The sequence below is a fragment of the Heterodontus francisci genome, chromosome 17 (assembly GCF_036365525.1).
Source record: "Heterodontus francisci isolate sHetFra1 chromosome 17, sHetFra1.hap1, whole genome shotgun sequence".
Taxonomy (NCBI): domain Eukaryota; kingdom Metazoa; phylum Chordata; class Chondrichthyes; order Heterodontiformes; family Heterodontidae; genus Heterodontus; species Heterodontus francisci.
In genome coordinates this window covers 89,572,939-89,717,117 of record NC_090387.1, presented here as the reverse complement: position 1 = coordinate 89,717,117, position 144,179 = coordinate 89,572,939, and the positions used below count along the sequence as shown (strand labels likewise).

Below are 144,179 nucleotides of genomic sequence, written 5' to 3'. Positions count from 1 at the left end.
GACTGATGAATGTACTGGTGGATCATCAGCACCTCTGATCACATCGCCATGTCACTGAACAGGGATGGTTACTCTGGTGTGTGACAGAAGTATGACATATAACAAAGGCAGTTAGAGTAGATTTTCAATTTGCTGCCGGGCGTTAACCTGACATTGCAGACTGAGAGCTCATTACAGAAATCCTCCGATTTTACTCTCGATTCATGGAGGCATCAGGTGGCCAATCAGCAACGCCCATTCTACCCGGTTGTGAATCAATCCTGTTGTCGCCCAGGTGCGTACCTAATGCAAGGATCAACCGGTTTCCAGGCGACAGATGACGTCATCAACACAAATTAAAAGATCATTTTATTTTACACGAGTTTACAAGTTCCAAAGATCGGAGGAAGAACTTAAGACTCCAGGTATTAATATTTCTCTAAGTTTTCAGAATAATGTGTTGATTTGGACTACAGGGGAAAATAGATAGATCTTGTTGGAGGATATACTGCATTTTAGTCGAAACAATAGGTCATGGGGCACTAACTATCACTAACAGCTGAAGAGAAAGACATCTCCAGCGTGGGGCATTTCCTCCGAATTTGCGTCCGGAAGGGGCGGACCCTTGAACAGACGACTTTTTTATTCTTTCTTGGCATTTGAGTGTTGCTGGCAAGGGCGGCATTTGTTGTCATTCCTAATTGCCCCTGAGAATGTAGTGATGAGCTGCCTTCTTGAACCGCTGCAGTTCTTGGGGCGTAGGTATACCCACAGTGCTGGTAGGAAGGGAGTTTTAGTTTGTGACCCAGTGACAGTGAAACAAGAGCGATAAGTTCCAAAGTCTGGTTTGATGTGTGTCTTGGAGGAGAACTTGCAGGAGATGGTGTTCCCATGCATCAGCCACGCTTAAATAAAAGCAAAATACTGCGGATGCTGGAAATCTGAAACAAAAACAAGAAATGCTGGATTCACTCAGCAGGTCTGGCAGCATCTGTGGAAAGAGAAGCAGAGTTAACGTTTCGGGTCAGTGACCCTTCTTCGGAACTGACAAATATTAGAAAAGTCACAGATTATAAACAAGTGAGGTGGGGGTTGGGCAAGAGATCAATGAAGGTGAACAAGGTAAAAGAGACAAACGAAAATCCCGTCGGAGAGAAGAGCAGAACTTCTTCAAGGTAGGCATTCCTGGAAGAGAAGTGGCAGTGAATTAAAACACTAAAATAAAAGCAAAATACTGCGGATGCTGGAAATCTGAAACAAAAACAAGAAATGCTGGATTCACTCAGCAGGTCTGGCAGCATCTGTCTTGTTCTGCTAGGTGGTAGAGGTCACAGATTTGGAAGATGCTATTGAAGGAGGCTTAGGGAGTTGCTGCAGTGTATCTTGTAGATGGTGCTACTGTGTGTTGATGGTGGAGGTTATTTATGTTGAAGGTGCTGGCTGGGGTGCCAGTCAATGGGGTTGCTTTGTCCTGGATGGTGTCGCGCTTCATGAGTTTTGTTGGAGCTGCACTCATCCAGGAAAGCAGAGAGTATTCAATCACACTCCTGACTTGTGCCTTGTAGATGGTGGAAAGGCTTTGCGGACCAGGAGTTAAGTTATTTGCCACAGAATTTGCGGCCTCTGACTTGCTCATGTAGCCACAGTATGGCTGTTCCAGTTAAGGTTTTAGTCATTGGTGTGCCCCAGAATATTAATGGTGGGGATTCAGCTATGGTAATGGTGTTGCATGTCAAGGGAGATGGTTAGATTCACTTTTGTTGGAGATGGTCATTGCTCGGCACTTGTGAGGTGCAAATGCTCCTTGCCACTTTTATCAGCCCAAGCCTGAAAGTTGTCCAGGTCTTGCTGCATATGGAAACGGACTGCTTCAGGATCTGTGGACTCCATTGAGGAAAATGGGACAGGCAAGATTCCCATTAAGTCCCTTCCCTAAAATTGGGAACTTGAATTTATTCCAAGCTCCCATTGCTACTGAAGATAGCGCCTACAATTCTACCCTACGTATATCAATAATGGGGAGGGGCGGCTTTGGACGCGTCAGGAAATTTTCCCTCCTGTTGATAGAGAACAAACCCTCTACTAAGGAAGCAGTGGGAGGCCTGTGGAATAAAAGCAAGAAATGCTGGAACCACTCAGCAGGTCTGGCAGCATCTGTGAAAAGAGAAGCAGAGTTAACGTTTCAGGTCAGTGACCCTTCGGAACAGTTTATCAAATTATCCTTCTCTTAACCCCTGAAGCTGCTGGTTATTTTGTGGCTCTGCTTAACTAGACTCGATTAGAAATATTGCACCAACTCATTTAAGGGTTTTCTCACCCATTATTTCAGTTCCTGGCGTGAGTGCCCTATTGCAGCAAAAACACCTTCCTCTCTTCGTCAACGGTGGATTTTCTCTGAGGAGTAGCAATATTGCTAGAAGTACCAATGCATACTTCATTTACACGTGGTTCATGGGAGTGGTACTTTCGCTCTCTGCCTCAATTCTGCGGATTTATCTACATCTAGGTGGATCTGGAGAAGGAGCATGTGGTGTTCACCAGTGCACATATGAACCGAGGAACAGGAGTAATCCATTTAATCCCTCGTGCCTGCTCTGCCACTCAGTGAGATCCTGGTTGACCCAGGACTTAACTTCCTTTAGCTGCCTTTGCGCCATGTCTCTTAATGCATTTGGTTAACAAAAATATATCAATCTGAGTTTAAAATTATCAACTGATCAAGCATCATTTGTTGTTTGCATAGGAGAGTTCCAAACGTATACCACACTTTGTGTATGTGTTTTCTAATTTCACTTCTGAAAGGTTTGCCTTTAATTACTAGACTGTACCCCCTATTCCAAGTCTTCCAAAACAGCAGGCATAGCTTCTGTCTACCTATCTATTCCCGTTACTATTTAGAAGACTTCAATAAATCATCCCTTTATCTTCTAAATTCCAATAAATCCTCCTTTGTGCAACCTCTCCTCATTATCTAACCCTTGGAGTCCAAGTATCATTCTGATCAATCTATTTCGCCCTACCTCCAAAACCAATATATACTTCCTAAGCTGTGGTGCTGACAATTGCTCACAGCTCACCATTGTAATCATCAGTGAACAGCCCCACCTGTGACCTTAAGATTGAGAGAAAGTCATTGATGAAGCAATCGAAGATGGTTGGTCCGAAGACACTGCCTTGAGGAACTCCTGCAGCGATTTCCTGGGGCTAAGATGGGTGGCCTCCAACAACCACAAACACCTTCTTCTAACATTTTTATATTTCTCAGTGATTGTTGGAATCGCAATTTCATATAATAGTTAATTATGCATGGCTGGATGAATTCATGCATCAATCATAGCGCTGCCAAGTTATTCGACTACTTTAACTGAGATTATCTATCTATCTATCTATCTATCTATCTATCTATGTGTGTGTGTGTATATATATATATATATATATCATTAAGGTGGGAGTGTGCTACATATAATTACTTTTCCCTTGGTGATTTTTCGCCTTTTATGATCGGCTTTAAGAATATCCAGGGAGGAGCAGCAAACAAATTGCATCGCTAAAACCCACCCCTTGCCATACACAATGCATCACTGACTTGGCCTCGTCTAAATTCATAATTGCTTCGGTCACGATCTACGTAATCTCCACTATTGCCATCTGTCTTAGAGGGAGCTGGAGAGAGAAACATAACAGACCCTCTCTCTCTCCCACATTCTTGGGCTTTCTTCGCATTATCCATCTACTATGATCTGGACACATCCACTGACAGACTCAGCAGCTTCGTTGCTTCATGACATATAGTCCTCACCTCTACCAGATTGACTATGATCTATTATAACTGTCATTCTTCTTGTATAACATCTAATTTCACATTTTGAAATATTTGACCAGTTGGTTGAACAACACGTGGCACACGAATATTTTGATCATCCACTAGGCGACCTCTTCGAATTCCTGTTACAATTTGATATTTTTTCTTAAATTCTTTCATTGTTACTGATAGACAAATTGATGTCTGTTTTAGTTGACAAACATTTTTCCTATGGTAGAAATGTTAGAAATGCGCTAAAAAGAGCAGTGTACCACAGTATTAACCTATATATTTCCCAATGGAGTCTGTTCACACGGAACTCCAGTTCCTTTCATCTGCTGAATACAGCATTCTGTCAGACCTGATAGTTCACAGTAAAACCAACAACTGAGTCCATGTGCATGCCATTAGCTTACGCAAAAGAAAACAAAAATATAAAGCAACACAGTTCAAGCACTTTAAAAGTTTCTCCAGAGATTATGCCGATTTTCTCTATAGTTACGACAGTGTGTCAGGGAAACACTGTGCAAATCCTACCCCATAATCTTCCTGGTAGCTCTTTCCAACTTAAGAGTGTTCTCTGAGTCTTATTGCTCTGTGTAATTGTTACCAGCATGTGAACCGTTCAAGTTACACCAATTCTGTCTGGTACAAGGGTATCACTGACTCCTTTACACCGAGGTGAAAAATCCGTCCAATCTGCGTTAAAAGCCTCGGTCAAGCTTTGATCCAGCTCCATTGAACAGCGGGTGCAAATATAAGACTATGGTTGTGTCAATAATTTCTTTACTCGAATGTGTGGAAAATTACAAATTATTTTTAAAAAAGCACTCAGCACGGTTGACATTTGCTCTTCGTGGCTTTCCGTGTAGTTTTATCTAATCGACCGGTCGACTCTTGGCAAGCCTTATGATCGATTTTACAAATGCGGATAAATGGAGTTACGGTGTAGATCAGCCATGATCTAATTGAATGGGAGAACAGACTCCTCTTCTTATGCCTCTGACACTGTCCTTTTTCTCCAAAATATTTAAGCTGCGCTCAAATTCTGAATAAATACCGCATTGATTTACCAGCGTTTAATAAGCACAACACTGTAGAAAACCCCGAGATAGTGTAAAAAGACAGAAGTAAACGGTTTGGAATTTTAAAGCGCTGCTCTGATTTTGACAGAAGTGACTGTTGACAGTCTTTTGATCATAGTTGATAACAGGCCGTAGCACACACTTTCTGTTCATTTCACCAAATACCACTTTGGTTCTCACTTTTGCGGTTCAGTGTTTCTCTGCCTCCCCTGTCTGCGGTTTGATGCTTACATTTTGACTTTCATTTTGAATTGTTTAGAGTGCACTGCAGATTCGGGTTGACATGAAACAGTTCGTAGTGATGTTCGAAACTTCAGCATATCTCGCCTCTCCGATCGCTTGCGTTCCACTGACGCACATTCCCAATCCATTTCAAACCCAAACTGCCTCAATCTGTCTATTCTTGCTCTGATCTCTTCCGTAACTATAAGATGCCTTTTGGCTTCCATAGGGACGCTGTCCGGAACAACTTGCTTTATACGGCACCTTTAATATAGTAAAATCTCCTAAGGCGCTTCAGTGGGGTGATTAACATACCAAATTTGCCACCGAGTCACATAAAGAGATATTAGGAGTGGTGACGAAAAGCTTATGGAATCTGACCTTCCATTTCGAGATATAATCACCCGGGGTAACATGCAAATAAGAAATAAGATGGGCCCTGCAGAGATCCTTGGAGACTCCAATGGAATGGTGGGGTGCCATGAGCTGCCATTGCAGGAGCTTCTCTCGCTACAATTGGACAGGTAGCAGTGGAACCAAACGAGGGCCGTCCAACCCAGCTGGGCAATGGAGGAGAGTTGTTAAAGGATGATAATGTGGTCATCCTTGTCAAAGGTAGTACAGAGGTCGAGAATGTGAGGATAGAGTTCACCACGGTCACGTGGCATGTTGTTTGCGACTTAAATAAGAGCTGTTTCAGTAGTGTGACAGGAGAGAAAATCTGGTTGAAGAGGGTCAGAGTTGTGGGCAAAATTATCAACGATTTGAAAGGCAACAAAACATTCAAGGATTTTGGAGACGAAGCAATGATATTGAACTGTTCTTCTCCACGCCATCTCTCCTGCCCTCCACTGCATTTACGATGTCATGTTGCTTGTACTGAGTATTGGATGAACCACAACAGTCACCTAAGACATATTTCTATCACAGTACTATGGACTTAATGACTTCGGTCTTGGGTGTTAAAGCAGAATGGATGATAGAAAATCGTCTCCCATTGAGTTCAAGGGAAAAGAATATTGTGTGCTGTTAAATGGATTTTGGTTTTGGGCTTGCTGACTCTATATCACCTGCTTGGTGCTTGATGATTCTGTATCGCCTGTTTTGAGCGTGCTGATTCTGCATCGCCTGTGTGAATTGTACAATTGTGGCAAGACTTCCATGTTCTTGTACCCCAATCCACTTGTAATAAAGGCCAAAAGGCCATTTGCTTTCCTAATGCTGTACCTGCATGCTAACTTTCTGTATTCCTTGCATGAATACACCCAAGCCCCTCTGAACATCAACATTTACAAGTTTCACATCGTTTAAAAAATATTCTGCTTTTCTATTGTTGCTACCAAAGTGAATAATCTCAATCATCCCCACATTATGATCCATGTTTAACCTTTTTCCCAATCACTTAACCTGTCCACATCTTTTTACAGCCTCTTCATGTCCGCCTCACAGCTTACATTCCCACCAAGCTTTGTATAAAAACACAATCACATAAGAAGCAGGAACAGGAGTAGAAACATGCGTAGGAGTAGGAATAGAAACAGGAGTTGGTAGGAACACAGGTTGGCCGCTTCATAGCAGATGGTGAAAGTGGAGTCTGCACACAAGAGAGTAAGGATTCACTTCCATCGACGTGCAGTTCACCTCTGGAGACTCCCATGACACATTGTTGGCAAGTTGAAATTTGCAAATCCTAGCCACACATATTTATGTTCTCTCATGCAGGTCGCCATCCATTGAAGACTGCAGTAGAAGGTGGGTGGGGGGGGGGGGGGGGTGGGGGAAATTCCAACTCTGAGGAAGATCAGCAGTCAGAGGAAGCACTGGCCATGGCTTTCCTGAACCTTCCACCAGCGCAGATACTTTCACCTCGATGGGTTTCTGCTCGGCTGTAGAATGAGCATCACAAGTTGATGAGAGCACTGCAGATGCATCCGAGCAGCTGGCTGAGGCTGAGACAGCTGAGGCCTAAGACAGCTGGAGGACTGTGGGTGGCCAGGCCATGCGGAGCTCCAGGCTGTTGACCAGCCTTTGATATCAGCAGCACAGGGCATGAGCTGCAGAGCGAGGTAAGGCACATCTGGTGGAGATGCCAGAGACTATGCACAGCCACGAGCGGACAATGGAGGAGCCCATCCATGTCATGACTGCTGCCATACCCCAGGCATGTGAGCCTATGACTTCCTCGAACGAGAAGTTGGCGACCCTCATGGAGAGTCATATTCCATAGATATGCACAGACCTGAACGCTATCGCCTTGGTCATGAGTTGAATGCAGCAAGAGCAAGGCGAGAGAAGCACATGGAGCCTGGAGTAATTTCCTATTTCCTGTCCTTTTCTAGTGTGCAGGGAGTTCATGTAAACCTTGAAAGGGAGTAGGAGAGGATGGCTTCCACATCTGGGGGCTCCCCTCAGGGTGCTCTGAGTGTGGGTAGCGACTCCTTAGCCCTTCCACCAGTGAGCCCATCTCCAGCTGCCACAACGCCTGAGGTGAGTCCTGCACCAGTGCAGGAAATCCTCAGGCAGCCGGGGCCTCTAGTCCTCAGACAGCCAGAGGACCACCACCAAAGTCATCACAGGTCAAAGGGCAGACTGATCAGCAGTTGCCTCCAGCCCAACTGCTGTCACTGTGATCACACCATGTAGGAGCACTTGTAAACATATTAAGAAAACCTACAATCCATGCTTGGGGAGTCACGGGTGCCAGTCATCTGAAATGTAATGATTTTCTTCACATTATTAATGATCATGTGTAACAGTCATTATTCATTATGCCTTAATTATGAGCTGCTGACTTCACCCACAGAGCCCTCATTAACACCTCATCTACCATTTGTACTACGAGCGTGGTTTGCAGATGGACATGAATCAGGGAACACAAATGGAACACAAATGGAAAGGAGTTGACAGTCTACATGCATTGAGGTGAGACTTTATTGGTTTCTTGGCGAGTGGTCATCAGGGAGGCTGGAAGCAGGTCATTATGAGATTGTCTCTTGCCTCCTTGGCACTTTGCTCAATGTGCGTGGCCGCTGGTGAAAGGGTTTCAACATCCAGGGATGTTTCATCCTCTCCCTCCTCCATGTCAGTGGAGGAGTGATGCTCAGGCATGCAAGGCCTTCCCCTCTGCAGTGCTAGGTTGGGCAGAGCACAGCAGACCATTACGATATGTGAAGCCCTCACTGAAGCATACTACAGGGCTCCACTGGATTAATCGAGGCAACAGAATCTTAGCTTCAGCAGCCCAATGGCCTGCTCGATGGTTGCAATTTGGAGCCATGGCAGGTGCTGTACCTCTCGTCCACTGCATTGCAAGGTACTTCGCAGGTATCAGTAGCCATGTTTTCAATGGGTATACCTTGTCCCGAGAATCCATCCCTGAAGGTGAAAAGCTATGGCACCTGGGACTGTCGAAATAGGTAGGCATCATGGCTGCCTCCCAGGAAGTGGTCACACACCTGCAGGAAATGCCTTTGGTGATCACAGAACAGTTGAACGTTGATTGAATGGAAGCCCTTCCTGTTGTTGAAGGCATCGGCTGGTCCATTGGAGCCTTGATGGCCACAATTGTGCAGTCTGTCACACCTTACACCTGGGGAAATCCAGCAATGGCCTTGAATCCAATGACTGTCTCAGCCTGACTGTCAGGGTCAGTCTGGTAGTGTACATAGTTGCCCACCCTCATCAACAGGACATTGGTCACCTCTTTGATCCAGTGGTGGCCTGCTGCGTGTGAGATTCCACACATCTCCCCACTGTATCCCTGAAAATATCCAGATGTGTAAAAGTTAAGTGCTACTGTGATCATCCAGGCCATGGGCCTAGTGTGATCCTAAATCTCATAGGTCGCAACTTGTCCTGCAGCAGGGTGCATAAGTTGATGATAGCCTCCCTTGTAGGGCATAATCTTTGCCAACAATTCCACTTGCACATTTGGAGGTAGCAGGTCCCCGTCTGAACACTGACTGGCGCTGCTGCCCCCTTCTTGACATGGTCAGCTGCTGTGCTCTTGTCCTGGAACTTCACGGGCAGGCCCAGCTGCCAATTGTCCCTCCTTCCATTGGAGATGCCGCATGCTGCCAGGGGGTGTCCAAAAGGTGTATGCGGCCCATACCAGGTGACCAGTGGGCCTTGAGTTCGCTGTTGATGCAGCGAGGACCCTGTCCTGCCAACTGATCTTTTGGCACTTCTCCCAGCAGATTCCCTGATGGCCATCAGTGTCCACCCTTGCTGATAGTAAAGCCACCCATCCACCTGTATGGGTGACCAAACCTCTCACGCAAAAGTCTGGCAACCCAGTATATTCACAAAACAGAGGCCCTCCCACCTCTCCTGCAGAGAAATGCAGACCTGAAACCTCCTGTCAGAGACCCTGAGACCAGGAACCCCTTATCAATGTTCCTGAGACCTGGAACCATCTGTCACAGACCCCGAGAACCGGAACCGCCTATCAGCGACCACGAGACCCGAAGCCCTTTGTCAGAGACACAGTCCGAAAATGGCCTCCACATCCCCTCTTCCCCTATAGTGCACTGTTCATTGCTGCCTCCCCTTTGTGGTACTGATGCCTCTCATCTCTGTGCCGCCAGCTCTTAACGGCCGAAGGCACGGAGTTCCACCAGCTGTCCACCACATCACAAGCCCAGAATTAATTTGAGGTGGGTTAGATGTAAATTAATTACAATTATCTGCTCAACAATTTAAAAGAATCTCCCATCGCATCAGGGTGGCAATATCAACACAGTGGTTAGCACCGCAGCCTCACAGCTCCAGTGACCCGGGTTCAATTCTGGGTACTGCCTGTGTGGAGTTTGCAAGTTCTCCCTGTGTCTGCGTGGGTTTCCTCCGGGTACTCCGGTTTCCTCCCACAGCCAAAAGACTTGCAGGTTGATAGGTAAATTGGCCATTATAAATTGCCCCCAGTATAGGTAGGTGGTAGGGGAATATAGGGACAGGTGAGGATGTGGTAGGAATATGGGATTAGTGTAGGATTAGTATAAATGGGTGGTTAATGGTCGGCACAGACTCGGTGGGCCGAAGGGCCTGTTTCAGTGCTGTATCTCTAAATCAAATCAAAATCACCTTGGCGCTTTCCCACCTCAGACTTAATCTAGAACTGATGCCACAATGAGAGATTTCCATGCAGTTCCGATGTGATTCTCCGATTGCTGACGCCACCATTCCCACTTTTAACAGCCGCACAAAATTCAGCCTTCTATTTCTGTGGCGTTCTTTCTCTCTCTATCTCTCTTTGTTTCTCTCTTTGTTTCTCTGCCTCTATATAGTTCCCCTTCTCTTTCCTTCTGTCTATCTGTTTCCATCTATTGCTTCCTCTATGTGCATCATTGTTTCATCCTCCGTTTCTCTGCATTTTTTCATTAAACTCCTTTAATTACCCCTCTGTTCCTGACCACCAGCCTCTGCTGACCTATTTCAGACCATTCACCTGTGCCATTTCCTATTACGATTAATGCTGTTTCTGGTGGGGATCACCGTCATCTTGAATCATTTGAAATCAGTCTCCTTTTTAAAATTAGGTGTTAATTTCTTGATTCAGATAATCACACGGAATGAAAGCAACAATGCAAAAGAATACAATTCTTCTTCCCATGTCTGGGTGGATTGTTTCCCATGACATTGGTTGACCTTCATTCATTTCCAACTTTCTTACCCATCGCAGTATTTACAGCAAGAACAGTAAATCATATTACAGAGATGGAAATTGTCGCTCGGCTTTATACATCCCCATCTCACATTCACTGTTACCTAACATATCCGTTTCTCACTCACTGTTATTGACACAGCCATCTCTCAGTCAGTTACTTTCCACAACAATCTCTCATTCACTCTTACTTTGCACACCCATCTCTCACTCAATGGTACTGCCACATACATCTCTTACACGTTGTTACTCACAGACCCATCTTTGACTCACATTTCCTCACACACCCATTTCTCACTCACTGCTACTAGCACACCTATAATCCCTCCTTCACTGTAACACACAATTCTCACTCAATAGTTGCTTACACGCCTACCTGTCACTCACTGCTACACACCCATATCTCAGTTGATATTACTCACACCCATCTGTCACTCGCTGTTACCACATTCTCATTTCAGAGTTCATGTTACTCAAATATAGCGACCGCTTAATATGTATTTGCACACTCATTTACTGTGACTCACACACTCATTTCAGTCACTGTTATGGCGCACATATCTCTCATTGCTACTCGCACATGTATCTCTTGTTCACTGTTACTCACACGCTCATCTCTTGCTCACTGGCTGGAATCTTTGCCTGGGTGGGAGGCATGGGGTGCTGTGCCCATTGCCCACCCGCCCCTTTTGATATTTTACCAAGGGCGGGGAAGGTGGCTGGTTGCTGGTTGCTGCCTGCCCTTAATCCAATTGAAGCCCTTAAGTAAGGGCCTCTTCCTGCCGAATTGGTATTTCAAAAGTGGCAGCTGGGCACCTCACCATCTGGAAACGCAGCCCAGTTAAACCTGGAGGCCTCCTTGCAGGTGGAGTTGCGGGGTGGGGGTGGAGGGGTGGTGGCGGGGGGATGCTCTACTGATCAGGTAACCTCTGCCCTACGGAGGCCCACCACAGCGGCACAGGCTGCCCCGCTGGAAGACCCCCCGCCACCCCCCCCCCCCCCCCCCCACCCCCCACCCCGCGCCTCTCCATCAGTCCTCCTCGTTCTTATCGCGGCCAATCAGCCAGGCCCGGCGAGACATGACTCCACTCATCTGCTTCCGAGGCCGGCGTCCATCGTGTCACTTCACCCAGCAGTGACCGCTGTAAAATACCAGCCACTGTTACACAATCCCGCCTACCACTCAGTTCAGATATTGTTAACTTTCATTCTCGCGCGAAAAAAAAGGACTGATAGCGAACTGCCATCCTGTCTTCGACCTTGCTCATTGACTTCGACCAAATCCTTCTTATTTATTGCTTAGGACTAGTTTAAATTATCTCCAAATCACTGTTACGCACCAACTTCAAATGCAGTTCTACATTTGCATCCATTTCTCACTTATTGGTGAATTGCACGGCATATCTGAATAATGTCCCGATGTAATGCAGCTCTAGAGATGAGAGCTTATCAATCATTTAAAGTTCTCAATATAGTGACACAACAACTTGCCCAATTTCCCACAGCCCAGATAGCAGGAGACCTTACTCGATTTGTCCTGTCCATGTGCTCATGTGATATTACCAGACAATTCAATGATACTTTAAAGTATTTCTTTATTCTATACATTCCTCTGATGTTTCCGGTGTCGGAGGCCAGCTGAATATGACTGCATAGGTGTTGCCAGTAATCATTTGCGCAGCGCCTGGCTGTTCTTTGTGCAGCGCTTCTGGCTGCTTTAGGTGCTAGGGATGTTAACTCGCTGGGGACTTTCTTGTAGTTCAGCAGTGCAATGTGCTTAGTGGCTATGACAGGTTCCAGCCCTTCAAAGTGAGATTGCAACCAGTCTGCATTCTACTTCACACGTTTGCCATAGGTGGTCATTGCTGAGTCTCAGATGGTGTCTCGGATGTGGGCCGCGTTGGTCTCTGCATCCCCAGTAGGAGTGTTTTGAAGGGCTTTTTCAAGTGAATTTAGAAACTTATGTAACAGCTGTGGATAAGAAATTCTTCTGGTGTTGATGCGCAGGCGGCCCTTCTGCTTGGAGTGATGCAGCTTCTTTGGTTTGAGTGTAACCTTGCTGCACACCAGGGAGTGGTCGGTGTCACAGTCCACATTGTGGAAGCTGCGTGTGACTTGAAAGCTATTTAAGGAGGCTCGCCTTGTGACAATGAGGTCAAACTGGTGCCAATGACGTGATCTTGCGTGCCTCCAAGAAACCTGGTGACAGGGTTTAGTATGAAAGAACAAGTTGGTGATGCAGAGGTTATGATAGGTACACAACGCAAGCAGTCTCTGTCCATTTTCATTCATCCTTCCAATGCCATAGCACCCAAGGCAGGAGGGCCATGAGTCATGGTCGGCCCCAAGCCTGGCATCAACGTCCCCCAGCAGGAACAAATGTTCAGTATTGGGGATGCTACAAATGATATAATGGAGTTCCTCGTAGAACTGGTCTTTAGCTTCAGGTGGGGAGAAGAGTGTTGGAGCATAGATGCTGAGTACTGGACCAGAGGCGGTGAGCAGTCGGATGGGCAGTATGTGTTCCGAGCCATTTGAAGGTGGCTCAGTATAGCGGCGCCTCATCAGACCCCTTTCCTATCCTGAGTGGCGTGAAATAGGGCTGTGTTCTCGCACCTACACTGTTTGGGATCTTCTTCTCCCTGTTGCTCTCACATACATTCAAGTCTTCAGAAGAAGGAATTTTCCTCCACACAAGATCAGGTGACAGGTTGTTCAACCTTGCCCGTCTAAAAGCGAAGACCAAAGTTCGGAAAGTCCTCATCAGGGAACTCCTCTTTGCTGACGATGCTGCATTAACATCTCACACTGAAGAGTGACTGCAGAGACTCACCGACAGGTTTGTGGCTGCCTGCAATGAATTTGGCCTAACCATCAGCCTCAAGAAAACGAACATCAAGGGACAGGACATCAGAAATGCTCCATCCATCAACATCAGTGACCACACTCTGGAACTGGTTCATGAGTTTACCTTCCTAGGCTCAACTATCACCAGTAACCTGTCTCTCGATGCAGAAATCAACAAGCGCATGGGAAAGGCTTCCACTACTATGTCCAGACTGGCCAAGAGAGTGTGGGAAAATGGCACACTGAGACGGAACACAAAATCCGAGTGTATCAAGCCTGTGCCCTCAGTACCTTGCTCTACGGCAGCGAGGCCTGTACAATGTATGTCAGTGATGTCTCAATTCATTCCATCTTTGCTGCCTTTGGAGAATCTTTGGCATCAGGTGGCAGGACCCTATCTCCAACACAGAAGTCCTCTAGGCGGCCAACATCCCCAGCATATACACCCTACTGAGCCAGCGACGCTTGAGATGGCTTGGCCATGTGAACCGCATGGAAGATGGCAGGATCTCCAGGAACACATTGTTCAGTGAGCTCGTCACTGGTATCAGACCCACCGGCCGTCGATGTCTCCGCTTTAAAGACGTCTGCAAACGTGACATGAAGTCCTGTGATATTGATCACAAGTCGTGGGAGTCAGTTGCCAGCGATCACCAGAGCTGACGGGCAGCCATAAAGGCGGGGCTAAAGTGTTGCGAGTCGAAGAGACTTAGCAGTGGGCAGGAAAAAAGACAGAAGTGCAAGGAGAGAGCCAACCGTGTAACAGCCCCAACAATCAATTTTATCTGCAGCACCTGTGGAAGAGTCTGTCACTCAAGAATTGGCCTTTATCGCCACACCAGACGCTGCTTCACAAACCACTGACCCCTTCCGGGCGATTACCCGTTGTCTCTCAAGACAAGGAGGCCAAAGAAGAAATATTCTATATATGGGTAGAATAAATAATGCGTGACACAGGACGCTTCGTGAGGGTCAATGTCTGTGTGTGATTGATCGGCACAGCCCAGCACCATCCATATCTGGACAAAAATGTGTACATCAGTGGATAAAATCATTGGCAGGCGCGTTAGCTGATCGCTGTCCTTTCCTATCCTCATTATATCACAGCTAACTGCCCCTGCTTGGGTTGCGATCAGCTAACTTAACAGGACAGCAATGCAACCTGAAATTTTCCGGCCATATTGGTTCAATACCAGCTGCAATCCGCAGTGGTACGGCGGACACCTGTTTTTCTGTGCATGTTCCATTTTCTCCATTACCAGCTGCAGGTGCTGGTTCCTGTATTTATAGCTGTTGGTAAAGTGCGACGATTTCTTGTGGGAGATTGTCGCACTACACGAGGGAGGAAAATGGACATTAATAAGCCTGATCTGTTACATCATTGGTTTTATTCACAAAGAAGTGTCTTGGCACATGAGTCCCGTCAGCACATCAATTAAAAGCAATCCATGATTCTGATCTGGGATTTGGTGCTCACTTCGTTTCAGGACGGACTGCTTCCGCTTCATTCTGAAATTTCCTTTCTTTTTAATATTCACATACCTGATGATAGACATTAACTTCTCCCAATTTAACCGACTCCAGAAAAGTAGCGGATTAACGTCAAGGAATCAGTGCAGTGGCTGTACTGAAGGGGAATGTAAAGAATAAAGTCGTTTTGAGAAAAAAAAATCTGCATTGGAGAGAATGATGAGCCCCTGAAAAGTACTACACAAATGCAAATCAATTTTTCTTTCTTTCTATCTATGTCAAGTCATTTACCGCACAGAAGACTTCCTTCGGTCCATCGAATCCACACTGGCTCTCCACGGAGCTATGCATCAGTCCCACTCCATGGTATGAACCGCGAAGCCCTGTGAGCCAATCTCTCTCAGATGGCCATCCAAATTCGTCTTGGAAACATTGATCATATCCGTTTCCACCAAGGTTCCACCCTTGTGGGCAGTGAGTTCCAGACCATTACCACCCTCTGCAAGTGCTTCTTCATATTCCCCCTGCATAGGGCGGCACAGTGCCGCAGTGGTTAGCACTGCAGCCTCACAGCTCCAGGGACCCGGGTTCGATTCCGGGTACTGCCTGTGTGGAGTTTGCAAGTTCTCCCTGTGTCTGCGTGGGTTTTCTCCGGGTGCTCCGGTTTCCTCCCACAAGCCAAAAGACTTGCAGGTTGATAGGTAAATTGATCATTATAAATTGTCACTAGTATAGGTAGGTGGTAGGGAAATATAGGGACAGGTGGGGATGTTTGGTAGGAATATGGGATTAGTGTAGGATTAGTAAAAATGGGTGGTTGATGTTTGGCACAGACTGGGTGGGCCGAAGGGCCTGTTTCAGTGCTGTATCTCTAATCTAATCTAAAATTTCTTGCCAAAACCCTTCAATCTGTGTCCCCTCATCCTTGTACCATTGGCCTGTCATAATCTTGTACCCTTCTTTTAAATTTGTCCTCAATCTCTTTTGTTCTAAGGAGAACAAACCCAATTTATGAACATTATTTTTAAATAGTGACCTCCAGTTCTCGATTCTCCAACAAGGGGAAACATCTTTTCCACATCCACCCTGTCAAGACCCTTCAGGATCTTATATATTACAATCAAGTCGCCTCTTACTCTTCTAAACTTCAAAGGATACAAGTGTAGCCTGTCCAACTGTTCCTGATAGGACTGCCCTCCAATTCCAGGGATTAGTCTAATAACGCTTCTCTGAAGTGCCTACAACGTATTTGCATCCTTCCTTAAATAAGGAGACCAATATTGTACACAGTACTCCAGATGTGCTCTCACCAATGTCTTGCATAACTGAAGCATACCCTCCCTACTTACGTATTCAATTCTGCTCACAATAAACAATAACATTAGCTTTCCTAATTACTTGCTGAACATGCATACTGATGTTTTGTGATTCATGCACATGGGCACCCAGATACCTCTGCATCTCAGAGCTCGGCAATCTCTCACCTTTTTGACTTCAATGAAAAATAACATCAGGCGGAACTCAAAACCAGCTGCCAATTCTCAGGGAACAACCCCACTTCGGACCTTATGATGACGGGAAGGTGTTTTGCTAAATCCATTTCCTAAGTGGCTTGCAGTGGTCCACGGATAATGCTTCAAACTGGATTGCGATAGCAATCACGAATTTCTAGCCACTAGTCTTGATTCAGTTACCCTGCCCCAGTTCTCTGCGCCATTTTTTTTCTAATCAGGCTGTTTGGTCGCAGACCAGCGACTGGGCGTCTAGGTTGATCCACTTCTATCATGGCTCATAATTCCAATCAGGAATCCAGCACAGCTATAAAGATAATGGACTTCAAGACACAGGAGCATGAGTAGCACGGAGGCCAGCTGAATGGACTACAGCTTCTACAGGGTACTTATCTCGGGAATTTGGTGAGTGAGGGAAAACTAAATGTTTTAAGGGTTGATCTCTTTAAAATCTAGTTAAGTTTTACATTTAACATTTAACATAACTTAACATGAACCTTAAATTGTTATTTCTTTCACAGTATTAGTAAATGGCAAATAAGCTGCCTGCAAGTGGAAGCTGCACAGTTATTAATTCAGTGATTCCTGACAACGCCGGCTGCCACTGACATCATCAGGCTGCGCCCGCAGTGTGCACATGCGCAGACGGTCTTCTGCTCTCTGCACATGCGCTGCGTTCCGACCTGCCAGGACTGGTTAGCGCATGCTCGGATGACGTCATCGCGTGACGTGTGCATCTTCGGGCAATGTGCCTGCTCGGCCTCTGCACATGCGCATTATGCAATGCCAACGGGTATTCACGCATGCGTCAAGATTCGGCGCAAGTTTCTGAAAGGAGGTGAGGTTTTGTCGGGCATTTTCTCATATTTTATCGCAATTATTTAGCCGTTTTGAAGATTTCAGTCTGCTTCATTTTTATCAGAAAGAGGAGATTGCTGCAAGGTAAGTTGCTCTGAAAACATTTCCATTGTCTGGGGCACTGCATGTGCTCCAGTCCACTGCACTGAACTAAAACCCTTTCCATTGTCTGGGGCTGTGTGCAGGCAGTACATGTGCTCCAGTCCCTATTGTAAGTTGCTCTGTTCCTGCACCCATCACAGCAGTGCACATGGACACACAGCCACCTGCTCCTGCACCCATCAGAGCCGTGCGCATGGACACACAGCCACCTGTTTCCCCATCCTCCCTTGAAACAACCATGCAGAGCCTTGTGAGACTCCGCAATTGACAGCTGCTTCCAGTCAAGCAGAGAGGGCGTCCAAAGCGGCCAAGCACTTGGGCAACATTCAGCAAGACGAGAATGAGCACTAAAAGAAACATCAATGCCATGTCCAGTAGTAGCACAAATGTGAATTCTCTTGCTGTGTACACAACTGGTGAGGTGGGAGTGCAGCCACACTTCTCCATCCTCAATGTTGCTTTAAGGCAAAGGTAGATAAGAGCGAAAGAAATGGAAGGTGATGCTGATAGTAGTAGGCAGGATTAAATGGGAGCAGATGGGAAGGCGCAGGAGTACCATAAACATGAGCAGGGAACAGCTGGGCTAAATGGCCTGCTTTATGTTCATAGTCCAAAAGAAATGTGCTTCTTTTTACAACCGTCTGGTGCGTCTTTTGTCGTTGCAAGTTTATGGCGCAAGCGCAGAAAAACGCACTCCTCCTCCCTCCCGTCCCCCCACCTCGCCCGCTGCTGTCTCCGGCCGCTCCACTTCCCTCCGCCACCAGCCCGTTCGCTCGCCCACGCGCCAGTCGATCCGCTCCCCCCGCTCCCTGGCCCGCTACCCGGCCTTGGCCGGCTCCCCGGCCCCGGCTTGCTCGTTCGCTCTCTCACTCCGCCATTGTGTGCTGCCATGTGTTTGTTAGGTTGCCTCCATGTGATTATTTGAGCAGTGCCATCTTTAGACCTGGCAGCTGCCGAAAGTCGCAGACTGTGACGTTTTAGTGGCACATGCTGCATTTGCGCATGTGCCACAGCAGCGCCACCTAGCAGTAGTGTTTTCAGCAAATGCAGCCAACTTAAAATGACTGATAGCCTGCTTGCCCTCTTCTATCCCTCAATGTCGTCATCCGAACCTGATTTGCATATTTAAAGTGAAGGTTCAGACTCGAGTCGACAATACTCTAACAGAAACATACGAAGAAGGATGATAATTTCCATTGTGTTATATGAGGTTATGGAATAATTTTGTAGACCCTTCGACTTATGAATTCTAATTTATGTTAACGAGGAAGTTGGCAGTTTCATTGCTGTTGTATTGCGTTTCAGCATTAAATTTCCATGTGTAATGTACTCAGTGAATTATTCGTCGTCGTCGGTTTCGGAAGTGACAAAGGCATGGATGAGGGTTTCAGAAGCGGATGGTCTCAGGTAGATGTAGAGATGGTTCACATAACACTTAATAAATGTGGTATTTGTTTAACTGGCATCAGTGAAGCTCGATCTCATGCCCAGCACACAAGCAAGCGAGAAGTCAAAAAATGGACTGCCGAGAGTTGGCTATATGCTAATCATTCTAATCATATGGTAGGACCAATCCTACTTGGGATGTGCATCGCGAGCCAAAGTCCATGCTGGATTTTTGTCGCGAACAATTTTTGAGGCCTATAACAACCTAGGTAGCCAATAACTTTCCATCCAGTCGACAACTCTGCAGCCCTCAATTTACACAACTATTCTATCGGCTCTAATTTGATGTGCCAATCTCGAGCAAATCTTTCACTGCCGTGTATCATGATTGTTCCCCTTAGCACGCTGCTCACCTTTGCACCGTCAAGTGAAAAAGACTTAGACTTAAGCGCACCTGGCACCCGACTGACATGGACATCCATCACCAGGTCCCCCAAATGTTATACTCCATCCGCCTGCAAAGAAGGCCAACATTCCATTTACCTTCTTAATTACTTATTGTACCTGCATACTAATTGTTATGACTCTTGAACAAGGACACCTAGATCCCTCTGTAACGCAGCATTTTGTAATCCCTCTCCATGTAGATAATATTCTGTTTTGATAACCTCACATTTTCCACATCATCCTCCAACTACCTATTTTTTGTCCATTCACTTAACCTATTTATATATCTTTGCAGACACTTTGTGTCTTCCTCATAACTTGCTTTCTTCCCTATCATTGTATCGCCTGCAAATGTAATTAATTAGTTAAAACGCAATCTGACCCTTCATCCAAGTCATTAATCTAGATAGTAAATATTTCAGACCCCAGCACTAATATTTGTGTCACTCCACTAGTTACATTTTGTTAGCCTAAAAATGCCCATTTATGCTGACTCTGCTTCCTGTTAGTTACTCAATCTTCTATCCGTGCTAGTATATTAACCCCAACACCATGAGCTCTTATCTTGTGCAGTGACCTATTCTGTGACACATCATTGAATGCCTTTTGGAAATTCAAATGCACTACATCTATTGCTTCCGCTTTAGCCACCTTGCTTGGTGTATCCTCAAAGTACTCTGATGACTTTGTCAAATTACAGATAACAAGCGAACTACCCTTTAGCTTCCTGCTTTCTGTCTCTTTCCTTTATTGAATAGGTGTGTTACATTTGTGGTTTGCCAATCTGCTTGGACCTTTTCAGAATCTAGGGAGTCTTGGAAGATTGCAACCAATGCAGCGACTATCTCTGAAGCTACTTCTTTGAAAATATTAAGATGTAAGACATCAGTTCCAGGAGACTTGTCAGCTTTTAGTATCATTGTTGTTCCTTGTACTTATTCTCTGGTGATAACGGTTGTTTCAAGTTAATCTACTCTTGAATATCTGCTGTTCTTGGGATGATTTTAGTATCTTCTACCATGAAGACAGATACAAAATACTTATTGAAAGTCTCTGCCATTCCCTTGTTTCCCATTATTAACTCCCCTGTCTCATTGTCAAATAAACCAACATTTACATTAGAGACTCCCTTTTTATATGCTTGCAGAAGGTCTTGCTATCTGTTTCTATATTTCTTGCTAGTTTACTCTCAAGCTAATTTCTCCCTCTGTTTCAGTCATTATTTGCTGGTTTCTGATATCTTCCCAATCTTCTGGCCTACCACTAATCTATGCAGCATTATATACCTTTTCTGTCCATTTGATGCCATCCTTAAATTCCTTAGATAGTCATGGATTCTCGTAGAGTCTTTCTTTCTCAATGATGTATAGCGCTAAGTGTTATGAAATACCTCCATAAAGGCTTACCCCTTCTTATCAACCAATCCTTTTGCCCAGTCTACGTTAGCCAATTCTGGTTCCCTACATTTGTGAATGTCATACCTTAAGTTTAAGACACACTGTTTTGAGATCCATGTAACTCTTACCCAAACTGAATGAGAAATTCTATCACATTAATATCACTCATCCCTAGGTGATCCTATCATCTGAGATCATTAATCAATCCTGTCTCAATACATATTAACAGGTTTAATATAGCCTGTTTCTTGGTTGGTTCCACAATGTATTGCTCGAAGAAATTGTGCTGAATACACAAGAACACAAGAAATAGGGGCAGGGTGTAGATCATATGGCCCATAGACACTGCTCCGCCATTCAATACGATCATGAATGATCTTACGCTTCAACTCCACTTTCCCACCTGCTCGCCATATCCTTTGATTCTCCAATAGACCAAAATTCTGTCCATCCCAGCCTTAAATGGATTCAACGATAAAGCATCTGCAACCCTCTGGGGCAGAGAATTCTAAAGATTCACAACCATTTGATTTCTCCTTATCTCAGTTGCAAATGGTCTGCCCCTTATCCTGAGATTATGCCCCTGTGTTTTAGATACCCCGACCAGTGGAAACAATCTCTCAACTTCTACCGCGTCAAGACCATTCAGCATCTTGTATGTTTCAATGAGATCACCTCACACTCTTCTAAACGCCAGAGAATATTGTTACGAAAGTGATTCTGGTTTTTTTTAATATATGTGTTGAGGATTCATAGTTAAACTGAAGAAATGTCTTTTTCAAGATACTCATCAAGAGGACCCTGAAAGGACTTGTTTGACAATAATATTTACTGGTTGTCACATGACACAAGTTAGAAATAGAGCAGAAATCCTGGTCACTGGGGAAGATGTGTACAGAGAAGTGACAGGTCAGAAGTTGGACTTTCTCTTTCCTGTTTCTCTTTTGAATTGCATGGAGTTAGGAACGAACTGTTTAAAATGGGTTAAATAATTAAAATGTAAAGCTGAAGGACAGAACATCAGCTCCGTCCAGCCTGTTCCATCTCTAAAAAGCCTGCAGAAGAAGAAGAAGAGAACTTCCAGAAGAGAAGAGAAGAGAATGACCAAAGAAGGAGATAGGGCCACAATCCAGCTCAACTTTCCAGCACCCATCTAAAAGACCTTGCGTAATCTACTGTGTCAAATTATCTTATCTCCTGTCATTGAAGAAAAGCCTGCTAAATTAATTTTCAATGCCACCTGAAAAGAATTGTCCTAAAATATTCCAGTGACCCGTCTATGTATACTCAAAGGCCAGATGGTATGTCAGTTTTGGAACACAAAATATTGCATCTGCTGTGTCTTCAAGAATGAGCAAGTATTCAGCCCAAGTGCTTTTTTGTCTGTAACAGAGCTTTAAACCAATCTTATTTTTGTTCACCTGTGTGTGTGTGAGTGTGAGGAGCTAAGATTTAGAGGTAACTGTAATGTATCAATTTGTGTGCGATGTTTTACTTCATTACTGTTTAAGATTTGTTTTGTAATAAACCAATAATTTTGTTGTTTATTAAAGAAACCTGGTGGTATGTTATATTCTAGGAAAGTGGAGTATATGGTTGACCGTATTGATAAGAGGAAGATTGTAAGTATATGTTGCGACCTATATAGGCCCAATTTAGTCAGCCTCTCATCATAGGACAACTCTTTCATCCCATGTACTAATTTACTGAACCTTGGCTGTACCGTCTCCAATGCAAGTTATCATTTCATGACAGAAACTGCACACTGTATGCCAGATGTGGTCTCACCAAAACACTGTATAATTGTGGCAAAACTTCCTTATTCCTGTACTCCAATCCTCTTGCAATAAAGGCCAACATACAAGTTGCCTCCTTCCTAATCGCTTGTTGTACATGCATGCTAACTTCCTGCATTCATAGTACAAGCACACCTAACTCTGTTTGAATATATTCTATGAACTCGTCCTCAAGGCTCCCTTTGCCAATTTAATTTGCCCAATCTATATGAAGATTAAACTCAGGCACCATTATTGCAGTACCTATCTTACAAGCCTCCATTATGTCTTCATTCATTCTCTGTCCTACAGTGTAGCTATTGTTATTGGGCCTGTAAACTACTCCGAACAGTGAATTATTTCCCTTCCTATTACTTGTCTCCATGGAAACTGATTCTACATCTTGATCTTCCCAGCAAAGATCATTTCTCACTACAAGAGCTGCAGCAGCATTTCTTTTCCTTTCCTCCTATCCTTTCAAAATATCAAATATCCTTGAATTTTCAGCTCCATACTTGGTCATTTTGCAACCACGTCTCTGTAATGGCTATCAGATCATACCCGCACATTTCTATTTATTGTATCAATTCATCTATCCTGTTATGAATGTTCCGTGCATACAGAACAAGAGATTTTAAGTATGCCTTTAACCATTGTTCCTGACTTTGACCTTTTTGCTGGTACACTCTTAGGTTTGTATGTTCTTGTCGCTTCCTGTCACACTCTGATTATCAGTACCCATATCGCTATTTCTTGTCCTTTCTCTTTAATTTTTTAATTTCCCCTCACACGAACCCTGCCACTCCTACTATATAGTTTAAAGCCCTTTCTGCAGCCCTAGTTATTCCAAGAGCCATGTCCCAGCACCGTTCAAGTGAAGCCTATCCCAGTGGAACAGTTCCCTCTTTTCCCTGTCCTGGTGCCAGTACCCCATGAATTGAAACTCATTTCTCTCAAACCAATCTTTTTCGCTATGCATTCAACTTCCTGATCTTATTTAGCCTAGGCCATGGCTCACGTAGTAATCCAGAGATTATTATCTTTGTGGTTCTGCTTTTATATTTTACCCCCTGGCTGCTCATATTCCCTTAGCAGAACCATTTACTTAGTCCATGTCGATTCCCATATGGACCATGACAGTGGATCCTTCCCCTCCCATTCTATGTTCCTCTCCAGCTGTGAGGAGATGTCCTTATCCCTGGAACTGGGCACGTTTAGGAAGGCGGCCACACCGCAGGTAAGGTGCATGCAGGCAGAGAGCGAATGTGTGACTGCCAGGCAGTCTAAGAGAACCAAACAGGCATGGCAATAGTCCTCTGAATCTATCTTGCTTGCTAATCGGTTTTCCATTTTGGATACTGCTGAGGGTTCCTCGGGGAGGGCAATCTGTTCAATGTCCGTGACTGCACACGAGTGGAGGAAGAACGGTGGAAGAGCAATAGTGATACGGGTTTCGATAGTCAGGGGATTAGACAGGCGCTTTTGCATCTGCAAAAGTGAGTCCAGCATGGTGTGTTGCCTCCCCGCTGCCTGGGTCAAGGATGTCCCAGAGCGGCTGCAGGGCATCCTTCTGGGGGAGGGTGAGCAGCCAGAGGTCGTGATCCACATTGGTACCAGAGACATAGGTAGAAAGAGGGATAAGGTTCTGAATGCAAATTTTAGGGAGTTAGGAAGGAAATTAAAAAGCGGGGCTACCAAAACAGTAATCTCTGGATTGCTCCCAGTGCGAGGTGTGAGTGAGCATAGGAATAGGAGGATTGATTGATTGAACACCTGGCTGGAGAATTGGTGTCGGAGGGAGGGCATCAGATTTCCGAGGTACTGGGACCAGTTCTGGGGCTATACCTTCACAGGACCGTAACTAATATCCTCCAAGGGGGACTTGCTAGTGCTGTTGGGTAGGGTCTAAACTAGCTTGTCAGGGGATTGGGAACCTGAGGCATAGCTCAAATTAGAAGGAAATGAAGCTATTAACAGGAGGTACAAAAGTAGCAAGTGACAGTAGAAGCTAGGCGAAACAAAGGCGAGCATCAACTAGGCTTAGAATTCAGAATATCGAGAAGACAAAGTTAAGGGAACTCTACCTGAATGCACGCAGCATTCTCAACCATGTAAATGATTTAAAGGCCCAAATAGAGGTAAATGGGTATGATCTTATTGCCATAACGGAAACGTGGCTATAGGGTGATCAAGGCAGGGAACTAAATATTCATGGATATTCGATATTCAGGACCGACAGGCAAAAAGGGAAAGGAGGTGGTGTTGCACTGATAATAAGGGAGAGGATCAGTACATTAGTAAGGGAGGATCTCAGATCGGAAGAACAAAATTAGAAATCTGTTTGGCAGAGCTTAGAAACAGCAAGGGGCAGCAAACATTGGAGGGGGATAGGAGTTGTTTATAGGCCATCAAACAGCAGTGGTAGTGTGGGGCATGGTATTAATCAGGAGATTAGAAAAGCATGTAGCATGTGCCATACAGTATTCATGGGAGACGTCAATCTGTACAAAGACTGGGAAACCAAATGAGCACCAATGCTGTGGAGGACGAGCTTCTGGAGTGTGTTAGGGATGGTTTTCTAGAGCAGTATATTGAGGAACCGACGAGAGAACAGGCTATTTTACATCTAGCATTATGCAATGAGAAAGGTTAATTAATAATCTTGTGAAAGAACCTTTAGGGATGATTGACCATAATATGATAGAATTTTACATTAAGTTTGAAAGAGAGCTGGTTCAATCTGAAGCCAGGGTGTTAAATTTGAACGAAGGAAAATAGGAAGGTATGAGGGGCAAATAGCTGAGGTGGTTTGGGGAAATACATTAAAAGTTATGACAGTGCATAGACAATAGATAGTCTTCAAATAATTATTCCATAGTTTACAGCAACTGTCCATTTCTTCAAGGCACAAAAATCCCAAAAGTTAAGGCAGTCAACCGTGGCTAAAAAGGGGAGTTAAGGATTGTATGAGATAAAAAAAGGCCTATAACATTTGCAGAAATATTAGTAAACCTGAGGATTGGGAGGATTTTACAATAAAGCATAAGAGTACAAAGAAACCTATAAATAAAGGGCGAATAGAATATGAATGTAACCTAGTAAAAATTCTAAATCCAGAGTGTAACAGCATTTATAGGTACGTAAAAAGGAAACATTTGTCTCTGGCAAATGTGGGTCCATTACACGCTGAGGGAGGAGAATTTATAATGAGGAATAGAGAAATGGCACAGAAGATAAATGATTACTTCACTGAGGCAGATACAAGAAATATCCCAGAAGTAGAGATCCAAGAGTTTAGGAAGAATTAGGAATTGAAGTAAATTAGTATGAGTAATAAGGTTGTGTTGGAGAAATTAATACGGCTAAAGGTTGATAAGTCCCCGCAATCTGATATTCTATATCCCACAGTGTTTAAAAAGGTAGCTATGCAGAGAAAGGATGCATTGGTGATCATCTTCCAAAATTCTATAGAATCTGCAGCAGTTCCTATAGGTTGGAAGGTAGAAAATGTCACCCCACTATTTAAGAAGGGAGGGAGAGAGAAAACAGGGAATTACATACCTGTTAGCCTTTCATCAGCCATTGGGATAATGCTAGAATCTATTCTAAAGGATGTGATAAATGAACACGGATAATAATGATCAGATTGGGCATCGTCAACATGGATTTATCAATGGGAAATCGTGTTTGGTGAACCTGTTGGTGCTTTTTGAGGATGTGACTAACAGAATTGATAAACGGGAATCAGTGGACGTTGTGTGATTGGATTTTCAGAAGGCTTTTGATAAAGTCCTGCACAGGAGGTAGGTTAGCACAATTGAAGCACATGGGATAGGAGATAATATCCTGGCATGGATTAAAGATTCGTAAATGTGAGGTTGTCCACTTTGGTAGGAGTAATAGATGTGAAGAGTATTTTTTAAATGGTAAGTGATTAGAAAGTGTAGATATACAAAGGGACCTGGATGTCCTTACCAATAAGTCACTAAGCTAACATGAAACTGCAGCAAGCAACTAAAAAGGCTAATGATATGATAGCCTTTATTGCAAGAGAATTTGAGTACAGGAGTAGCGAAGGCTTGTTAATTGCAAAGAATCTTGGTGAGACCAAACTGTGTGCAGTTTTGGTCCCCTTACCTAAGGAAGGATATTATTGCCACAGAGAGAGTGCAACGAAGTTCACCAGACTTGTTCCTGGGATGTCAGGACTGTCTTATGAAGAGAGATTGGGGGAACTGGGCCTGTCTTCTCCAGAGATTCAAAGAATGAGAGGTGATCTAATTGACACTACAAAATACTTCAAAGGTCGATGCAGCAAAATGTTTTCCCTGGCTGGGGAGTCTAGAACCAGGCGACACAATTTCAAAATAAGGATGAAGTCAATTAGGAGAGTGATGAGGCGAATTTTTTTTACTCAGAGGGTGATGAATCTTTGGACATTTCTACCCCACAGGGCTGTGGAAGCTCAGACGTTGAGTATGTTTATTGAGTATGCAGAGAATGACAGATTTCTAAATACCAACGACATAAGGGGAGAAGCGGATAGGGTGAGGAAAAGGGCATTGAAGTGGATGATCAGCCATGATCGTACTGAATGGCGGGGCAGGCTCGATCCGCTGAATAGCCTACTCCTGCTGCTATGTCCCTATGTTCCTAAGGGGCAATTTGTAGTTGAATTTCAGCAAGAGGTTGAAACAAAAGAGTAATAGTATTGGAGGGCATCAATAATCCTCACTGGGTACTGGGGAACAGCAGTTTAATCGGCAAAGTCTGGGAGAAATTCCTGAGATGTGTACAGCAGAATATTCTTGAACTGTGTGCTTCCAGACCAAAGAGGAAGGAAGCAATGCTCTGTGTAGTGCGGGAGAATGAAGTGAGGCAGTGGAACAACTTCATTAAGATGAAATTTAGGAGTCATCACAATTTCAATAGGCTTAGAGTAGTTATTTAAAAGGAAGGAAGATCAATCACAGGCAAAAATATCCAACTCAAAGAGCATTACTTCAATTGAGTTGCAAGTGGATCTATTCCAGGTAAATTGGAAAGAAAGATTAAAATTACATACTGGTAGGTAAATCAAAAATGCGCAATGGTCGACCTTGAAAGAGATGTATTGGGTACAGACGAGAGACTTTCCCAATGCTGGCAGGGGTTGGGGGCGGACAGGCTTAACTGTAGAATTTTAAAAAAACAAATCTGGACGAACATACTTAGAATCATAGAAGGTTTACACCACAGAAGGAAACCACTTTGCCCGTCGTGTCTGTGCCAGCCGAAACGCATTCCACCCATTCTATTCCCACCTTCAAGCATTTGATCCATCGCCCTGCAGATTACAGCACTTAAGATGCATATCTAGATTTCATTTGAATGAGTTCAGGGTTTCTGCCTGAACTACCTTTCAGGCAGTGAGTTTCAAACCCCCACCACCCTATGCGTGAAGAAAACTTTTCCTCATCTCCCCTCTAATCTTTCTACTAGTCACTTTAAATCTATGCCCCCTAGTCACTGACCTCTGTGCTAATGTAAATAGACCCTTCACCTCCTCTCTATCCAGGCCCCTCGCAATTTTGTGCATTTCAATCAAATCTCCCCTCAGCATTCTCTGTTCCAAGGAGAACAACACCAGTCTATCGAATCTTTCCTCATCGCTGCATTTTTCCAGTCTGGGCAACATCCTCGTAAATCTCCTTTGCACCCTCTCTCGTGCAATTACATCTGTTCTGTAATGAGGTGATCAGAATTGCACACAGTACTCAAGTTGTGGCCTAACCAATGATTCATACAGTTATTAGTTGAGTTCCTTGATGAAATAGCGGAGAGGTCTAATGTAGGTATTGCATTTGCTGTGTTGTACATGGACTTTCAGAAGACGCTTGATACATTACCACAGTGGGGACCAAATTCTCTATGATGCAGAAAGCAGAGAAGAGCGGTGAATGGCTGTATTTTTTTCTCACATTGGAGGGATATACACAGTTGTGTCCTCTGGGGTCGCTTTTAGGACCATTACTTAGTCCGATACATATTAACATCCTGAAACTTGCTTATGGGGCATAATTTAAAAATTTGCTGCTGGCCTGAACTTTGTACATGTCGAAACCACTGAAGATTATCGTCGCTGAATTCTGCAGTGCATAGATATATTTTGGAAATGGCTAGAGACAAGGTAGATGATTTTAATACAGAGAGATGTGAACTGATGCATTTGGAAGGAAACTGAGTAGATACGTTATAAAGTCAAGTGTATAATTTGAAATTGGGTGCAGGAACAGAGAGACCTAAGGTTTCACATATGCAAATATTTGAAAGTGGCAGGACAAGTTGATATAGTTGTTACTAAAACAGAGGGGATGATTTTGTTCATGGAGCACAAACGCAAAGAGAAGTAAAGTGGTATAAATCATTGGTTCCACGTCATCCTGCGCATTGTGTTCAGTTCTGGGCATTACACTTCACAAAGTGTGTCAAGGCCTCGAGACAGACGCAAATGATTTTTCAGAACGTTGCCAGGAATGAGCGAAGTCAGCAATGTGGTGAGACCAGAATAAGCTGTGATTATTCTTAAAGACAGAAGCGCAAGGAGAGAAGCAACTGTGGAACAGCCCTGACAACCAATGTTATCTGCAGCACCTGTGGAAAAGTCTGTCACTCTCGAATTGGCCTTTATAGCCACTCCAGGCGCTGCTTCACAAACCACTGACCACCTCCAGGCGCTTACCAATTGTCTCTCGAGACGAGGAGGCCAAAAAAGAACTCTCCTCAGAGCGCAGAACTTTAAGGGGAATGTAATAATGCTGTTTAAAATTGAGGTGTTTTGACTGAGAAGACGTGGGGAAATATTTCCATAGGCCGGAGGATAGATAGCCAGAGGAAAGAGATTTTCAGATAATGGGGAGAAAACCAGGGGATAATGACAAGAATGTATTTTACTCATCGATTTGTTATGACCTGGAATAGAGTCATAGTGACATTTACGGCAGACAAGGAGGCCATTTGGCCCATCGTGTCTACGCCGGCTCTTCATGTTGATGAAAGGGTGGGGGAAGTGGATTCAATAGTCATTCAAATTATGTAAATACTTAAAAAAGGAAACATTTTAAGGCTGGGATTCAGATTATATGTTTGAATGTTTTTTGGAGAGCCGGCACAGCACCATACGCCAAATACCTAACTATTGAGCTGTATTTCTATGTTTGGCAATTAATGACCAAAGCTCATCAGCCAGCAGTAACTGTTTGGGAGGGTGGGAGTATATAAATCACAAAGGATGTGCGACAAAACCTTGTCGTGCAACATAACCTAGTCAACCAATGGACACAAACATTAACTAGTGACGCTGAGGTCCAAACGCCAAGACTTTCTATTTGCTATTGCGAATGCTACTGGTTTGCAGATATCATAGACGGAAATATATGTGAACAATATTCTATGAAAAACAAAAGCCTTTAGAGGAATGTGCTGAGTGGCTTTTGAAGTTCAAAAAGATTTAACAATCTTTGTAACCATCTTGAATCGTGTACTTCATTGTGATGGGCAATTGAGACGTTTACCGCAAGGATTGCGAGTGGATTTTTTTTTATAAATTGGGTTCCTTCAGCCTTAAATAATGCAACTGAGGCGATAGATTGCAGAGTTACTTCCTCAGTCGTGCGCGGCATCCCCCTGGCCTTCCATGACGTTTGGTACAGTTCAGTGTCCGCAACTCCTCCGCAAACTATTCTCTCCTGTGCCGGTTTTGTATTTGGTTTAACTTCTATCAGGCCCGTAGTAGGTAGTTTACTTTCGGCATTGCTAATTTACATATTGCTGCAGCTTTTCAATGACCTTCCATCTAATTCCTTTCTAGATCCACCCTTTCCCATACTCGATGTTTCGACGTTGGCTACTTCGTAACCCTCTGTAACTGGCAATTGATGGAATTATGGAAACCATGGGATAACTTCCATATGTATGCTGAAGACTCCCAGCGTTACGACACCATGTCCATCTTAGTGTTGTCTACCTACTTGACTGTTTGCTGCCGTGGGTTAATCAGAATATTTTAAATTTAAGGTTTGTCAAACTAAAACTATCCATTTTGCCCCCAACAGTGAAGTCCACATTGTAGCTCCAATGTGACTGCTCGGTGCAACTGAACTGGCAAGTGAGCACTCTCGTAATCAGTTTCACCATGAACTGCGCTTGAGACATATATTACACGACGTGAATTTTGATAGATGTTTCTATCTGCTTCAACATTGAAGAGTACTTCTCTGAGAAGTCAGGTTCAGGATGCATGAAAAGAGTTTCTCTTGTTGATTGAAGCATTGTTCTTTGCCAGAAGATCCATTCTTTAATGAGTTTAGCTTCAGTTCCATTGTATGTGAAATTACCCCCTTTCCCATTGCGATAATTGAGAATTCTTTTAGACTGACGTAAAGCTGGTTCCTCTTCTAACCATGTACCAGTTGGACATCGCATGTTGTCATGTGTTAATTGACAACGCATAGTATTATCTCACCTGTGTACACAAAGCTACCAGAAGAACAGCAGTAGATTGGAATTCAAATTGTTATTTATCTAAAGATTAATATAAAATATTGGAGGTCTCCAAACTACATCGCTTTCTGAAGTAATATGGTTTGTTCGTGCATTCAACAATTCGGTACTTTGTATGTTTAATGAGTGCGAGTTGCATTAGTGGAACACCAAACGGAAACGCTCCGCATTGGAGGAGGAGCAATCACTATGTCCAGCCCCGTTCATTCGCGGGATGCAACTTGGTTTAAGAGTATTAGAACGTAACACGTCACTGTAAACAGTTGTCAGATTGGAGTAACGAAAACCTTGATCTCAGTGATGCGTTTAATCTTGGTTCTAAACGTCCTGTTTCAGTATTGTGCCACACTGGCGATTTTCTGCAGAGGTATGTGACTGATTTTATACAACGTCGTCCACCCATTCAGTCAGGTGGAGTCTTGCATCTTAAACAATTCAGCAGTATTTGCTGGGGTAGATGTTCAATCTTGCAGTTCAGCTACTCGTTCTAGACCGCACCTGTTATAGGAACTGCCCGATTTTCAATTCAATTCAAATCAACAGAAATGAAAATCTGTACGTTTCTTCAGCGAGCGTCCAATCGGCAACGCCAGTTTACACCCAGGCGCTAAGTTGAAAAATTATCCTGGTATCTCAGTTGCTCTTTTCATTCCAACTTTCATTTTTTTACCCCTGAGCAGCACTAACACTGAGCAGAGACTGGAAATTCTGGCAGCAAGGGAGGGAATGAAAACCGAGGAGAGAGTTCACAATGACTGGTCGCTGTTACTTCCTGGCGGCTAATGGAATGCAGCGCATCGGCGCCGTACTCACTGTCTCCACTCCATGAAGGAAGGGGAATGAAAATCAGGTCGATCACCCAAACATTCTGCCAAACAAAATAAACATCACAACAAGACCTATTGCATTTCTAACCTTTGCCAGTTCTGATGAAAGGTCACTGACCTGAAACGTTAACTCTGCTTCTCTCTCCACAGAGGCTGCCAGACCTGCTGAGTATTTCCAGCATTTCTTGTTTTTATTGCAACAATTTTTACTGTTTTACTATACTGGCCCAATTAATAGGGTTGGATAAGATAGATGACAAATATGTGATGTTATAAAGATAAAGTTCTCTTTCTAAACTGCACTTATTTTTGTTCAGCACATTACGTGCGTTGTCTTGATGAATGCAGGCGAAAAAGTCTCAAAATTGACCCCCAGTCTGTGCTCAGATAGTTGCTGTCAGCCAGCGTGATAGAATTGCCTTCAAACAAAAACAGAAAATTTTGGAAATACTCAGCAGGTCAGGCAGCATCTGTAGAGAGAAAAGCAGAGTTGACGTTTCAGTTCGATGACCTTTCATCAGAACTGACAAAGGTGAGAAAAAGAGAAAAAGGGGGCAGAGGATGTAATTTAAAACTTTGAAACTCAGTGTTTATTCAGGAAAGCTGTAAAGTGTCCAATCGAAAGATAACGCTCTGTTCCTGAAGTTTGTGTATGTTTCATTGGAATATGGCAGCAGGCCAAGGACAGAAAGATCACAATGGGAGCAGGGTGGAGAATTGAAATGACAAGCGACAGGAAGCACGGGGTCGTGCTTTTGGACTGAATAGAGGTAAAAGGGCAGCAGTTGCTATACTCACCATGGTTGACAGGGCCTATGATCATAACCTCTGCGGCTCTTTTCTTGGGCTTTTATTTTTGTTGCTTTTTTCCCCACCCCACAACCCAACTCATTGGCCAGAATTTTTCATGAACTGGCAGGGCTGCGGTCTGGGAAGCAGAAGCAGGTGCCAAAGGCGGTCCCGTTCCAAGCTCAGCTGCTGCTGTGATCGAGCACTAGGTGACCAATTAGCATCTTGCCAGCAGTCTTTTGAATAGAAAAGACGCGCACCGGTGGAAAGGTCAGCGTCGGTAGGGCGGGGCAAGACCCGCGCAAGTGCGCACGTTAAACACTGCAGTCTATGACAAGTCCTTCAGCCCGGACCGTCCCAGTGGAAAAGGACAAAGAGCAATCCAGGGTAAGAATAACTAACTGGGGCAATGCTAACTTAAAGGGGTAATAATGCAGCTGGGCAAATAAATTGGAGTCAAAAGCTGGAAGGAAAACTATTAGGTGAACAATGAGCTACTTTCAACGAAGAGATAGTTTGGGCACAGTCAAGGTATGTTCCCTCAAAGGGACAAGGTGGGGGAAACAAATCCAGATCTCCCTCAATGACAAATCGGTGGAGGGTAAGACAATGAAGAAAAAATGTGCGTATGACGGGTGCCAGGTAGAAAGTACTATTGAGAACCAGGCTGAATATAGAAGGTCAAGAGTGAGAACATAAATAAGAGAAGCAAAGAGAGAGCATGAAAAGAGATTGGCAGCTAGCATTAAAGGAAATCCAAAAGATTTCCATCGGTATATAAATAGTAAGAGGGTGGTAAAAGGAGGAGTGGTGCTGATTACGGACCAAAAAGGGGATTTACACATGGAGACAAAGGGCATAGCTGAGGAATTAAATGAATACTTTTCATCTGTCTTTACCAAGGAAGATGATGCAACCCAGGCAATGTTGAAAGAGGAGGTAAGTCAGCCACTAGAGGGGATTACAATTGATAAAGAACAAGTATTAGATGGGCTCTCTGTACTTAAAGTGGATGAAGATCCAGGACCACATGAGATGCATCCAAGGATACTGAAGAACGTGAGTGTGGAAATCGCAGAGGCACTGGTCAGAATTTTTCAGTCTTCCTTCGACTCAGGGGTGGTGCCAGAGAACTGGAGAAATGCAAACGTTACACCCTTGTCCATAAAAGGGTGTAAAGATAAGCCCAGCAACTACATGCCAGTCAGTTTAACCTCAGTGATGGGAAAATTTCTGGAAAAAATAATTTGGGGTACAATCAATAGTCACATGGACAAATGTGAGTTAATTAAGAGAAGCCAGCATGAATTTCTTAAGGGAAAATCATGTTTACCTAACTTGCTGGACTTTTTTGAGGCCGTAACAGAGAGGGTTGATGAGGTCAATGCTGTTCATGTGGTGTACATGGACTTTCAAAAGGCGTTTGATACAGTGCCACACAACAGACGTGTGACCAAGCTTGTTGCTCATGGATTAAAAGGGATGGTAGTAACATGGATACACAATTGTCTGAGTGATGGGAAACAAAAGAGTAGGCATTAATGGATGTTTTTCAGCTGGAGGAAGGTTTGTAGTGGAGTTCCCCAGGAGTCAGTGTTGGACCCTTGCTTTTCCAGATAGATATTAATAACCTTGGTGTATAGGGCACAATTTCAAAGTTTGCAGAAGATGTGAACCTTGGAAGCATTGTGAACTATAAGGAGGATAGTGTAGAACTTCAAAAGGACTTAGACAAGCTGGTGGAATGGGCAGACAGGTGGCAAATGAAGTTCAGTGCATAGAAATGTGAAGTGTATAATTACCAGGTAAGGAAGGGGTCCAGGGCTCCCCCTCTCAGCCTCTTCCTGGTTTGGCCGTAAGAGGGTTTAACTTATTAAAAACACTGTGCTTTAGCTTCCTTTTCAGTGAATCCTTGTTTACTGCTGTCTAATTGCTATGGGAAAAAAAAATCAACGAGACAGGTGTTCTCAGATTTTAACAAGAAAGATATAGGTTTATTAACCTTAAAACTCTCATTCAGTTATAACCACAAAAAATACATGATGCAACCATGCTAGCATGCATACATATGTGATAAACAGACACGCAAATAGAGACAGGAGGAGAAAGAAGGGGAAAGGTTTGAAGTAATAGCAGGAGTTCAGTTACTGGCTTTGGGTTTGGTGTAAAGTCTTTGTTGAAGTTAAGTCTTGCAGTTCTCATTGGGGCCCAGTGCACACTTTCAAACATGTTTTGCTGCTCTTCTGTCTTGGGCTTAAGTTACTTCCATGGGTCACTGGAATGTTGCTTGAGCAAGAAACAGGGAGAGACCTTCCTTCTCTTTTGTCTTTAAATTGCAGTCTCTTCCAAAACGGTGTGGCACAATTCAAACAACCCCCAGGTTGCCAGCAGGTTAGTCATGTGACTAGCTTCTTATTTAGAACAAACTCTCCTATGGGGTTTGTGGATTTCCTCAAGCTTAGCAGACATTCAGTGAGCTGAATGGGAGGGGGTGGAATGCCAGCTCATTGACAAAATTCATTGTCTTCTTCAGGCAACTGTCTTTTAGAATGCAAATGTGCCACCATGTGTTTAGCCATTGTTGGGGTCTTTTTAAACAAATTCTTTCAAGTCCAATAACCATTCAAAAATAATGTTCCATATGACAAAATTAATATGTCTCAATTTGGCAGGTGTGATCTCCATCACACATCCACAACTAGTGGAATGAAATGCAATATTAGGAGAGCATTTCATTCTAAAAAATAGCAAGAAGAGAAAGTACACAGAAACACACATGCATTTATCTCATTCATCCTCGTTCATTCAGAAATCCTAAAAATTGTCACAGCCTGTCTTTCCTTTGTAGCAGTGCTGCTTTAAACTGTCCCTTTTCCCTTGAAGTGGGTCTGAGATAGTAATGTGTCATCCAAAGGGGTTTAAAGTTTCTTCAATATCAGCCTGAAATACATTGGGAATGGGCATCCCAAAAACATGTGATTTATGGGGAGGGTGCAGTGTGCACATTTCTATGATGGCCTCGGATGCCTTTGTTCTTGTTGAGGTCTGCAAGAACAGGGTTAGATTGAGTTAGCCTTGGTTTGCTATTCTGCTCATGAGAGTCGGCAGTGGGTGGATCCACTCTGTTCTCTCTGTTGGTGCTTTGATGAGTCATGCAAGGGTTTTTCACTTTAGGGTATGTTTGGTTCCCTTTTCTCCTGACAGTGGGAGAGAGATTCTTTGCTAATCTTCCCTTTGTCCTCTGGGACATGCCTGTTTGAAGATATTTGTCCAGATTCCACTGAAACCCCTGCAGCACTTTGGCTAGATGAGGCATCACCCTCACGGTTTCTCTGCCCTCTTGTGGACTTTCTTTGTCTCTGCAAGTTTCTGTAAATGCTGTTAGCAACTCTGTCGTCTGCATTTACACAGGAGGATGTGGGGTCTAATTTTTCCAACATTTCGGGGTTGGCTGACCAGACAGTAGGGTTTTCTTCTGGGAATCCTCTAGCATCACCTTTAACATGTCCCCTTTGTCCCTTTTGTCCATTTTCCTCAATAACTTTTTGACAGCCCTGTGTCTTTCTGTCCTCTTTTGTTCTCGGTAGTGGTCCCTTACAATTCACCAGCCCTCTGCTGGAGGACTTCCCAAAAGCCAATACAGGAATTAGGGGTGCAGATTTCACTGTGGGTTGGGGGTTCCCATCACCCAGGCACATGTGGTAACTCCTATAGAATTCCACCACATCTTTATGGAGTTCAGGCCAATCAAACTGCTGACTTATGCAGGCTTTGCTTTTTCATATACCAACGTGTACAGCCATTTTAATCTTATGGGCCATTCTTAATATTTCTCTCTGGTACCACTGCAACACCATTAATGGGTGAACCACTGTCCACTCCTTGTCTTCAGGTCTGTGAGGAGAACTCCACTTCCTCATCAGTACCTCATTCTTTAAATAGTAGCAATCAGGGACTCCCTCTGTTTCCATTTCGGACTGGGTAGCCTGTGCTAACTTTCAGTATTGGGTCAGTTCTCTGAGCCTCAGGTAGGGAAGATCCACTTAATTCATTCCCTGGGTCCTCTAACTTTCCAAAGAAAGTCTCAGACAGCATACAGACAGACAGACATCTGCCTGCAGTGCCAATTGAGTCTCCTCTGGGGAGCTAGTTTGATTATGGCCCGATTCACTGCACGTGCAGGGGGACTGCAGGGGACCGTCTCCTGCCACTGCCCTGTGTCTCTGACCTCCTGAGGTCTCTCTTTCACTACTGGGGAAGCTACTATTTTTGCTCCTGCCAGATCATTACCGAGGAGCAGGTCAACTCAGTCCACAGGCAAACCAGGGACAATCTCTACAGTCACCAGTCCCGAAACTCGATGTAAAGGTATATGCGTACACTGCCCTCCAATACCATTCACCACCATTCTGGTATTACGGCACTCCCTGGGATAAGGTCAGGCCTTTTCCCAGCAAAAGGGATCTCATGGCCCCTGTGACCTTGAGGAATACGATGGGACTGCTTGCCCCACTCGAGGTATATGGGGGTTACTCTTCCTTTAGACACAAAATCCTGATAACCTTCAGGAATCTTATTAAATTTTCCTGTGCCCACAGCAATATATTTTCTGGGCCTTACTACTGCTGCAGTTAAAGCCACAGCTTGCTCAGCTGTGATTTTCATCAAGGTCCATTCATCTGCACTGAGCGGCTGTACCCTAATTAACCCTACGAGCTTTCTCTATAGTTTCCAGCTGTCAGCTCTCAGATGACCAGCTTTATTTCAATGGAAGCACACAGGTTTCTGGGTCTCACTCCTACTTACAGCACCTTCCTTTTTGGCTGGAGGAGGTCCCCCTGTGTCTCCTGCTTTTCCTTCTCTCCCAGGACTGCCTGGGCTTCTATCACCTTCACAGGCTTTGTCCTTTTTGAATTTGCGGGGGTTAATAGGAAAGGTTTTGCCCTGGGAAACCGACTTGTATATAACAGCAAACCTATCAGCCAGAACTGTGGTTTGCCTTGCTCCATGAACTTTTTGTTCCTCTACATGAGTCTTTATGGAGAGTGGGAGAAAGTTTGTAAATTCCTCCAGCAAAATTACCTCTCTGAGGGTTTCATAGCTGGGCTGCACTTTAAGAGCCCTCAAAACCTGGTAAAAAAAAAAGCCAGCTGCTTACTTCTCTCAAACTCCAGGTAAGTTTAATCAGCTTGCTTGCTGAGGGTTTGAAACTTTTGGCGGTAGGCTTCTGGTACTAGCTCAAATGCCTCGAGGATAGCATTTTTTGTCAGTTCATAATTGAATGAACTCTCATCTCGCAACAGGGAATAAACTTCATGAGCTTTTCCAGTGAGCTTACTTTGCAGAAGAAGAGTCCTGGTCTCAGCTGGACACTTTAACTGCCTTGCAAGTTTCTCAAAAGATACAAAAAATGCTTCCGTGTATCCCTCATTGAATTTTGGGATCAATTTGGAAAATGTTAACAATTCTGCACATGCCCCCGCATTTGTATCTTCCATGCTTTTACTGGGTTTACTCTGTTGCCCCCTCGTTAACTCAAGCCGCCTCAGCACCCTTGCCTCGCATTCCTTCTGGAAAGTTCTTTCTCTCTCTCTCTCTTGTCTTTCTCTCTCTCTCTCTCTCTCTCTGTCTGCTCTCTTTTTCTTGTCTGCTAATTCAAGTTTTCTCTGTTCCTCTTCTAGCTTTGCTATTTCTATTTCTAAAGCTGTCTCTGCTTCTTCAGATTCGAGGGAAAATTGTTGGCCACTAGACGTAGGAGTTCGGACATCCTAGCCTTGGCATAGACAGTGATCCCACACTACTCATTCCATATCTCTCAATTCTTCCATAGACAGTGCCTTTAACTTATCCCAAGTTACTTCATCCTGGCTTGGATAGTTACTGGCTTCAGTCACAGACATGTCAGTATTCTAGCACACACAACCACAAGAAAATATGCATTGAAATCTTTTCTCTTTTTGACTGGAATCAATTTGATTTCCCACTTCCAATTTCTCATTTGTCTGTGGGTCCAATCCAGGATGCTAGCCCTCAAATTTCTGTTATGACCAGGTAAGAAAGGGGTCCAAGGCTCCACCTCTCAACCTCTTCCTGGTTTGACCAAAACAGGGTTTAACTTATTAAAACATCATGTTTTAGCTTCCCTCTCAGTGAGTCTTTGCTTACTGCTCTCTAACAGTAATGGCGAAGAAATCAACCAGACAGTTTTCTCAGATTTAAACAAGAAAGGTATCAGTTTTTTCACTTTAAAACTCTAATTCAGTTAAAACTAATAAAAAATACACAACACGACATGCTAGCAGACATGCGCGATAAACACACATGCAAATAGAGACAGGAAGAGAAAGAAGGGGAAAAGTTTGAAGTAATAGCTGGAGTTCAGTTACTGGCTTTGAGTTTGATGTAAAGTCTTTGTTGAAGTTAAGTCTTGCAGTTCTCGTTGGGGCCCAGTGCACACTTTCAAACGTGTTTCATTGATCTTCTGTCTTGGGGCTTACGTTACGTCTGTGGGTCACTGGAACATTGATAGAAAGAGAGAGAGACAGGGAGAGACCTTCCTTCTCTTTTGTCTTCAAATTGCAGTCTCTTCCAAAAGTAAGTGGCACAATTCAAACAACCCCCAGGTTGCCAGCAGGTTAGTCATGTGACTAGCTCCTTATTTAGAACAACCTCTCCTGCAGGATTTGTGGGCTTCTTCAAGCTTCACAAACACTCTCAGTGGGGGTGGGGGGGGGGGGGGGGAGGAGGGTGGAGATGGAATGCCAGTTCATTGACAAAATCCACCTGGCTAATTGAATCGGGGATGCACTCCCACTGTCTTCTTCAGGTAACTGTCTTTTAGAATGCAAATGTCCTGCCATGTTTTCAGCCACTGTCCTTTAGAATTCAAATGAGCAGCTAGGTTTTCAGCCACTACTGTGTTTTTTTTTTTGAAACAAGTTATTTCAAGTCCATTGACACTCCAAAAATAATGTCCAAATGACAAAATTAATATGTCTCACTTTGGCAGGTGTGGTTTCCATCACATTTTGGTAGGATGGAACATGGACAGACAATATAAAATAAAGGTAACAATTCTAAAGTGGGTGAAGCAGCAGAGGGACCTAGGTGTGTATGTGCATCAGTCATTGAAGCTACCAGGAGAGGTTGAGAGAGTGGTGAATAAAACCGACAGTATCCTGGGCTTTATTAATAGGGATATCAAGTACTAAAGCAAGGAAGTTATGTTGAACTTGTATAAGACACTACTTCAGCCTCAGCTGGAGTGCTGCATTCAGTTCTGGAAGCCGCACTTTAAGAAAGACATGAGGGCATTGGAGAGTGTACAGAAAATATTCACGAGAATGTCTCCAGGGATGAGGAATTTCAGTGATGAAGATAGATTGGAGAAGTTAGGACTGTTTTCCTTGGAGAAGAGAAGGCTGAGAGGTGATTTGATAAAGGTATTCAAAATCATGAGGGGTCTGGACAGAGTAGATAGAGAGAAACTGTTCCTACTCGTGAAAGGATCGAGAATGAGGGGGCACAGATTTAAAGTATTTGGTAAGAGAAGCAAAAGTGCCATGAGGAAAAGTTTTTTTTCACACAGAGAGTGGTTAACGTCTGGAATGCGTTGCCTGAAAACGTGGTGGAGGCAGGTTCAATTGGAGAATTCAAAAGGGAGTTAGGTAATTATATGAAAAGGAAGAAAGTGCAGGGTTACAGGGAGAAGGCAGGGGAATGGAACTGAGCGAATTGTGCTTTCAGGGAGCCAGTGCGGACATGATGGGCCGAATTGCCTCCTTCTGCACTGTTATGATTGCGATTGTGTCACTCAGACCTGATCATTCTGTTTTCCCCTGCAGGTGAATCACAGCTACAGCCAGGCGACATATCTGGGGACATCCGTCCACCTCTGAGGAGGAGGTGGGGACCTCAGGTTGTGCAGTGACACATCCTTTCCCTGCACGAAACACCAGCTCAGATACGGTCATCATGGTTGGGCTGATTGCATCTTCAGATCTGTGGTCACAACCTGGTGCTAGCTCTGCACAAGTGCCGGACCAGCTGCCAGAGGCAGTTTCGGCCAATGCCTCCGACATTCAGAGGACTGTGCTGAGCCGCATAATGATGACGAGCCTCTGAGGTCATCCATTCAGTGGGAGATGTTGTAGGTGTCGTGTGGAGATCTGACAAAGTTGCCAGAGACGATGCATGCTCTGGCTTAGACTCTGGAAGTGTACTTCCAGGGCATGAGTTCAGCATAGTCCCTGTTATCTAAGTGACTGGCTTTCTCCATTGACAAATTGGTGACTGCAGTGGAGATCCAGCTCCAGCAGGCCACCCAATGCCTGTCGGAGATGTGCAGAGACCTTAAAACCCTCGCCTTGTCAATGAGTGCAATGCATCAGTGGCTATGCAAGATAAGGACGAGGCTCCTGGGGTCTCCTCCAAGTGCTCATCCCTCTGAGATTAGCAGAGAGGCTCAAAAGAAACTCATGAGGGCACACGAGCAACAGCAGTATGCATCTAGTAGCTCCTCTCAGGACCCTCCTGATGCATACAGCAGCTCCTTGTCCCCTCTGTCAGTGACACTAGCACCTCAGAATGCCAGGATGACTGAGGGTGGTCCTGCGACTTCTCAGGGTCACCTCAATATGCCAGGATCCTCATGACCCTGGGCAGCTGTAGGACACCTGCCAAGGGGCATCCTGATCAGCCACCTGCCTCTGACTGGGCTGGCAGTGAGGGGACTTCGACACGTTTGAGCACTCACAAATGTAACTGTACTTTGGGTTCACTGGTGTGAATTGGAATCATGTTAATTTACATGCTACTTCCCACAAACTTGTTTTTTAAATTTCTCATTTGGCTTATTTATGTCTCAAATAGTGATGTATGAGGCGAACATTTTCTTCTGCATGAGATGGAGACTTGGGAGAGGTGCACCCTTGGGCCATGGTGCATTAGATGGAAAGTTGGACCGTTGAAGCAGAGATTAACGCCTGCAGGTGAGTGCTTTTGTGCTTCCAGCAGATGTGAATGCCTGAATTTGGATTGAAATGCCAGTCCCTGGCATAGTACATGGGTGATGAGCCTCAGGTCAGTGGAAACACCTGAGTATTAGAGCCTCCCTTGCACCCAACTCCTGCAAATCTCCAACTGCTTCCCCCAGATGTTCAGGTGGCTGCTCCCCCTTCTCCTCCTCAATCCCTTCACCCTCCTAGTCTGAGGACACCTCAGGATGAACAATGTCCTTCTCATCCAGGGCCTTGCCCCTCTGCAGCGCCAGGTTATGTAAGGCACAGCAAAACAACAATGCGAGATACCCTTGCTGGCGAGTACTGAAGGGCACCACCTGAATGTTCCAGGCATCTAAATCTCATCTTCAGAAGACCTATGTTCTTGCTCAATGATGACTCTGGTGGTCACATGGTTCACATTGGAACATTCCTCTGCTACATTCCATGGGTTCCTCACGAGTGTCATCAGCCATCTCTTCAGTGTGTAACTGATGTCGCTAAGTGTCCATCCTTGCAAGCACTCAGGAGGACTGAAAAGCACTGGTATCTGGGAATTCCGGAGAATTAATGCATCGTGACTGCTTCCTGGATAACGAGCACACATCTGAAATATACTCTCATGGTGTCACAGACAAGTTGCACATTCATTGAGTGAAACCATTTTTGATTAATGAAGGCTCCTTACAGACTTGCAGGTGCTCCAATGGCCACATGTGTACAGTCAATCATGCCTTGGACCATGGGGAACCAAGCAATGGTGATGGAGCCTTTGACTCTCTTGGCCTGACTGGTGGAATCAGTCTGGCTCTTGGTGAACTGGTTGGCACACCTGAATATGGCATCAGCAATCACGTTTTTGCAGTGCTGTGTTGATGGTTGTGAGATTCCAAACGTCTCCTGTGGAGGCCTGGAAGGAGCCTAATGCATAGACATTCAGAGCGACTGTGACCTTTAGTGCCAGCGGCATTGGATGACCACTCACGCAGTTGGAGCTGACCTCCACTGCCATCATCTCACACAGAGATGTGACAGTCTCTCAGGACAGGCGCAGTCTTCTACAGCACTGGTGTTCCAACATCTGCAGAAAGCTCAGTCACTGCCAGTACACCCTGCCTACTGGGTAGAATCATCACTTCACAGGTATTTATCGCAGTGCACTCTGTGGCCTTCTGCCCCTCCCCCATAACCAGGCTGTAGTTGGCCAGCAGGTCACTGATTTCCCTGGCTATTTGTCCCCCTGTCCCTCCTTGTGACATTCTCTTCCTCGCCGGTCGATCCTCCTCCAGAGCAAACAATGTCCACGGTTGCAGCATCCCAAAGATGTATTGGGGACAGCTATTTGCTACCTGTACCATGAGACCTTTTGTCATTTAATGTCTCCAGTCCTTTACCCTACCACCCACAACCCCTGTCTCCTACTTAGGATAAATCACTTATGTTGTGGCCCTACCAGGAGGTTTACTCACTCAGGTGAGCCCTGGTGAGCCAGCAATATTAGTCCAGACCTTGGAATTAACTCATAAATATAACAGACAGAACTGAAAATTCAAGTACCTCCAACTCCTTCACTGACACAGCAGTTGCCGCTCATTTAAAGCTGCCTGGTCTGCGACCCCCCGTTTGACCCGAGCGCAGAATGTAAAATTGAACAGCCAATGTAAAATGGCTGTCAATTGCCTTTAATCGGATAGTGAACAGTGTCCCCATCTCACCAGCTGTCTGATGAGAGTAAAATAAACATTGGGCATAATGACGTCGGGGACCCGTTCCAACATCATGACCTGCCGTTTTTCATTTCCGCCTCTGAGGGCACACGATTTGGCAAGGTCAAATTCTGGCCCTTGTTTCTTTCTTAATCCTTTGACTTTATCCTTATCCTGCCATCTGCACCTCATCCAGACACACCTTTTGATTCTTTTCTTGGCTTTGTACCATGAAACCTTTTGTCATTTAATATCTCCAGCCCTCTGCCCTTTCACAGACCCCTTTTCTTCTCCATCCACACCTTTCAGTTACTCAAACCTATTACATTTCTAACCTTTGCCAGTTCTGATGAAGGGTCATTGACCTGAAACATTTTAACTGGGTTTTTCTCTCCACAGATGCTGTCTGACCCGCTGAGACTTCCCAGCATTTTCTGTTTTAGTTTCAGATTTCCAGCATTTGCAGTATTTTACTTTTGAGATAGAATTGGCCTGTTGTGGAACAAGGGAACCAGACAGAATAGCTCAATGTGTCTGTGTTTGTATAGTGACAAAAATTCTACAGTTAATAAAGTACAAAGTTATGGGGTGGTGCGGTGAACTAAGATGAATATAAAACTCAGGAACATAGGAAATAGGAGCAGGAGTAGGCTATTTGGCCCCTCAAGCCTGTTCCACAATTCAACCAGATTGTGGCTGATCTTCTACCTCAATGCCATTTTCCAGCACTTTCCCGATATAACTTGATATCATAAATATCTAGAAATCTATCGATCTCTGTCTTCAATTTAGAGAGTGAACATAAAAAAATGAGGTGACAACAGGAGGAATATTGAGAGCAAAGCCAGCAGTTTGTAAAAATGTGTCGACAGAAAGCTAAAGAGTTAGGTACAGAATCATAGAAATTTATGACACAGAGAGAGTCCATTCAACCATCATGTCTGTGCCAGCTGAAAAAGGACTATCAAGCCTCATCCCACTTTCCAGCACTTGCTCTGTAACTTTGTAGAGTAAAGCACTTCAAGTGTATATCTGGGAGTTTTTTTATTAAATAGATCAATGGTTTTTGTCTCTACCACCATTTCAGGCAGTGAGTTCCAGACACCCACCATCCTCTTGGGAAAAAAAATCTCCTCAATTCCCCTCTATTCCTTTTACCAATTATGTTAAATCTATGCCCCCTGGCTATTGGTCTCTCTGCTAAGGGAAATAGATCCTTCCTATCCACTCTATCTAGGCCCGCACATATTTTTATGCACCTCAATTAAATCTCCCTTCAGCCTCCACTGTTCCAAAGAAAACAACACCAGCCTATCCAATATTTCCTCATATCTAGTATTTTGCAATCCTGGTAATATCATTTTAAATATCCTCTGCACCCTCTCCAGTGAGAACTTATCTTTCCTGTAATGTGATGACCAGAACTGTACTTGAGCTGTGACCTAACTAATGTTTTGTACAGTTCTAGCATAACCTCCCTGCTCTTATTTTCTTTGCCGTGGCTAATAAAGGAAAGTATCCTATCTGCCTTTTTAACCACCAGATCTACCTGTCCTGCTACCTTCAGGGATCTGTGGACATGTGCACCAACATCCCTCTGCTCCTCTACACTTCTCAGAAACCTACCATTTATTGTGTACTCCCTTGCCTTGTTTGCCCTCCCCAAATGCATTACCCCCACTTCTCCAGGTTGAATTCTATTTGACACTTATCTGCCTACCTGGCCAGTGCATTGATATCTTCCTACAGTCTACTGCTTTATTCCTCAATATCAACCCAGAACCATTCTTTGTATCATAGAACATAGAACAGTACAGCACAGTACAGGCCCTTCGGCCCACGATGTTGTGCCGAACCTTTTACCTACTCTTAGATCAAACTAACTACCTACCCTTCATTCTACTATCATCCGTGTACCTATCCAAGAGTCGCTTAAATTTCTCTAATGTATCTGCTTCTACTACCACCGTTGGCAGCGCATTCCACGCACCCACCACTCTCTATGTAAAGAACATACCTCTGACATCTCCCCGAAACCTTCCTCCAATCACCTTAAAATTATGCCCCCTGGTGATAGCCCTTTCCACCCTGGGAAAAAGTCTCTGACTATCCACTCTATCTATGCCTCTAATCATCTTGTACCCCTCTATCAAGTCACCTCTCATCCTTCTTCGCTCCAATGAGAAAAGTCTTAGCTACCTCAATCTTTCTTCGCAGGACATGCCCTCCAGTCCAGGCAGCATCCTGGTAAATCTCCTCTGCACCCTCTCTAAAGCTTCCACATCCTTCCTATAATGATGCGACCAGAACTGAACACAATATTCCAAGTGTGGTCGAACCAGGGCCTTATAGAGCTGCAGCATAACCTCGCGGCTCTTAAACTCAATCCCCCTGTTAATGAAAGCCAACACACCATACGCCTTCTTAACAACCCTATCAACTTGGGTAGCAACTTTGAGCGATCTATGGACATGGACCCCAAGATCCCTCTGTTCCTCCACACTACCAAGAATCCTGTCTTTAAGCCTGTATTCCGCATTCAAATTCGACCTTCCAAAATGAATCACTTCACACTTTTCCAGGTTGAACTCCATCTGCCACTTCTCAGCCCAGCTCTGCATCCTGTCAATGTCCCGTTGCAACCTACAACAGCCTTCCACATTATCCACAACTCCAGCAACCTTCGTGTCATCGGCAAACTTGCTAACCCAGCCTTCCACTTCCTCATCCAAGTCATTTATAAAAATCATAAAGAGCAGAGGTCCCAGAACAGATCCCTGCGGAACACCACTGGTCACCAAGCTCCATGCTGAATACTTTCCATCTACTGCCACCCTCTGTCTTCTTTGGGCCAGCCAATTTTGTATCCAGACAGCCAACGTCCCCTGTATCCCATGCCTCCTCACTTTCTGAATGAGCCTACCATGGGGAACCTTATCAAACTGGGTCAAAATCCTGGAACTCCCTTCCTAACAGCACTGTGGGTGTACCTACCCCACATGGACTGCATTGGTTCAAGAAGGCAGCTCACCACCACCTTCTCAAGGGCAATTAGGGATGCGCAGTAAATGCTGGCCTGGCCAGCGATGCCCACATCCTGTGGGGAACCATGGGGAACCTTATCAAACACCTTGCTAAAATCCATATACACCACATCCACTGCTCTTCCTTCATCAATGTGTTTTGTCACATCTTCAAAGAATTCAATAAAGCTTGTGAGGCATGACCTGCCCCTCACAAAGCCATGCTGACTGTCTCTAATCAAACCTTGCTTTTCCAAATAATCATAAATCCTGTCTCTCAGAATCCTCTCCAATAATTTGCCCACTACCAACGTAAGACTGACTGGTCTATAATTCCCAGGGTTATCCCTATTCCCTTTCTTGAACAAGGGAACAATATTTGCCACCCTCCAATCATCCAGTACTACTCCAGTGGACAGTGAGGACACAAAGATCATCGCCAAAGGCTCGGCAATCTCTTCCCTCGCTTCCTGTAAAATCCTTGGGTATATCCTGTCCGGTCCCGGGGACTTATCTGTCCTCATATCATTCAAAATTTCCAGCACATCCTCCCTCTTAACCTCAACCTGTTCGAGCATATCAGCCTGTTCCACACTGTCCTCACAAACGACCAGGTCCCTCTCACTAGTGAATACTGAAGCAAAGTATTCATTTAGGACCTCCCCTACCTCCTCCGACTCCAGGCACACGTTCCCTCCACTATCCCTGATCGGCCCTACCCTCACTCTGGCCATCCTCTTGTTCCTCACATAAGTGTAGAATGCCTTGGGATTTTCCTTAATCCTACCCGCCAAGACTTTTTCATGTCCCCTTCTAGCTCTCCTAAGTCCATTCTTCAGTTCCTTCCTGGCTACCTTGTAACTCTCTGGAGCCCTGTCTGATCCTTGCTTCCTCAACCTTAAGTAAGCTTCCTTCTTCCTCTTGACTAGCTGTTCCACATCTCTTGTTATCCAAGGTTCCTTCACCCTACCATCCCTTCCTTGCCTCATCGGGACAAACCTATCCAGCAGTCGCAGCAAGTGCTCCCTAAACAACCTCCACATTTCTGTCGGGCATTTCCCTGAGAACATCTGTTCCCAGTTTATGCTCCCCAGTTCCTGCCTAATAGCATTGTAATTCCCCCTCCCCCAATTAAATATTTTCCCATCCCGTCTGCTCCTGTCCCTCTCCATGACTATAGTAAAGGTCAGGGAGTTGTGATCACTATCGCCGAAATGCTCTCCCACCGAGAGATCTGCCACCTGGCCTGGTTCATTGCCAAGCACCAAGTCCAACATAGTCTCCCCTCTAGTCGGCTTATCTACATATTGAGTCAGGAAACCTTCCTGGACACACCTGACAAAAACTGCTCCATCCAAACTATTTGCACTAAGGAGGTTCCAATCAATATTAGGGAAGTTGAAGTCACCCATGACAACAACCCTGTTACTTCTGCACCTTTCCAAAATCTGCCTCCCAATCTGTTCCTCCGTGTCTCTGTTGCTATTGGGGGGTCTGTAGAAAACTCCCAACAAAGTGACTGCTCCTTTCCTGTTTCTGACTTCCACCCATAATGACTCAGTGGACAAACCCTCCTCGACGACCTCCCTTTCTGCAGCTGTGATACTATCCCTGATTAGCAATGCCACTCCCCCACCTCTTTTACCTCCCTCCCTATTCCTTTTGAAACATCTAAACCCCGGAACATCCAACATCCATTCCTGGCCCTGTGATATCCACGTCTCCGTAATGGCCACAACATCGTAGCTCCAAGTACTGATCCATGCTCTCAGTTCATCATCCTTATTCCTGACACTTCTTGCGTTAAAATAGACACACTTCAACCCATCATACTGGCTGCAACTTTGTCGTGTCAATTGTCTAACCTTCCTCACAGACTCTCTGCACTTGGTATCTGCCTGTTCAACAGCTACCCCATCCACTGATCCGTGGCTCCGGTTCCCATCTTCCTGCCAAACTTCTTCAAACTTCTTAAACATGTCCTTTATCTTTAAGCCCAAATCATTGGTATAAATCATGAAAAGCAAGGGACCTAGTACTAAACCCTGCAGAACCCCACTAAAAATAGCCTTCCAGTCACAAAAACACCATCGATTCTTTGCTTCCTGCTACTGAGCCAATTTTGGTTCCAACTTGCCACTTTCCTTTAGATCCCTGGGCTTTTAGTTTTCTGATCAGTGTGCCACGTGGGACCTTGTTAAAAGCTTTGCTAAAATCCTTGACGACTACATTCAATGCACTATCCTCATCGAACCTCCTTATTAACCTCTTCAAAAAATTCAATCAATTTAGTCAGACTTGACCTTCCCTTAACAAATCTATGCTGGCTGTCCTTGATTAATCTGTGCTTTTTAAAATGACAATTAATATTGTTCCTCAATTGTTTTCCCAATAATTCCCCTGAGTTTTCCAAGTTTCCTTTGCAGTACGATCAGGGCCAACTTAAAACATTCCCCATTGAATTCTGCAAGAGCTACTGTGGAAGTGTGAAAGAATCCCAGGGAAATTTCAGCAGTGTTCATTCTCACTCCAGAACTGTATAAAAGTCCTGCAGTTCCGATGAAGGGTCACTGACCCGAAACGTTAACTCTGCTTCTCTTTCCACAGATGCTGCCAGACCTGCTGAGTGGTTCCAGCATTTCTTGTTTTTATTTCAGATTTCCAGCATCCGCAGTATTTTGCTTTTATAAAAGTCCTGCTGATCTGACTCAACCCACCATTTGTTAGACAACACTGACCTCTAGTGTCTAACAAACAAATTTCAGGCAATAGAAACAAAAAGTGCTGGAAACAATCAACAAGTCTGACAGCATCTGTGGAAAGAGAAACGGAGAAACAGTTAACTTTTCAGGTTGATGACCTTTCAGCAGAATTCTTAAAGTGGCAGTGTTATGATAATGAGACACCTAGCGCCTGTTTAAGAACCCCTCTTGGAAATTCGTCAGCCCTCCTCTCCTTTCACCTTGAAATGTATTGAGATCCTAATGATGAGAAGAGGAGGGAGAAACAGTGCGAGGAAGGAAGGTTGAGGACAGGGAGGAGAGCGGGAGGAAATGGGGAACGGAGGATGAACAAGTGGGGGACAGGGAGGAAGGGGAAAGGAGAGGAAGGAATGAAGAGGAGAGAGGAATGAGCGATGGAGGATGAAAGTGGCAAATGGGGGGAGGAGTGGGTAGGGTGACAGGAATAAAGGGAGGAAAGAGAGGGGATTGGAGGCAAAGATGTGGAAAGGACAAAAGAGGAGTGAAGGAGTGGGTAACTTGTGTCATGTCTCACTTCTGGGGTTGTTGCTCATGGTTTTTATGGGAGCCTCACATTACAGCAGAATCACACACAGCCCCTTGGTTGTAACACATGTATCCACCCCACCCCTCAGTCCCTATGGGCAGAATGAGTGTCAGTGAGACATTAAAACCACAGACACTCACAGTAAATGTGTCACCAGAAGCTGAACTATTTCTAAAGGTTTAGATCAGATGATCCAACAGGGTGAAGGTCAGGAGCCTGTCATACACACAATGACCAGCAGGCAGCCTCAGCTCACTAACCTCCTGTTGAAGATCACTTTAACTGTTCAGATCCCAGCAGCAGAGGAACTTCTGCTTCCTGTGGCCATGCAGTTCTTCAACTAAATTTCCACACAAGTAGGAGCCACTGCAGAATCTGTTTTTTCCCTTCTACTTTCCTTGGATGTGAGCGTCACTGGCTAGGCCAGCATTTATTGCCCATCCCTAATTGCCCTTGAGAAGGTGGTGGTGTGCTGCCTTCTTGAATGCTTGCAGTTCATGTGGTCCAGGTACACCCACAGTGCTGTGAAGAAGGGAATTCCAGGATTGTGACCATGCAACAGTAAAGGAACGGTGATATAGTTCCAAGGGTGGCACAGTGGCGCAGTGGTTAGCACCGCAGCCTCACAGCTCCAGCGACCCAGGTTCAATCCTGGGTACTGCCTGTGTGGAGTTTGCAAGTTCTCCCTGTGTCTGCGTGGGTTTCCTCCGGGTGCTCCGGTTTCCTCCCACATGCCAAAGACTTGCAGGTTGATAGGTAAATTGGCCATTAGCAATTGCCCCTAGTATAGGTAGGTGGTAGGGAAGTACAGGGACAGGTAGGGATGTGGAATTAGTGTAGGATTAGTATAAATGGGTGGTTGATGGTCGGCACAGACTCGGTGGGCCGAAGGGCCTGTTTCAGTGCTGCATCTCTAAACTAAACTAAGTCAGGATGTTGTGTGCCATGGAGGGGAACTTGCAGATGATGGTGTTCCCATGCATTTGCTGTGCTTGTTCTTCTAGGTGGTAGAGGTTGTGTGTTTGGAAGGTGCTGTTGCCGAGTTATTCCAGAGCATTGTGTGTATGGTACACACTGCAGCCACTGTGCACTGGTGATGGAGGGAGTGAATGCTTAATATAGAGGATGGGGTGCCGATCAAGAATGCTGCTTTGTCCTGGATGGTGTTGAGATTGTTGAGTGTTGTTGGAGCTGCACCCATCCGGACAAGTACAGAGTATTGCAAGACACTCCTGATTTGTGCCTTGTAGATCATGGACAGGCTTCGGGGTGTCAGGAGGTGAGTTACTCATCACAGAATCCTCAGCGTCTAACCTGCTATGGTAGCCACAGTATTTTTATTGCTGGTCCAGTTAAGTTTCTGGACAATGGAAAGCCCCCAGGATATTGATGGTTGGGGATTCAGTGATCGTAATGTCACAGAAAGTCAAGGGAGATGGTGAGATTTTCTCTTGCTGGAGATGGTCATTGCCTGGCACTTGTGTGGTGTAAATGTTACTTACCAATTATCAGCCCAAGACTGAATGTTGTCCAGGTCTTACTGCACATGGGAACAGACTGCTTCAGTATCTGAGGAGTCGTAAACAGTCCTGAACATTGTGCAATCATCAGTGAATATTCCCACTTCTGACCTTATGATAGAGGGAAGGTCATTGATGAAACAGCGGAAGATAGTTGGACCTTGGAACTAACCTGAGGAACTCCTGCATCAATGTCCTGATAAAATAGCAGTGGGGGTGGGTAAGTGACGAGAACGGCACCCACTCCCCACTCCCTCCCACCGCCACCCCGCTTTCCATTTGATTTTCCATCCTCTCCCACCTCACAGCCCTTTACCAGGTGTAACATTCCGGCCATTTCTGTGTTTGCATGTGTCTTTGTGTGTATCTTTGTCAGTGTGTGCTTCTATGTGTGTGTCTGTTTCTGTGTCTTTGTGTCTGGCTTTATACATAGGTGTACCTACATGTGTGACCTGTCGGTGTTTGTATGTATGCCAGATTGTTTGTTACATGTGTCTTTCTCTGTGTGTTTTTGTGGTGCGTGTGTGTATCTGTTTTGATGTCTCTATATGTGTACCTGTTTGTGTTTGTCTGTGTCTGTATGTGTGTGTATGTATCTTGTGGGTGTATGCATGTCTGCTCGTTCGCGCTTGTGTGTGACTGCATGTGTCTGTTCATCTGTTTACATCTGTACCTGTGCACATGTCTGTATCGGTCTGTGAGTCTCTGTGTTTGTTTGTGTGTCTGTGTTGTCTGTGTGTGTTTTTTTTTGTTTGTGTGTCTGTGTGTATTGTGCGTTTCTGTTTATATATGTCTATGCTTTGAGTGTGTATGTACGTCTGTATTTGTATCTATGTGCATTTTTCTTTTTCTTTCACTGATGTGGGCATCACTGGCTAGGCCAGCATTTATTGTACCTCATTGCCCTTGAGAAGGTGGTAGGGAGGGGCATTAATGAACTGCTGCAGTCCTTGTTGTGTAGATACACCAACAGTGCTGTTAGGAAGGGAGTTCCCGGATTTTGACCCAGCAACAGTGAAGGAAAGGCCATATAGTTCCAAGTCAGGATGGTGTGTGGTTTGGAGGGGAACTTGCAGGTGATGGTGTTCCCATGCTTTAGAGTCATAGAGTCATGGCCCTTCAGCCCATCGTGTCTGTGCCGGCCATCAAGCACCTAAGTACTCTAATCCTATTTTCCAGCACTTGGCCCATAGCCATGTATGCTGTGGCGTTTCAAGTGCTCATCCAAGTACTTCTTAAATGCTGTGAGGGTTCCTGTCTCTACCACCTCTTCAGGCAGTGCGTTCCAGATTCCAACCACGCCCAAGTGAAAACTTTTTTCCTCAAATCCCTTCTAAACCTCCTGCCGCTTACCTTAAATCTATGCTCCCGATTATTGACCCCTCCACTAAGGGAAGAAGTTTCTTCCTATCTAACCTATCAATGCCCCTCATAATTTTGTATACCTCAATCATGCTCCCCCTTAGCCTTCTCTGCTCTAAGGAAAACAACCCCAGCCTATCCAGTCTCTCTTCATAGCTCAAATGCTCAAGCCCAGGCAACATCCTGGTGAATCTCCTCTGCACCCTCTCCAGTGCAATCACATCCTTCCTATAGAGTGGTGCCCTGAACTGTACACAGTACTCCAGCTGTGACCTGACTAGCGTTTAATAAAGCTCCATCATAACCTCCCTGCTCTTATATTCTGTGCCTTGGCTGATAAAGGCAAGTATCCCATATGCCTTCCTTATCACCTTATCTACCTGTGCTGCTGCCTTCAGTGATCTATGGACATTGCTGCTGTGTTATGCAACACCACTGGAATGATTATTTCTGGAATGATAATTTAACTAAATTATCTTTAGTATGTGGTAATTTTTCTAATTCACTTAAGGAAGAAAGGAAAAACACTGTTCCCTTCCTCATTCAAAAACCAACAGTGAAAACATACCCAATCACCCCGTGAACATAGAACATAGAACATAGAACATAGAACAATACAGCACAGTACAGGCCCTTTGGCCCACGATGTTGTGCCGAACCTTTAACCAACTCTAAGATCAAACTAACTACCTACCCGTCATTCTACTATCATCTATGTACCTATCCAAGAGTCGCTTAAATGCCCCTAATGTATCTGCTTCTACTACCACCGCTGGCAGCGCATTCCACGCACCCACCACTCTCTGTGTAAAGAACCTACCTCTGACGTCTCCCCGAAACCTTCCTCCAATCACCTTAAAATTATTCCCCCTGGTGATAGCCCTTTCCACCCTGGGAAAAAGTCTCTGACTATCCACTCTATCTATGCCTCTCATCATCTTGTACCCCTCTATCAAGTCACCTCTCATCCTTCTTCGCTCCAATGAGAAAAGCCCCAGCTCCCTCAATCTTTCTTCGAGGGACATGCCCTCCAGTCCAGGCAGCATCCTGGTAAATCTCCTCTGCACCCTCTCTAAAGCTTCCACATCCTTCCGATCATGATGCGACCAGAACTGAACACAATATTCCAAGTGTGATCTAACCAGGGCTTTATAGAGCTGCAGCATAACCTCGCGGCTCTTAAACTCAAACCCCCTGTTAATGAAAGCCAACACACCATACGCCTTCTTAACAACCCTATCAACTTGGGTGGCAACTTTGAGCGATCTATGGACATGGACCCCAAGATCCCTCTGTTCCTCCACACTACCAAGAATCCTGTCTTTAAGCCTGTATTCCGCATTCAAATTCGACCTTCCAAAATGAATCACTTCACACTTTTCCAGGTTGAACTCCATCTGCCACTTCTCAGCCCAGCTCTGCATTCTGTCAATGTCCCGTTGCAACCTACAACAGCCTTCCACACTATTCACAACTCCAGCAACCTTCGTGTCATCAGCAAACTTGCTAACCCAGCCTTCCACTTCCTCATCCAAGTCATTTATAAAAATCACAAAGAGCAGAGGTCCCAGAACAGATCCTTGTGGAACACCACTGGTCACCGAGCTCCATGCTGAATACTTTCCATCTACTACCACCCTCTGACTTCTATGGGCCAGCCAATTTTGTATCAAGACAGCCAACTTTCCCTGAATCCCATGCCTCCTTACTTTCTGAATGAGCCTACCATGTGGAACCTTATCAAACGCCTTGTCAAAATCCATATACACCACATCCACTGCTCTTCCTTCATCAATGTGTTTTGTCACATCTTCAAAGAATTCAATAAGGCTTGTGAGGCATGACCTGCCCCTCACAAAGCCATGCTGACTGTCTCTAATCAAACCTTGCTTTTCCAAATAATCATAAATCCTGTCTCTCAGAATCCTCTCCAATAATTTGCCCACTACCAACGTAAGACTGACTGGTCTATAATTCCCAGGGTTATCCCTATTCCCTTTCTTGAACAAGGGAACAACATTTGCCACCCTCCAATCATCCAGTACTACTCCAGTGGACAGTGAAGATGCAAAGATCATCACCAAAGGCGCAGCAATCTCTTCCCTCGCTTCCCATAATATCCTTGGGTATATCCCGTCTGGCCCCGGGGACTTACCTGTCCTCATATCATTCAAAATTTCCAGCACATCCTCCCTCTTAACCTCAACCTGTTCAAGCATATCAGCCTGTTCCACACTGTCCTCACAAATGACCAGGTCCCTCTCACTAGTGAATACTGAAGCAACGTATTCATTTAGGACCTCCCCTACCTCCTCCGACTCCAGGCACAAGTTCCCTCCACTATCCCTGATCGGCCCTACCCTCACTCTGGCCATCCTCTTGTTCCTCACATAAGTGTAGAACGCCTTGGGATTTTCCTTAATCCTACCCGCCAAGACTTTTTCATGTCCCCTTCTCGCTCTCCTAAGTCCATTCTTCAGTTCCTTCCTGGCTACCTTGTAACCCTCTAGAGCCGTGTCTGATCCTTGCTTCCTCAACCTTAAGTAAGCTTCCTTCTTCCTCTTGACTAGCTGTTCCACATCTCTTGTCATCCAAGGTTCCTTCACCCTACCATCCCTTCCCTGCCTCATCGGGACAAACCTATCCAGCAGTCGCAGCAAGTGCTCCCTAAACAACCTCCTTGTCCTTCTAGGTGGTAGAGATCGTGGAGTTGGAAGGTGTTGTCAAAGGAGCCTTGATGAGTTGCTGCACTGCGTCTTGTAGATGGTACACACTGCTGCCACTGTGCGTCGGTGGTGGAGGGAGTGAATGTTGAAGGTTTTGAATGGGGTAACAATCAAGTGGGCTGCTTTATCCTGGATGATGTCGAGCTTCTTGAGTGTAGTTGGAGCTGCACCCATCCAGGCAAGTGGAGAGTATTCCATCACACTCCTGGCGTGTGACTTGTAGATAGGAGACAGGCATTAGGGAGTCAGGAGGTGAATTATTCACCACAGAATTCGCAGCCTCTGACCTGCTCCTGTAGCCACATTACTTATATGGCCTGTCCTGTCCAGTTTCAGGTCAATGGTAACCCCCAGGATGTTGATAGTAGAGGATTCAGCAATGGTAATGCCATTGAATGTCATGGGGAGATGGTTGGATTGTCTTTTGTTGAAGATGGTCATTGCCTGGTACTTGTGTGGTGGGAATGTTACTTGTCACTGATGAGCCCAAGCCTAAATGTTATCCAGATCTTGCTGCATATGGACACTGACTGCTTCAGTATCTGAGGAGTCGCAAATGGTGCTGAACATTGTGCAATCATTAGTGAACATCCCCACTTCTGACCTTATGATGGAGGAAAGGTCATTGATGAAGCAGTTGAAGATGGTTGGGCCTAGGACACTACCCTGAGAAACTCCTGCAGTGATGTCCTGGGACTGAAATGATTGATCTCCAACAACAACAACCATCTTCCATTGTGTTAGGTATGATTCCAAACAGTGGAGAGTTTTCCCCCTGATTCCCATTGACTCCAGTTTGGCTAGAGCTCCTTGATGACACAATTGGTCAAAATGCTGCCTTGATGTCAACGGCAGTCACTCTCATCTCACCTCTGGAGTTCAGCTCTTTTGTCCATGTTTGGACCAAGGTTGGAATGAGGTCAGCAGCTGACTGGCCCTGACGGAACCCAAAATGAGCATCGGTAAGCAGGTTATTGCTGAGTATTTGCTCTCTCATAGCACTGTCGATGACACCTTCCATCACTTTTCTGATGATCAAGTGTAGACTGATGTGGTGGTAATTGGCCGGATTGGATTTGTCCTGCTTTTTGTGTACAGTATATGCCGGGGCAATTTTCCACATGGTTGGGTAGATGCCAGTGTTGTAACTCAACTGGAACAGCTTGGCTAGGGGCACGGCCAGTACTCGAGAACACGTCTTCAGTAATATTGCTGGAATGTTATCATGGCCCATTGCCTTGCAGTATCCAGTGCCTTCAACCATTTCTCAATACCATATGGAGTGAATAAAATTGGCTGAAGACTGGCATCTGTGATGCTGGTGACCTGAGGAGGAGGCCAAGGTGGATCATCCACTTGGCACTTCTAGCTGAAGATGGTTGCAAAAGCTTCAGCCTTGTCTTTTGCACTGATGTTTTGGGCTCCCCCATCATTGAGGATGGAGATATTTGTGGAGCCTCCTTCTTCAGTTAGTAGTTTAATTGCCCAGCATCTTTTACGACTAAATGTGGCAGGTCTGCAGAGCCTCGATCTGACCCGTTGCTTATGGGATTGCTTAGCTCTGTCTATTGCATGCTGCTTCCTCTGTTTGGCACACAAGTAGTCCTGCGTTGTAGCTTCACCAGGTTGACACCTCATTTTTAGGTATGCATGTGTGCTGCTCCTGGCATGCCCTCCTGCACTCTTCATTGAGCCAGGGGTAAGTGGAGGATATAGCCTGGGCATAAAGTTACAGATTGTGGTTGAATACAGTTCTGCTACTGCTGATGGCACATAGCACCTCATGGATGCCCAGTTTTGTGTTGCTAGATCTGTTCAAAATCTATCCCATTTAGCACAGTGGTAGTACCACACAACACGATGGAGAACATTTTGGCTTACAAAAGAAATTAGGGATAGTATTAGATCCAAGGAGGAGAAATATAAAATGGCCAGAACAAGCAGCAAACATGAGGATTAGGAGCAGTTTAGAATTCAGCAAAGGAGGACAAAGGGATTGATTAGGAAGTGGAAAATAGAGTATGAGAGTAAGTTTGCAGAGAACATAAAAACTGACTGTAAAGCTTCTATAGATATGTGAAAAGAAAAAGATTAGTGAAGAAAAATGTGGTTCCCTTACAGTCAGAAACAGGGGAATTTATAATGGGGAACAAAGAAATGGCAAACCAATTAAATACATACTTTGGTTCTGTCTTCACAAAGGAGGACACAAATTACTTCCCAGAAATGTTGGGGAACATAGGGTCTAATGAGAAGGAGGAACGGTATGAAATCAGTATTTGTAGGGAAATGGTGTTAGGGAAATTGATGGGATTGAAGGCTAATAAATCCCCAGGGCCTGATAATTTGCATCCCAGAGTACTTAAGGATGTGGCCCAAGCAATAGTAGATGCATTGCTGGTCATTTTTCGAAATTCTATAGACTCTGGAACAGTTCCAACAGATTGGAGGGTAGCTAATGTCACCCCATTATTTTAAAAAGGAGGTGGAGAGAAAAGAGGGAATCATAGACTGGTTAGCCAGACATCAGTAGTGGGGAAAATGCTATAAAAGATGTAATAGCAGAGCACTTAGAAAACAATGACAGGATCGGACAAAGTCAACATGGATTTACAAAAGGGGAATCATGCTTGACAAATCTACTGGAATTTTTTGAGGATGTAACTAGTAGAATAGACAAGGGAGAACCAGTGGATGTGGTGTATTTGGACTTTCAGAAGGCTTTCGATAAAGTCCCACATAAGATATTAAGGTACAAATTTAAAGCACATGGGATTGGGGGTAAGGTACTGACATGAATAGAGAACTGGTTGGCAGACAGGAAACAAAGAGTAGGAATAAACAGGTATTTTTCCGAGTGGCAGACAGTGACTAGAAGGGTACTGCAGGGGTCAGTGCTAGGACCCAGCTATTCACAATATATATTAATGATATAATGAGGGAATTAAATGTAATATATCCAAGTTTGCAGATGACACAAAGCTGGGTGGGAGTGTGAGCTGTGAGGAAGATGCAGAGAAGCTCCAGTGTGATTTGGACATGTTGAAGCAAATAGATGGCAGATGCAGAATAATGTTGATAAATGTGAGGTTATCCACTTTGGTGGCAAAACCAGAAAGGCAGATTATTATCTGGACGGCGATAGATTGGGAAAGGGGGAGGTGCAGCGAGAACTGGGTGTCCTTGTGCACCAGCTGCTGAAAGTAAGCATGCAGGTACAGCAGGCAGTTAAGAAGGCAAATGATATGTTGGCCTTCATAGCGAGAGGCTTTGAGTGCAGGTGCAAGGATGTCTTGCTGCAATTATACAAGGCCTTAGTGAGACCACATCTGGAGTATTGTGTGCAGTTTTGATCTCCTTATCTGAGGAAGGATGTTCTTGCTACGGAGGGATTGCAGTGAAGGTTCACCAGACTGATTCCTGGGATGGCAGGACTGATGTATGAAAAGAGAAATTGAGTCGATTAGGTTTGTATTCACTAGAGTTCAGAAGAATGAGAGGGGATCTCATAGAAACCTACAAAATTCTAACAGGACTGGACAGACTAGATGCAGGAAGGATGTTCCTGGTGGCAGGGGAGTCCAGGACCAGGGGTCACTATCTCAGGATAAGGGGTAAACCATTTAGGACTGAGATGAGAAGAGATTTTTTCACCCAGAGAGTGGTGAACCTGTGGAATTCTCTACCACGGAAAGCAGTTGAGGCCAAATCATTAAGTATATTCAAGAAAGAGTTAGATATAGTTCTTAGGGCTAATGGGATCAAGGGATATGGGGAGAAAGCAGGAACAGGTTACTGAGTTTGGATGATCAGCCATAATCGTATTGAATGGCGGAGCAGGCTCGAAGGGCCGAATGGCCTACTCCTGCTCCTATTTTTCAGGAACAAGTGTGCGGTGATCACTCCTACCAATACTGTCAAGGGCAGATGCATCTGTAACAGGTGGATTGGTGAGGACGAGGTCAAGCAGATTTTTCGCTCTTGTTTGCTCACTCACCTCCTGCCACAGACCCACTCTAGCAGCTATGTCCTTCAAGACTGGGCGAGTAGTGTTGCTACCAAGGCATGTTTGGTGATGAACATTGAAGTCCCCTACCCAGAGTACATTCTGTCCCCTTGCCACTGACATTTCAAGTGATGCTCAACACGGGAGGAGTACTGATTCATCAGCTAAGGGTGTTAATCAGCAGAGGGTCCCGTGCCCATATTTGATGTCATGAAACTTCATGGTATCTGGAGTCAATGTTGAGGACTCGCAGGCAATTGCTGCCCAACTGTATACCATTGCGTTGCCACCTCTGGTGATTCTGTCCTGCCGGTGGGATAGAACATACCCAGGAATGGTAATGGTGGTGTCTGTAAGGTGTCATTCCAGGAGCATGACTGTATCAAGCTGTTGGAACAGCTTTCCAATTTTGGCAGAAGCCCCCAACTGTTAGTAAGGAGGACTTTGCAGGGTTGGGTGTGTCTTTATCATTTCTGGTCTATCCAGTTTCATTCCTCTTTAGCTTTTCTCTAACAGTTTGCTACATTTCAGAGGGTATTTAAGAGTCAACTACATGGAGGCCAGATGGTGTAAGGATGGCAGATTTCCTTCCCTAAAGGACAATAGTGAACCAGATAGATTTGTGACATTCATCATCATTATCGAGACTAGGTTTTTTAAATTCTACATTTATTAATTGATAAGAAATCCCACCAGCTGCTAGGGTGGGATATGAACCCATGTCCACAGAGCATTACCTTTCTGGATTGCTGGTCCAGTAATATTACCACTATGCCACCACCTCCCCATGCATGTACATATGAGCGTGCCCATATATGTGTGTGTCGGTATGTTTATGTCTTTCGAAGTTATGTAATGTCTAACTACCCATCTGTGTGTGTGCCCCTGTATCTCACTGCAATGTTTGTGTTTATTGATGTGTGTGTGTGTTTGTGTCTCTTTGGGGGAAGTTTTAACATCATATAAAAGGTGGATTTGGTTTGGGTGGGAGGTTAAACTATTGAAAACCTGAAATCCGACTCCAACCCACTTCCACCCTCACCACTTCCAGTTTTAATGGAGGTGGAGTGAAGTCCCTGGAGACAGGTTCCAACTTGCATGTTATCATGAGGCTTCCAGTAAAGGCCCGACCCAAACCTGATGGGACCCGACGACTTCCGGGTCCGGCAGTAGGGCTCTGGTCGGGTCGGGCCTGATCGGACACACTCTATCACCACCTCAGGTAAGTGACTTTAATGTTAATTTACGTTTTGAACTTTAAAGGTGGTTTTGCTATAGTTATTTTAAGCTTGTGCAGGTAAGAAACAAAGTGAAAAACAGAAGGTAAGTTAACTGATGGTTGGATCGGGCGTGGGGACAAATGGAAGGACTCGGGCCCGGTCGGGATCAGATGGGATTCTGTCGGGCTCGGGTCGGGTCTCATTTGCAGGCCCGAGCAGGCCTTCAGCTGCCAGCCTCATTTTTGTGCATTTTAAATTTAACTCTGGCAGCTACAGGCAAGTGAGGACTGTTAGTTTCAGTAGGTAAGTGTCAATCTCCCACATTCAGACACCGCCCCACCAACTCTTCCAATCTCTTCCTGGCCTTCTCCATGAGGCCTCTGACCTCCCACCCCAAGGCCTTCGCTTGTCCCCAGCCGAAGCCTCTGATTCCCCCTGAGGCCTGCCATCTTACTTCATGTGTTCTCTGATCCCCTCCAAGACCTCTGATCTCACACCACGAGGCCTCTGACTCCACCCCATGACCTTTCATCACCACCCTGACACCTCTAATCCCCCTCCCCAAGGACTGCCCTTTCCCACCCCAGAGGACTCCACTACACCCCCAGAGTGACCCTCTCCCACCCCTTCTAGGATCGGATCTGACCCTCCTGCTCTTGATTGTGACTCGGACTTACCTGGACCCGCGACCCCTTCTCCAGTGCTCCCCACACAACCGGAAGCCATGCCTCTCAATCAGGCCAACTTCCAGGTGGGAAACATGCCAGAAATGTCACAAAATTGCATAGAGTGCGAGCAAGCCACAACCCCCACCACCACCCCCTGCCTCCCCACCACTTCCCGCCTACTCCCTACAGGGTCAAAAGGATAGAATCCTCCCCCTACAATGTGTTGTGGGTGTTATACAGGGCATTGGTGAGACCATATCTGGAGTACTGTGTACAGTATTGGTCTTCTTATTTCAGGAAGGATGTAAATTCATTGGAAGCAGTTCAGAGAAGGTTTACTAACCTAATACATTTAATGGGCGGCTTGTCTTCTGAGGAAAGGTTGGACAGGCTAGGCCTTTATCCGTTAGAAGAGCAAGAGGTGACTTGATTGAAACATGTGAGATCCTGAGGGGTCTTGACAGGGTGCATGTGGAAAGGATATTTCCTCTTGTGGGAGATTCTAGAACTAAGGGTCACTGTTAAAAATAGGGAGTCACCCATTTAAGACAAATATGAGGAGAAATGTTTTCTCTCGGAGGGTCATGAGTCTTTGGAATTCTCTTCCTCAAAAAGCGGTGGAAGCAGAGTCTTTGAATATTTTTAAGGCAGAAGCAGAGATTCTTGATAAGCAAGGGGGATAGGCAGGAAAAACATAGAAACATAGAAAATAGGAGCAGGAGTAGGCCATTTGGCCCTTCGAGCCTGCTCCGCCGTTCATTAGGATCATGGCTGATCATCCAACTCAGTAGCCTGTTCTGGCTGTCGCCCCATACCCTTTGATCCCTTTAGACCCAAGAGCTATATCTAACTCCTTCTTGAAAACATTCAATGTTTTGGCCTCAACTGCTTTCTGTGATAGCGAATTCCACAGTCTCACCACTCTCTGGGTGAAGAAATCTCTCCTCATCTCAGTCCTGAGATGACTGAATAGGAATAGGGAGTAGAGGTTACAATCAGATCAGCCATTATCTTGTTGAATGGCAGATCAGGCTGGAGGGGCTGAATGGCCTACTCCTGCTCCTAATTCATATGCTAGCATTTGTAACAATTTTTTTTTCACGTAGGGCGACAATGAGACAATTTTGGAACAATAAAGGCATTAAAAATTATCTTACTATTAATCAACACAACAACAAATGTGCATTTTTGTGAAAAAAGCTTTAAATGAGAAGACTAATTTATTGACTTACTTTCTCATCACTATGTTGGACACTGATTTAGTGAGATACCTGGCATTTTTGTTGCTTGCACAAGTCGTCAATGTCTGCCCACACACTTGGTGTAGTGATGCAGAATATTCTGGATAGATGTCCATCTGTCAAGAATGATCTTGCTTGCTCCTTCTCCCTGCTCTCTCTCTCCCCCTCCCTCTTTTACTCACACCCCTGTCCCCAACCCCCATGATCTCTCCCCTTTTCTGTGTTGTCCCTTTCCCTATGCTGTACCCCCACCTGTGTCATTCCCTCACCCTGTGGCATTACCCCCTCCCGTTTTGTAACCTCGTCACTGTGTCATCGCCATTCCCCCTGTGTCGTTTCGCTCTGTGTCATCCCAGCTCTCCCTACCTCCTCTCTGCCTCCATGTTAGGACTCTAAAATTTTCCCCATTACCGATGTCAGGCTGACTGGTCTATAATTCCATGTTTTTTCTCTTCCCTCCTTTTTTAAATAGTGGGGTTTCATTTGCCACCCTCCAATCTGTGGGAATTGCTCCAGAGTCTATAGAATTTTGCAAGATGACCACCAGTGCACCCACTATTTCCAGGGCCACTTCCTTTAGTACTCTGGGATATAGATTATCAGGCGCTGGGGATTTGTCAACCTTTAACCCGATTAATTTCCCCAGCACTATTTTTTTTTACTAATACTGATTTCCTTCAGTTCCTCCCTCTCATTACATCCTTGGTCCCCTAACATTTCTGGGAGGTGATCTGTGGCCTCTTTTGTAAAGATAGAACCAAAGTATGTGTTTAATTGTTCTGCCATTTCTTTGTTCCACTTTATCACTACCCCCGTTTCTGACTGTAAGGGACCTACAATTGTCTTCACTAATCTTTTTCTCTTAATATATTTATAGAAGCTTTTACAGTCAGTTTTTATGTTCCCCGCATGTTTACTCTCATATTCTATTTCCCCCCACCCCCTTAATCAACCTCTTTGTCCTCCTTTGCTGAATTCTAAACTGCTCCCAATCGTCAGACTTGCTGCTTTTTCTGGAAATTTTATATGCCTCCTCTTTGGATCTAATACTATCTCTAATTTATTTTGTAAGCCACGGTTGAGCCACTTTTCCGGTTTTATTTTTGCACCAGACTGGAATGAATAATTGTTGTAATTCATGCACACATTCTTTAAATATTATCCATTGCCTATCATTCCTAAAGATCATCTGCAGTCTCCCCCAATGAAATTCAGCAACCTTCCCCCAGCCATGTTGCAAACTGGGATAGCACTGCAAATGAGCACTATGACATGCAAAGGCACGTGGAATACAGACATTAAAGGGAATGAACAGGGGTGATTATTTGATGTTTGTATGCAATATAGAATGCTCTGATTTATAAATTTGGTTTGTATTGTTTATGTTGATTTTTATTTTAACATTATGGCCAAGCAGACACTGTGCTGGTCAGTAACAGGGGTAAGGGATGGTGTGGGATAAAGGCCTGCTCGAGTCAGGAAAAAAAAACCCAACCCAAACCTGACAGAACCAAATCGGACCCAAGCACGACCCAACCCAAGCCTGAAGGCCGGACCCGGAAGAGCGACCCAACCCGACCCAAACATGTCGTCGGGTCCCATTGGGTTCAGGTCAGGTAGCAGGCCTTTAGTGTGGGACTGTTTGTGAATGTGGAATTTGGGTTGCGTTTGCTGGTTTCAGAGTCAGATGAGTCGATCACGGACAGCCTGGCCAGAAAGAGGCAATATACATTTCCTCTACACTTCCTCTTTCTCCTCCTCTTCTTTGTCTTCCTGTTCTCCTCTTCTTGCTCCTTCATTGGTCATTGTACAGCTGTTTGAAAGAGCTGTGCTCTCATGATAGCGAGGTGATGCACCTTGCTGCAGACCACCACGAATCTTGATACGCACTCTGCCGAGTACTGCATAGCTCCTCCAGAGTGGTCCAAGCAATGGAAGCAGTGCTTCAGTATGTCAATGATGTGCTCTCTGATATTTCACGTGGAAGCATAGCTTTCATTGTATGCATGGTAGCCATGTATATATAGATTGTGCACTGTAATCATGAACCATGTCATTAATGGTCACGCAGTAGTCATCCTCTGGTTTATCATTTTGACTTGAATGCGGATGGCACAGCAAAGTGCTGCAGAATGAAGGCATCATGACTGCTGCCAGGATACTGCATGATTCACTGAGTATGGTCACATGCCAGCTGGACTTTGAGGGAGTTGCAGCACATATTAGAATTTACACACGGTGCCTATAAAGTGGCATGTACACAGTCACTGGCACACTGCAGCAGGAGAAGACAGCAGCTCTCACAAAGCTGTGGACTCGCTCTTCCTGCTGCTCTTTGGCAAAAGGGAATGAAATGTATTCAGTTCTTTTGGAATACAGAGCTTCAGTTTCCTCCCTTCTGCAACAGTGGACAGCAAACTGTGAAATGCTGCAAACATCGGCTTCTCCAGTCTGGAAAGAGGACAACAGATAACATTTCATGACCACAATTACCTTCATAGCCACTGGCAATGCTGTCCTCAACCTGCTCAAAGGTTGTAATTGTGGCTGGAACTAACAATTGATTTCAGTGAGGACTTACTTAGAAAGGTGCAGATTTCTGACACACTTTTCCTGTTGAGGTTGATAGGAATATCGCTCTCTGAACACCCTGGGTGGATATGGACTCTACTGAAAAACCATCTCCTTCTCCTCCTCTTCCATTTTCCAGCAGCTTGTCCTGCTCTGTGTCACCTCTGCTCATTCTCCCCATCATGCTGTAAGACAAGGGGAATGCCTGCTGCTGCACCCATGTCCGGGAACAAGTGGTTTGTGCAGAATCCTTGAAGTCAGGAAGAAGTCCTGTACCACGGGCCACACCACTCCCTGGGACTTTAACAAATTTAAGGAACTCCAGAAATCACCAAACATTTCTACAACAACATCAACAGCCAGTGGAAATAAATCAGCAACTAACCTGTTCATAGTTTATGATCTTTTGAATTTCTCTGGTGAAGGATCCTTCCTGCTGCTGAACTCACACTCAGCTGTGCATGTTTAAGTGTGGCATTTGCTGGAGCATGGAGTTCCAAATGGCAATTCTGGTGTCAAATCAGCAATACACTGCACCCATGTTAACACACTAACCAAGATGGCATTCAGCATGACCCTCACCAAAAATATGTGTATATGCCACAGACGCCATTGTAGATCCAAAATTGCACTCATAATGCTGAACCAATGTGCACTGAGCTGCCGAAACCTGTGGCCAGCATATCCTCCAATTAACAACAAGCTAGTTTATTTACAAAGCATCCAATCAAGCTCGATGACCCTTAACAGTTACGTGCTGAGCTCATCTTCCCTACATCTACCCCCTGCCTCATCCCCACACCCAACGTCCCCCGCCATCTGTTTTTCACCATTCTTTTCACTCTTAGTCATGTCTTTGACTGTGGGTCATGATCTTACCCTGGTTTTGCAATTAAAAAATAAGCTATAAATCACAGTTTGACATTTATTTTCAACGAACTTGTATTTATAAAGCAACTTTATCATGTTTGCAGAACAGCGTAAAGCACTTTACAGCCAATGAGGTACTTTGGAAGTGTAAGGAAAACTGTAATGGAGGAAATGCAGCAGCCAAATTGCACACAGCAAGCTCTCACAAAGAGAAATGAGTTAAATGACCAGATAATGTCCTCTTACGTTTTGGTTCCGGGATAAATGGAGGCCAGGACATTGGGAGAAGTGCCTGGTTCTCCTTTCAAAATGTGACCTGGAATCTTTATGCTCTGCCTTAGAGGTCAGACAGGGCCTCAGTTTAACATCTCATCTGAAACACAACACCTCCAACAGTGCAGCACTCCCTCAGTCCTGCACTGGGACTGTTCGTCTAGATTACGTGCTCACATCTCTGGAATGGGGCTTGAACCCGCCTCCTACTGAATCAGAGGGAGTGAGGGTTATAAACTGGACTTTGTCCAAAAAGAGCAAGGAACAATAAATTGCTGAGGTGAGATTGCGGGAGAATGTGTAACAATCGATGTTTATAAAGAAACACAAATCCTCCACTTTCTGCAATTCTTTATTTGGTCTCTAATGCCCCAAGGATGGTGACTGTTGCTGTCGTCCAATGTCATGGGAGTCGCAAACCCCTCCAACTCTGTATGTGTGATAGAACAATGAATAAAGACAGAAATAGATGCATTTATATAGCACCTTTCACAACTTACATGGAAGACTGCTATTAAACAGCATATTCTTTCACTCACCATGATCTTTGCCATGGGCCATATGCTGGTGCATTCACAAATCAACCACCCAATCTTCTCAGTTCATTACTTGTAACTCACTCTTATTCTGTATATAAACTAGCAAATCCCCTCAATTAGATTACAGCCTGTATCTCTCTCCCAGGTGTGGGGAGGGTTGGAATCGTGGTAATGTCACTGAACTAGTAATCCAGAGGCCCAGGCTAATGCCCTGGGGACATGGGTTCAAATTCCACCGCGGCAGCTAGTGGAATTTGAATTTAATCAATTAATAAAAATCTGGAATTGAAAAATAGTCTCAATAATGGTGCCATGAAACTATCATTGATTGTTGTAAAAACCCATCTCGTTCACTAATGCCCTTTATGGAACAAATCTTCCACCGTTACTTGGTCTGGCCTGCATGTACCACCAGACCCACAGCAATGTGTTTGACTCTTAATTGCCGTCTGAAATGGCCTAGCAAGCCACTCAGTTGTCAAGGGCAATGAGGGATGGGGAACAAATGCTGGCCTTGCCAGTGATGTCCACATTCCATGAAAGAATAAAAAAAATGTCAGTTATTTTATATATAAACCAATATCACTAACCCAGCACAGGCATTGGATTGAACCTCAATCCTTCCTATTTTACATGGCCCAGTATCACCGCAGCTGCTGTAATATTTCGGTTGTGCTAACTGTGTCTGGGCATCTTTTTATGAAATTTTTCCCTGTGTTATTTCATTTAATATGTTCTATTTATCCATAAGATTTTACTAAGAAGGTGCAGAGGAAATTTATCAGAATGGTTTCAGGCATCAGTGATTTAGGTTACATATTTAGGTTGGAGAAGTTGGGACTGTTCCCCTTGGAGCAAAGGAGATTGAACGGAAATCTGTACAAGAATATGACAGTTTAGATTAGGTAGCCAAAGAAAAGTTGTTCTTATTATTTGATGGTACAAGTTCTAGGGTACATAAAATTCAGGTTTTGGTCAAGAGATGCAGGGATGCCTTTGAGAAGGTGGTGGTGAGCTGCCTTCTTGAACCACTGCAGTCCATTTGGGATAGGTATACTCACAGTGCTGTTAGGAAGGGAGTTCCAGGATTTTGACCCAGCGACAGTGAAGGAACGGCGATATAGTTCCAAGTCAGGATGGTGTGTGACCTGGAGGGGAACTTGCAGGTGGTGGTGTTCCCATGCATTTGCTGCCCTTGTCCTTCTAGTTGGTAGAGGTCATGGGTTTGGAAGGTGCTGTCTGAGGAGCCTTGGTGCATTTCTGCATCTTGTAGATGGTACACACTGCTGCCACTGTGCGTCGGTGGTGGAGGGAGTGAATGTTTGTAGATGGGGTGCCAATCAAGTGGGCTGCTTTGTCCTGGATTGTGTCGAGCTTCTTGAGTGTTGTTGGAGCTGCACCCATCCAGGCAAGTGGAGAGTATTCCATCACACTCCTGACTTGTGCCTTGTCGATGGTGGACAGGCTTTGGGGAGTCAGGAGGTGGGTTACTCGCCTCAGGATTCCTAGCCTCTGACCTGCTCTTGCAGCCACGGTATTTATATGGCTACTCCAGTTCAGTTTCTGGTCAATGGCAGCCCCTAGGATGTTGATAGTGGTGGATTCAGCAATGGTAATGCTGTTGAATGTCAAGGGGAGATGGTTAGATTCTCTCTTGTTCGAGATAGTCATTGCCTGGCACTTGTGTGGCACGAATGTTACTTGCCACTTATCAGCCCAAGCGTGGATATTGTCCAGTTCTTGCTGCATTTCTACACGGACTGCTTCAATATCTGAGGAGTCACGAATGGTGCTGAACGTTGTGCAATCATCTGCGAACATCCCCACTTCTAACCTTATGATCGAAGGGAGGTCATTGATGAAGCAGCTGAAGATAGTTGGGCTTAGAACACTACCCTGAGGAACTCCTGCAGTGATGCCCTGGAGCTCAGATGATTGACCTCCAACAACCACAACCATCTTCCTTTGCGCTAGGTATGACTCCAGCCAGCAGAGTGTTTTCCCCTGATTCCCACTGACCTCAGTTTTGCGAGGACTCCTTGATGCCATACTCGGTCAAATGCTGCCTTGATGTCAAGGGCAGTCACTCTCACCTCACCTCCTGAGTTCAGCTCTTTTGTCCATGTTTGAAACAAGGCTGTAATGAGGTCAGGAGCTGAGTGGCCCTGGCAGAACCCAAACTGAGTGTCACTGAGCAGGTTATTCCTAAGCAAGTGCCGCTTGATGGCACTTTTGATGACACCTTCCATCACTTTACTGATGATTGAGAGTAGGCTAATGGGGCGGTAATTGGCCGGGTTGGACTTGTCCTGCTTTTTGTGTACAGGACATTCCTGGGCAATTTTCCATATTGCAGGGTAGATGCCAGTGTTGTAGCTGTACTGGAACAGCTTGGCTAGGGGCGCGGCAAGTTCTGGAGCACAGGTCTTCAGTACTATTTCCAGAATATTGTCAGGGCTCATAGTTTTTGCAGTATCCAGTGCCTTCAGTCATTTCTTGGTATCACGCGGAGTGAATCGAATTAGCTGAAGTCTGGCATCTGTGATGCTGGGGACTTCAGGAGGAGGCCGAGATGGATCATCAACTTGGCATTTCTGGCCGAAGATTGTTGCAAATGCTTCAGCCTTATCTTTCGCACTGATGTGCTGGGCTCCCCCATCATTGAGGATGGGGATATTTGTGCAGCCACGTCCTCCAGTTAATTGTTTATTTGTCCACCACCATTCATGGCTGGATGTGGAAGGACTGCAGAGCTTAGATCTGATCCGTTGGTTATGGGATCGCTTAGCTCTGTCTATCGCATGCTGCTTACACAGTTTGGCATGCAAGTAGTCCTGTGTTGTAACTTCACATGGTTGACACCTCATTTTGAGGTATGCCTGGTGCTGCTCCTGGCATGTTGTCCTGCACTCTTCATTGAACCAGGGATGGTCTGCTGGCTTGATGGTAATGGTAGAGTCGGGGATATGCCGGGCCATGAGGTTACATATTGTAGTTGAGTACAATTCTGCTGCTGCTGATGGCCCACAACGCCTCATGGATGCCCAGTTTTGCATTGCTAGATCTGTTTGAAATCTATCCTATTTAGCATGGTGGTAGTGCCACACAACACAATGGACGGTATCCTCAATGTGAAAGTGGAACTTCGTCTCCACAAGGACTGTGCGGTAGTCACTCCTATCAATACAGTCATGGACAGAAGCATCTGCAGAAGGCAGATTGGTGAGGACGAGGTCAGGTATGTTTTTCCCTCGTGTTGGTTCCCCCACCAACTGCCGTAGACCCAGTCTAGCAGCTATGTCCTTTAGGACTCTGCCAGCTCGGTCAGTAGTGGTGCTACCGAGCCAGTCTTGGTGATGGACATTGAAGTCCCCCACCCAGAGTACATTTTGTGCCCTTGCCACCCTCAGTGCTTCCTCCAAATGTTGTTCAACATGGAGGAGTACTGAGTCATCAGCTGAGGGAGGGCGGTAGGTGGTAATCAGTAGGAAGTTACTTTGCCCATGTTTGACCTGATGCCATGAGACTTCATGGGGTCCAGAGTTGATGTTGAGGACTCCCAGGGCAACTCCTTCCCTACTGTATACCACTGTGCTGCCACCTCTGGTGGGTCTGTCCTGCCGGTGGGACAGGGGATGGTGATGGCAGAGTCTGGGACATTGTCTGTAAGGTATGATTCCGTGAGTATTACTGTGTCAGGCTGTTGCTTGACTAGTCTGTGGGACAGCTCTCCCAACTTTGGCACAAGCCCCCAGATGTTAGTAAGGAGGACTTTGCAGGGTTGACAGGGCTGGGTTTGCCGTTGTCGTTTCCGGTGCCTCGGTCGATGCCGGGTGGTCCGTCCGGTTTCATTCCTTTTTATTGACTTCGTAGCGGTTAGGTACAACTGAGTGGCTGATAGGCCATTTCAGAGGGCATGTAAGAGTTAACCACATTGCTGTAGGCCAGACCAGGTAAGGACAGCAGATTTCCTTCCCTAAAGGACATGAGTGAACAAGTTGGGTTTTTACAACAATCGACAATGGTTTCATGGCCATCATTAGACGAGTTTTTAATTCCAGATTTATTAATTAAATTCAAATTCCACCTTCTGCTGTGGTGGGATTCGAACCCATGTCCTCAGAGAAATACCCTGGGTCTTTGGGTTACTAGTCCAGTGATAATACCACTACGCCACTGCCTACCCGATGATGAGGGTAATGATCTGGAACTCGCTGCTGTCAAGTGTAGTGGAAGTGGAAACGATAAATGACCTCATAAGGAAATTGGACGGTCATTTGAGGGAAATAAACTTGCTGGGCTATGGGGTTAGAGCAGGGGAATGGGACTGACTAGATTACTCTACAGAGAGTCAGCATCGACTTGATGGGATGAATGGCCTCTTCTCAGGCAGAATGATTCTATGACTCTAAAACTGCTTCTTTGATTCTGTCAATCAGTTACATACTTGCAGAACACTGTATCAAAGTGTCAAAAGGAGAGAGAGAGTTAACCACAGACACCTTGGCCATCATAAGAACATAAGAAATAGGAGCAGGATTAAGCCACACAGCTTCTCAAGCCTGCTCTAACATTTAATAAGATTTTAGCTGATCTATGACCTCAGGGGAGGCAGTGCCGTAGTAGTATTGTCACTGGACTAGTAACCCAGAGACCCAGGGTATTTCTCTGGGGACATGGGTTCAAATCCCACCACAGCAGAAGGTGGAATTTGAATTCAATTAATAAATCTGGAATTGAAAAAAAAAAGCTAGTCTAATGATGGCCATGAAACCATTGTTGATTGTTGTAAAAACCCATCTGGTTCACGAATGTCCTTTAGGGAAGGGAATCTGCTGTACATGTGACTCCAGACCCACAGCAATGTGGTTGATTCTTACATGCCCTCTGAAATGGCCGAGCAAGCCACTCAGCTGTATCTAACTGCTAGCACTGTGGATGTACCTACCCCACATGGACTGCAGCAGTTCAAGAACGCAGCTCACCGCCACCTTCTCAAGGGCAATTAGGGATGGGAAATAAATACTGGCCTGGCCAGCGACGCCCACATCCCAAGAATGAATTTTTAAAAACTCCACTTTCCTACCTATTCCTCAAATCCCTTGATTCCATTAGGGTCAGTGCTGTATCTCTAAATAAATAAATCTATTGATCTCCTCCTTCGCTATACTCAAGGACTGAGCATGCACAAACCTCTGGGGGAGAGAATTCCAAAGATTCACAATTCTCTGAGTGAAGAAATCCCTCCTCCTCTTAGTCCTAAATGGCTGACCTCACCCTTATCCTGAGACTATGCCCCTGTGTTCTAGACTCTCCAATCAGAGAAACAGTTTCTCAGCATCTACGCTATCATCCCCTTCAGAATCTTGTATGTTTCAATGAGATAACCTCTCATTCTTCAACATTCCAGAGAGTCTTGGCACATCCTACTCAATCTGTCATCATACAACAGCCCACTCATCCCAGGAATCAATCTAGTGAACTTATGTTGCACCCCGCTCAAAGACAAGTATATCCTTCCTTAGATAGACACCACAACTTTGCACTGTATTCCAGGGGTGGTCTCACCAAAGCTCTGTACAATTGCAGCAAGACTTCCTTATTTTGTCCTCCAACCTGCTCACAATAAAGGCCAAGATACCATTTGTCTTCCTAATTGCTTGCTGTACCTAAATAATAACTTTCTGTGTTTTGTGCACAAGGACACCCAAATCCCTTTGAACACCAACATTTAATAGTTCCTCACTGTTTAAAAAAATATATTTTTTCTTCTTCCCACCAAAGAACAAAGAACAGTACATCACAGGAACAGGCCATTCGGCCCTCCAAGCCTGCGCCGATCTTGATGCCTGCCTAAACTAAAACCTTCTGCACTTCCGGGGACCATATCCCTCTTTTCCCATCCTATTCATGTATTTGTCAAGATGCCTCTTAAACGTCACTATTGTACCTGCTTCCACCACCTCCCCCGGCAGCAGATTCAAGGCACTCACCACCCTCTGTGTAAAGAACTTGCCTCGCACATCCCCTCTAAACTTTGCCCCTCGCACCTTAAACCTTTGTCCCCTAGTAACTGACTCTTCCACCCTGGGAAAAAGCTTCTGACTATCCACTCTGTCCATGCCGCTCATAACTTTGTAAACCTCTATCATGTCGCCCCTCCACCTCCGTTGTTCCAGTGAAAACAATCCGAGTTTATCCAACCTCTCCTTAATAAATAAATAACCTCACATTTCCCCACATTACTCTCCATCTACCACCATCTTGGCAACTCACATAACCTGTCTGCATCCCTTTGCAGACTCATTGTGTTCTGCACACAGCTTACTTTCTCATCAAGCTTTGATTTATAAATAGCTGAGGCATCATTTGTGTCACAAATACATGATGCAATCTTCCCTTCAAACCACAAATGTTTCCATCGGATCAGACACTTGTAGCATTTGAGCCTGATCAGGTTGTTGCAATGCTCTGTCATCATGACCTTGAGCCTTGCTATCTTGCACAGACCTTGCCAAAAGCAACTGCAACACAACAACCCTGAGCTCAGGCCTAACTCGCCTGAACAACCACAGCCTTGTGGTCTGAATAGAAGCAGGTTGTTTATTAGTGGACCTACTAATTACAGTTAGATCTGTTTCTTTGATAAAGCCTATCATTTCTAATGAAACAATTTCCAGTGCCTTGCCTCAGTTAGTGACTATGTACAACAACATCTCTCACTGAATAAGCAAAAAGCACCTTTCACCCTGAAATTACTGAGTTTAATCAGTGGAAAACTTCACCCAAGCACATGGCTCAATATTCTGATCCCGAAGGCAATTAGCTTTTACGGGAAAGCTAAATAGATACATGAGGGAGAAAAGAATAGAAAGATACGTTGAGAGGGTGAGATGAATTAGAGTGGGAGAAAGCTCATTTGGAGCATAAACAAACCTGTTTGGCTGAAGGGCCTGTTTCTGAGCTGTAAATTCTTGCTAATGCTAGGAATTAAATTCCTTCAACCCTCCAACCTTTTTCTCTCTCCACTGTTCTGGTCTCCGTTTTATCAATGTCACTTTGATCGCTGTTCCTGTCAGTAAACCTTTCGTTCTTCCTGGGCTCCAGTTTAACTGTCCTACAGACTCCTCCTCCTCCCTGCTTCCTCACTGTTAAAATTAAGACACGTAACACTATCTTCTATTCATTCACCTTTCCCCAGGCCCTCTCTACTGCAACCACTCCATTCTTTCCCCAACCTCCTCCTCCAATCTATTTTTAATACTCAAGCTCAATGTCTCCAAACTCTTACTTGCTGATCTCATCACCTCTCCTACTCTTTTTACACTTCGTCATGTCCTGCATTGTCAGTTCTGACCTTCATCTGTTTCTCACTTTAAAAAAATGACAAATTGTGAGTTACAGTTGGACATTTATATTCTAAGAAAGAAATTTCATTTCTATTGTTTTTCTCATCTTCAAGATGTCTCAAATCATTTTACAGCTTTTGAATTGTAGTCCGTATTGTAATGTAGGTAATGTGCCAGCCAATTTTCACACAGCAAGATCCCATAATGATCAGCTAATCTGTTTTGATGATGTTGGTTCAGAGATAAATATTGGCCAGGATGGCCCAGCTCTCCTTTAAAAAAGTGACTTGGAATCTTTACTCTCTGCCTGAGAACAGATGGAGCCTCAGGTTATCATCTCACCCCAAAGGTCAGCATATCCGACAGCGCAGCACTCCCTCAGTACTGCACTGGACTGTTAACATGGATTATGTGCTCACGTCTCTGGAGTGGGGCTTGAACCCACGACCTTCTTGCTGAGAGGGTGACCAACTGGGCCTTGTCCAAAACAATTGAAGGAACAATAGATGGGTGAGGTGAGATAGCAACAGCATCTGTAACAATTGATAATTAAAAAAGAACACAAACTGTCCATTTTCAGCATTGTCTTTCCGAGCTCTTTACTTGGTCTCGAATCTCTAAAGGCTCCAATTCTTGCTGCAGTCCAGTTCCATGGGAGTCACAAGCCCCTCAATCCTCTATGTGTGATGGAACAGTGAGTGAAGACAGAAAGTCTGTCATTTACATCACGCCTTTCACAACCTCAGGGTGCCCCAAATTGTTTTACAGTCAGCAGAGTATTTGTGAAGTGTAGACTCTGTTGTAATGTAAGAAACTGACAGGCAATTTGATTCCAGTGAGGGCCCTCAAACATCAATGAGATGAACAATCAGATCATCTATTTCTAGTGAGAATTCCCCTGCTCTTCAAATCATGTCACGGGTTATTTCACATTCCCTCCGTGAGGGTAGATGTAGTCTCAATTTAACATCTCATCTGAAAAACAGTGTCTCTGACAGTGCTGCACTCCCTCAGTACTGGCACTGGACTGTCAGCCTAGCTACAGACAGTCTCTGGACTGGGTTTATGAACCTATAACGTCCTGGTTCAGGGGTTACCGTGCTACCCACTGGTCACAGCTGAGTACCAGCAGAGAGGAAATCTTTACTCAGAGAATACTAATTATTTGCCACACTCTGCCAGGCTCAGTTATGAAGCAAATCATTGCAGTTTAAAATTCATTTGGATCCTCCTGTGGCCGAGTTATAGCAACAGAATCATGGGACTGCACAACTCTTAATAAGGAGAGCAGCATATAGGCTGAAGAGTGTAGGTGAGAAGGGTTATGGGAGTCAGTGAGGAGGATGGAGGGTGTGGAAAGTTGGGCCATCAAAGAGGAAGGTGAGATGAGTCAGTGAGAAGGGTGAGGGGAGTCAGTGAGGAGGGTGGAGGTTGAGGAAGTTTGGGCCATCAATGAGGAGGGTGAGGAGGGTGAGGTGAGTTGGTGAGGAGGGTGAGGTGAGTCAATGAGGAGGATGAGGGAAGTCAGTTGAGAGGGTAAGGAAAGTGGTGGAGTCAGCGAGGAGGGTCAGGGAGCAGACACTGGGAGTCAGGTCCAGTCATCATTACTTTTCAACCAGTCAGCCCTCTCTGTTGATGTGCCTGTGTATGGTTGGGAGTCACCCCTCCCTGTGTTACTGTCCTGTGTTTGGATGGGGTCTCTGGACACACTTTCTCTCTGTGCTCCCTCTGTGTAAAACAATAGGTTCAGTACGACAGACATTGAACAAGGAGCTTCACTGAAATGCACCGGATGAGTTAGCGTGTCTCACCCTCCACACCTTACAGACTGTGAACTAAACTGAGATGATCGAGCTGTTGTGTGGTTGCCCATGTTTATTCACATTGCTGAGTGTGAGAGCAGTTTGTAATGTTCCTGATCACAATGGGGAAATTCATTCATATCTCATATTGAAAATGTCTTTTGTATCGACAGTGAAACTGTGCCCCAATTCCAGACAGAATGGCATTGAGTGGAACACAGGACAGGAAGAGGTTATTCTCACACATAGGAATTGCAAATAACAATGGACTGAACTTCCTCCAGCCTGGGTTATCTTCCTCCATCTCTCTCACTCCTCAGCTCTCACTCTGTCTCTCATCTGCTTCTTTCCTTTACTAGCCTGGTTCACGCTCTCGCTCTCTCTCTCTGTCCACACCACCCCCCCACCCCCCTCTCCCCCCTCCCCAGTCTCTCACTTTCTGCAAACATTCCTGTCAATTTAGAAAAACAACCATCCATGTCCTGACCTTACACCCACTTTCTCTCTCTCAATTCCACCCTTTGGTCCATTTCATCTAATGTTTATACCTCTGACACCTCCTCCTCTTCCTCCACCTTCTTCAACGACCCACGCTCACTTTATGCCTTTCAGATCAGACTGCCCACTCTGTCCCCACCTCGATATTCAATCCCTCTCCTGCTGCTCACACAACTCTCACATTCCCACTGCTAACTTTCACCGCCCTACCTCTGAGCCTTTGTCTCCTTTCTCATCAACCTACGCTGTCATCTCCCCACCTTGTACCTCTGCCCTATGACTCTCTCACCTCCTAACTCTCAACTCTCACCCTCCCACACCAGCTCCTCTCACCCCTCCACCTCTCAACTCTCATCTTCCACCCACACACCTCCTCACTTTTCACCTCCCTACCTACCTTCATCTCCACTCCCCACCTCTCCACCCCTCCACCTCACCATCCCCCATCTCTCCACCTCTCTACCTCTCCATCACTCCACCTCCTTCCCATCCCTGCAGTGGCTGTTTTACCACACATGTAGTTGAAGGGAATTTGCTGGAAGAATAGTGGAAAATTGACCAGGCACTAGGACCCTGAAGCCATCCCCTCACAGTGCCTCTGACTCAGGTCTGCAGCTGTCAGTCTGAGAAGCAGCTGGACAGGATTCCGGGTCAGAACCCGGTATTTATTCAGAGAACTTGTGAGCAGAATGATGGCACCAATTAATGGAAGAAAAATAAACTGACCACATTCAGAAAACAACAGACATTGAACAAACATTCCCAGCTGATGAAGTCATTAAATAATTATTTATAAAAATTCAGTGGATGTTTCAATGTCTTTGAATATCTGCAGACAACAAACTACTTGGGGCTGTTTTCATTGAAACAGAGGAGATTATGGGAGATTTGAGAGAAGTGTTTAAAATTAGGAAAGGATGAGACAGAGACAGAATGTTTCCAGTGACTGGGAGGTCTGGAATAAATAGACAGGTTTCAGATGAAATGTACGAGGTTTAAGGTCACAGAGTGGGGTTGCCAACCCTCCAGGATTGTCCTGGGGGTCACTGGAAATAAAGATTAATCTCCAGGACAAAGTTGCACAAAATCCAGGAAAAAAAAATTATCAGCATAATTTAATTTAAAAATTATGCTTTTCAGAATTTTATTTGAGCACTTTTATTCGTTCTAAAATTATCAGAGAGGTGAAAAGTCTGTTTGATTGGCAGTCAAGAATCAAGAAGAGGGAAGGGCCTGTTGGCTTTCCAATTGGTGAGGGGTGGCAGAGCTCCCTGGTGATGGACATGTAAGACAACCAATGATGGGGGTGTGGGGGCGGGGCTGTTGAGGCCAGAGGTCATGGACAGGTCGAGCCAGAGTTGGCAACTCCAGCAAAGAGCAGGAGAAAGCATTTCACACAGAGGATTGTGAAGCTGTGGGTTGCACCATCAGTGTTAGTGATTGCTGCAGAAACCTTGTCAACATTTAGAGAATCAGGTTGATCACTGGCTGAAGGAAACCGGAATAAGTGGCTTGTTTCCATGTTGTAAAGTCTCTGTATATTCAAAATAGCTTACAATAATTCACCCTTTATTAATAATTGTTAGTTATTAATAATAATGAGTGCCAGCTGTGGCTCCGTTGCTTGCACTCTCACCTCATAGTCACAAGCTTCCAGGTTCAAGTCCCACTTCAGGGCTTGAGCATTAAATCAAGGCTGACACCCCAGTGCAGGACTGAGGGAGTGCTGCTGTCCTTGGGATGAAATGTTTAACCAAAGCCCCTAATGCTTGTTCAGGTGAATATAAAAGTTCCCCTGGCACTATTTTAAAGAAGAGCAGGGGAGATTCCCCTTTATGCTGCTCAATATTTATTCCACAACAAACATAACAAAAACAGATTATCTGATCATTACCACATTGATGTTTGTGGGAGTTTCTGTGCACCTACTGGCTGCTTTGTTTCCTGCATTACAACAATGACTACACTTCAAAAAGTACTTCATTGGCTGTAAAGTGCTTTGAGGTGGTCATGCAAGGCGCTATATAAATACAAGGCTTTCTTTTTTCTTTGATTCATGCTTTTGCATATGGTCACATTTTACTGTTTTAAAAAATTCTTTCATGGGAAATGACCATTGTTGGCTCAGCCAGCATTTATTGCCCATCCCTAATTGCCCTTGAGAAGGTGGTGGTGAGGTAACTTCTTGAACTGCTGCAGACCATCTGGTGCAGGTACACTCACAGCACTGATGTCAATTTTACTGATGTTAATTTGAAAACATAATTGGCCAGTTCCCAGTGGGTCAGTGAGCAAATCTCTGTGCCCCATGTGGCACTGGGCCTTAGAGAGCAGCAAAATTCAAGCAGCAAAGCTCAGCCGGTGCTGGGTTTGCTGACGTTATCCGGGAAGTTACAATCGACCTCAGTGTCCCTGGGGAAAAAGCAGCTTCCGATCACTATGGAGTGACTGTCACGTGAGGACAGTGATCAGCTTGAGTTGTGATGCCTTCCAGGTGCGAATGGACATTCATTGTCCAAGCTGGACCACACATGAGGGACCAAGGGAGCTGCCTGTACATTGAAAGCTTCTCCCGATCAAGTGCTGGGTCAGGAAGTGGGGAATGGGGAACAAGACTTGGGGAGAAAATTGGCAGAGAGATAAAATGATTCAAACACTGAAAGTCCTGAAGAACAAAATACTGATTCACTGCCCATTACTGGTGGGACTTCCTTACATCAGTTCTCTGTCCACCAGCCCTGCAGTCTTGGAGCCTTTATAGCACAGATGAAGGCCATTCAGTCATCATGTCCATGCTAGTTTTCTGTAGATCAATTTAGTAGATGCCATTCACCCATTCTAACCCCGTAGTCCTGCAAGTTAATTCACTGAAGTGTCCATCTAATTTCCTTTTAAATGATTCATTATGTCGGCTTCCAGCACACTCATCGGCAGCACATTCTGGTCATTACCACTCACTGCAGAAAAAAGTTCTTCCTCAAATGCCCCCTGTATCTATTGCCCAAAACCTTGAATCTGTCCCCTCGTCCTTGTGCCAACAAGTGAGTGGGAAAAGATTGTCTTTGTCATCTTATCTGAATCTTTCATAATCTTGTACACCTCGATCAAATCTCCCCTCAAACTCCTTTGCTTCAAGGAGAACAACCCCAGCTTCTCCAACCTAACCTTCTAGTAAAATCCTTCATCCCTGAAACCATTCTGGTAAATCTCCTCTGCAACCTCTCAAGGACCCTCAGATCCTTCCTAAATTGTGGTGGCCAGAACTGGACACAATACTCTAGTTGTGGTCTAACCACACCTTCATAAAGGTTCAGCATAACTTTGCTGCTTTTGTACTCAATACCTCCATTTATGAAGGCAAAGACCCCATATGTTTTGCTAACTACTCTCTCAATATGTACTGCTGCCTTCAAAGATCTATGCACATGGACCCCAAGCTCCCTTTGTCCCTGCATGCTCTTTAGAACTGTGCCATTAAGTCTATATTGCCTCTCCCTATCTCTTCTACCAAATTGCATCACCTCAACTTCCCTGTACTAAATTCCCGCTGTCACCTGTCTGCCCATTCTGCTAGCCTATGTCCTGTTGAAGTCAATTGATATCAACCTCATAGTTTGCCATACGTCCAAGTTTGGCATCAACGGCAAAATTTGAAATCCTACTCTGTTTTCCAATATCCAGGTCATTTATTTGCATCAAGAGAGCAGTGGTCCTGGCACTGAACCTTGGGGAACACCACTGTCTATCAATCTCCCATCTGAAAACAGCCATTTACCACAACTCGCTGTTTTCTGTCCTTAAGCCTTTTTTTTTACACAAGCTGCACTGGCCCTCTTATTCCACGAGCCTCACTTTTGTTCAACAGACTTTTATGTGGTACTTTGTCAAACACTTTCTTAAAATCCATATAGATAATATCCACGGCATCCCCTTCATCGACCTTCTCTGCTCCTTCATCAAAACATTCAGTTGGATTCATGAAGCATGATCTGCCTTTTACAAATCTGTGCTGACTCTCCTTAATTAACTCAAACCTCTCCAAGTGCCTGTTGATTTTGCAACTGATTATTATTTCTAAAACTTTACCCATCATTGATGTTAAACTGACCAACCTGCAGCTACTAAGAATGTGCTGAGACCCTTTCTTGGATAAGAGTGTCACATTTGCCACTCTCCAATCCTCTGGCACCTCCTTTGTATCTAGGGAAGATTGGAAGATTAAGGAAAGCCCTTCAGCCATCTCCGCTCCCACTTCCTTTAGCAACCTGCGATGCGAGCAATTCGGATCAAGCGACTTATCCACTGTAAGCATAGGCAGCCTTTCCAGTACATCTTGTCTATCAATTTGCACCCCATCCACTACCTCTATCATCTCCACTTTTAGATTAGATTAGAGATACAGCACTGAAACAGGCCCTTCGGCCCACCGAGTCTGTGCCGAACATCAACCACCCATTTCTACTAATCCTACACTAATCCCATATTCCTACCAAACTGAGATTTTGCCAGAATCCTTTTCCTTAGTAAAACCGATAAAAAGTACTCATTCAATATTCTAGCCTTGCCCTGTGTCTCCAATACATATTCAATAAGGTACCACACAGGAGGTTTTTACACAAAATCAGGGCTCATGGGATTGAGGGTAATATACAAGCATTGATTGTGGATTGGTTAATGGGCAGAAAACAGAAAGTAGAAATAAATGGGTCATTTTCAGATTGGCAGGCTGTAACGAGTGGGGTACCGCAAGGATCAGTGCTTGGGTGTCAGCTATTTACCATCTGTATCAAGGCCTTAAATGAGGGGACCAAGTGTAATGTATCCAAGTTTGTTGACAATACAAAGCCTGGGTGGGAAAGTAAGCTGTGACGAGGACACAAAGTGGCTGTCAAGAGATATAAACAGGCTGAGTGAGTGGGCAAGAACGTAACAGATGGATTATAATGTGGAGAAGCGTGGAGTTCTCCAACTTGGGAGGAAAAATAGAAAAGCAATATTTTTAAAATATTAATGTTGTTTTTCAGAGGATCCTGGCTGTTCTTGTACATGAATCACAGAAAGTTAACATGCAGGTACAGCAAGCAATTGGAAAAAACAAATGGTAAATTAACCTTCAATTGGACTACATGAGTGTATGAAAAGCAGAGAGCAATAGATTTTTGGTTACTAAGGGAATGAAGGGATATGGGGATATTGCGGAAAGGTGGAGTTGAGGTAGATGATCAGCAATGGTGAGCAGGCGGAAATGTGAAGTTGAAGCCGAAGGTCAGCCATGATTGTATTGAATGGTGGAGCAGGCTCGATGAGCCATATGGTCTGCTCCTGCTCCTATTTCTTATGTTCTTGTGTTCTTTTGATCTTATTGAATGGCAGAGCAGGCTCAAAGGGTTGAATGGCATAATCCTGCTCCTATTTCTTATGTTCTTGTGTAATGACAACATCCATTACTAAACCTGACGAATTAGTAAAATACAATAAATAGGCAGCACAGATTGCAAATGGGACAGTCATGTTTGACCAAATTTACGGAATTATTTGAAAAAGTAATGGTGACTAATCTCAGCCAGATACCTGGCAGACTAGGGAAGTAAGAACAAAACAAAGAACAGTACAGCACAGGAACAGGCCATTCGGCCCTCCAAGCCTGCGCCGATCTTGATGCCTGCCGAAACTAACAGATTCTGCACTTCCAGGGCCCATATCCCTCTATTCCCTTCCTGTTCATATATTTGTCAAGATGTCTCTTAAACGTCGCTATCGTATCTGCTTCCACCACCTCCCCTGGCAGCAAGTTCCAGGCACTCACCACCCTCTGTGCAACAAACTTGCCTCGCACATCCCCTCTAAACTTTGCCCCTTGCACCTTAAACCTATGTTCCCGAGTAACTGACTCTTCCACCCTGGGAAAAAGCTTCTGACTATCCACTCTGTCCATGCCGCATGTAACTTTGTAAACCTCTATCATGTCCTCCACCTCCGTCGTTCCAGTGAAAACAATCCGAGTTTATCCAACCTCTCCTCATAGCTAATGCCCTCCAGGCAACATCCTGGTAAGCCTCCTCTGTACCCTCTCCAAAGCCTCCTCGTCCTTCTGGTAGTGTCGCGACCAGAATTGCACGCAATATTCTAAGTGTGGCCTAACTAAGGTTCTGTACAGCTGCAACATGACTTGCCAATTTTTATACTCTATGCCCCGACCGATGAAGGCAAGCATGCCGAATGCCTTCTTGACTACCTTATCCACCTGCATTGCCACTTTCAGTAACCTGTGGACCTGTACGCCCAAATCTCTCTGCCTGTCAATAGTCCTAAGGGTTCTGCCATTTACTGTATACCTCCCACCTGCATTAGACCTTCCAAAATGTATTACCTCACATTTGTCCAGATTAAACTCCATCTGCCATTTCTCCGCCCAAGTCTCCAACCGATCTATATCCTGCTGTATCCTCTGACAATCCTCATCATTATCCGCAACTCCACCAACCTTTGTGTCGTCCGCAAACTCAGTAATCAGACCAGCTACATTTTCCTCCAAATCATTTATATATACGACAAACAGCAAAGGTCCCAGCACTGATCCCTGCGGAACACCACTAGTCACATCCCTCCATTCAGAAAAACACCCATCCACTGTTACCCTCTGTCTTCTGTGACGGAGCCAGTTTTGTATCCATCTTGCCAGCTCACCTCTGATCCCATGTCACTTCACCTTTTGCACCAGTCTGCCATGCGGGACCTTGTCAAAGGCTTTACTAAAGTCCAGACAGACAACATCCACCGCCCTTCCCTCATCAATCATCTTCGTCACTTCCTCAAAAAACTCAATCAAATTAGTGAGACATGACCTCCCCTTCACAAGCCATGCTGTCTCTCGCTAATAAGTTTGTTTGTTTCCAAATGGGAGTAAATCCTGTCCCGAAGAATCCTCTCTAATAGTTTCCCTACCACTGACGTAAGGCTCACCGGCCTATAATTTCCTGGATTATCCTTGCCACACTTCTTAAACAAAGGAACAACATTGGCTATTCTCCAGTCCTCTGGGACCTCACCTGTAGCCAATGAGGATGCAAAGATATCTGTCAAGGCCCCAGCAATTTCCTCCCTTGCCTCCCTCAGTCTTCTAGGGTAGATCCCATCAGGCCCTGTGGACTTATCTACCTTAATGCTTTGCAAGACACCCAACACCTCCTCCTTTTTGATAATGAGATGACTGAGACTATCTGCACTCCCTTCCCTAGGCTCATAATCCACCAAGTCCTTCTCCTTGGTGAATACTGATGCAAAGTACTCATTTAGCACCTCACCCACTTCCTCTGGCTCCACGCATAGATTCCCATCTCTGTCCTTGAGCGGGCCAACCCTTTCCCTGGTTACCCTCTTGCTCTTCATATTTGTATAAAATGCCTTGGGATTTTCCTTAATCCTGTTTGCCAATGACTTTTCATGACCCCTTTTAGCCCTCCTAACTCCTTGCTTAAGTTCCTTCCTACTGTCTTTATATTCCTCAAGTGCTTCATCTGTTCCTAGCCTTCCAGCCCTTACAAATGCTTCCTTTATCTTTTTGACTAGGCTCACAATATCCCGTGTTATCCAAGCTTCCCGAAACTTGCCAAACTTGTCTTTCTTCCTCACAGGAACATGCTGGTCCTGGATTCTAATCAGCTGACGTTTGAAAGACTCCCACATGTCAGATGTTGATTTCCCCTCAAACAGCCGCCCCCATTCTAAATTCTTCAGTTCCTGCCTAATATTGTTATAATTAGCCTTCCCCCAATTTAGCACCTTCACCCGAGGATTACTCTTATCCTTATCCACAAGTACCTTAAAACTTATGGAATTATGGTCACTGCTCCCGAAATGCTCCCCCACTGAAACTTCGACCACCTGGCCGGGCTCATTCCCCAATACCAGGTCCAGAATGGCCCCATCCCTAGTTGGACTATCTACATACTGTTTCAAGAAGCCCTCCTGGATGCTCCTCACAAATTCTGCCCCATCCAAGCCCTTAGCACTAAGTGAGTCCCAGTCAATATTGGGGAAGTTAAAATCACCCACCACTACAACCCTGTTACCTTTACATCTTTCCAAAATCTGTCTACATATCTGCTCCTCTACCTCCCGCTAGCTGTTGGGAGGCCTGTAGTAAACCCCCAACATCGTGACTGCACCCTTCCTATTCCTGAGCTCCACCCATATTGCCTCGCTGCATGACCCCTCTGAGGTGTCGTCCCGCAGTACAGCTGTGATATTCTCCTTAACCAGTAATACAACTCCCCCACCCCTTTTACATCCCCCTCGATCCCGCATGAAGCTACTAAAGCCTGGAACATTTATCTGCCAATCCTGCCCTTCCCTCAACCAAGTCTCTGTAATAGCAACAACATCATATTTCCAAGTACTAATCCAAGCTCTAAGTTCATCTGCCTTACCTGTTATACTTCTCGCATTGAAACAAATGCACTTCAGACCACCAGTCCCGCTGTGCTCAGCAACATCTCCCTGCCTGTTCTTACTCTTAGTCCTACTGGCCTTATTTACTATGTCCTCCTCATTTACTTCACCAGCTGTCCTGCTGCTCTGGTTCCCACCCCCCTGCCACACTAGTTTAAACCCTCCCGAGTGACGCTAGCAAACCTAGCAGCCAGGATATTAGTGCCCTTCTAGTTTAGATGCAACCCGTCCTTCTTGTACAGGTCCCATCTGTCCCTGAAGAGAGCCCAATGGTCCAGATATCTGAAACCCTCCCTTCTACACCAGCTGCTCAGCCACGTGTTTAGCTGCACTATCTTCCTATTTCTAGCCTCACTGGCACGTGGCACAGGGAGTAATCCAGAGATTACAACCCTGGAGGTCCTGTTTTTTAACTTACTACCTAACTCCCTAAACTCCCTCTGCAGGACCTCATCACTCTTCCTGCCTATGTCATTGGTACCGATGTGTACCACAACCTCTGGCTGTTCACCCTCCCCCTTCAGAATGCCCTCTGTCTGTTCAGAGACATCCTTGACCCTGGCACCAAGGAGGCAACATACCTTCCTGGAGTCTCTTTCACGTCCACAGAAGCGCCTATCTGTGCCCCTAACTATAGAGTCCCCTATAACTATTGCTCTTCTGCGCTTTGTCCCTCCCTGCTGAACAACATTGCCAGCCGTGGTGCCACTGCTCTGGCTGCTGCTGTTTTCTCCTGATAGGTCATCCCCCCCAACAGTATCCAAAACGGTATACTTGTTAGAGAGGGGGATTGCCACAGGGGATTCCTGCACTGACTGCCTGCCCCTTCTAGCGGTCACCCATCTATCTGCCTGCACTTTGGGTGTAACCACTTCTCTAAAACTCCTGTCTATGACACTTTCTGCCACCTGCATGCTCCTAAGTGCATCCAGTTGCTGCTCCAACTGATCCATGCGGTCTGTGAGGAGCTGCAACTGGGTACACTTCCTGCAGATGTCGTCGCCCGGAACGCTGGAAGCGTCACAGACTTCCCACATCTCACAGGTGAAGTACTTCACCCCTCTAACTGTCATTTCTATCACTAATTAGTTATTTGATATAAAATAAATAAATACTTATTAAATCCTTACTGAATTATGATACACTTCACTATGTGGTCCCTAGTTCTAGATTTCTACAATAAATATTAAATGCCGTCTAAATACAGTAATCTCCTCCCTCTGGTTTAGTTACTCTACTTATTAATTAATTAGTGTTTTAATCGATTTTTATCAGTTTTATTTTCAAATTCGGTATAGATTCCCTACCAGCCAATCAGGTCACAGCTTTCCTGTGACATCACTTTTTCAGTTTTTTTTCCCCATCTGAGTCCACATCTGGCTTTGGGTTCACAGAACATTCTGATACCAAGCTGTGGGTCATCAAGTCATGTCCAGCAGACTGTAATAAAAGTCAATAAGGTTCTGATAAACTCCCATATGGCTCATATAGTACAACCCATGGGTAACTGAGGCACTCAGACCCAAAAGCTTTGATGGCCAATCTGTGTTGGGTTAGCTGATCCCAGGCAGGGAAGTGATTGGTGCAATATAATTGACCTGGGCTTCCTCGGGCTATTAATGGAAAACATCCACCTCTCAGCCACTAATCTGCTGGAGAGTCTGTGAGACATCGAGTGAATTTCTAAAACAAGGGCTTCTACTGTTTTAAATAGACCAATAAGGAGATGCGAGGGTACCACTGTCTTGTCAAACAGAAGATCGAATAAAAGTTTTAGAGGGGCACAACTAATAGAAAACTAAATTGATTAAACCAATATAAACTCCTCCAATGTAATATTATCAAGTGTGAACGCAGCCCTCCACTTTCACAAGTTTTGCAGTTGAGTATCCCACATATGGGGACAATGCAGAGACCAGCAATCCGAACATGCAATGGATTCTCCTCAACCTGGGAAATGCTTTCTATATCCTTCAGATTGGCCAAGTCGGACAAAACTATATTGCCCCAGTGTCATCAAACAAAATAAAACTAAGCTAACAAAATATTCTGCCTTTTCAAAGGGACACAAACAATAAATGTTAAAATAAAAGTAAAATACTGCAGATGCTGGAAATCTGTATTAAAAACAGAAATTTCTGGAAATGCTCAGCAGGTCTGGCAGCATCTGTGGAGAGAGAAACTGAGTTAATGTTTCAGCTCCGAGTCTTTCTGCACTTTCTGTTTTTATTTAAAACAATAAACATTCAAATTATCAATAGAGAAAAGGAAACCAATTGAATGAAATGATAATATTGCCACGCATGTCTGGTACACACTCCAGTCCCTCTGGAAAGCCTCAAGTGTAACAGCTCCTTCGTCAGGGACAACTAGACACTCAAACACCATCGAATAGAGGCACGCAGTCAGAGTGACCATCAAATAGAGGCACGCAGTCAGAGTGACCATTGAATAGAGGCACGCAGTCAGAGTGACCACCCCCATTTGGCGTATCTAACCTGGATCTGTGGATGGCCCCCTTGGCCAGACCTGTTGGAAAACCCACAAAGAGGTCCTGTAAGCTTTCCACTCTCTTCTGCACCAGCTGGCCAAATATCGAGAGTGAGGACTGAAGTGCAGCTGGAAGTTGGGAAGCAATCACTTCAAATGGTGGAAGAGGGGCTGCAACCTCTCCCACCCTATGTAAATGTGAAACATGGACTCATCCAGGCTGCAAATGTTACAGGCGGCCTGGGAGTCCATGAACTGACTTAAAAACCTATTGGATGGGACAGCTCTATGCAACACTCTCCATGTCCAATCCCCAATGGGACATGGCATTCTAAACGTTAACTCTCCCTCCTGCCACACCTTCAGGCACTTAGCAACTCTGGTTGCCAGGAATGCACAGGCATTCCCAATGTCGCAACAGGCACAAACATGGGAACAACATTCTATCATGAAGTTCCCCTATTTCATTGGCCCCACCCATTTGTGGATAGGCATTGATATGGACAAGGCCCCAAATCAACTCAAATTTTGAAGAATTAAAAAAGTGACAGAATATTATTCGATCCCATTCTGAATTAAAACCCCCGTTATTCACACCCCACTGCATCCCATACACCACCCACCACCTCACCCAGAAAATGAGGCTTTTAAACCAAAACCATCAAGGAAATCCAGAGTCATTATATCTGAACTTTCTCCGCACCTTTCCTGTTTTAGGCTTCAATCCCTGTCCCCTGGTTCGAGAGTTGGTCGGGTGCCTCAAACATATTATCAGGATTCTCCCGAGCCTATCTTCCCCATAGCTCTGGGATCTTCCTTCACATTCGCTTCATAGCTCCGATGCATTAAGCTAAGTACCAGTTTTCATGCCCTTTCCTAGACAGGCCTAATACCTTATCTCATCTCATCAAATCATCTCAGCCTCAGGACATCACTGCGGCAATTCCTCAGAATAGTGTCCCAGGTCCAACAATCTTCAGCTGCTTCAACAGTAATATTCCCTTCATAATAAGCTCAGAAATGGGGATGTTCACTGATGATTGCACAGTCTTCAGTATCATTCACAACTCCTCAGATAATGAAGCAGTCCCTGTCGCATGCAGCAAGACCTGGGCTATGATCAGCTTAGGCTGATAAGTGGCAAGCAACATTCATGCCAGACAAGTGCCAGATGATGACCATCTCCAACAAGTGTGAGTCTAACCATCTTCCCTTGACATTCAATGGCATTACCATCACGGAATCTGCCACCATCAACATCCTGGGGTGACCATTGACCAGAAACTTAACTGTAAAAGCCAAATAAATACTGTGACTACAAGATTAGGTCAGAGGCTGGGTATTGTGCGATGAGTAACTCACCTCCTAACTTTTCAAAGCATGTCCACCACCTACAAGGCACAAGTCAGGAGGGTGATGGATTACTCTCCACCTGCCCAGATGAGTGCAGCTCGAACAACACTCAAGAAGCTAAACATCCAGGACAAAGTAGCCGCTTTTTTGGCACCCCATCCACCACCTTCAACATTTAGTCTCTCCACCATCAGCGCACAGTGGCAGCAATGTGTACCATCCACAAGATGCACTGCAGCAACTCACCATGGCTCCTTCGAAAGCAGTTTCCAATCCCTCACCCTCTACCAGCTAGAAGGACAAGGACAGCAGGTGCATGGGAGCACCACCACCTACAAGTTCCCCTCCAAATCATACACCATCCTGACTTGGAACTATATCGCTGTTTCCTCACTGCCTCTCAGTCAGTATTCTGGAACTCCCTTCCCAGCAGCACATGACATGGACTGCAGTGGTTCATGAAGACGGCTCATCACCATCTTCTCAAGGTCAATTAGTGCTGGGAATAAATACTGGCCTTCCCAACGATACCCATATCCCATGAATGAATAAAAACATCCTTTGCTGTAGTACAATGACTAGAATTATAACCATTACACAAGTGTGATTGCATCAGCACTTCATATAGACTCATTATTCCCTCCTGCTCTTTCCTTTTGTCCAACATCTTAAGATCCAGTGAATTTTCCTTCTGACTGTTAACTTTTCAATCCCATCAGATCCATCTGTGTTGTGTCGTGTGCCCTGGTACTTTTTCAGAAGGAAGGGAAGAAAAGGGAAAGGAGGGGAGAAAGAAAGAAGTGAGAGAGAGTAATAGAATGAAAGAGAGTGAGAATTTTCTGTCGTTTACTCAACTTTAAAGTCCCTCTGAAATTTTGCCCCACTCCATTCCACCCTCTCAATCAATCATTCAGGTGGTAGCTAATTCCTTGAACCAAGTATGCATCTCAGTTTTTTGTTGTTTTATTCCTTTGCCAGATCTGGGGGTCTCTGGCAAGACTGGCATTTATTGGCTACCAGCGCACTGTTAAATGTCGTGTTTTGGTGTTAGTGTGAGACTGGAGTCACATATAGGCCTGGACGGGTCGGGAGAGAAGATTTCCTTCCCTAAAGGGCATTAGTGAACAAGCTCGGTTTCTGCAACAACCCGACAGTTTCATGTTCACTTTTATTGCGACCAGCTTTTTTATTTCCAGGTTTTTCAAACTGAGTTTAAATTCTCAAACTGCCAGGGCAGGTTTTGAACGTGTGTCGTCTGGATTACCAAACGAGGCCCTGAGGTTACATAACTGCTCCACTATCACACTGCCTTTCCCCACAGTGCAGGATGGGCGGTTCTTCTTTTTAAAAACAAACATAATCTTAAAGTCAAAAGCAATTGTTAACCTTCTAATTGATGTTGAAAGTATACCTGGTGTATAATCACCTCACAGGGAGTTGGAGTGCAGATTAACAGTGACACTGGAATGATTGAAGAGCAGCTGAGGTGGAACGGTCAGATACACTCCAAACAAAAATCAGCAGATCCCCTGTGGAAAATTACCAGAGAGGGCCCTGACATCTCAGTTCAAAGGTCGTTCACAATCAAACACAAATTAAAAAACAAGAAATGCTGCAACCACTCAGCAGGTCTGGCGGCATCTGTGGAAAGAGAAGCAGAGTTGACGTTCCGATGAAGGGTCACTGGCCCGAAACGTCAACTCTGCTTCTCTTTCCAAAGATGCTGCCAGACCTGCTGAGTGGTTCCAGCATTTCTTGTTTTTATTTCAGATTTCCAGCATCCGCAGTATTTTGCTTTTATACAAATTAAAAAACCCTGCATTCTCTCAGAAACAGGAAGCTGACATTTCCTGCAGATAAGCTGGCCTGTGTAAACAAGATTGTGAGGTGACTGTGGGTCAGTCTTTTCCTGTCTTCACTCTCTCCTGACTGTGAAACAGTGGAATGATTCACAGGGTGACGAACAGTCTGTGAATTGTCACTCCTTCCACAGCCAGAACCATCTTTGTATCAGTTGATAAGATGGTTAGTCCTATAATATGGGAGATTTTTATTATCTCCCACAGCCCATTTGATGAGAGGGGTCACCCACACCCACTAGATTCAGGTATTGTGCTCCATGTTAACCCAGATCTCTAGTCTCCACTTACCAGGAATGTCTGGAGGGGGGTTTGAACTTTACACCTTCTGACTCAGAGGCAGGAAACACGACCACTAGGTGAATAAGGTCATAAGGTCATAAGAACTTGGAGCAGGAGTAGGCAATTCAGCCCCTCGAGCCTGCTCATGGCTGATCTCATCTCGGCCTCAACTCCACTTTCCTGCCCATTCTCCATAACCCTTCAACCCTTTACTAATTAAAAATCTGTCTATCCCCTCCATAAATTTACTCAGTGTCCTGGCATCCACCGCACTCTGGGGTAGTGAATTCCACAAACTCACGACACTTTGAGAGAAGTAATTTCTCCTCATCTCTGTTTTAAATCTTCTACCCCTGATCCTAAAACTATGACCTCTCGTTCTGGATTGCCCCACAAGAGGAAACATCCTCTCTACGTCTACTTTGTCAATCCCTTAATCATCTTATATGCCTCAATTAGATCTCCTCTCATTCTTCGGAACCTTAGAGAGTAAAGGCTTAAACTGCTCAATCTCTCTTCATAAGACAGATCCCTCATCCCTGGAATCAATCTAGTGAAACTCCTCTGAACTACCTCCAATGCAACTACATCCCTCCTCAAGTAAGGGGACCAAAATTGTACGCAATACTCCAGGTGTGGTCTCACTGATGCCTTGTACAGTTGCAGCAACACTTCCCTACTTTTATATTCTATTCCTTTAGCAATAAATGCCAAAATTCCATTTGCCTTCCTTATTAACTGCTGTACCTGCATACAAGCTTTCTGTGATTCATTCACGAGGACACCCAGATCCCTCTGCACCAAAGCACACTGAAGTTTCTCTCCATTTAGATAATAATTTCCCTTTCTATTCTTCCGACCAAAATGGATAACCTCACACTTATCCACGTTAAACTCCATCTGCCAAATTTTGGCCCATTCACCTAACCTATCCATAACCATTTGTAAATTTCTTATTTCTTTATTGCAGCTATTTTAGTGTCATCTGCAAATTTGGCTATAGTACCTTCTATCCCTGCATCCAAGTCATTAATATATATTGTAAATAGTTGGGGCCCAAGGACCGAGCCCTGTAGTACCCCACGAGTTACATCTTGCCAACCAGAAAAAGATCCATTTATCCCGACTCTCTTTTCTGTTGGTTAGCCAATTCTCTACCCAAGCTAATAAATTTTCCCTAACCCCATGTGATCTTACCTCATGTATTAACCTTTTGTGCGGCACCTTATCAAATACCTTCTGGGAGTCCAGATATGCTCCATCTACCGGATCCGCATGATTCACTTTGCTTGTTTTTGCTTCAAAGAACTCTTGCAAATTAGTCAAACACGATTTACCCTTCAGAAAACCATGCTGACTCTGATGGATTGCGTTTTGACTTTCTCAATGTCCTGTTATTACTAATGGATTCTAACAATTTCCCAAAGACAGATGTTAAACTAACTGATCTGTAATTTCCTACTTTCTGCCTCCCTCCCTTTTTGAATGAGGGCTTTTTTATTAGCTTTTATTAGATTTTTTCCAATCCACTGGAACCTTTCCCGCATCCAGGGAATTTTGGAATACTATAACCAATGGATCCACTATCTCCGCTGCCACTTCCTTTAAGACCCTAGGATGTAGGCCATCAGGCCCGGGGCACTTGTCTGCCTTCAATCCCAATAGTTTGCTCAGAACTCTTTCCCTAGTGATGGTGATTTTTCGAGATTCCTCTCTTTCGATAACCTCTGCATTTCCTGTTAGTATTGGGATGGTGCTATGGTCCTCCACTGTGAAAACTGAGGAAAAATACTGATTTAGTGTCGCCGCCATTTCTGTGTTCCCCTCTATTAACTCCCCAGTCTCATCCTCCAAAGGACCAACATTCACTTTAGCTACTCTCTTACCTTTTATATACTTGTAGAAGCATTGGCTATCTGTTTTTATATTTTGCGCTAGTTTTCTTTCATAATTTACATTTTCTATTGTTATTACTTTTTTAGTAACCCTTTGTTGATCTTTAAAAGTTTCTGAATCTTCCAGCCTGCCACTGGCCTTTGCAGTATGGTATGCTTTAGTTTTTGTCTTTACGTTATCCTTAACTTCCTTACTTAGCCAAGGATGTTTTTTCCCCCTCTTAGAATCTTTCTTCCTCTCTGAAATATATTTTAGTTGGGAGGGATTGAATATCTCCTTAAACATCTGCCACTGCTCATCAACTGTCCAACCTTTTAGTCTTCCTGCCCAGTCCACTAGGGCCAAATCTGTCCTCATGCCGAGATAATTACCTTTGTTTAACTCCAGAACGCTAGTGTGGCTCTCCAATTTCTCACCCTCAAACTGAATTTGAAATTCCAGTATGCTATGATCACTATTCCCTCGAGGATCCTTAACTACAAGATCATGAATTAATCCCACCTCATTACACAATACCAAATCTCGAATAGCCTGCTCCCTGGTTGGTTCCACAACATATTGCTCCAAAAGACAATCTCTAATACCTTCAATGAACTCTCTCTCGAGGCCACCCTTGCCAATTTGATTAATCCAGTCTATATGCATATTAAAATCACCCATGATTATTGCAGTACCTTTCTTCCAAACCCCCAGTCTTTCCTGGTTTATACTGTGCCCCACTGCAGAACTACTTTTTGGGGACCTATAGATTACTCCCACCAGGAACTTCTTTCCCTTGCTATTTCTTATTTCTACCCAGACTGATTCTATGCCTTGATCTCCAGTGCCTAAGTCTTTTCTCACGACAGCACTGATCTCTTTTAACTAACAAAGCTAGGCCTCCTCCTTTTCCTTCCTGCCTATCCTTCCGAAATACTGAGGAAAATGTAGCTGGTCTGATTAGTAAGTTTGCGGACGACACAAAGGTTGGAGGAGTTGCGGATAGTAATGAGGATTGTCAGAGGATACAGCAGGATATAGATCGGTTGGAGACTTGGGCAGAGAAATGGCAGATGGAGTTTAATCTGGACAAATGTGAGGTAATGCATTTTGGAAGGTCTAATGCAGGTGGGAGGTATACAGTAAATGTCAGAACCCTTCGTAGAATTGACAGGCAGAGAGATCTGGGCGTACAGGTCCACAGGTTACTGAAAGTGGCAACGCAAGTGGATAAGGTAGTCAAGAAGGCATAAGGCATGCTTGCCTTCATCGGTCGGGGCATAGAGTATAAAAATTGGCAAGTCATGCTGCAGCTGTACAGAACTTTAGTTAGGCCGCACTTAGAATATTGCGTGCAATTCTGGTCGCCGCACTACCAGAAGGACGTGGAGGCTTTGGAGAGGGTACAGAGGAGGTTTACCAGGATGTTGCCTGGCCTGGAGGGCATTAGCTATGAGGAGAGGTTGGATAAACTTGGATTGTTTTCACAGGAACGACGGAGGTGGAGGGGCGACATGATAGAGGTTTACAAAGTTATGAGCGGCATGGACAGAGTGGATAGTCAGAAGCTTTTTCCCAGGGTGGAAGAGTCAGTTACTAGGGGACATAGGTTTAAGGTGAGAGGGGCAAAGTTTAGAGGGGATGTGCGAGGCAAGTTCTTGACACAGAGGGTGGTGAGTGCCTGGAACTTGCTGTCATGGGAGATGGTCGAAGCAGGTACGATAGTGACGTTTAAGAGGCAGCTTGACAAATACATGAATAGGATGGGAATAGAGGGATACGGCCCCCGGAAGTGCAGAAGGTTTTAGTTTAGGCAGGCATCAAGATCGGCACAGGCTTGGAGGGCCGAATGGTCTGTTTCTTTGCTGTACGTTCTTTGTTCTTTATTCTTTGTACCCTTGGATATTCAGTTCCCAAACCTAGTTTCTCTGCAACCACGTCTCAGTAATCGCCACTAACTCATACCCATTCGTCTATATTTGCGGTTCACTTGTTTATTTTATTCCGAATGCTTTGTGCATTCAGATACAAAGCCTTTAAGTTTGTTCTATTATCAAATTTCCCTACTCTTGTGCAATTCCTTGGTGCAATACGGCGTTCACATGTTCTGTCCCTTCCTTTTATTTTCTGGTAACATTCAGCCTCATCACTAACCTGCACTCCTACCTTCTCCTTTAACTTTGACTTCCTAATTTTCCATGCAACTGAACCCTTCCCCCCCCCCCCCACTATCTAGTTTCAAGCCTTATCTGCAGCCCTAGTTATGTGATTCGCCAGGACTCTGGTCTCATCGGAACCATTCCCTCTTTCCCCAGTACTGGTGCCAATGTCCCATGAATTCAAACCCATTTCTCCCATACCAATCTTTCAGCCACGCATTTACCTCTTTAATCTTATTGACCCTTTGCCAATTAGCTCGTGGCTCAGGTAGTAATCCAGAGATTATTACCTTTTTGGTTCTGCTTTTTAATTTAGCCCCTAGCTGCTCATATTCCCTCAGCGGAACATCTATCCTCGTTCTACCTATATCGTTGGTACCTACATGGACCACGACAACTGGATCTTTCCCCTCCCACTCCAAGTTCCTCTGCAGCCCAGATGAGATATCCTGAACCCTGGCACCAGGTGGGCAACACAGCCTTCGGGACTCTCGATCCTGGCCACAGAGAACAGTGTCTATGTCCCTAACTGTACTATCCCTGATTACGATGACATTTCTCTTTTCTCCCCCCACTTGGATGGCTCCCTGTACCACAGTGTTATGGTCAGTTTGCTCATCCTCCCTACAGACCCTGCTCTTGTCCACACAGGGAGCAAGACTCGCGAATCTGTTGGACAAGGACAAGGGCTGAGGCTCCTGCAACACTACCTCCTGGATCCCTCTACCTGCCTCACTCATATTCACACCCTCCTATCCCTGACCACTGGCAGAATTCAAGATAGTTAAGCTAAAGGCTCACTCCTGCAGCAGCAGCTTTTCAAGAAGCAGATGCAGTAAGAATTTGGTATGATTCCTACACCTGCAGCTTTGCTCTTGCTCCCACACCCACTCCTGAAGGGCTAATCAGCTGCCCCCTCCTTTTCCCTACCCTAAAGGGGGTACATCAGCTGCACTACCCCTCCCTATCGTCTCTCCTAAAGGGCTGCATCAACTGCCCCCCTCCCCCCTAAAGGGGGTACATCCGCTGCCCCTCCATCCTCTCCTCGAAAGCAGGTACATCAGCTACTGCCTCCTACACCAGAATTTCACCAGATGGCATGTTCTTGACAGGCCAGGTTTCCCGAACCATCAGCCCATGGTGAGACACCGCATCAGACAATCGCACACCTGCAGTTTTCCAGAGTACATTGGTGCCATGCAAGGGACCTTATCCACTCCCCTCGGCCGAGACTCACTAAACATCTGGGTGAGTCTAAGTGCTGAGATTTGGTCAGCTATTCAGCAACAGGGGCCAGCACAGGGGAATCCAATCCCATCCATAGGCTGTTAGATTTTCCAGCAGGCATCACAGGACAACAATTAAGAGCAGGAATCCCGAGGTACTGGTTCCCTCCCGACCCCAGGGCACGAGTGCCAGCTGGTGCCCAGGGATCAAACCTGGCCCTTTGAATCCGGATGGCTCGCTATCATTAGCCAATGGGGACTCTTAGAATAATTTAATGAATAACCTTAAACTGACCGAGAGAATGAATGTAAAGTGAAATTCATTGACTGGCAGGTGCAATATCACTCCCCCATCACAGAGGATGCAGGCAAAATGAGAAATAGGTGCCTCAGTGAGCGATGATATAGGCACAAGGGAAGCTCCAGTATGTAGCTGGAACTCCTTTCTGAGTCACAGAGGAGTGAAATAGGGAAGGGACACAGAGGGGTGCAAAATTAATTCTCCCCTATTGTGGGGCACAGGGACTATGGTTCCCAGCATGCCCACACTCATTAGAAATAGGGTGGGTAAAACCAAAATTGGTTCTCCAGAGTGACCCTGGGAAGGGAGTGGAAGCATGTTGGGAGGGTAGTCAATGCCCAGCGTGTCACACCCAGGACCTGGCAGCAATGCTGGAAGACTACGCAGGTGGTCAGGATTAGTGAATGTGTCTCCATCACATCTCAGACCACCAGACCACCCACCTCTCACACTGCTCAATGTACCACACCCCATCACTCACCCAGAATCATACCCTCACACTCAGGAGTCACTCATACTGTCCTGACACTACACCTAACCCACACACAGTGGCTCCATATACCAGCCTCACACCTTTCGCGGCCTCCTCATACTTTGAGCTATTCGGCTATGGCAGGTATCACCTGAACACACTGACTTTCAGTTAATGACATTTTGCTCTCTCTCTGATTGCCCACAGAGGAAAATCCAGAGCACCAGGACTTATACATCCTCTCAGAGCCCTGGAGGAGATAGTCCTGTGGATCATGGGCAGCAGTGCTACAGAGTCAGTGACATCTGGTGCAGCAGAGGCCTTCCTGGCTGGCAGTAACTGCTACCTGATGCATCATCTCCACGAACTCCTTACCCTCATCCTGAAAGGGGCCATAAAATGGAAAATGCAGTTACAGTGACTGCGAATCTCCTGATTCCCTCCTTAAGCCCCTTTCCTTACTCCTACCCTCGGCTTATGCTTATGCGCTTTCAGATAGCCACGAACTGTCAGCTGCTTAGCACCTGCAGAAGCAAGTCAAGGGGCAAGAAGACGGAGAAGCACCACAACTCGGCCTAACGCTCTCAGCCTCCAGTTCAGATCCTGGCACAGTGTGTACTTTAGAGGCTGGTGTAGAATTAGAATCTGTGTATGGTGAGTCACTGAGCACAAGGGGTTGCAGCCAGGACAGGGGGATAGGACTGCTCGTGTGTGAACTCCCTGGAGGGAGAGGTCACAAACCAATTCTTCTGCCGGGAACTCAGATGAGACTTCATTGGGGCTGTTTTCCTTGGAGAAGAGGAGGCGGAGAGATGATTTGATAGAAGTCTTCAAAATCATGAGGCGTCTGGACAAAGGAGATAGAGAGATACAGTTCTCACTCGTGAAAGGATCATGAACGAGAGGGCACAGATTTAAAGTATTTGGTAAGAGAAGCAAAAGTGACATGAGGAAAAACTTATTCACACAGCGAGTGGTTAAGGTCTGGAATGCGCTTTCTGAGAACGCGGTGGAGGCAGGTTCAACTGAAGCATTCAAAAGGGAATTAGATAGTTATGTGAAAAGGAAGAATGTGCATGGTTACGGGGAGAAGGCAGGAGAATGGAAGTGAGTGAATTGCTCTTTGGGAGAGCCAGTGCAGACATGATGGACCAAATGGCCTCCTTCTGTGCTGTAACAGTTCTGTGATTCTGTGTGGATTAAAGGAGAATGCTGATGAAGATGCACGCTGAGACGCTTGATGCATTGGCAGGCCTGCCAGACTGCCTCCACTCACTGGCCAGGACATGGAGGAGTCTGGCTCCACTGTGGCACAGGGCATCATCCAGAACTCCCCTTTCCACAGTGGATATGGTGGACACCTCCATAGCAACACTGCCACACCAGCCAATGATGGAGCACCTAGTGGCCACTGTCTCAGCTTCCACTGCAGCACAGGCAGAGGCCTCCCAATGTCTCAGTGCTGCAGTGGAAACTCAGACAGCACTCACGGATAGGCAGTGGTAAAGTGGTCATGTGGTAATGTCACTGGACTACTAATCCAGAACTCATCCTAATGCTCTGGGGACATGGGTTCGAATCCCACCATGGCAGATGGTGAAATTTAAATTCAATTAATAAATCTGGAATTTAAAAAAAAACTAGACCAATGATACCCATGAAACCATCAATTGCTGTAAAAACCCATCTGATTCACTAATGTCCCTTCCCTTAGGGAAGGAAATCTGCTGTCCGGGCCTACATGTCTCTCCAGACCCACAGTAATGTGTTTCATTCTTAAAAAAGCCCTGTGCAAGACACTCAGTTCAAGGGTAATTAGGAATGGGCAATAAATGCTGGTCTAACCAGAGACATCCACATCCTACAAAAACAAATTTTAAAAAAATTCCCAGCTGCTGCTATCCAGGTTCAGACTGCTGCCATCATGGATGCGGATCTCATTGCTTGATAGGGATGCAGGCTGTCACAGCAATCTGTGATCCAGCTGAATATGAGGCTTGCTGAGTAAAGGTCTGCAAAGGAAACCCGACCAAGCCCGGAAGTGCAGCCCGACCCGAACCCGACACATGTGGTCGGGTAATAGGCCTTTATTGCTGAGGTGTTTCCATGTGGGTGTGGCAGTGACACCATAGAGCGTAAACTTGCTGTCCTCTCTCAGGATAACAGTTCTCCCACCAGTGCCCTTGCTGTTGCCTCTCAGCCAGCTAGCCCAGACTGCTGCTGTCTTTGCCAAAGTGGTGCAGACCGAAGGTGAACCCTCAAGGCCCACAACTATTTAAGGTCATCTGCAGTCTCATCCAGTGAAAGTCAGCAGCCTTCCACCAGCCATGCTGCAGCCATTGGGGTAACACGTCATAGGAGCACCTGGCAAGGCAAGGGCACCCACAAGACAAGAGTAAGGGAATGCACAAGGATGATTAGATATGCTTTTCGTATTATTGATGTCACAGAGCCATAATGGCAAAGAAGGAGGCCGTTCAGCCCATCGAGTTGTGCTGGCTTTCTGCAGAGTAATCCAGTCAGTCCCATTCCAAGCTCCATCCCTGTAGCTCTATAATTTTATTTCCTTCAAGTGCCCATCCAATTTCCTTCTGAATTATTCATCATCTCCACTTCCACCACCCTCATAAGCAACGAGTTCCAGGTCATTACCACCCACTGCATAAAAAGTTTTTCCCCACATCCTCTCTCCATCTCTTACCCAGAATCTTAAATTTGTGTCCCCCTAGTTCTTGCAACATCTGTTAATGGGAACAGTTTTTCTTTGTGCACCCTATCAAAACCTGTCGGAATCTTGCACACATCTATCAAATCTCCTCGCAATCTCCTTTGCTCCAAGGAGAACAAGACCAGCTTCTCTGATCTACAGCTAATATTCCTCACCCTGGAACCATTCTGGTAAATCTCTTCTGCACCATCTCAAGGACATTCACATCCTTCTTAAAGTGTGGTGACTAGATGCAATATTCTAGTTGTGGCCTGACCAGAGCTTTATCAAAGTTCAGCATAACTTTCCTGCTTTTGTACTCAATATCTCTATATATAATGCCCAGGATCCCATATTCTTTGCTAACTACTCTCTCAATATGAACTGCAGCCTATAAAGATCTACAAACATGGGCCCCCAGGTCCGTCTGTCCCTGCACACTCATTAGAACTGTGCCATTATGTCTATATTGCCTCTTCCTAAACTTTCTGCCAAAATGCATCACCTCACATTTCTCTGTATTAAATTCCATCTGCCACTTGTCTGCCCATTCTACCCGCCTACCTATGGCCTGTTGCAGTTGATTGGTATCACTGTCTGCTCCACAGTGTTACGTGTGGATCCATGACTCTGGTTCAAGGCCCTCTGTGGTGGAAGGGGGTCATGAGATGTGTGTGGAGGAGGCATCGCTTGTCTCCAAGCAGCCATGCCGTTTTCTGTTTTAAAGGTCTAAAGACAGTGGGCAGTGCAGATTGTCAAAGGCTGAAAGCATGCCTGGGTAGTGCTGCCAGGATAGTGGGCATTCACAAGATGAATTTTTTGCTGTGGTCACACACCAACTACACATTTATTGAGAGGTAGCCCTTGCAGTTGTGGTCTCGCTCCCCGTTGACATGGGGGCCCACAATCGCTGTGTACAGGCGCTGGAGCACAGCACCATTGGGAAGCCCGCTATTCTGGTGAATCCATGTGCTCTTTTATCCAGGTCTTCTATCCTCAGGGAGAAGAGGATGGACTCCTCTCCTTCTGTAAAGTGCCTCTGCGGTGTCCCGTGGATGGCGAACATTGCAGATTCAGCAGCTCTAACATTGAAGGTATTGGTTGTGAAGAAGGAAAGGACCATTGTGATCTTCCCAGGCACTGTGAGGGCCATTCTTGCCCTGGTTTGAGGCACAAGGTCTTCATGAAGGAGGTGACAATGTTACATTCCAGATAACCAGGCAGTGAGTGAACGATAGACTGGAAGCCAAATCTTTACACACTTTTAAGATTTTATTTACAGGGACACACATGACAACTATACACCTCCAAAGCCAACCAACACAGTATCAGTCTGTTCCTATATACACATATGTGTGTGCCTGTGCCTCCTGAGACATTGCTCCTGCGTCATCCCAACGTAGGACGATTGCTTCTGGAAGACCCTCTTGGGATACGGCCTTCTGAGGACAGCCCTCCTGCTCCTCCTGCCTTTTAGAGGTTCCCCTCCATCCCTGCCTCCTCCTCTTCTTCTGCCTCTGCCTGTCCTGCTCAAGCTGCAGATCAAATGGCATGACAACTATTGCCCCCATACTTAAGCAAGGCTATGTAATTCTCTCAGCAGAAACCTTTAAACTTCTCCGGCAACTCACCACAGTGCTTCCACCAATTTTGTCTCAGTACAAGTAAGTCAAAAGCACCTCAGCTGCAACTTGTTGATTTCCCTTTTAAATAGCCTCAGAACTAGATTCAGAAACATAGAATATAGAAAAATAGGAGCAGGAGTAGGCCATTCGGCCCTTCAAGCCTGCACTTCCATTCAACACGATCATGGCTGATCATCCAAACTCAGTACCCTGTTCCTGCTTTCTCCATGTATCCCTTGACCCCTTGAGCCCTAAGAACTATATCTAACTCTTTCTTGAATATAATTAATGATTTGGTCTCAGTTGCTTTCTGTGGTAGAGAATTCCACAGGTGCGCCTCTCTCTGGGTGAAGAAATCCCTCCTCATCTCAGTTCTAAATGGCTTACCCTTTATCATTAGACTGTGACCCCTGGTCCTGCACTCCCCCACTGTTGGAAACATCCTTCCTGCATCTAGTCTGTCCAGTCCTGTTAGAATTTTGTAGGTTTCAATCAGATCCCCTCTCAAGCTTTTACACTCCAGCGAATACAAGCCTAATCCACCCAATCTCTCTTCATACATCATTCCTGCCATCCCAGGAAGAACATCCTTCCTCAGATAAGGAGACCAAAACTGCACACAATACTCCAGACGTGGTCTCACTAAGGCCTTCTATAATTGCAGCAAGACATCCTTGCTCCTGTACTTGAATCCTCTTGCTATGAAGGCCAACATACCATTTGCCTTCTTAACTGCCTGCTGCACCTGCATGCTTACTTTCAGCGACTGGTGCACAAGGACACCCAGGGCTCGCTGCACCTCCCCATTTCCTAATCTATCGCCGTTCAGATAATAATCTGCCTTTCTGTTTTTGCCACCAAAATGGATAACCTCACATTTATCCACATTATACTGCATCTGCCATGTATTTGCCCACTCAATAAACCTGTCCAAATCACACTGGAGCTTCTCTGCATCCTCCTCACAGCTCACACTCCCACCCAGCTTTGTGTCATCTGTAAACTTGAATATATTACATTTAATTTACTCATCTATGTCATGAATATATGTTATGAATAGCTGGGGTCCTAGCACTGATCCCTGCGATATCCCACTAGTCACTGCCTGCCACTCGGAAAAAGACCGGTTTATTCCTACTCTTTGTTTCCTGTCTGCCAACCAGTTCTGCATCCATGTCAGTACCTTACCCCCAATCCCATGTGCTTTAATTTTGAATGCTAATCTCTTATGTGGGACCTTATTGAAAGCCTTCTGAAAGTCCAAATACACCACATTCACTGGTTCTCCCTTATCTATTCTACTAATTACATCATCAAAAAATTCCTGTAGATTTGTCAAGCATGATTTCCCTTTCGTAAATCCATGTTGACTTTGTCATATCCTGTCATTGTTTTCCATGTGCTCTGCTATTACTTCTTTTATAATGAAGTTGAGCATTTTCTCCACGACTGATGTCAGGTGAAGCAGTCTAGAATTCCCTGTTTTCTTTCTACCTCCTTCTTTAAATAGTGGGGTTACATTAGCTACCCTCCAATCTGTTGGAAATGTTCCAGAGTCTATAGAATTTTGAAAAATGACCAGCAATGCATCTACTATTTCTAGGTCCACTTCTTTAAGTACTCTGGGATGTAGATTATCAGGCCTTGGGGATTTATCGGCCATCAATCCCTTCAATTTCCCTAACAGCATTTCCCTACAAATACTGATTTCATACAGTTCCTCCTTCCCACTAGAGCCTATGTTCCCCAACATTTCTGGGAGGTAAATTCTGTCCTCCTTTGTGAAGACAGAACCAAAGTGTGCATTTAATTGGTTTGCCATTTCTTTGTTCCCCATTATAAATTCTCCCGTTTCTGACTGTAAGGGACCCATATTTGTTTTCACTAATCTTTTTCTCTTCATAGAAGCTTTTACAGTCAGTTTTTATGTTCTCTCAGACTCTATTTTCCCCTTCTTAATCAATCCCTTTGTCCTCCTTTGCTGAATTCTAAACTGCTCCCAATCTTCAGGTTTGCTGCTTGTTCTGGCCATTTTATATTTCTCCTCCTTGGATCTAATACAACCCCTAATTTCTTTTTTAAGCCACGGTTCAGCCACCCTTCCCATTTTATTTTTGCACCAGACAGGAATGAACAAGTGTTGTAATTCATCCCTCTGCTCTTTAAATGCTAGCCATTGCCTATCCATTGTCAATCCTTTAAGTAACGTTCCCCAATCTATCATGGTCAAACCGTGTCTCATACCTTCATAGTTTCCTTTATTTAGATTCAGGATCCTAGTCTCAGAATCAACTCTATCACTCTCCATCTTAATGAAAAATTCCCTCATGTTATGGTCGCTCTTCTCCAAGGGACTCCGCACAACAAGATTGTTAAGTAATCCTTGCTCATTACACAAAACCATTCTAGGATGACCTGTTCTCCAGTTGGTTCCTCAACGTATTGGTCCAAAAAATCATCACGTATGCACTCCAGGAATTCCTCCTTTACAGTATTATTGCTAATTTGGTTTGCCCAATCTATATGTAGATTAAAATCACCCATAATTACAGTTGCACCCTTATTGCATGTGTCTCTAATTTCCTGTCTAATGCCATCCGCAATATCATCACTGCTGTTTGGGGTTCTAGATACAACACCCACCAATGTTTTCTGTCCCTTGGTGTTTCTTAGCTCTATCCATACAGATTCCACATCAGGATTCTCTGAGCTAATATAGTATTGTATTGATTTCCTCTTTTACTTACAATGATACTCCATCTCCTTTCCCTTTTGTCTGTCCTTCCTAAATCTTGCTTCATTCAGGCGTGAATAAGGAAGACAGGGTATGCACCTTGTGTGACTGCAGTCACCTGACACCACACTGGCTATGCTTCTACACTGGAGGTATATCTGTGAGAAGTGGTGCTCCATGATTGAATTTCACACCCTGAAACAGAAAGACATGCAGAAACAGCGAGATACAGAAACAGAGAGTTTGAAACAAACTGTCACAGAAACAGAGGCACAAAAACAGAGAGATGCACAAGAGGCAAAGTCACAAAGAAAAATGGAGACACACAGAAACAGAGACACAAACGGAAACAGACAGACACATAGAAACAGACAAACATACAGAGAGACATGGGAAATGAGAGAGGTTCCGAGAAACAGATAACCAAAGCCAAAAAAAGACACACATAGAGACAGAGAGACACACATAGAAAAAGAAAGACATACATAGAAAGAGAGGGACAGATATTGAAACAGAGGGACACATGGAAAACAGTGAGATACACAGAAACAGAGAGAGAGAGAGAGAGAGAGACAGAACCAGAAAGAGAAAGACACACAGTATCAGAGAACTACATGTAAAAAAAGGGAGAGACACATACAGAAGCATAAAAGAGGCACAGACAGACAGAGAAATCGAGAAACACGGAAAGGGGTCAGAGTATGAGTTTGAGGGGTCAGTCTGTGAGTTTTTTTTATATTGTTCTTGGGATGTGGGCATCACTGACAAGGTCAGCGTTTGTTGTTCATCCCTAATTGCCCTTGAACCTGTGTCGCTAACTTGGCCATTTCAGAGGGCAGTTAAGAGTCAACCACATTGCTGTGGGTCTGGAGTCACATGTCGGACAGACCAGGTAAGGATGGCAGCTTTCCTCCCCTGAGGGGCATTAGGAGCCAGATGGGTTTTTACAACAATCCAGCAGTTTCATGATTGTGATTACTGAGAGTAGTTTTTGTATTCCGGATTTATCAATTAATTGAATTTAGATAATAAGGGAGGTGTTGGCGTAACAGTATCGTCACTGGATTACTGACCCAGAGTATTGTTCTGGGGACATGGGTTTGAATCCCACCACAGCAGAAGGTGAAATTTGAATTCAATTAATAAATCTGGAGTTAAAAGCTTGTCTAATGGAGACCATCAAACCATTGTCAATTAGTACTGAAGACCTGTGCTCCAGAATTTGCCACACTTCTCGCTCAGCTGTTCCAATACAACTGGAACATGGGCATCTACCTGGCACTGTAGAAAATTGCCCAGTAATGTCCTGTACACAAAAAACAGGACAAACTCAGCCAGTTGCCGCCCCATCAGTCTACTCTCGATCATCAATAAAGTGATGGAAGGTGTCGTCGACAGCACTATCAAGTGGAACTTGTTTAGCAATAATCTGCTCAGTTTGGGTTCTACCAGGGTCACTCAGCTCCTGACCTCATTACAGTGTTACAACTGGGTGAGGAAGGGGTCTCAGGCTCCCCTCTCACCCTCTTCCAGGTTTGGCTGTAACAGGGTTTAACTCTTTTAAAAGAGTGTTTTTAGCTTCACCTCAGTGAGTCCTAACCGTTTATAATTGTTATTGTAAATGAACCACTCAGACAGACTTCCTTAGGCTTAAACAAGAAAGATGTAAGTTTATTAGCCTCAACAATCTAACTCAGTTAAAATTATGAAAAATACACAACACAACCATGCCTCCATACATACGAGATAAACACACCCACAAGTAGTTACAGAGGAGGAGAAAGAATTAAAGGAGGAGGGTTTTGGAGTAGTTGATAGAATTCAGTTACAGATTTTAGTTTTGCTGTAAAAGTATTTGGTTGGAATTGCGGTCTTGTAGTTCTCGTGGGGCCCAATGCACACTTTCAAACTTGCTTCTCTGGTACCAGAAGGCTGAAGAGGTCCTTTGTCTTGAGGCGTAAGCTACGTCAGTGGGTCCCTGGGCCTTTGCTTGAGAGAGAGAGAGAGAGAGAGAGGGACCTTCCTTCTCTTTGGTCTTCAAATTGCAGTCTGCACCAAACCTTTCTGTGAGGCATAATTCAAACAGTTCCCAGTCTGGCCAGCAGGTAAGTCATGTAACCAGCTCTTTGTTTGAAACAGCATCATCTGCGAGGGTTGTTGATTATTCATAGTTTACTGGACACCCTCAGTGATGAGTGGGAGGGTTGGGGAGAGCTGTCTCTTACAAGGTCAATGGCTCTCAATGTCCTTTGATCATCACTATTGACAAAACCCATCTCGCTAATTGAATCAGGGAGCACTCCCATTGTCTCCCTATTTTTTAAAAATTCATTCATGGGATGTGGGCGTCACTGGCCAGGCCAGAATTTATTGCCCATCCCTAATTGCCCTCGAGAAGGTGGTGGTGAGCTGCCTTCTTGAACCGCTGCAGTCCATTTGGGGTAGGTATACTCACAGTGCTGTTAGGAAGGGACTTCCAGGATTTTGACCCAGCGACAGTGAAGGAACGGCGATATAGTTCCAAGTCAGGATGGTGTGTGACTTGGAGGGGAACTTGCAGGTGGTGGTGTTCCCATGCATTTGCTGCCGTTGTCCTCCCAGTTGGTCGAGGTCGCGGGTTTGGCAGGTGCTGTCGAAGGAGCCTTGGTGCATTGCTGCACTGCATCTTGTAGATGGTACACAAATTTGCCACTGTGCCTTGGTGGTGGAGGGAGTGAATGTTTGTAGATGGTGTGCCAAGCAAGCGGGCTGTTTTGTCCTGGATGGTGTCGAGCTTCTTGAGTGGTGTTGGAGCTGCACCCATCCAGGCAATTGGAAAGGATTCCATCACACTCCTGACTTGTGCCTTGTAGATGGTGGACAGGCTTTGGGGAGTCAGGAGGTGAGTTACTCGCCGCAGGATTCCTAGCCTCTGACCTGCTCTTGTAGCCACGGTATTTATATGGCTACTCCAGTTCAGTTTCTGGTCAATGGTAGCCCCAAGGATGTTGATAGTGGGGGATTCAGCGACGGTAATGCCGTTGAATGTCAAGGGGAGATGGTTAGATTCTCTCTTTGAACATAGAATATAGAACATAGAACAGTACATCACAGTACAGGCCCTTCGGCCCACAATGTTGTGCCGAACCTTTAACCTACTCTAAGATCAAACTAACTACCTACCCTTCATTCTACTATCATCCATGTACCTATCCAAGAGTCGCTTAAATGCCCCTAATGTATCTGCTTCTACGACCACCGCTGACAGCGCATTTCACGCACCCACCACTCTCTGAGTAAAGAACCTACCTCTGACATCTCCCCGAAACCTGCCTCCAATCACCTTAAAATTATGATTATGTGAAATTATGTGATAGCCCTTTCCACCCTGGGAAAAAAGTCTCTGGCTATCCACTCTATCTATGCCGCTCATCATCTTGTACCCCTCTATCAAGTCACCTCTCATCCTTCTTCGCTCCAATGAGAAAAGCCCTAGCTCCCTCAATCTTTCTTCGTAGGACATGCCCTCCAGTCCAGGCAGCGTCCTGGTAAATCTCCTCTGCACCCTCTCTAAAGCTTCCACATCCTTCCTATAATGAGGCGACCAGAACTGAACACAATATTCCAAGTGTGGTCAAACCAGGGCCTTATAGAGCTGCAGCATAACCTCATGGCTCTTAAACTCAATCCCCCTGTTAATGAAAGCCAACACACCATACGCCTTCTTAACAACCCGATCAACTTGGGTGGCAACTTTGAGCGATCTTTGGACATGGACCCCAAGATCCCTCTGTTCCTCCACACTACCAAGAATCCTGTCTTTAAGCCTGTATTCCGCATTCAAATTCGACCTTCCAAAATGAATCACTTCACACTTTTCCAGGTTGAACTCCATCTGCTACTTCTCAGCCTCAGCCCTGTCAATGTCCCATTGCAACCTACAACAGCCTTCCACACTATCCACAACTCCAGAAACCTTCGTGTCATCAGCAAACTTGCTAACCCAGCCTTCCACTTCCTCATCCAAGTCATTTATAAAAATCACAAAGAGCAGAGGTCCCAGAACAGATCCTTGTGGAACACCACTGGTCACCGAGCTCCATGCTGAATACATTCCATCTACTACCACCCTCTGACTTCTATGGGCCAGCCAATTTTGTATCCAGACAGCCAACTTTCCCTGTATCCCATGCCTCCTTACTTTCTGAATGAGCCTACCATGTGGAACCTTATCAAACGCCTTGCTAAAATCCATATACACCACATCCACTGCTCTTCCTTCATCAATGTGCTTTATCACATCTTCAAAGAATTCAATAAGGCTTGTGAGGCATGACCTGCCCCTCACAAAGCCATGCTGACTGTCTCTAATCAAACCATGCTTTTCCAAATAATCATAAATCCTGTCTCTCAGAATCCTCTCCAATAATTTGCCCACTACCGACGCAAGACTGACTGGTCTATAATTCCCAGAGTTATCCCTATTCCCTTTCTTGAACAAGGGAACAACATTTGCCACCCTCCAATCATCCGGTACTACTCCAGTGGACAGTGAAGACGCAAAGATCATCGCCAAAGGCGCGGCAATCTCTTCCCTCGCTTCCCGTAATATCGCTGGGTATATCCCGTCTGGCCCCGGGGACTTATCTGTCCTCATATCATTCAAAATTTCCAGCACATCCTCCCTCTTAACATCAACTTGTTCGAGCATGTCAGCCTGTTCCGCGCTGTACTCACAAACGACCAGGTCCCTCTCACTAGTGAATACTGAAACAAAGTACTCATTTAGGACCTCCCCTTCTTCCTCCGACTCCAGGCACAAGTTCCCTCCACTATCCCTGATCGGCCCTACTCTCACTCTGGCCATCCTCTTGTTCCTCACAGAAGTGTAGAACGCCTTGGGATTTTCCTTAATCCTACCCGCCAAGACTTTTTCATGTCCCCTTCTAGCTCTCCTAAGTCCATTCTTCAGTTCCTTCCTGGCTACCTTGTAACCCTTGAGAGCCTTGTCTGATCCTTGCTTCCTCAACCTTAAGTAAGCTTCCTTCTTCCTCTTGACTAGCTGTTCCACATCTCTTGTCATCCAAAGTTCCTTCACCATACCATCCCTTCCTTACCTCATCGGGACAAACCTATCCAGCAGTCGCAGCAAGTGCTCCCTCAACAATCTCCACATTTCTGTAGTACATTTCCCTGAGAACATCTGTTCCCAATTTATGCTCCCCAGTTCCTGCCTAATAGCATTGTAATTCCCCCTCCCCCAATTAAATATTTTCCTATCCCGTCTTCTCCTATCCCTCTCCATGACTATAGTAAAGGTCAGGGAGTTGTGATCACTATCACCGAAATGCTTTCCCACCGAGAGATCTGCCACCTGGCCTGGTTCGTTGCCAAGCACCAAGTCCAACATAGTCTCCCCTCTTGTCGGCCTATCTACATATTGAGTCAGGAAACCTTCCTGGACACACCTGACAAAAACTGCTCCATCCAAACTATTTGCACTAAGGAGGTTCCAATCAATATTAGGGAAGTTGAAGTCACCCATGACAACAACCCTGTTACTTCTGCACCTTTCCAAAATCTGCCTCCCAATCTGTTCCTCCATGTCTCTGTTGCTATTGGGGGGTCTATAGAAAACTCCCAATGAAGTGACTGCTCCTTTCCTGTTTCTGACTTCCACCCATAATGACTCAGTAGACAAACACTTCTCGACGACCTCCCTTTCTGCAGCTGTGATACTATCCCTGATTAGCAATGCCACTCCCCCACCACTTTTACCTCCCTCCCTATTCCTTTTGAAACTTCTAAACCCCGGAACATCCAACATCCATTCCTGCCCCTGTGATATCCACGTCTCCGTAATGGCCACAACATTGTAGCTCCAAGTACTGATCCATGCTCTAAGTTCATCACCCTTATTCCTGACACTTCTTGCGTTAAAATAGACACACCAACCCATCATACTGGCTGCAACTTTGCCCTGTCAACTGTCTAACCTTCCTCACAGACTCTCTGCACTCGGTATCTGCCTGTTCAACAGCTACCCCATCCACTGATCCGTAGCTCCGGTTCCCATCTCCCTGCCAAACTAGTTTCAACACTCCCAAAGAGCTCTAGCAAACCTCCCGCCCAGGATATTGGTGCCCCTCCAGTTCAGATGCAACCTGTCCTTCTTGTACAGGTCCCACCTTCCCCAGAAGGTATCCCAATGATCTACATATCTGAATCCCTCCCTCCTGCACCAGTTCTGTAGCCACGTGTTCAGCTGCACTCGCTCCCTGTTTCTAGCCTCACTAGCACGCGGCACTGGTAACAATCCTGAGAATACTACTCTGCTCGTCCTGCCTTTCAGGTTCCAACCTAACTCCCTATATTCGCTTTTCAGGTCCTCAGCCCTTTTCCTAGCTATGTCATTGGTACCAATATGTACCACAACCTCTGGTCTCTCCCCCTCCCCCTTAAGAATCCTGTAGATTCGATCCGAGACATCCCTGACCCTGGCACCCGGGAGGCAACATACCATCCGGGAGTCTCGTTCACGACCACAGAATCTCCTGTCTGTTCCTCTAACCATTGAATCTCCTATCACTATCGCTCTCCTATTCTCCCCCCTTCCCTTCTTGTTGGAGATGGTCATTGCCCAGCACTTCTGTGGCACGAATGTTACTTGCCACTTAGCAGCCCAAGCCTGGATATTATCCAAGTCTTGTTGCATTTCTACATGGACTTCTTCAGTATCTGAGGAGTTGCGAATGGTGCTGAACATTGTGCAATCATCAGCGATCATCCCCACTTCTGACCTTATGATTGAAGGAAGGTCATTGATGAAGCAGCTGAAGATGGTTGGGTCTAGGACACTACCCTGAGGAACTCCTGCAGTGATGTCCTGGAGCTCAGATTATTGACCTCCAACAACCACAACCATCATCCTTTGCGCTAGGTATGACACCAACCAGCAAAGGGTTTTCCCCCTGATTCCCATTGACCTTAGTTTTGCTCGGGCTCCTTGATGCCATACTTGGTCAAATGCTGCCTTGATGTCAAGGGCAGTCACTCTCACCTCACCTCTTGGGTTCAGCTCTTTTGTCCATGTTTGAACCAAGGCTGTAATGAGGTCAGGAGCTGAGTGGCCCTGGCGGAACCCAAACTGAGCATCACTGAGCAGGTTATTGCTAAGCAAATGCCGCTTGGTGGTATTGTTGATGACACCTTCCATCACTTTACTGATGATTGAGAGTAGGCTGATGGGACTTGTCCTGCTTTTTGTGTACAGGACATACCTGGGCAATTTTCCACATTGCAGGCCAGATGCCTGTGTTATAGCTGTACTGGAACAGCTTGGCTAGGGGCGTGGCAAGTTCTGGAGCACAGGTCTTCAGTACTATTTCCAGAATATTGTCAGGACAAATAATTTTTGCAGTATCCAGTGCCTTCAGTCGTTTCTTGATATCACGCGGAATGAATCGAATTGGCTGAAGTCTGGAGTCTGTGATGCTGGGACTTCAGGAGGAGGCCGAGATGGATCATCAACTCGGCACTTCTGGCTGAAGATTGTTGCAAATGCTTCAGCCTTATCTTTCGCACTGATGTGCTGGGCTCCCCCATCATTGAGGATGGGGATATTTGTGGAGCCACCCTTCTCCAGTTAGTTGTTTAATTGTCCACCATCATTCACGACTGGATGTGGCAGGACTGCAGAGCTTAGATCTGATCCATTGGTTGTAGGATCACTTAGCTCTGTCTATCGCATGCTGCTTACACAGTTTGGCATGCAAGTAGCCCTGTGTTGTAGCCTCATCAGGTTGACACCTTATTTTGAGGTATGTCTGGTGCTGCTCCTGGCATGCCCTCCTGCACTCTTCATTGAACCAGGGTTGGTCTCCTGGCTTGATGGTAATGGTAGAGTGGGGGATATGCTGGGCCATGAGGTTACAGATTGTGGTTGAGTACAATTCTGCTGCTGCTGATGGCCCACAGCGCCTCATGGACGCCCAGTTTTGCATTGCTAGATCTGTTTGAAATCTATCCCATTTAGCACAGTGATAGTGCCACACAACACGATGGAGGGTATCCTCAATGTGAAGGCGGGACTTTGTCTCCACAACGACTGTGTGGTGGTCACCCCTACCAATACTGTCATGGACAGATGCATCTGCGTCAGGCAGATTGGTGAGGACGAGGTCAAGTATGTTTTCCCCTCTTGTTGGTTCCCTCATCACCTGCCGCATACCCAATCTCGCAGATACGTCCTTTAGGACTCGGCCAGCTCGGTCAGTAGTGGTGCTACCAAGCCACTCTTGGTGATGGACATTGAAGTTCCGCACCCACAGTACATTCTGTGCCCTCGCCACCCTCAGTGCTTCCTCCAAGTGTTGTTCAACATGGAGGAGTACTGACTCATCAGCTGAGGGAGGGCAGTAGGTGGTAATCAATGGGAGGTTTCCTTGTCCATGTTTGACCTGATGCCATGAGACTTCATGGGGTCCAGAGTTGATGTTGAGGACTCCCAGGGCAACTCCCTCTCTACTGTATACCACTGTGCCACCACCTCTGCGGGATCTGTCCTGCCGGTGGGACAAGACATACCCGAGGATGGTGATGGCAGTGTCTGGGACATTGTCTGTAAGGTATGATTCCGTGAGTATGACTATGTCAGGCTGTTGCTTGACTAGTCTGTGGGACAGCTCTCCCAACTTTGGCACAAGCCCCCAGATGTTAGTAAGGAGGACATTGCAGGGTCGACAGGGCTGGGTTTGCCGTTGTCATTTCTGGTGCCTCGGTCGATGCCGGGTGGTCCGTCTGGTTTAATTCCTTTTTATTGACTGCGTCGAGGTTAGGTACAACTGAGTGGCTTGCTAGGCCATTTCAGAGGGCATGTAAGAGTTAACCACATTGCTGTGGATCTGGAGTCACATGTTGGCCAGACCAGGTAAGGACAGAAGATTTCCTTCCCTCAAGGGCATTAGTGAACCAGATGGGTTTTTACAACAATCGGCAATGGTTTTCATGGCCATCATTAGACGAGTTTTTAATTCCAGATTTATTAATTTAATTCAAATTCCACATTCTGCTGTGGTGGGATTTGAACCCATTTCCCCAGAGAAATACCCTGGGTCTCTGGGTTACTAGTCCAGTGATAATACCACTACGCCATCACCTACCCCTATGCAACAGTCTCTTGGAGTGCAAATGTGCAGCCATGTTTTAGTTGTTTAGCTCTGTGGTCCTTTTGAACCAGTTATGTTCAATGTCCAGTAAAAAGTTCAAGTGTGTTCCATATGACGAAATCAATAAGTTTCCATTTGGCAGGTCTGGTTTCCATCACAAAACAGCGTTGGTTCAAACATGGACGAAAGAGCTGAACTCAAGAGGTGAGGTGAGAGGGACTGCCCTTTACATCAAGGCAGCATTTCACCGAAAATGGCATCAAGGAGCCCCAGCAAAACTGGAGTCAATGGGAATCAGGGGAAAACTCTCAGCTGATTGGTGTCACACCTAGCGCAAAGGGAGATGGTTGTTATTGTAGGAGGTCAATCATCTCAGCTTCAGGACATCACTGCCGGAGTTGCTCTGGGTACTGACCTAGGCCCAACCATCTTCAGCTGCTTTATCAATGACCTTCCTTCAGTCATAAGGTCAGAAGTGTGGATGTTCACTGGATGGCCAAATGTTCAGCACCATTCACGCCTCCTCACAAACTGAAGCAGTCCGTGTAGAAATGCAGCAAGACCTGGACAATATCCAGGCTTGGGCTAATAAGTGGCAAATAACATTCGTGCCTCACAAGTGCCAGGCAATGACCATCTCCAATAAGGGAGAATCTAACCATTTCCCCTTGAAATTCAATGGCATTACGATCACTGGATCCCCCACTATCAACATCCTGGGGGTTGCCATTGACCAGAAACTAAACTGGGGTAGCCATATAAATACCATGGCTACAAGAGAAGGTCAGAGGCCAGGAGTCCTGTGGCGAGTAACTCACCTCCTGACTCCCCAAAACCTGTCCACCATCCACAAGGCACAAGTCAGGAGTGTGATGGAATACTGTCCACTTGTCTGGATGGGTGCAGCTCCACCAACACTCAAGAAGCTCAACACTATCCAGGACAAAGCAGCCCAGTTGATTGGCACCGCCTGCACTACATTCATTCCCTCCACCACTGACACACAGTGAGAGCAGTATGTACCATCTACAAGATGCACTGCAGGAATGTATCGAGGCTCCTTCACAACACCTTCCGAACCCGCGACCTCTACCACCAAAAGGACAAGCACAGCCCATGCACTGGAACACCACCACCTGCAAGGTCCGTTCCAAACCACATGGCATCCTGACTTGAAACTATAAGGCTGTTCCGTCACTGTCACTGGATCAAAATCCTGGAAATCCCTTCCGAACAGCACTGTTGTTGTACCTACACCACATGGACTGCAACGGTTCAAGAAGGCAGCTCACCACCAACTTCTCAAGGGGAATTCGGGATGGGCAATAAATGCTGGTCTAGCCAGCGACGCCCACATTCCATGAATGAATAAAAAAAAAATTCCCCCAACTGCCATGTTGGGATTTGAACTTCAGTCTCTGGGTTATTAGTCTAGGCCCCTAGTAGTCCAGTAACATTTGCACTATGCTACCATCCCCATGAGGGGTCATAGCCTGTGTGTGTGTGGTGGTCAGTCTGTGACTGGGAGGGCTCAGAGTCTGGGCCTGAGGGGTCAGATTCTCTGTGTCTGGGGTTAGTGTGTGAGTGTGAGGGGTTAGTGTGAGTGTCAGCAGTCAGAGTGTGTTTTTTTTTTATTCATTCATGGCATGTGGGCTTCACTGGCCAGGCCAGCATTTATTGCCCATCCCTAATTGCCCTTGTGAAGGTGGTGGTGAGCTGCCTTCTTGAACCAGTGCAGTCCATGTGAGGTAGGTACACCCACAATGCTGTTAGGAAGGGAGTTCCAGGATTTTGACCCAGCATCAGTGAAGGAACGGCAATATTGTTCCAAGTCAGGATGGTGTGTGACTGTGAGGGGAACTTGCAGGTGATGGTGCTCCCATGCATTTGCTGCTCTTGTCCTTCTAGTTGGTAGAGGTCGCGGGTTTGGAAGGTGCTGTCTAAGGAGCCTTGGTGCATTGCTGCAGTGCATCTTGTAGATGGTACACACTGCTGCCACTGTGTGTTGGTGGTGGAGGGAGTGAATGTTTCTAGATGGGGTGCCAATCAAGCAGGCTGCTTTGTCTTGGATGGTGTCGAGCTTCTTGAGTGTTGTTGGGGCTGCACCCATCCAGGCAAGTGGAGAGTATTCCATCACACTCCTGACCTATGCCTTGTAGATGGTGGACAAGCTTTGGGGAGTCAGGAGGTGAGTTACTCGTCACAGGATTCCTAGCCTCTGACCTGCTCTTGTAGCCATGGTATTTATATTGCTACTCCAGTTCAGTTTCTGGTCAATGGCAGCCCCTAAGATGTTGATAGCGGTGGCTTCAGTGATGGTAATGCCATACAATGTCAAGGGATGATGGTTAGATTCTCTCTTGTTGGAGATGGTCATTGCCTGGCACTTGTGTGGCGTGAATATTACTTACCACTTATTAGCCCAAGCCTGGATATTGTCCAGGTCTTACTGCATTTCTACATGGATTGCTTCAGTATCTGAGGAGTCACGAATAGTGCTGAACATTGGGCAATCATCAGCAAACATCCCCACTTCTGACCTTATGATTGAAGGAAGGTCATTGATAAAGCAGCTGAAGATGGCTGGGTCTAGGACACGAAGCTGAAGAACAGCTGCAGTGATGTCCTGGAACTCAGATGATTGACATCCAACAACCACAACCATCATCCTTTGCGCTAGGTATGACTCCAGCCAGCGGAGGGTTTTATCCCTTATTCCCATTGACCTTAGTTTTGCTCGGGCTCCTTGATGCTATATTCGGTCAAATGTTGCCTTGATGTCAAGGGCAGTCACTCTCACCTCACCTCTTGAATTCAGCTCTATTGTCCATGTTTGAACCAAGGCTGTATTGAGGTCAGGAGCTGAGTGGCCCTGCCGGAATCCAAACTGAGCGTCACTAAGCAAGTTATTGCTAAGCAGGTGTCGCTTGATGGCACTGTTGATGACACCTTCCATCACTTTACTGATGACTGAGAGTGGGCTGATCGGGCGGTAATTGGCCGGGTTGAACTTGTCCTGCTTTTTGTGTACAAGACATACCTGGGCAATTTTCCACATTGCAGGCAAGTTGCCAGTGTTGCAGCTGTACTGGAACAGCTTGGCTAGGGGCCCGGCAAATTCTGGAGCACAGGTCTTCAGTATTATTGCCGGAATATTGTCAGGACCCATAGCTTTTGCAGGATTTTCTTGCTATCACGTGGAATGAATCGAATTGGCTGATGTCTGGCATCTGTGATGTTGGGGACTTCAGGAGGAGGCTGAGATGGATCATCAACTCGGCACTTCTGGCTGAAGATTGTTGCAAGTACTTCAGCCTTATCTTTCGCACTGATGTGCTGGGATCCCCCATCATTGAGGATGGGGATATTTGTGGAGCCACCCTTCTCCAGTTAGTTGTTTAATTGTCCACCATCATTCACGACTGGATGTGGCAGGACTGCAGAGCTTAGATCTGATCCATTGGTTATAGGATCACTTAGCTCTGTCTATGGCATGCTGCTTACACAGTTTGGCATGCAAGTAGTCCTGTGTTGTAGCCTCACCAGGTTGACACCTTATTTTGAGGTATGTCTGGTGCTGCTCCTGGCATGCCCTCCTGCATTCTTCATTGAACCAGGGTTGGTCTCCTGGCTTGATGGTCATGGTAGAGTGGGGGATATGCTGGGCCATGAGGTTACAGATTGTGGTTGAGTACAATTCTGCTGCTGCTAATGGCCCACAGCGCCTCATGGACGCCCAGTTTTGCATTGCTAGATCTGTTTGAAATCTATCCCATTTAGTACAGTGATAGTGCCACTCAACACGATGGAGGGTATCCTCAATGTGAAGGTGGGACTTCGTCTCCACAACGACTGTGTGGTGGTCACTCCTACCAATACTGTCATGGACAGATGCATCTGCATCAGGCAGATTGGTGAGGACAAGGTCAAGTATGTTTTCTCCTCTTGTTGGTTCCCTCATCACCTGCCGCATACCCAGTCTCGCAGATATGTCCTTTAGGACTCGGCCAGCTCGGTCAGTAGTGGTGCTACCAAGCCACTCTTGGTGATGGACATTGAAGTTCCGCACCCACAGTACATTCTGTGCCCTCGCCACCCTCAGTGCTTCCTCCAAGTGTTGTTCAACATGGAGGAGTACTGACTCATCAGCTGAGGGAGGGCAGTAGGTGGTAATCAGTGGGAGGTTTCCTTGTCCATGTTTGACCTGATGCCATGAGACTTCATGGGGTCCAGAGTTGATGTTGAGGACTCCCAGGGCAACTCCTTCCCTACTGTATACCACTGTGCCACCACCTCTGCGGGATCTGTCCTGCTGGTGGGACAAGACATACCCGAGGATGGTGATGGCAGTGTCTGGGACATTGTCTGTAAGGTATGATTCCGTGAGTATGACTATGTCAGGCTGTTGCTTGACTAGTCTGTGGGACAGCTCTCCCAACTTTGGCACAAGCCCCCAGATGTTAGTAAAGAGGACTTTCCAGGGTTGACAGGGCTGGGTTTGCCATTGTCGTTTCCGGTGCCTAGGTTGATGCTGGGTGGTCCGTCTGGTTTAATTCCTTTTTAATGACTTCGTAGCAGTTAGATACAACTGAGTGGCTTGCTGGACCATTTCAGAGGGCATGTAAGAGTCAACCATATTGCTGTGTGTCTGGAGGTGTGTGTGCGTGAGGTGTGAGAATGTGAGTGTGAGGGGTCAGAGTGAGAGTTTGGGGCTTAGAGTCTGAGTGTGTGGGATCAGTCTGTGTGCGCATGGGGTCAGAATTTGAGGGCTAGGTATCAGACTTTGAGTGTGAGGGATCAGAGTGTGAATGTGTGGGATCAGCATCCGAATGTGAGGGGGTCAGACTGTGAGTGCGAGCGGTCAGACTGTGAGTCTGTTTATAATCCTTTTCTGTTTGCCTATGAGATTTGGCTCGTTCCTCACTCTGCTGAATCACCCTGACCTGGGTTCATTTCCTGTTAATTTGTGCTGAGTCACACTCTCTCAGCTGAACCTCAGAATCCAGAAAAGTAGAGAATATCCTTTTGGGACACTATGTCTTCAACAGCAAAGATGTTCTTGGTGTAATGTAAAGAAATGATCGCAACTCGTTCTAAGCGAATGAAGCTGATTTAGCTCCAATGATTGAAGCAAAGAGGAAGACAGTGCAGTACTTGCACGTCCCTAGCAACACAAATAAACTGCAAATGAGGAAGAATCCGAAAACATCCAGCGAGAGTGTCGTATGAGACGTATGAGAATACAGGTTTGATTTATGTTGATGCGTCCAGACGTGTGCTGAAAATAGTGATAGTCTTGGAATGTTTGCTGGACTTAAAAAGGCAATGGGCCCTGTTGTCACCAGATCTGCTCCATTACACCCTACTATGGGAGAAATGATCACTTCCAAAGAAAGAATTATGGACCTCTGGGTAGAGGATTATCTGGATCTGTACAATAGGCAAAATGCAATAAATGAAGAATCACTGTGCTTTTTTTTGACCAACCAGTTAAAGATGAACTAGATGTGCTCCCCCACCATGGAATATGTTACAGCAGCGCTAAAAAAAAAAAGAGTCATTTGGTAAAACACCTTATATTGATGGATTGTCAGCAGAATTCTATAAGCTGGGATGCCCTGGTCTACATCATGAACCTGTTCCTGATTATCATCCGCATGTGGGAAAAATAAGTTTCCCGGGAAATGAGAGATTCCCAAATCATAATCATGTTCAAGAACAAAGCTGAATTGTCAGATTGCAACAGCTACCGTAGATTGGATTGTGTGTAGTTATAAAGATCTTTGCCCAAATAGTGCTCAGTCACCTCCAACAACTTGCCAATGATGTCTATTCAGAAAGCCAATGTGGGTTCATAGCTGATGAAGGGTCATTGACCTGAAACATTAACTTGCTTTCTCTCTCCACAGATGCTGCCAAACCTGTTGAGTATTTGCAACATTTTCTGTTTGGATTTCAGTTTGAGAGCTGGTCATTCAACCATGACCATGATCTTTAGCTTGTCACATCTTCACAAAAAGTGCTGAGAACAACAGAAGCCACTTCATGTTGCTTTTGTAAACCTGACCAAAGCCTTTGATCTGGTTAGCAGAAATTACCTGTTCTCCCTTCTTCAAAAAATCAGTTTTTCACTAAAACTATTCCAGATCATGAAATCTTTCCACCATGAAATGAAAAACAAGAATCATTGACAATGGAATGACATCTAATTCATTCTCAATACTCAGTGGATTAAAGTAGGTTGTAATCTTGCGCCAGCACTGTTGGGCATCTTTTTCTCTTGCTTCTTCTTGTGTGATTTTCGGGATAAAGATTTTATAGAAGGAGTATTACTGCACACAAGATCAGATGGAACACTCTTCAAGCTGTCCAAATTGAGAAAAAGACCAAAGCGAGACATGTTCTTATGTAAGAGAGAGGAAGACTAGCAGGGAGTTTAAAACAGTGGCAGTAGGTAGACAGACAGAGAGAGAGAGAGACCAGTGGGGAGTTTAAAAGAGTGGTGCTAAACTGACTGACTGAGAGAGAGATCAAGATCAGCGAGAGTTTAAAAAAGCAGCGGCAGAGAGAGAGTGAGCGAGACCAGAGCGGAGTTTAAAAGCGCAACAGCAGTTGGAGAGAGAGAGGCCAGTGGGGAGGGTATTTGTTCAAATGAGGAGCTAGGAAGTTTAAAATATTCAAATGAGGTTGTGCATCAGTAAGTGTTGTAATAAGAGTATAATCACAGAGGTATAAATTAAAATTGATAGTTTAAACAAAGTACTAATTAGCTAAAAAAAAGAGTATTTTTTTCTTTAGATCATGGATGGACAACGGCAACTTGTTACTTGCAATTCCTGTACCATGTGGGAATTTCAGGGCACTTCACGTGTTCTGGGCACCCGTGTGCGTAGGAAGTGTTTCCAGCTGTTACAGCTTAAGCTCAGGATTTCCGAACTTGAGGGGCAGCTGGAATCACTGCAGAATATCAGGGAGCAGAAAAAATTCCTGGATCGTACATTCCAGGAGCTGGTCACTCCATAGGCTGTAGGAGTTCAGAATAGTAGGTGGGTGGCCATCCAGAAGAGTAGGAAAAGGCAGGAAGTGCAGGACTCTGCAGGGTGTGTGTTACTCACAAACTGGTACTCAGCTTTGGAGAATAGTGGGAGAGACAACATCTTGAAAGAGTGCAGTCCAGACCATGGCGCCAAAGGCAAGGGACTGTACAGGAGGCAGCAGCAATGTGCAGAAATGCAGTGAAAGGTGATTCCATAGACAAGGGGGTAGATAGGAATTTCTGTTACCATTATTGTGAGTCAGCATGGTGTGTTGCCTCCCTGGTGTCAGGGCAAAGGACATTACAGAGAGGGTGCAGAATATTCTGCAGGGGAAGGGAGTGAGCATGAAGCTGTGGTCCATATTGGTACTAAGGACATAGCAAGGTCAGGTATTGAGCTCCTACAGTCAGATTTTCTGGAACTAGAGAGGAAGTTAAAGAGTAGGACCTGGAAGGTAGTAATTTTTGGATTGCTCCCTGTGTCACATTATAACAAGTAGAAATAAGAAGATAGGGAAAATCAATGTGTGGCATGAAGCATGGTGCAGGAGGGAGGGCTTCAGATTCTTGGGGCATTGGGACTAGTTCTGTAGCAGAAGGCACATATTCAAAAGAGATGGATTGCACAGGACTGGGACCCATGTGCTTGCAGGAAGATTCACTCGTGTGGTTGGGGAGGAGTAGTTTAGTTTAGAGATACAGCACTGAAACAGGCCCACCGAGTCTGTACTGACCATCAACCACCCATTTATACTAATCCTATATTTCTACCACATCCCCACCTGTCCCTATATTCCCCAACCACCTACCTATACTAAGGGCAATTTATAATGGCCAATTAACCTATCAACCTGCAAGTCTTTGGCATGTGGGAGGAAACCGATGCAGACACAGGGAGAACTTGCAAACTCCACACAGGCAGTTCCCAGAATTGAACCTGGGTCGCTGGAGCTGTGAGGCTGCGGTGCTAGCCACTGCGCCACTGTAGTCTATAGGCATCTAAATAGTGAGAGAGGAGCAAATCTGTAGGGAAATCACAAAGATGTGCAAGAACTATAGATTGGTGATATTGGGGTCTTTAATTACCTAAATATTGATCAAGATAATTTTAGATTCAAGGGTAAGGAAGTGAAGGAATTTCTGAAATATGTTCAGGAGAACTTCCTTGATCAGCATGTTCTTAGCCCAACTAGAAAAGAGACATTGCTAGATCTGGCACTGGGCAACGAGGTGGAACAAGTGGACCAAGTGTCTGTTGGGGAGCATTTGAGTAAAAGTGATCATTGTATCAGAAGGTTTAGATTAGGAATGCAGAAAAGCAAGGAACAAAATAAGGTAGCAAAGGTCTAGATTGGAAGAGGGCTAATTTCAAAGCATTGAGAAAGGATGTAGCCGGGGTACAATGGAACCAACGACTGACAGGAACAGCTATATCGGATCAATGGCTATCTTTAAGGAAGAGATGCTTCAGATACAGGCTAGGCACATTTCATCAAGGGCAAAAGGTAAGGGCTGCTTGAATGACGAGAGATATAGCGATGATGATGAAACAAAAAAGAGAACGTATGATGTATTTCAAGTGAATTCTTCGAATGAGAGCAAGGGGAGGTGAAATGAAAAATAAGACTGGCAACGAGACAGTATGAGACTAGAATAGAAACATAGAAAATAGGAGCAGGAGTAGGCCATTCAGCCCTTCAAGCCTGCTCCGCCATTCATTATGATCATGGCTGACCATCCAACTCAATAACCTGTTCCCGCTTTCATCCCATACCCTTTGATCCCTTTCGACCCAAGAGCTATATCTAACTCCTTCTTGAAAACGTATAATGTTTTGGCCTCAACTGCTTTCTGTGGTAGCGAATTCCACAGACCCACCACACTCTGAGTGAAGAAATTGCTCCTCATCTCAGTCCTGAAGGTTTACCCCGTATCCTGAGACTATGACCTCTGGTTGTAGACTCCCCCACCATCGGGAACATCTTTCCTGCATCTAAGGTGGGCAAGTCCTGTTAGATTTTTATAGGTTTCTATGAGATCCCCCCTCACTCTTCTGAACTCTGGCGAATATAATCCTAACCAACTCAATCTCCCTCATACATCAGTCCCGCCATCCCAGGAATCAGTCTGGTAAACCTTTGCTGCACTCCCTCTATAGCAAGAACATCCTGCCTCAGATAAGGAGACCAAAACTGCTCACAATATTCCAGAAACAGTGGCGCAGTGGTTAGCACCGCAGCCTCACAGCTCCAGCGACCCGGGTTCAATTCTGGGTACTGCCTGTGTGGAGTTTGCAAGTTCTCCCTGTGTCTGTGTGGGTTTCCTCTGGGTGCTCCGGTTTCCTCCCACAAGCCAAAAGACTTGCAGGTTGATAGGTAAATTGGCCATTGTAAATTGCCCCTAGTATAGGTAGGTGGTAGGGAATTATAGGGACAGGTGGGGATGTGGTAGGAATATGGGATTAGTGTAGGATTAGTATAAATGGGTGGTTGATGGTTGGCACAGACTCGGTGGGCCGAAGGGCCTGTTTCAGTGCTGTATCACTAAACTAAAAGGGAACCCAAACACCAGCTCACAAATAGTAAGTGGGTAGTAAGAGGTGGAGTGGGGCCTATGAAGGGCAAAGAGGGTACTATATGCTCGGAGGTGCAGGGCAGGGCTAATATACTGAATGAGCACTTGGTATCAGTGTTCACTAAGGAAGTGGAATCTACCAAAATATCAGTAGAAGTGGAGAGAGTAAGGCAATGGGCAGGGTAAAAATTGAGAGGGGAGAGTACTAAAAAGACTGGCTATGCTTGGGGTAGTTAAGTCACCTGGTTCCAGGTGGCTTGCATCCCAGGTTTCTAAAGGAAGTGGGGATGGAGATAGTGGAAGGGCTTGCCATAAACTTCCAATCTTTCTCGGCTGCAGGGATTGTGCCAGTGGATTGGAGAGCAGTAAATGTGACACCTTTATTCAATCAAGGGTATAAGGACAGTCCTAGCAACTGCAGACCAGTTAGTTTAACATCGGTGGTGGATAAGGTTTTAGAAACAATAATTAAGGAAAATTATCAACGGACGCTTGGAGAGGTTCAAGTTAATTAAGGACAGCCTGCATGGATTTGTAAAAGGCAGGTCATGCTTGACTAATAGAATTGTTTTTTTTTAATGAATTAACAGAAGTTTGATGAGAGAAGTGTTGTTTATATGGATTTTAAGAAAGCATTTTATACAGTACTACATAAAAGGCTGGTTAACAAAATTGAGTCTTATGGAATAGGAAGGTCAGTGTCAATTGGATAAAAACATAGGCTTGAGGACGAAAACTGGGACTCATAGTAAATGGTTGTTTTTCAGACTGGAGGATGGTAGACAGTGGTGTTCTCCGCAGGGTCAGTGCTGGGACCACAGTATTTTTTGCTATGTAAAATTGGCTTGGATCTTGCAATATAGTGTAGAATCACAAAATTTGCCGATGATATCAAACATGGAGGTGTGGCAAACAGGGAAGATGATATGAACTACTGGCAACAGGACATAGATAGGCTAGCAGAACAGGCAGACAGTTGACAGATCGAATTTAATATTGAGAAGTGTGAGATGATGGATTTTGGCCGAAGGAATAGGGAAAGGCAATATATACTTCATGGCACAGTTCTAAAGAGTGTTCAAGAACAGAGGGACCTGGGAGTGCATGTGCATTGATCTTTGAAGGTGGCAGGACATGTTGAGAGAGTGGTTAGTAAAGCATATGGGAACTTGGGTTTCATAAATAGAGGCATTGAGTACAAAAACAAGGAAGTTATGCTGAACCTTAATAAAGGTATGGTTAGACCCCAACTGGAGTATTGCATCCAGTTCTGATCACGACACTTTAGGAAGGATGTGAGGGTCCTTGAGAGGATGCAGAGGAGATTTATCAGAATGGTTCTAGGCATGGAGATTTTAGTTACAAGGTTAGCTTGGAAAAGCTGGGTTTGTTCTCCTTCGAGCAAAGGAGATTGAGGGGAAATTTAATAGAGGTGTGCAAGATTATGACAGGCTAAATTAGACAAATGTCACGCAGACCCCCACCGCCCCCCCCCCCCCAACCTGCCAAGAATGAGGCATATTAATTTTGTCATATGAACATTGATTTAAAAACTGTTGCTGAACTGAAGAAAGGACTTGTTTTTTAAAAAAATCACCAGGCCCTTGGCTGGAAAGACAATTGCATATTAACAGACAGTGCTTGTGGAGACAATGGGGTTACTTCCCTTATCCAATTTAACCCACAATGGACTTTGATCACTAGACACTGAAGGTGAGGGAGCTCAAATTTCAGGATGACTGCTGGGATGGCCAAATCCACAAACAGACGTGGTCAGACCAGCTGGTTACGTGACTAGCCTGCTTGGCAACTTGTTTTTTTTTAATTGTACATACAGTTTGAACTCGGACTGCAAAATGCTCCTGGATTGAAGAAATCCTCTCCTGTCTGTCTGCTCCCATCTCTTTCTTATGGAACTCCAAATCCACTGCAGACACATGAACCCCAAGAGAGAAAGGTCTCCTACAGCGAACAAGATTTAAGCAGAATACTGGACCCTAACAAAAGATCTACCTATAATCAAGGACTCTATAGTGAGCTCGAAGAACTGTAACAAAAACCTGCTTCAGATAGTGCCTCAAACCTTTCCACTTTATTTTTCTTCTGCTCGTTTCTGTCTCTATCTGCATGTGTGAATCATGTATGTATGCATGCTAGCGTGGGTGCTTCACCTCTCCCTAAGCGTTAACTGAGTTGGAGTTTAAGTTTAATAAAGTTCAACCTTTTTCTCTTCAAACCTAAGAAAACCTGTTTGGCTAGTTTCTTTGCCTTATAATTGGAAGTTAGTGAACAAGGGTTCACTAAGGGGCAGCTAAAACATAGTGTGTTTAAAAGTTAAAACCTGTTACGCTAAGACCAGGTGATGGCTGAGAGGAAACCCTAGATCCCTTTCTCACCTGGTCATAACACAAGGAATAATTGTTCCCAGTAACTAATGGTACAACTAATGGTACAAGGACGAGTGGACAGAGATTGCAGGTTTTGGGCTATATATGCAGGGGGAATATGTGGAAGAACTTTCTAAACGGCAGTTGGTAATGACCTGGAAGTCACTGTCCACAAGGGTTATGAAGGTGGAGACAATCAGTCACTCCAAAAGGAATTTGGATAGCCACTTGAAGGAAATAAACAAGGTTCGATTAGGGAACTGACCGGGTAGCTCCATGGAGAGCCAGCATGGACTTGATGGTTTGAAATGGCCTCCTTCTGTTCTATAAATGAATCCATGACTCCATGACCAGGATTTTATGAGTGCCACAGCGTTTCCGATGGTGGAACTAGAAGTTGGCAACAATTCCGCTTCCACCCTTTTCCCCATTTCCCATACAATTACACTTGTAAATTACAGGTCCAACGATGGGCACAAGACACGCATGCAATCATGCGGCAGGAATGGAATTTCATTGGTGAATCCTGTCACCACTCTGTGAAACACCATGAGTGCCACGGCTAGAAATCATTCTGCATTGCAAGCCTCAAGGATCAGAAGCCTTCGGAAGTGTCTGCTTATTTTGGGCAATTAATTTTGAACTGCTTTTGCATTCATTGCCATTTTGCACCCAAGCACCAACTCTCCCTAATATTTTGGTGTTGATTGCATAACTAATAATGTCAGGCAGTGGGCAGTGTCCCACCCCACAGTTCAGTGATGCCTTCCTGCATGTTCTCCTCCAGTCCTTCAGGGATAGATGGGAGGTCCTGTTCTCTGCAAATGGCATCAGAAGATCCTTCAGCCTGACCAAGGCAGCCTAGATGGAGATGGCAGACGAGGTGTTGAAGCGTGAGGTGACATGATGAATGTGGGTATGTGTCGAAAACATTTAAATGAATTGCTCAGATGGCGAGGGTAAGTGATGTTCCCGAAGCTGCTATTAAGTTTTTCATCTTGGCTCCGTGTGCATAAGACAGTGGGCAGACAAGGCATGCATTCGAATGAGTGATCTGCCTTGGTGCCAAGCACCAAACGATTGTGCAGAATCTTGACATCTGGCTTTTTTTGTGTTTGGATGTGTATTGCAAAAGCCATTCCAGAATGAGTGATGTCAATGAATGTGTGCAATGCTTGTGATGCATCTTTTGGCATGTAATTAAATCTGCACTGTTTCCTGCAGGATAAATGCAACCATAACCAGCAGACACAGGCAAAGACAGGTGGAATTGTTCCAGATATCAAAGTCCTGACAATAGCTGAGGTGGGGATGTACAATTGCAAGGAAGGAGAGAGGTAGATCAGTCGCAGATACTGAGACAAGATCCTCAAGGCATAAAGATGAAGTGTCAACTTTAGCCTTGCAGCCATATGTGGACACAAGAGGAATGTGTGTGAAACTATTGAACTCATGTTCTGATGATGTTTAATGTTCCTCGGTTTGTGTTTCCACTGCAGATGCCTGCACTCAAGAGATGGAACGCCGTAAGGCCCCAAACTCCACCTCTGGGGAGGAAAATGCCAATGCCCCAGAGGGTGCACCATCACCTGCCTCTTCTTCCACTGCCACCAGCGTAGATACATCCACACAGTATGCGGTGAGGTGAGGGGGGTGGGGGGGTTAAGATTAGAAGCAGAGTCACAATCTGGTGGTCATGATACAGACACGCCCCAGCATTTGATGGAGCATGTGCCAGCTGGGTCCCCTGACAATCGGAGGACTACTGTGGACCAAGCCCCTGCTCAGCCCCATGCTGATGCTGATCCTCATCCTGTTTGTTGCTACAAGCTGTCTATTTGAAGTGCAGCAAACCCATGTGGAAACGATGTCGGAGATTCCTGAGCTCATGTGTGGCTTTGCGCATGCCATGGAGGAATTCATGCAAGCCATGATGTCTGCCATGTCCCAGGCATATGAGCGTATGGCTTCCTCAGTCGAGAGTTTGGCAAGCTTTGTGGTGAGTGTGGTTGAGCACTCGAGCCATACGTGATCTGACTTGCACACCATTGCTTTATCCATGGGCTCTATGCAGCATAGTCCAAGTGAGAGGGGGATGAGGAACCTGGACCTCCCTACAGGTGCTCCTTCCCCTCAGGGAGACAGACACACCATGCACCAAGGTGGAGGAGGGGCATATGCCAGTTGCCCCCGGGCCTTCCTCTCAGGACACCCTACGGGAAAGCAGCGTCTTGTCCTACCCCCGACATTGACCACCTTACCTCCAGCAAGTGAGGACAAGGGGGAAACTCAGGCACCAGAGCTGCAGACCCCCAGTAGGATGGAGATATCAAGGCTCTCTTCCGCCAGAAGACACCCGCAATGGTCATCCACAGCAATGGGGAAGTGCACTGAGCAGACTGTCTCCACCTCAGCTGCTAATGTCAGTGTTGTACCGAGACATCGTGGTAGAAAAAGAAAAAAATAAGCAGGTATGAGCACTAAGGTGACATAGGTGCTGTAAATGTTATAAATAGAGGAATAACATTTCAAATTAAATTTATATGCTATAATCTTTGATGCACTCTCGTCAATCATTCAAATTGTTCTAGTTGAAAATGAAGATGAGTATTGGAGCCCGATAGCTGGCACGCATTGATGCTTGATATCATTTTTGAAAATGTTCGGTGTGCTTTCATCCTTGACATTTCAATGCCTTCCAATGTCAGTTATTTGGTCACTCCCTTACATTCCTTGCATAGATGTTCCTGCAGCTCCATCATAACCCAGATTGGAATTGATGTGCCAGTCAGATTAAAGCAGAGCAATGTTATATCATCCTCTGAGTGAAAGATACCGCCCGGCTGCAGGACATTACTTCCATGGCGAAGCAGGTTGCTTTCAATGAAGTTGATAGTAGACGAGCTGTTAAGCACATGTCCACTGCAGGTTCACATGCTGCTGTTAGAAGAGACCTTCCTTTACAGTACATCAATGAATCAGATCAGAGATGGGTGTGAACATATTGAGGGTAACTATTTTTCCTTCCATCTTTAATTCCTCAAGTATCTCAAGGTTGGCTAAAATATGCAAACATGAGGTTCTCTCTGAAGTCCTTGCACGCCTCTCCATGGCCCTAATATGCATAACGATCTCATTCACATTATTCTCCTCCTCCTTGCCCTCTTCATCGTCATCCTCATCTGAAAATGAATGCTGTTCCTCCTGGTCCTCCACATGCAAAATGTGACCGCGTTGAATTGCCATGTTGCACAAGGCACAGCAGAAAATAATTATTTGTGAGACCCTCTGAGGCATGTTCTGAAGAGCTGCTCCAGACTGGTCAAGGCAGTAGAAGCACATTTTCAACATGCCAATGGTGTGTTCCATGATGGCTCTGGTGGATGCAGGAACAGCAGTGCATTGCACTTCAGCTGCACTTTGGGAATGCAGCACTGGTGTCATTAACCATGTACAAAGCCGGTAAACTTGATCACCCAGGATCCAGCCATCAACTTGGGCTGCATCTTCAAAAATGCCTGGTAGCTGTGAGTTCTGCAAAATGCATGAGTTATGACAGCTCCCTGGGACACAGGCACACACTTGCATGATTCTTCTCCTGTGGTCGCAAACCAGTTGTACGTTCAAAGATTGGGAGCTTTCGAATTACAAATGATGCAGACTGGTCACAGGGAGCTCCCAGTTGGCTATGATAGATTGAGGAACATTACTTAAAGGGTTGACAGTGGATAGACAATGGCTAGCATTTAAAGAGCACATGAATGAATTACAACACTTGTTCATTCCTGTCTGGCGCAAAAATAAAACAGGAAGGGTGGCTCAGCTGTTGCTTTCAAAAGAAATTAGGGGTAGTATTAGATTCAAGGAGGAGAAATATAATATGGCCAGAACAAGCAGCAAACCTGAGGATTGGGAGCACCTTAGAATTCACCAAAGGAGGACAAAGGGATTGATTAAGAAGGGGAAAATAGAGTATGAGAGTAAGCTTGCAGAGAACATAAAAACTGACTGTAAAAGCTTCCATAGATATGTGAAGAGAAAAAGATTAGTGAATACAAATGCGGGTCCCTTACAGTCAAAAACAGGAGAATTTATAATGGGGAACAAAGAAATGGCAAACCAATTAAATACATACTTTGGTTCTGTCTTCACAAAGGAGGTCACAAATTACCTCCCAGAAATGTTGGGGAACATGAGGTTGGAAAAACTCAGATTGTTTTCACTGGAAAGATGGAGGTGGAGGGGCGACATGATAGAGGTTTACAAAGTTATGAGCGGCATGGACAGAGTGGATAGTCAGAAGCTTTTTCCCAGGGTGGAAGAGTCAGTTACCAGGGGACATAGGTTTAAGGTGCAAGGGGCAAAGTTTAGAGGGGATGTGCGAGGCAAGTTTTTTACACAGAGGGTGGTGAGTGCCTGGAACTTGCTGCCAGGGGAGGTGGTGGAAGCAGATACGATAGCGACGTTTAAGAGACATCTTGACAAATACATGAATAGGTAGGGAATAGAGGGATATGGGCCCCAGAAGTGCAGAAGGTGTTAGTTTCGGCAGGCATCAAGATCGGCGCAGGCTTGGAGGGCCGAATGGCCTGTTCCTGTGCTGTACTGTTCTTTGTTCTTTGTAATATGGTCTAGTGAGAAGGAGGAACTGTATGAAATCAGTATTAGTCGGGAAATGGTGTTAGGGAAATTGATGGGATTGAAGGCTGACAAATCCCCAGGCCCTGATAATCTACATTTCAGAGTACTTAAGGAAGTGGCCCTGGAAATAGTAGATGCATTGCTGGCCATTTTTCAAAATTCTATAGACTCTGGAACAGTTCCAATGGATTGGAGGGTAGCTAATGTCACCCCACTATTTAAAAAAGGAGGTAGCGAGAAAACAGGGGATTATAGACCGCTTAGCCTGACATCAGTAGTGGGGGAAAATGCTGGAGTCCATTACAAAAGATGTAATAGCAGAGCACTTGGAAAACAATGAAAGGATCGGACAAAGTCAACATGGATTTACGAAAGGGAAATCATGCTTGACAAATCTACTGGAATTTTTTGAGGATGTAACTAGTAGAACAGATAAGGGAGAACCAGTGAATTGGTGTATTTGGACTTTCAGAAGGCTTTCGATAAGGTCCCACATAAGAGATTAGCATGCAAAATGAAAGCACAAGGGATTGGGGGTAAGGTACTGACATGGATAGAGAACTGGTTGGCAGACAGGAAACAAAGAGTAGGAATAAACGAGTCTTTTTCCGAGTGACAGGCAGTGACTAGTGGATCAGTGCTAGGACCCCAGCTATTCACAATATATATTAATGATATAGATGAGGCAATTAAATGTAATCTATCCAAGTTTGCAGATGACACAAAGCTGGGTGGGATGTGAGCTGTGAGGAGGATGCAGAGAAGCTCCAGTGTGATTTGGACAGGTTGAGTGAGTGGGCAAATACATGGCAGATGCAGTATAATGTGGATAAATGTAAGGTTATCCAATTTGGTGGCAAAAACAGAAAGGCAGATTATTATCTGAACGGCGATAGATTGGGAAAGGGGGAGATGCAGCGAGACCTGGGTGTCCTTGTGCACCAGTCACTGAAAGTAAGCATGCAGGTGCAGCAGGCAGTTAAGAAGGCAAATGGTATGTTGGCCTTCATAAGAATATAAGAACTAGGAGCAAGAGTAGGCAATTCAGCCCCTCGAGCCTGCTCCGCCATTCAATACGATCATGACTGATCTCATCTCGGCCTCAACACTGTGGGCGGCACAGTGGTGCAATGGTTAGCACCGCAGCCTCACAGCTCCAGGGACCCCGGTTCAATTCTGGATACTGCCTGTGTGGAATTTGCACTGAAACAGGCCCTTCAGCCCACTGAGTCTGTGCTGACCAGCAACCACCCATTTATACCAATCCTACATTAATCCCATATTCCCTACTGCATCCCCACCATTCTCCTACTACCTACCTACACTAGGGGCAATTTACAATTGCCAATTTACCTATCAACCTGCAAGACTTTGGCTGTGGGAGGAAACCGGAGCACCCGGCAGAAACCCATGCAGTCACAGGGAAAACTTGCAAACTCTGCACAGGCAGTACCCAGAACTAAACCCGGGTCACTGGAGCTGTGAGGCTGTGGTGCTAACCACTGCACCACTGTGCCGCCCCCACGCCACCGTTACTTAACGTTCAGTCCGGCAGGCTGTAGCGTGCCTAATCGATAAATGAGATGCTATTCCTTGAACTTGCATTGATGTTCACTGGAACATTGCAGCTAGCCCAGGACAGATATGTGGGTATGAGAGCAGGGGGTGTGCTGAAATGGCAAGCAACTGGAAGGCTCAGGGTTATGCTTTCAGACTGAGCGGAGGTGTTCCAGAAAGCAGTCACCCAATCTGCGTTTGGTCTCCTCAATGTAGAGGAGACCACATTGTGAGAAGCAAATACAGTGTACTAAATTGAAAGAAGTACAAGTAAATCGCTGCTTCACCTGAAAGGAGTGTTTGGGGCCTTGGATAGTGAGGAGAGAGGAGGTGAATGGGCAAGTATTACACCTCCTGCGATTGCATGGGAAGGTGCCGTGGGAAGGGGATGAGGTGTTGGGGGTAACGGAGGAGTGGACCAGGATGTCGCGGAGGGAGCAATCCCTTCGGCATGCTGACGGGGAGGGGAGGGGAAGATGCGTTTGTTAGTGGCATCACGCTGGATGTGGCGGAAATGGCGGAGGCTGATCCTTTGGATGTGGAGGATAGTGGGTTGGAAAGTGAGGACAAGGGGAACCCTGTCACGGTTCTGGGATGGAAGGGGTAAGGGTAGAGGTGCAGGAAATGGGCCGGACACAGTTGAGGGCCCTGTCAACCATAGTGGGCGGGGGGAATCCTCGGTTGAGGAAAAGGGAAGAAATATCAGATGCGCTTTTGTGGAAGGTTACATCATCAGAGCAGATGCGTGGAGACGGAAAAACTGGGAGAATAGAATGGAGTCCTTACAGGAGGCAGGGTGTGAAGAAGTGTAGTCGAGGTAGCTGTGGGAGTCAGTGGACTTATAATGAATATTAGTAGACAGCCTATCCCCAGGGATGGTCTCAAAAAAGTCGAGGAAGGTATGGGAAGTGTCAGAGATGGACCATGTAAAGGTGAGAGAAGGGTGGGAATTGGAAGCAAAGTTGATAAAGTTTTGTATTCAATTCCCCTCGTGATAAACGATAACATTCTATTAGCTTTCCTAATTACGAGCTGTACCTGTATACTAACCTTTTGTGATTCATGCACTAGGACAACCAGATCCCTCTGCATCTCCGAGCTCTGCAATCTGTTACCCTTTAGATAATATGCTTCTTTTTTATTCTTCCTGCCAAAATGGACAATTTCCCACTTTCCCAGGAGTTGTTGTTCAATGTGAGAACAAGTTCAGCCAGGCGGAGGAGGGTGGTGGTGGATGGAGACTGGTTGGGCCTCTGTTCCAGGAAGAAGCAGAGAGCCCTCAAACCATCTTGGTGGGGGATGGAGGTGTAGAACGATTGGACGTCCATGGTGAAGAGGAGGCGGTTGGGACCAGGAAACTGGAAATTGTCAAAATGACGTAGGGCGTCAGAAGAGTCACGGATGTAGGTGGGAAGAGACTGGACCAGCGGAGAAAAGATAGAGTCAAGATAGGAAGAAAAAAGTTCAGTGGGACAGGAGCATGCTGACACAATGGGTCTGCCGGGACAGTCCCGTTTGTGGATTTTGGGAAGGAGGTCGAAGCGGGCTGTCCGGGGTTGCGGGACTATGAGGTTGGAAGCTGTAGAGGGAAGATCTCCACTCCCACCTCACTTGCTTATGACCTGTCACTTTTCTAATATTTGTCAGTTCCGAAGAAGGGTCACTTACCCGAAAATTAACTCTGCTTCTCTTTTCACAGATGCTGCCAGACCTGCTGAGTGGTTCCAGCATTTCTTGTTTTTATTTCAGATTTCCAGTATCCACAGTATTTTGCTTTTATTTTAACAGTCAATACGTTGCCTGCTTGTGCCACAAGAGGGGCCCACGGGAGCTCTGTAAAGGCATAAGTTTTGCAGGGGCTTCAGTTACATGTTTACAACATGAAAGCTGGTACACTTGTACAATTACAATTTCATTTTAGCATCACTGTTACATAATCGATTGTACAAACATAATACAATTCCATTCTTAGAGTACATTGATCATTCATTAATTCATTTTAAGTATATATGAAAAAGTTATACAGTTACCCTTTTATGGCATAACTAATTGTCTCTCCTTTTATAGAGCAAGTTCGAACACTAATTGCTTTTCGGGTAGCTGTCCAACCTTTGTTCATAAATCCTCTCACATTGCCTAATTAATTTCTTAAGTTGCCAAATTAAGTATGTCACATCTAACATCATGATACCCAAAACCACTATCAGGACATGGGAGATAATTCTAAACCAGGGGTATATCTGCACGTCTGACCCCCAGTTCCATAAGTCCTCCTGCCAGGTAGAATCATTTATCTCGTCAATCTCATCTTGTAGCATCTTCAACTGTTGTTCCAGATTGTAGTACACTACAGCAATGACTTCTCGCTGCTATCTATCTTTACCCAAGCGTGTGGGCAATGGCTGAATAGTCAAATCCTCCTTAATACTTCCTGTCACAGTTATCGTTTCTGTCTTTTGTTTATGTATCTCTACCAACTCCATCTTCCCTACTCGGGTTGGTATTTGTGGGTTGAACCAAAATGTACTGTTGCTCACCGGACAAGTCCGTTTACGTCCATACTGGTACTCCTTCGCTGTGGTGGTTAAGCAATATCTCCCCTTTCCCATATAGGCCACACGGGTTATCCCTGACAATGCTTTCCTAGTCTCCATGGTGCAATTTACAGTGGCATTAAATCCACATTTTGATTCTGCCATTTTATCTATAGGATGAGGACATAGGACCACCTGGTTTTCCAGACTGCACTCAGACAATGGACAATGTTGTTCCAATTACCTCTTTTCCTATTTCCACAACATTTCCATAACATAGGGTAATATATCATTGTATTTTATGTAATCTTTTCCCCTTATCATCCCTATATTTTCTACTTTGCATAATTGCATCCCTAACTTATCTCTCAGAATTACAGGTATTCCCAACACTACTCCAATACTCATAGATCCTGTATTTACACATTCCTGACCTTTCCATACCTTAAGTTTTCTGAGTTGGCACCTGGTAATTTTATCATTTGTGTGACTAGCTAAGACCTCCAACTGGGTGTCATTGATCCAAACTGGCACCTGTCCCGCATCATTTGCCTCAAATTTTCTCGAATTTGTTCTAACATCCACGGACCATATGTACTACAAACACTTTCGTTATTTGAAATGATATCATTAATAGTATGAGCATGACCTTCTAGTACTTTCATCAGTCCTGTAATTAGTTCAGTTGCTCTGCATGTAACAAATCACATTTTCTTCCATTCCCGGTATCTCTTTGCACACCAGGTGGTGTTTATTTTGGAGTCTGTCATTTGCTGTTGACTTTATATACCTTCATTTGGGACCAGTGTTTCCATCGGCCCTTCCCTTTTACCATTACTTTGTCTCCCACAACAGGCACCTTCGTCTGTTCCTCTTTCATGCCTGTTTCTATAGAATCTCGTGCCTCAGCTCATACAGTTGCCTGCACAGCTCCTTCACAAATCTTTAACCGTTTCTCTCATGGGTCCTACTTTCTTACTACCTGCTACGACATACCTTGGCAGTCTCATCACCCTTCCTGTCACCGTATTCATCAAATCCTTTCCTACTTTAGCTACACCACTCTGTCCTTTTGTTCCTTTTTCAAAATAACCTTTCCTAGCTGACTAAGAGTTCTAACATTCTGGTCCACATTTTCCAAATCTATAGTATTGACAATTGAAGTTCCCGTATTAATCACTGAACTACGTTTACGTCTCTTTCCCTTTATTATTCCCTCATTACCAAATTCCTGTCTCAGCAATTGTTCCAGTAATACCTTGTACAACTTTCGGGTCTTAGGGCATCAGCCAGGTCGCTGGATATCTGAAATATTCAATATTACCGGTACCAACTCGAGCTTTATATTTTCATATACAATTTTATTAGTTTTTATTATCGCAAGTCCATTTTCTGGTCCTGCAGTTAAGGCAGGGCAAGGGAGACCAGTCACTTGTGGCTGCTGGGTCGTAACCTTACTCATCGGTATTTCGGATGTGGGGGTAACCGTAGGGGCTGGTGCTTCTTGTCTGTTTAATCTCACAACCTAGAATAGGAACTGTCCTTTTTTATCTTGGAGCTTTAATATCTTGCGCGAGGGGGAGTTCGAGGATTGTCTGCACTCACTTTTGCTCTGTCTCATGCTTTCCCTGTGTTATTACTATTCCCAAATAAGAAACCTTTTCCTTCATTATCTGTGCCTTTTTCAGCTTAACTTTCACTCTGACCTTCTGGAGGAAGGTGGAATATCGATGGATTATTATAAAATCCCTGGGAGAGACACGTCCAGATGTATTGTTGTCCCTTGAATGTAAACGCAAATTTATATTGACACTCTTGTGCCAACGGTATGGACCAGAACCCATTGCTAATGTCCAACACAGTAAACCACTGTTCTGTTATTTTCTAAAACTTTGATTGTCCTCTTAAATATCAGATAAATTTCCCTTTGAGTGCTTTAAATAACCACTCATATCAATTAAATTTTGTTTATTGATTCCAATTTCCTATGCCCAGACTTGGTATTTTTCATACGTTAAAGACAGAAGTGCTTGCAACTATCTCTCCTTCTCAAGCACTTTGTCTCATTGATAAAGATGCTGTGACATTTGTTGTCTGCAATTCAGTTCTGAAATTCTCAGAGCTGCTGGATCTCTGTGGCATCAGTTCTCACATGGCCTTGGAACCTGCCGTCACCTGCTTAAAAAAACACACAGAATCCATTGTGGCTCTGCCCCTGAGCCCAATGGGTTAATTTGTCCACTTATATCTGTCAATTTAGAAATTTAAAATTTAGCAATGTCCAATATGTATAAATTTTACTCTCAGCAATGCAAAAAGCTGCAGCAGGGTTAAGTTCTTTGTTTTTCTCCAAGGGGGCGCAGCAAAACATTCTCAAATGCGTCACTTTACGTAACCTTTTTTTCTGATCGAAAAGAACTACTTTCCACTTTAAACTTTTTTCAATCCTTTTGGTATCCTTAGGGTTTGAAAACAACAAAATCATTCGTAACATTATCAACTTCAAAGGAAAGCATCTCCATCAGGAAAGACAGCATTTTAGATCAAACTGCAATTGTTTTCAAATTTTTACCATCTTTTGTAAGAGGTTTCTAATGCCAGGATTTTTATAACAAAGATGATTCCAAATTCCAATTCACTGCAATAAATATTTAAAAACCAAAACTGCCAATGTTATATGAACGAGTCTTGTGTCCGGAACTGAAGACTCCTCCAAAACTTGACATAATAAACTTGAAAGTTCATTGTGGCCTCAAATGAAATTTCCAGTTTTTCAACTTAACAGGTCAATTAACCTTAATAGTATAAACTTAACTCAGACTTATTAACTTGCAATACTTATTAACTACACACAGAACAGAATAGCACGTGCTTTTTTAAAAAAAGATTATGTCATTTTTCTTGTTCTTTCTTCAGGCGCCTTTTCAAATGACTGTAATAAAACCAAAAGCTAAAGAAGAAGTTATTTAACATTCTTATAACAAAAGATTTAACACCAGCTTCTTAAACAAACTTTAAACAGGCAGAATCTTTCCTATATCTCCTTTGTTTATCCTTCTCTCCCTTAAACCACTATCCAATTCCTGACATTTGCTATTTAAATACAGTCAGTAAAACATGTCTTTAATTTAAACTCCAAAAAAAAAGAACAGATTTGAAAGTAGAACTCCAATTAAAGCAGTGTTTTAAACTTCAAATTGGATTTCTGCCAGACATCTTTAGACCTTCAAGGCTGATGCTTATCTCTTACAAAATTGTTCATTGCCTCGTCACAGTTGCAAAACCAACTTTTAAAATTAAAATAACACTTTAACTTAAAATATAATTCAATTTTATATCCCATTACTGGGTGCACAATCTTAAATTGAAATGAATACACTCAACAATCGCTTTTCACACTCATTCAATTCCAAACAACTCAGATAATTGATTCCTGTAAATGGGTTATGAATTCAAAATACCAAATCTCTTTCAAATTCCCTGTCCCGATGCCAAGGAACACACACAGGTTCAACTAATTCACAACCAAAACATGACTCAAGGTTCCCACAAAATGTATACCTGTAAAAATAGAAAAAGTAACAGACTCATTCTTTCATCATTAAGGCCAGACAACAAAGAGTTAACGACAGTCAGTTCTACAGAACACAAGTTGTACAGAACACAAGCTGTACATCCCACGGACATTCAATTCATTCGTGGAAGCTTCCAACATTCACATATTCAAATCAAAGACACAGTAACTTGTTTTTACTCTAAAACATAGTCTTTTATGTCACTCTGCCATAAACTTTGTCATGGAGCCCTCTGCCCTTTATCTGCCAAGGACCATTGGGTCCATTCTTTATCCTTACCCAAACTCTCTTTATATCTTCCAGGGACCACTGTCCTGTGGAGGTACCATATTTTTGCCCAGTTTCAGTGTATGTTTTAGCCAAATCAAACTGTTGCTCTATATATTCTTTCAACTGCCAAAGGATTTCATCTTCGGGAACGTCAGGTGGGGCCCGCCCACCTTTGACGGTAGTTGGTAACTGTCGGTTGCCTTCGTCGGTCATTTTATCAATGCCGTAGGGTCGGTATAACCGGTTATTTCTACAGATAAACTCAAGCCGATGGAGCTTCCTTCGAAGACCGTGGGTCGGTATTACGCCGAATACCGCCGAATAAGGTGCCTGAATATAGGGGGTTTCAGTCTTCCGTATTCCCCCCAAGTGGACTCGAGTTACTGAACAAAAAGGTTCGGGATCGCGTGGTGGAGTACCGAGCTTAGACAACGGCCAAGGACTTGTTAAAACAAAGAGGAGTTCTTACCTCTGGGGCCCGATAAAGGTCCGATGTCCAGTGCTTTGGTCTCTATCCTCCAGCGATCCTGCCGACTACGCCAAGTTGTTGGATCTCAGTTTTTATGATCTCATGGGTTACACGAAAAGAGACGAAGTCCGACTGTAGCTTTAAGAAACTTTATTGCAGTACTTAATTGTTACATCTTCAGAAAACTTAACAATGAACTGAACTAAAACTAAAATCAACACATACACTGAACTAACACTGAACTAACCTAAAACTAAAAGCAACACACACCAAACTAACCCTGAACTAACCTCCCCCTGAACTGAACTAACTCTTCGTGCCAAATCAAGCCTTATTATAGTTATTCATACAAATCAGTAACACCTACTCTTTGTTCCCAATTGGTCTACAAACTTCTGCAGTTTCTTGGTGTCGGGGCCTGATTGGGGTACTGCCTTGTCAATTTGTTTTTAACCTCTTACTCCAGTTTCCCATCCCCTTATCTCCTTGTGAACCGTTAGGCTGACTGTTATACAAAGGGTTATTATTAAGCAGCATACAGCTGTCCTGATAGTTTCTGCTAGTTGGTCTGTTTCTACTGATAAGCTGTCCCTACAGCACTGAATAGGCTACTATTAATTTCTGATAAGCTGTCTGCTGAAGCTCGAAAGTTATTTTGTTAGTAGACTATACTTAATTGATTAGTTCACTTTAAATGTCCCCAATAGTTCTGTTCCCACACCGGGCTTATCTTTACAGCGTTTTTTGAACAAGGGTGTCACGTGTAAATATTGGGAAGACCAAAGCCAGTGCCTTCACTCCCCACGATACATTCTGCTCCCGAGTCACTGACTCCATCCCACTCCCTGGCAACTGTCTGAGACTGAACTAGACTGTTCTCAAACTTGGTGTCAGTTTTGACCCTTTGATCAACTCCTGTACATATTTGCACTATCAAGACCGCCTATTTCCACCTCTGTAACACCATCTGACCCTCCACCTGCCACGGCCGCACCTGCACCTGCCACCTTAATCTGCTGCTGAAACCCCAATCCGTGCTTTGTTACCTCTAGACTTGACCATTCTAATGCTGTCCACATTCCACATTCTACATTCCGTAAACTTGAGGTCATCCAAAGCTCTGCTGCCCGTGTCCTTGCTCGCACTAAGTACTATTCACCCATCATCCCTATGTTCACTGACCTACGCTGGCTCTTGGTTAAGCAATGTCTTGATCTTAAAATTCTCATCCTTGTTTTCAAGCCTCTCCATAGTCTCACCCTTCTGTAATCTCCTGCAGCCTAACAACCCGTGAAGATACCTGTGCTCATCTAATTCTGGTCTCTTGAGAATCCATGAATTAATCATTTCACCATTGGTGACCATGCTTTCAGATACCAAGACCCCAAGCTCTGGAATTCCTGCCCTAAACCGCTCTGCCTCTCTATTCTCCTTGAAGACACTGTTTAAAACTTACCTCATCATCAGCCCTAATATCTCCTTATATGGCTCGAATCAATTTTGCTTTATAATGCTCCTGTGAAGCGTCTTTGTATGTTTTATTAGGTTCAAGGCGCTACACAAATACAAGTTGTTGTTATTGTTAATGTCATCCCTGTTTACTGTCAGTCCCTATTTTCTCTCAGTCCACATTTACTCTCAATCTCCGTTTACTCTCGGTCCTCGTTTAGTCACCGTCCCAATTTAATCTCCATCGTGTTTACTGTCAGTCACCTTTTACTCTCAGTCCATGTTTACTCTCAGTCCGTGTTTACTCTCAGTCCCCTTACAACTTAGAATTACAACTGCACTTTCAAAATCTCAACAGTTTAGCCTTCGGCCTTCTGTTTGCCACAACATTTTTGCAGCTACCAATCTGCTCAGCCACACCCTCAACTCCATCTTCGATGCCCTAGTCCCCACTAAATGAATTACTCCCTTTCACCCTGACCTTTACCTGTCACATGGCCCTCATCTCCACTCCCATAAATCCAAGGAACACAGACTTGAATTGTTATGGCAGACAACTGATTGAGCCATTTATCCTCAGATCTGCCTGGATTGCATAAAGCATTATCGGATCCTGGTCTCGACTGTCAAGACTGCTCACTATTCCAGGATCATCCAGGAAAGAAAAGATAACCCCCGACTTCATTTCTGTACTGCAAACCATCTTCTTAAAACCTTCTCCCCTGTCCCCTCCCCATTTACCTCCAATAACAAGTGCAAGCAGCTCATGGCCTTTTTATCACTAAGATTGAGACCATCAGACCAGCTGCCTCTGCCACCTCCCTCCCTTCCCCTAGCCCACTAGGCAAAACTTCTGCAAAAGCACTAATCCTGAACTCATATCATTCTGTAGTTTCCCCATCTCCTCTCATGCCTGTCCCAGCTCAGCTTGTCTCTGAGACCCACCTCCTGCCCCCTTGACCCTGTTCCCAATAAAGAGCTGACCACCCAACTTCCTTTCCTGGCTCCATGTTCGCTGTTATTGTTAATGGGTCTTTCTCCTCAGGTTCTGTTTCTCTCTCCTTCAAACCTACCGTCATCACCTCTTTCCTCAAAAAACAACCCTTGATTCCACCACCCTTACAATCCATCCCCCAATCTCCAACCATACATTCCTTTCCAAAATCCTTGAGCATGTTATCACCTCCCAAATCCGTTGCTGGGTGTATAAGACACTGGGTACAGTGAGGCGTTAATTAGGTACTGTATACAGTGAGGGGTTAATAAGGTACTGTATACAGTGAGGGGTTAATAAGGTACTGTATACAGTGAGGGGTTAATAAGGCAGTGGGTATAGTGGGGGGGTTAATCAGACTGGCTCTTTTCTCAGGATTATCCTGCTGATGTGGTTTAACCCTTACCATTCCCGATTTGGCAGATTGAGAGAGGAGAAATTTCTGGAGACGACAGCGACAGCACGTGTGTGCCTGAGCTTGTGAGGACAATGGATGAAATTGGGTCATCCTCAGTGCAGGGACTCACTTCCATCCCTGTCTTTGTAATTGGTAAGTTGACTCCACAAATTAATCTCCTAAATCACTCCTTCTCTATCCAACACTCCCCCCTCCTCTCCCTCTACACTCGCTGTGTCAGAGTCACGACTCCTCGCAGCATTTCTTATTCAGACCTGTTCTTTCTCAGGGCCTGATTGCTGCAGATCTCCTAACATCCCTTGATCCTCCCTTTCTTCCCATAATCTTTATACTTTTAAAAGCCATTCTTACTGCCCCATTAGCACTGCTTCTTCACCTTTCTTGTCTTCTCTTCTACTCTCTTCAACCTCCATGGGGCTCTGTACTGCAGGCCTCAGGCCTTTACCCAAGTGCCTCCTTTGTGAAGTTGTAAGTTGGTGTTTTGTCCCAATAAGTGTTCAGTACGACTCACAACTCGCTGAAAATTCTGACCTGTTCAAATGTACAGAATTTTTCTTGGGAGTTATTTGCACAGCTAACTGGAGGAGGCAAGGCCTCAGCCAAGCAGGAAGTGATACAAAGGGGACCACACACATGTCAACTCTCATGACTTTATCGCAAGAGATACGATTTTGAAGTAAAATTGAGCCTCATTCACAATCTCTGGTGAGTGCTTTTTAATTTTGGGATGTGACAGGCAGGTTTGAAACACGCCTTTTGTGGCATCCTGTTCCTCCTTCGGACTGCATGGGCCAATGGTGGGGCTTGGATTGCTGGCACTTTGCTGTGAGGTCATCACACGTAAACATGCAGCAATGTGAGTGGAGCTGTTAGTGTCATTAGGCACAGGAGTTGGAGACACCATCTAGAAGCATGGGGCTGGCTTTCATATCTGCTCTCATGGTCCCTGAGCAGTTTGGACAGACCTTCAGCCAGTGTGAGGCTTGACCCCCAACATAGATTAGAACTGGGATTCATCCCTTCATGAGCTGGAGCCATGATGATACAGTGACTGACTTTGAGAGTTGGGCCTGTCCAGGTGAGACCCGCACACACCAGGAGCTGGGGTCAGCTCAACTGGCCAGATTGCTGAAAATATGACAACTGAGACTTGCTGTTACTCTTACCTGATGCTCCAAGCTTCACCATCTGGCTCAGAGAACCCATCATAACTGTGTTTAAAAAGAGATGAATTCTCTAACTGTCTCCTAGTCAGCATCGTCTGCCTGTCATTTTAAGTCTCGACCTTACTCTCATGTTGACCTCTAACCTCAGCCTACAGCAGTGTTTCAAAGAAGCTCATTGTAAGCTCAGGGAACAGCACCTCATCTTTCAATTAGGCACTTTATTTCCTTCTGGACTCAAGTTTGAGTTTTTCAGACTCTAATCTCTGTCCCCATTCTGTTTTCTTTTTCTTTGCATGTTTTGCTCTTATTCTTGTTTTGCTCTTATTCTTGTTTTTCTTGATTTTGCTTTTGGATGGCAGCTGTTCATCATTTTGCCATTCACACCTCCTCTAGACACATCTTTTGTTTCCTTACTTGTCCCATTACCACTCCCTTTGGCCCTGCACCACCAACACTTTTGTCATTTAATTGCTCCTGTCTTCCACCCTATCACAGACCTTCCTTTTGTTCTTTTCCTTCCCGTCCCCCATTTCACCTGTTTAAAACCTATTATATTTCTAACTTTATCCAGTTCTGATGAAAGATTATCAACATGAAACGTTAACTCTGTTTTCCTCTCCAAAGATGTTGCCAGACCTGTTGAGCATTTTCTGTTTTTAATTCCCCTGCTCTTCTTTGAAATATTGCCACGGGACCTTTTACATCCACCTGAGAGGGCAGACAGGGCCTCAGTTTAAGTCTCAGCCATAAGACAGCACCTTTGACAGTCCTGCGCTCCCTCAGTACTGCATGGAATGTCAGCCTTGAAGTTTGTGCTCATGTCCTGGAGTGGGACTTGAACCCACAACCTTCCGTTACTCCCTGATAGCTGTTTATTCTGTGCCCCTTTGACATAAGAGAGTGGAGGTGAGGCACTAAGCTCTGAAATTCCATCCCTAAATCTCTTTGTATTGCTATTGTGCTGTTCTTTAAGATGCTCCTTGAAACCTACCTCTTTGACCAAGCTTGTGGTCACCTGTCCTAGTATCTCCTTATATGGCTCAGTGTCAAATTTCAGCTGATTATGATCCTGTGAAGCACCCTGGATCGTTTTGCGACATCAAAGGTGCTACATAAATGCAAGTTGTTGTTGATGTATGATTCGTTGATTCTAATTGGTTCAGTGAGCTACTCAGTCAGGGTATCTCGGGACAAACAATAAATGTTGGCCTTGCCAGTGATGTCACATCCTGACAATGAATGATTAATACAAAATAATTGTCACCCCAGCTGTTTTGAACTTGGAACCTTTTGGAACCTGCGTGGGGATTTAAACTCCCTCCGCCCTGTGGAATCCACTCGGTTACTGTCTCGTAGTGATCTTCTCGTTGCTGTTTTCCTCAGCAGTCGTGGTATTGCCTGGCTCAATGCAAGCCTCATGGATTTATACATGAATCAGGCCTCAATCACTGAGAGGGGAACTGCCTGACCTGGACACTCTGCTCAGCAGCAGCACTCGAAGCTGAGGAGACCCCAAAAGAGAAGGAACTTTGTAAGGCCAGGAGGAGCAGAAGGAGCTGACTGCAGCTCTGAGCTCCCCTTCACTTTCCCTCCTCCCTTATTGCCATCCCTTTCCACTCTTTCCTTACTGACAGTGCCCTCCCTCTCCCTCTCCACACCACCCTCACCACAAGGAGCCTCCTTTTCCCCTTTTCCCTCTCCCTCCTTCCTCACTGCCAGTGCCCCCCTCTCCCTCCTCCTTCACTGCCAGTGCCCTACCTCTCTCTCTCTCTCTCTGGTCCTCCCTCACAGCCAGGAGCCTCCCTCTCCTTCTTCCCTCACCCCTCCTCCCTCAGAGCTATTACCCTCGCCTTCCCCCGCCCTCCCTCTTTTACCCCTCCCTCCCCTCACTTCTCCCCTTTCCTACTCACTGCTAGTAACCACACCCCCTCCTCCACTGCCCTAACCTCAGGGTTTACCTGATGCCAACCAGGCAGGCTCTAGGTTTGCCTGACAATGCCCTAGATTGAACCTGGTGAGCTGCTCCTGGACACCCATTTCGGAGAAGCAGCTCATTGTCCGAATATAAAAT

The 144,179-nt window shown here is 45.1% G+C and overlaps 1 long non-coding RNA gene across 1 annotated transcript; it reads right to left on the bottom strand.

Annotated features, from left to right (window-relative positions):
* Window positions 1-66,512: 66,512 nt before the first annotated feature.
* On the bottom strand, window positions 66,513-138,535 carry LOC137379262 (uncharacterized). Its single transcript, XR_010976780.1, has 3 exons — window positions 138,082-138,535; window positions 132,902-133,066; window positions 66,513-66,600 (listed from the first exon to the last, which is right to left on the bottom strand). It is a non-coding gene; the product is annotated as an uncharacterized lncRNA (long non-coding RNA).
* Between the last annotated feature and the right edge of the window lie 5,644 nt (window positions 138,536-144,179).